The sequence below is a fragment of the Notolabrus celidotus genome, chromosome 6 (genome assembly GCF_009762535.1).
Source record: "Notolabrus celidotus isolate fNotCel1 chromosome 6, fNotCel1.pri, whole genome shotgun sequence".
In the NCBI taxonomy this organism is placed as follows: Eukaryota; Metazoa; Chordata; class Actinopteri; order Labriformes; family Labridae; genus Notolabrus; species Notolabrus celidotus.
This window is the reverse complement of record NC_048277.1, coordinates 11,950,587-12,092,915: the sequence shown is the minus strand read 5'-3', so window position 1 is coordinate 12,092,915 and position 142,329 is coordinate 11,950,587. Positions and strand designations below refer to the sequence as shown.

General features: G+C 39.9%; 3 protein-coding genes across 3 annotated transcripts; 1 reads left to right on the top strand and 2 right to left on the bottom strand.

Moving 5' to 3' along the window:
* The first annotated feature begins 1,940 nt into the window (after window positions 1–1,940).
* Window positions 1,941–37,636, top strand: lonp2 (lon peptidase 2, peroxisomal). The gene is made up of 18 exons (XM_034686421.1): window positions 1,941–2,056; window positions 2,255–2,497; window positions 5,665–5,800; window positions 7,325–7,438; window positions 9,408–9,539; window positions 9,679–9,801; window positions 9,889–10,052; window positions 11,282–11,376; window positions 12,347–12,465; window positions 12,598–12,737; window positions 16,051–16,192; window positions 16,445–16,595; window positions 17,625–17,751; window positions 19,198–19,340; window positions 33,249–33,334; window positions 33,835–34,042; window positions 34,125–34,315; window positions 36,304–37,636. Exons 1-18 carry the CDS (start codon window positions 2,049–2,051, stop codon window positions 36,532–36,534), a joined length of 2,553 nt encoding a protein of 850 aa, XP_034542312.1. The 5' UTR covers window positions 1,941–2,048; the 3' UTR covers window positions 36,535–37,636.
* An 8,583-nt stretch (window positions 37,637–46,219) lies between these two features.
* siah1 (siah E3 ubiquitin protein ligase 1) lies at window positions 46,220–81,478 on the bottom strand. The gene is made up of 5 exons (XM_034685581.1): window positions 81,304–81,478; window positions 61,394–61,450; window positions 53,020–53,201; window positions 51,624–51,920; window positions 46,220–48,594 (listed from the first exon to the last, which is right to left on the bottom strand). Exons 2-5 carry the CDS (start codon window positions 61,401–61,403, stop codon window positions 48,223–48,225), a joined length of 861 nt encoding a protein of 286 aa, XP_034541472.1. The 5' UTR covers window positions 61,404–61,450; window positions 81,304–81,478; the 3' UTR covers window positions 46,220–48,222.
* Window positions 81,479–100,953: 19,475 nt separating this feature from the next.
* Window positions 100,954–122,136, bottom strand: n4bp1 (nedd4 binding protein 1). The gene is made up of 12 exons (XM_034685342.1): window positions 121,186–122,136; window positions 115,679–115,906; window positions 115,186–115,359; window positions 114,017–114,528; window positions 113,551–113,803; window positions 112,760–113,074; window positions 112,144–112,379; window positions 105,628–105,758; window positions 105,300–105,396; window positions 104,105–104,212; window positions 103,150–103,251; window positions 100,954–102,971 (listed from the first exon to the last, which is right to left on the bottom strand). Exons 1-12 carry the CDS (start codon window positions 121,495–121,497, stop codon window positions 102,599–102,601), a joined length of 2,841 nt encoding a protein of 946 aa, XP_034541233.1. The 5' UTR covers window positions 121,498–122,136; the 3' UTR covers window positions 100,954–102,598.
* Between the last annotated feature and the right edge of the window lie 20,193 nt (window positions 122,137–142,329).

The following is a 142,329-nucleotide window of genomic DNA, read 5'->3' as shown; positions in this document are numbered from 1 at the left end:
CATTTATAACTGTATGGTTGTCTTTTTGTAACCACAAGAGCATTTTAAGTTGTATTCAAAGATATTTTATTGAGAACATATTGCAATATTTCCTGCACCTGCCTGCCTGCAACAGAGAGATCACTTCTAAAAACACATGGATAGTTGTTGTCTGTCTACTAAAAAGATTTTTATATTACGCAAGATATTAGATTTATTTATTTTTGGAATGTATACTGTCACCTGAAACTACTTCTATGAAAGAAAAAAAATTAAATGGCTATTTTTATCAACTAACTTTGTGTCAAGAGTCCTGTCAATATTTAAGATGTTATCTAAACTGTCAGTATTTTTTCTGTCATCTTGCAAAATACGCATATCTTTAAATATGTGTTGGTTGTTTTTTCTCCAAAAACACATTTTTATCAATCTTTATCTGTATAACCCCAGTTTGCATCAAGTGTTATCTCAAGATGCTTTACAAACAGCCCAAGTTTAGACTGTACTCTATATTATTTACAGAGATCCAACACCAAGGCAGGATAAGTTCCAGTCCCCTCTTACAGGCTGATCTCATCTTAATCCAGCATGAGCGGAGCACTTTGCATCATTTAGCAAGTTACAGTGGAAAGGACAAATCTCCTTTTAACAGGCAGAAACCTCGAGCAGAACCAGACTCATGTTAGACAGCCATCTGCCTTGACCATGTTGGGGTTGGAAAGAGGGATAGAGAGATGGACATAGGCAAGTGGCAATAACAACATCAACAACACATTCAGACTCACAAACACAAGACAGATAATGATGGTGAAAGTAATGCTAATAGACAGTTAAAGTAAACATGTCTCATATTATCATTTACAATAATGCAATGTTGATAGGAATAAAAGTGTTAATTGTAGCAGTTTGAGTCAGACTGTTCTGAAATTAATATTAGCATTGTAACAGTAATGAAAAGACCATCTGCAGCAACAATCCAGAGAAACCCACGAGACAAGGGAGTTCATGGACACCCAGAAAGATCTATGGTTAATAACTTTAATAGGAATTTAAATTTGGTTACATGCAGGCAGGGCAGAGAAAGTGAAAGACGGGAGCTTGGTTTGCAAGTTCCCCTGGCAGTGTGAACTGTCTTTTTCAGTTTCTTTAGAAATACATTTATCAGTCTGATATTAATATAGAAAAATGGACAAAGTCAGCCTCTCACTCATGGCAGTAGTTTTTCAGGTAGTTTTAAACAGGTTTATATCACTGACTGTATATTTTCTATCCAACTGTAAAGAATTGCACTTCCTTGTATTGGGCATCAGAAGCATCATGCGTATTTGTGGATCTACTGACACCAGTTACAAACATAAATGGAAACGAGGTGTAAGACTTAGGCTTGCTTGTTGGTATTGCTATGACCTGCACCAAATAGGGCTGCTCTGATTCTTATCAACTGGGCATAGTACATTCACTGTGGACCCTACAACCCCACTTTAAAAAAAACCCTTCAACTATCTCTTTCAGCGTGCATTAAGAGTAGTAATACAACAATTGTCTGCTTATTTCCTTGAGTAAAAGCAACTATAAGCACATATTATCAAAGACAACGGATGGTTCTATGACAGGTATTAATGCACTCTTTGTGGTCTTTATAAATTATTTTGCCCATAAAATAATATACAGTTGTGCTCATAAGTTTACATACCCTGGCAGTTTTCTTGGGTAGTTTCTGTTGTCATTATGATATAAAAAGAGTAAACACAGTTGTTTCACAATAAATGGCTTCACCCAACCACTAACCATGAGTGAAAAAAAAGTTTTGCTCTTATCATTCATATTCCCTGAAAAATGGCCCAATAAAAATCACAAATTCTGCCAGGGTATGTTAACTTATGAGCACAACTGCGAATAAACATTTTCGATGTTAAGCAACCGTGTCTGGTTTGACCCTTTGTACTTGCCATAGCTTATCGTGTAGAAACCAGGAAGTCAAGGAAGTAGTTGGCAGAATAAAAATTGAACATGTAGTTAAAGGGGAAATAATGAAGTTAAAACGAGTTTTGTAAAACAAGGTCAATCTTATGTTGATGTAAGGAACATTGTGTTTAAAAATGCGCTAAATGTAATTGTCACCCTTGAAGTTGATAATATGTGCGGGTCGTTAAGGAGAGTTTTATTTTGAAAACCCATCCGGAAGTGTTCTGTGTGAGGATGCAGAAGTTCATCTGACAGTCTATGATACTTATTAACAAGAGCTGCTTTTCAAACAACCCCCTGACTTGTACAGGTGTCGGACCATGTCCTCCAGTGCTGGAATTCAGATACCGAACCGTCTGCCGCTGCTGCTGACCCATGAAGGGGTGCTCCTCCCGGGCTCTACCGTCCGGTTCAGCGTGGACTCTCCACGGAACATGCAGCTGGTCAGCCAGCGGCTGCTGAAGGGGACTTCACTGAAAAGCACAATCATTGGAGTGATTCCTAACACCAGAGACCCAGAGCACGACACCGATGACCTCCCCACGCTGCACAAGTAATAAACACTGAGTAATGTAGCTGGATAGAGAGGGACACAGCTGACCCTCGTCCTGAGTAGGCTAAATTACGGTGTTGTTGTTGAAGTGATAAAGAACAGCTGGCCGTACATGGAGTCCTCAACAGGATCCGTCACGAGCTGTCATTAAACATAACATAGATGTCCCCAGGTAATGATAGGATAATAGAGAAGGAAGGACTGCTTTACTGCACACAATTTCTTTTTTCTAATTTATGAGACACTATCGGATTTTTACAATACATTTGTGTAAGCTGGATTTTAGATACTTGAATAACAATCATCTGCAGGAAGTATTGGCCTGTACTTTAACCCTCCTGTTACCCTCAAATTTACTAACATCTTCTAACCTTGGGGTCAATTTGACCCCAACAATTTAAACCTCCAGAAACCGATTGTTGTTACCCAGGTTTATGTGTCAGGTACGTTATGTTATGTATGTGACCTCAATGTCATCCAAAACAACCAAAACAAATGTGTGTAAAATGCTGAAATTTCTTATGTTATATATACAGCTAAAACAGCCTGGGGTCAAATTGACCCCAAGGAACATGGATGCGTAAATGTTTTTCACATGAAATTGGAAGATATCAACATTTTAATTTTATGTTTTCCAAGTTGTCCCCATTAAAATAGGAAAAGTCATGAAATATGAAGCCAAAAATATGATGTTAATCATTATGGGGTCCAATTGACCCCAAGGGTAATAGGAGGGTTAAGATGACCCTATTCATTAAGCACATGTTATAATCTAAATGAATACATCTTTGTTTTTGTGTGCCGTGGGCGTGGTCGTAAACACTAACACTATGAAGAGGGACCTATCTTAAAATATCTTTGTTTGAACTTTGAAACCTTATTGTAAGGCCCTGGCAGCACCTGTGCCAACTGTGGGAGACACTGACTAACATCAATGCAAATTAAATGTAGTTTAAGCAGAACAGATCTAACCTATATATTTTAATGGCAACAAGTCATGCTCATCGAAACACATTTTCTTAATGATGCCAGTAAAATGAATGCCTGCTATACAGGTCTTAAAATATTGGGTTGTATTGGTATTTTTGTGTTATGCACAGTGTGTAATGTATGCACACAGTTGCACTGTGATATCTGTTCTAGAAAGATCTACAGTTTACCAGAGGAAAAAAAACATGAGCACAGTCACATGGACTTTCACCTTTCACTAACAGTCTGGTTACTAAGTAGCAATGGTTTGTCTCTGTGTCTGCTACATGTGCTGGAAATCAGCCTGTTTTTCTGAATGTGTACTAATTTGTGATAGACTGTCAAAGATGCAGCTGTACATGATAAAAAGGGACATATATTTTCCACTGTCAGAGCCCATTGGTGAGTCACCCCTCTCTGTATCTTCCTGGTACTGTACTGCGGCCTCCCACTGCTTCTTTATAGTTGGACCAGATGAATTCAAAGCTCCTGGAATCAGGAGATTAAGTTTTAAATAGAAAATAAATTATAAGAAATTCTAGGCCTCTGTGGTAGACCACAGTAATAGGGCATGGATGTTGCTTCTGGTTATCCAATCCACTCTTCCTTGAATACAGTGCATGTGTCTTTGATTTAAAACATCTCAATTCAACCACTATCGACACACACACACACACACACACACACACACACACACACACACACACACACATACACACACACACACACACACACACACACACACACACAAACACACACACACACACACACACACACACACACACACACACACACACACACACACACACACACAACTACAGTCATCCATTCTGTGGCAACTGCAGCTTTGCATTAAATCCAAGCATTGAGAGCCCATAATCAGAAACATATCATGTCTGTGTGTGCAGAAGGCAACAGGGCTATGGAAGCTGCTCACTCACTTCTTAGAGCTTCATTTTTTAATTAATTCCAGTGACACTGGAATAAGTCTTGTTAATGTAAACTCTGGCCGCAGCTTATGTTTTTAAATGAAGCTTTGGCTCTTAGTAAAATGCTGACAGCTCCTCAACTTGCCAAGAAATCACTGCAGCAATCACTCTAAAAGATCATAATTATTTGTGTCACTAAGATTAGAAAACTCATACGTTTTCTTGACAACTCTTGTCTTAATTGCAACATTTAGACCTCCCATGCTGCATGTTTTGGCTGAGCAACAATACATAACATTATTATGAATCCCTTATGACCCCTGAACTGTTCATCAAGTCTCTTTTCAAGGAAGTGCTGACTGTAAAAGGCAGAGAAGCAAAGATGCTGAAGAAGGATCTGTATCAAATTAGAAAAACGGAGAGAAGACACTTTAATTGCTCATTTTGAAAGTGTCGTTGCAGAAAAACCAACAAGGGAGCGATTTTTTTTTATTGTCATTAATGTTTTTACTTTTCATGCTTTGCTGGATCTAATAAACCATGAAATAGTAAAGTTTGGTCATTAACTGCTGTTTCAATTAGAGTTTTGTTGAGATTTTATCCAAACAGAATTAAGACACTTTATATTCTAAGACAGGGGTTCCCAAACTTTATAGCCCAAAACCCACAAAATATAGGTGCCAAAGACTTGCGACCCCCACTGCCCCTCAAAGTGATTTAATGTGGCTTCACACCAAACTGCTGGCGAGTTAGTGTGAGCTAAAGAGGCAAACTTTAAGCCTTCTAGCCAACAGCTACAGTGTTCCTGTCTGTCAGTCTTGTCAGTCAAGTCAGTCATGTCCTTAAATGGGCAAAACTCGTAATCTTAATATCTGCTGGACAGTCGCATTGTAAAACAATTCACCCCCCTGTACAGTGTGTGCCGATAGAGAAATTAGCTACTCAGATCGAAGCCGTTTTTTGAACCAGGCTGTAAACATGTTTATTATTGCTGTAAAGATCGTCTTTTTTGAATTGGTGTGTATGTGGTTTCTGGTGTTTCTCCAGCCAGCCTCAAGCGGACGCTTGATGAACTGCAGTCTATAACAATTCCGCATGGGCTTCATATTTGAGACCGGAGGTTGCCGCTTGGTCCAGACCCACACTTTGGGAACCCTTGGTCTAAGAGAAATGTTGCTATCATGATCAGAGCAGGCCGAACTGTCTGTAGCTAATGCTTCTACAGTGAGTTCTCTGTAATCATCCACCTCTCACTCTGTCTCCTTGCAGAATCGGTACAGCAGGGATAGCGGTGCAGGTGGTAGGCAGTAACTGGCCAAAGCCCCACTACACTCTCCTCATCACTGGATTGTGCCGCTTCACCGTCACAAGTCAGCTTCAGGAGCGGCCCTTTGTCTTGGCCGAGGTAACACTTATTTTATATCACACCTTAGTTTATTCAGCCAAAATACACAACTCTCTTAAAGTGCGATTGTGAATAAATGAGCACTCTGAGGAGTTCTTTGTTTTGGGCACATTCTTTGTTATTCATCAAAACACATTGAGTATATCCTGAAGCTCTCACAAATGTGTTAAATGTTTTCCTTCCTCCAAAAGTGTGAGCGAAGCCAAATTTCAAGTGTTTGAAGTCCTGCTGTGTTTACATATACTCCTACTTGTTTGTGTCTGAGAGTTATAGCCACATGTTGCTCAGGGGGATAGTTTAATATTAGTTCAGTCAGACAACTCACGTTTACTTAATAAGTTTATTGCAGCATACAATTGTGTTTGGCGTGTGGGCTCCGACTTCATTACTCCTCGTAGATTATTTAAGCAGACATTTAGGAGCAATGAGATAGGACTAACCCCCCTCGGAGCCCGCAGGTGGAAGCCGGGGAGGAGGTGGGGACAACTTCACGCAGCACTGAGCAGAACAGCAGAGCACTGCAAGCAGAGGCAGAGACGGGGAGGCTTGACGTTTAAATAGACCGCTGAATGAGGATGTTGAGATCAGCTGATGAGAGGTGGTGACGTGTCAGTATGATGAGCGCGGCTCGAGTTGTCTGCCTGAACTAGCTTGCAGGCGGCGCTCCATTAACGGGACTATGTTTCACATCGCACATGCAAACATATCAGTTCCATGTCACCAATAGAGGTTATAAAAAACACATCTTTAGGAAACCTTAATAACGGCTGCAAAGTACTTTTTCCATCATCTCTGGTTTCATATGATTGTAGGATTAATTGAACTGTTGATATTTACTTGTTGATTAAAAAGTTTCCCTTAGCATTGCTCTTGGAGATTATTAAAGAGTCCACATTACCCAGAGACTATATCTAAGTGATATACTTCTTGAGTGATCTCCCCAACTCTTTTGTTTTATCCTAATGCTGACTCCCAGAAAGAAAAACAGTGTCCAAATGTAATTCTCCATGTCTTTTAATGGAAGGGTTGGTATTTCTTCATGTAGAAAGGAGAGATGGACCGCCTGCCACTTTGTGGGGAGTGCCCAGAATTAGTCAGACAGTGAGTTTACTGTACATGTGGAGTTTTTCTTTGAACAAAGTTTCACACAAAAATGCAAGATCACAGAGTTTCCTACAAAATGAGACAATAGTTTAAAACTAGGACAATGCACGGGCTGCTTGTGTGCCTTCATGTGTGTGCTAAAAGACCAACAAGTCATTCATAAAGTATTGCTTACAGTGCTTCTTTCTGTTCCAAACTGTGCAGGGGTCGCTTAAATCTCCTGCTTGAGTTCCTTCCTGTGAAGCATTCTCAGAGGTGCATTACAGATTACAGATGCACCATTACTAATAACTTCATTAAAAGGCAGTATGGGACAAAAAACTTGAGTTAGTCAGGGAGTACGTCAGTAGCACAAATACAAAAGTCAACTGTATGTGACTGCAGTGTGTTTCTTTCTCTGTGATTAAAAAAACACTGCAGGTGGAGCAGTTGGATAAACTGGAACAGTACACGACCCCAGTACCAGAGGGGGTCACGGCAGAAGATGGAGAGCTGGGGGAGCTGTCCCAGAAGTTCTACCATGCTGCAGTACAGGTGTGTGTATGTATCCTGTGCATATGTGACAGAAACAAAAAATAAGAAAGAAAGTTTACAATAGAGGGTTAGACTTTCTCAAGAGTGAAAAAGTAAAAATTTAACTTGACTAAAGAAATCAAAAAACAAATGTCACAGATTATAGAGAATAATTTCTTAAAAAAAAGACAGATAAGAGCATCTTCTTGTCATTCATACATTGAATTTAGTACATAGGGTTTTTAATTTGGCCATGACAATAAACCAGTTATGGTGGTTCTTGAGTCCTTTTTTCCCAAACTAGATCTGTTAAGTCAGAGACACGACCATATACAAAATCTCACCTAATACACACTTAATATCAGAAATATTTGTAACTCGCCTTTATCGGATCTCTATGCACATCCACAAAAGTTTCTTTGGTCACAATCTGCTGTACAGTCCACTTAGCAAAGCATTCAAAAAATACATTGATATTCTTAATTTTAATGAACTCATACAATAGTAGATGCCCTTTGCACAGCACTAACAGTCCTATGACAGGTTTCACTTGTGGCTTAAACCTGATGAAGCCACATATTTAAAGACGTTGTTTGTGCGAAAATGAGGATCGAATAAAAAGAAAAAACTATTCAGCCCTCCTTTGTGCAGTGTTAGATTGTCCCCAACCTTACCAACTTTTAAATCATTACTTTAAACTACAGATTTTTACTTCTCGGCTCTTAACCCAGCATGAGAGTTGTTTTGTCTCTGTCTGTGTTTGCTCTTTTATTTGCTTCTATTTCATTTTTTACAGCGTTTTTGTTTGTCTTTGAGTATTTTTTTTTTTTATTATTATTATTATTAGTATTATTATATTTTTTTATTATTATTATATATATTTTTTAAAGTGTTTCATGTTCTGTGTGTTTTAACTTATTTTACCTCACTGTGCAGCACTTTGGTAAACTTTATTGTTTTTTAAATATGCTATATAAATAAAGTGGATTGGATTTGATTGGTGAATTTCTTAGACTTAATCTTTATCAAACTTTAATGAACCCATCCGAAGCCTTGTCTTGTCTTGTCATATCTTATCTTTCTATTGGAACACCTGCCGTTCGCAGTAGGATAACACAGCAAGGAATTTACAAACCTCATCATCATCATTCAAAATATTTTGGAGATGAGCTATAAATCAGATTTATTACAGAAGCTTCATGTCCATCATTTCATTTACACTTTATACCTAAGAGTTTTTTTCTCCTGGCCAGTAAAATGTTCAGAAGCTATGAGATGTCAAAATGTATCTTTTTTTTTTCCGTAACAAGAAGAAGGAAACATTCATCTAAATCAACTCAGCAATAAATGTGATTTGTCATGACAGTAACACGGTGAGAAGGATTATACTTGAGTCAGGAAAATCAAACCAACACTTTCAAAGACCTCTAATTACTGTGGTCTATACTGTAAGAGTTAAGATGACAATTCAAGTAGCTGTTACCATTTTTTATTACAAGCAAGGCTCACTGAGGAGACAGGAGAGTGTTATCAATCTTCTTACCCTTACATTTTGGAATGTATGAGAGAAATATCCTGTGGCATAAAATAAATCCTGTTTTATCCCATGTCATCATGCTTTAAGAACACCTGCAGGCTGCGGTGGTGTAGCACATATGGAAGCAAAACTATAACTCAAAGTACTCACAAGCTTATTTACCAGTTAATCAAATGGCATCAAGATGTTTCTTATCCGTCTTTTGGTTAACAATTTATGTCAGAAATGTTTAACTCTCAGCTTGAATTCTTGTTAAACTGAACTCAGTGAAAGAATTCCAGAGCATTGAAATGTTTCTTCTTTTCGTTTTAACAAGAAGCACACAACACTCATCTCAGACATTTTAACAGCAAACATGTGATCTACCATGAGAGCAACCTGTTTTTGTGAGGAGCTGTGCTTGGTAATGTCTGTAAACCAAACACCCCTGTGTCTCTGCTTGGGTTTGTGTAGTTGTTAGGTATGTTGGATATGTCCGTTCCAGTAGTGGCCAAGTTCAGGCGTCTGTTGGACAGTCTTCCAAGAGAAACTCTTCCGGATGTGGTGGCCTCCATGATTCGCACATCCAACAAGGAGAAACTTCAGGTGAAGAGACTTGTCTTAGCTAAAATTATTACCATGTTTGTAGCTATACATTTGTGAACAGAATTGGTTTCGTGTAAATATTTAAAGAAAAAAGTATTTTATTTCCCATCAACATTTTGTTCCCCTGTGTTCTGTTCAGGTCCTGGATGCATTGAGCTTGGAGGAGCGGTTTAAAAAAGCTCTGCCCATGTTGAACAGGCAGATAGAGGGACTCAAACTGCTGCAGAAAACCAGGAAGAGAAGTCCTGACAACGAGAAGAGGGTAACAAACCTCCACGTTTCTGCTTCTCCTGTCAGTGTTGTCTGTATTTATATGCCTGCTCACCCCTCTATATCTTACTCCTTCAAGGTGTTATCAGTGCGCAAAGGCGGAGTGCTCCCAGGCCGACAGTTTAATCTGGATGAGGAGGATGAAGATGAGGATGGTAACGACACAGCTGCCTTGGAGAGGAAGGTCCACGGGGCCAACATGCCTGAAGCTGCACTCAAAGTCTGTCTCAAAGAGCTCAAGAGGTGAACTTTTACTCACATTAAACTTTCACTTTCTCATCACAAAGCATGCTGATTGAAGATCACTCCATCATTTGTGTTTTCTGTTACCTGACAGTAAGCTCTGGAAAATCAGCTTTCATCTGTAGGGATGTTCTTAATCAAACATTTGTCAAGGGATGTAACGATATGAAAATCTCCCAATAGGATAATATTATGATGTCAAGTCCATGGTTCAATATTTATCATGATGTTTAAAAAAAAAAAAAAAGATGTCAGGACTTGGAAAAATGATGATTTCTGTAGCTCTGATTTGCTCGTGATGTTGACCAATCTACAGTGAGTTAGATGCTCTAAGCTTGCATGAGGCTCTGTGTAACTTCAGATGGAAAATTGTACTTTGGCTCCAGCATGTTTATTAACCGTCTGAGTCCATTGATGACAACAGAAAGTATCTGTAGGTCTTTTTATTCAGTGATACATCTTGTTAACTGTTAAGCTCTCACACGTATCAGGAAGTAAGGCTTTAAAATCGTCCTATTTGGGTTGATGATTAACCAAGTGGCTTCTCATATTACTTGTATTCCCAGACACATAGGACAGTGCAGTCTGTCAGTCTGCACATTTGTATTTGTCTGTCCATCATCTTTACCCCCTTCTCATTTCTTGACACCAGAAAAACTAAATGCTTCCACACCTCAGATTTAAAAGCTGCTGGAACACTGCACTTTCAAAATCGTAACTCTGTTCTCCCTATTTGTTAGTACCTGCGTCCACCATTTTCACTCTGAGGCAGCAAGCAGAGTGCAAAGGATGAATGGCATGTCTCTAAATTTCCCACTTCCCTCTACTCTGCTCCACTGCAGCTGACATGAAACCTACACTTTTTACCTGGAACGTGTAATTTCATACCGTCACAGATTCACAACAGTTTAGAGACACTTTGGTTTTTGTGATATTGGTGATACTGTTATGTTCTTATTCTTTTTTGAAGAAAAGACACAGGCTGGTACCTTTCTTTATCCAGTGACATCTTGCATAAAACATTGAAATTCAAAAGAGTCTCTTCACAGAAAGTTTGATATTTTCCTGAAATAATGCGTCATTTTTGGAGCCCTCTCAGTATGTTTTGACCCTTCACATTCTTGCTCAGATTTGATATTGTCGGATAAAGTCTTTCGTCTTTAATATTTTATTTCTCAAATCAACAGTCAGAGTTGTGTTCATTTTCTCTTGAATTCATTTTCATCCAGATTGAAGAAGATGCCTCAGTCCATGCCCGAGCACGCCCTGACCAGAAACTACTTGGATCTGATGGTAGAGTTGCCGTGGAGCAAAAGCACTAAAGGTAAATCAAGTCTGAAGGTCACCCAGAGGAGGTGAACAAATGCCAAATGCATCAGATATTGAACTGTCTCGTACTTTTCAGTGTTGTCTTTGCAGCATTTGTTAAAAGCCTTTTCATAACATCCCATCTGGTGGAAGGTAAACATGTATCCCAAGAGTTAAATACTAATAACTTTCAGCTGAGGCTTAAGCGTAAGGATTTTCTTTGGACACATTTATCCCCAGGAGCCGTTTATTCATCCTGAGGATAAATCTGAAACATCCTTAGTATTGTCATTTCTATTGAAATTGGTTAAATAGTTAAAGCTGCAAAGTTGGACATTTATATAATAACTCCACACATCTTTTACTGTTTCGGGTTCGGTCCCACAGGTTCCATGAATCCTTTTTCCAGCAGTGAATGTTTCAGCTCCACAGAGCAGACATTCTCAGATGCAGCCAACCAGCCTGGGAGCATAGTGTAGCATTTAGCAGTTAAATAGAAGGATATGTAACCCCAGCAGCTAGTAGAGACCAAAACAGAGCTTCACAGATTTACACTCAGCAAAATCCAAATGAACAGTATCTTCTGACTGTATAAACTGAGGTGGAAACACTTGTTTCAACAGGCTTTGGCACTGCTTCACTATGTTTCTGCTGCTGACCACAGTCTGCCTCTGAAACCATAATCTCAGCTCAGTGGGTTAGATCCCAAGGTCAGAGTTCAGCATGTGCTGCAAATACACTTGAAACATCTTTCTGACAAACAATGTGGGAGGATTTTCTGGCCTGGATAGACCAGAAAAATCTGCCAAAGCATTCTGGGAAGCTTTTCCCAAAATTTCAAGTAAACTTTTTTTCTATTGTCCTCTCTTCCCTCTCACTTGCTCTGTTTCTGCTGCTCCCTTCAGTGACAAGAGTTTTTTCTGTTTCTGTCTGGTATTGATCCGAACACATGCACACACACATCTTCTCACACACACAAACTGCAGACTGCCTGGACATTGGAGCCGCTCGTACTCTATTGGACAACGATCACTATGCCATGGACAAGCTGAAGAGACGTGTGCTGGAATACCTGGCTGTCAGACAGCTTAAGACTACACTGAAGGTGCTCCTTACAGATTTGTCAGCCCAATAAATATGTAGTTATACGTTGAATGAAGCAGAAACTGACTGTTTTAAATAAAGTTCAGTCTTGTTACATTTATCTATACATTTCCTGCCTATCCTGTGTCCTCAGGGCCCCATCCTCTGCTTTGTTGGGCCCCCAGGAGTCGGTAAGACGAGTGTGGGACGCTCCATAGCCAGGACTCTGGGGAGAGAGTTTCACCGCATTGCTCTGGGAGGAGTCTGTGATCAGTCTGACATCCGAGGACACAGGTGTGTAATTTAGTGACTTAACAATACATGTTTTATCACTACAGAGGGAAGACCACAAAATTTGATGAAATGTACACAGATGTACTGTTAGGACTGTTAGTCCACAGATGGTTGATGGATTTAAATAAAAGGCTAGACATCTTCTGAATTTCACACTGATTTTGTTGATTATCCTGTTAGTGTGTAAACAGACACAATCCTCTGTAACACATTTGCAACAACAGCTTTATAAGGTGATAATAAGTCGTTGGGTTTACAGTTAGGTGGCTCTTTGTTCAGAAGCAGCACATCGTTAAGTAATCAAGTTTCAAACATTATAACGATGTGCCACAGCAGTGTGAGTGTGTTGTTTTTAAGGTGGAGCTTCTGTTGGCCCTGAAGATGTAGAGCACAGCGCTCTCTGCTGCTGAGTGAGACGTAAGCTCTGAGGAGTGCTACATTTGGACTGCATTTCAAACATAGTCATCAGAAAAGACAAATACAACAAGAATGATTTAGCTAATTATTCTCCTTTAGTTTGCTTTAAAACTGACATGAAGGCAGTTTGTCTGAGTGAAGGAGTAATGAAATGATTTGTCAGTCAGTTCATTTGGAGCACACGGGTTCAACATGCGATCAGACCTCCTGCCAGTCTATCTTTTAAGTGAGGCTGTGAGTGATATACAAGTCAGATGATTGACACGCACATGTTCATTTTAAGGCTCTGCAGATTAAAGGCTGCTTTTTATCATGACATCTGAGCACGTTTATAGGATTGGACTGCACATCAGGGTGGGACCTCAACATCACGTATGATGTAGAATCACCAGAGACAAATCTGTCAGGGACTATATTTTAATCTTGTCAGGAACACACGCATTAGCTCTGAAGACTGAGAAGGTTGTCAATAATGATGATCATTACTTTCTTGGGAAATGTACAATATCTTTGGTCTGTGTTAGAATACAAAGGGCTGTAAATTGAGTAAGGATGGTACAAATTGCAGCATGTTTTTCATTTAACTCGGACTTAACAGTTAAATGAAAAGCTTTTGAGATTCTTTCTTTTTTCACTTAGCTCGTTCATCTCATATTTTACCTGCAGGAGAAATATTATTGTTTCCATGTATGCAGCGGTCAGTCCAAGTTTATGGCATTCCCAGCTGACTACCATCTCTGTTTTTAAGGTTACATCTCCCTCTCTTGTATCTATATCACTTAACTGGATGGAGGCTTTTAGGCAGATGGGCTGATGTTAGAGACAGCTTATGTTGTAACACCTGAAGCCTGGCCCAAGAGCACTGAAGTAGCACTGAATATATTTTTTTTTAAGTTATGTTTTTTGGCAGGGGCTGCACGGTGGTGCAGTGGGTAGTGCTGTGCTCACAGTGAGAAGGTTCCTGGTTTGAGTCCCCGGTCGGTCAGGTGCCTTTCTTTATGGAGTTTGTATGTTCTCCCCGTGCATGCATGGGTTCTCTCCGGGTACTCAGGCTTCCTCCCACAGTCCAAAAACATGCTTATCAGGTTAATTGATCACTCCAAATTGCCCATAGGTGTAAATGTGTGCGTGAATGGTTGTCTGTCTTCCATGTTTGCCCTGTGATGGGTCGGCAACCTGTCCAGGGTGTACCCTGCCTTCTGCCCAAAGTCAGCTGGGATTGGCTCCAGCGACCTGTGACCCCGAACAAGATAAGCAGTCATGATAATGGATGGATGGATGGATGTTTTGGGGCATTTTTCCATTTATTGGATAGGAAAGCTGGAGAGAGACAGGAAATGTGGAGAGTGGGGAAAGACATGCAGCAAATAGTAGAGGCCAGGAGTCGAACCTGCGACCACTGCAATGACCTCTGTACATGGGGCGCTTGTTTGGACCGCTAGGCCATTGACGCCCCAGATTAGCACTGACTCTTAATGTGAAGCCCTTCTGTATGTGTGTTTTCACCAGTTGGCAAGTTCAGGTGTTTGAAAATAAGTCAATGCAGCTGTGCGAAAAAAGTGAAGCTCCTCGAGTGTCTGCTTGAAGTTTGCTCCAAAAGCCAAGGACACCCAATTAGAGCCCATAATCAAATGCTTCTTTGTAAAACTTCACAGGGCGGAGGGGTTATAACTCATCAGTTATGACTAAGGTGGCATAATTAGAGGTGCAGCTGATCTGACTGACAGGTGGGGGTGCTGTAGCTATTGATAAATTAAATAATTTCAGCTTGTCGTAAAAGAAAAAAAACAACTCTTGGACAATCAATGTTGAAAGATTATTTACAAATTCACCTTGTGAGGTTATGAGCCTGACATACTGCATTACTCTGCATTACTCTGTGTGCAGTGTTGCACATTTAAAATCAAATCTTTGAGATTCAGCAGAAACAGCACATCCACTCAGTGTTTTCTCGACTGATGCTTCAGAGTGACTTTTGTTTAGGGGGCAAATACAACTGCTGTTTTTGAGGAGCCAAACAGAGTATCTCTTGTTGTTGTGTGTCTGTTACATCATGCATCCTTTACTGTAACTAATGCAACTAAATCATAATGAACAGCAGTGTATTCACAACTATTAGCTGACTCACTCTTATTCCTTCTCCCCAATGAATGAACAACTGAGTGGAGCGCTGCTGCCCCTCAGCTTACCTTTGATCGTTCTGTTGACAGCCTTGTATGGAAATGCATCTGAACTTTATACAAAACAGGCAGAACACAGACGCTCTGACGTGATGTTTGCAGTGTACTGTATGCTGTTTGGTTGGACTGATAAGAAACATATTTTGGCTCATTCCAAAGTGTGCATGTATTTTTCAGAGAAGTGACATGGCCGCAGAGTTTGTCTCACATTAATGTTCAGAGAGAAGACTAAACAGAGCTGAGACACTTTCTTGCAGCCAGATGTTGAACATGTGTCTGGCATACCAACTGCAGGAGTGCCAGATATAAAGATAAAGGTTCTCCTGGGCTCATTTTATTAAACAATTTGTTCTTCTTTTGAATAACATTCTCAGAAAGGTAAACCACTCCTGTAGTGTCTTATTAAGACTTTTATTTGGTGCCTTATTTCCTTCTTGGAACACCAGTCACTGCACATGTCATGCCTCCAGCTTGTACTCATTCAAAACTGGCTTGAAGTGATTTGTCATGGATGTCATTGTGTCTGAGTTTGATTATTGTAAGGCAGTAAAGTATTATTTTATTACTGGTATGACCGAGCAATGACAACGTGGACCTGAAAATGAATGTACACAAGACTTTATTTATCTGTTGTGGTGCCTGTGGTAGAATACAGTTTGTGAGAAATTGAAACATTTAACAGTAGGTCAGTACTTAAAGTCCTGTCTGTCCTCCAGACGTACGTATGTAGGAAGCATGCCGGGACGCATCATCAACGGTTTGAAGACAGTGGGTGTCAATAATCCGGTGTTCCTCCTGGACGAAGTGGACAAACTGGGGAAAAGCCTTCAAGGAGACCCTGCAGCTGCTCTACTAGAGGTCAGCTCTTCTTCTGTTCCTCAAATGACACTTGGAGTTGTATTACCTGTTACCCAATCTGTGATAAAACCTAGAGCTTCTACAAAATTGTTTATGAGCATTTGTTCTGCTTCCTCTCTAAAACTTCTATTACTTGTTTTTGTTTCTCTGACTCCACAAACTCCAGGAAATCTCAGTATCCTTCCTGCTAATCTAATTTTGTTCGAGTCAAACAATTAAACAAACTGAGATTATTTGCAAATGTGTCTGTAGGTCCTGGACCCCGAGCAAAATCACAGCTTCACAGATCATTACCTCAACGTGGCCTTCGACCTCTCCCAAGTGCTCTTCATCGCAACTGCAAACACCACTGCCAGCATTCCCCCTGCCCTGCTGGACCGGATGGAAGTGCTGCAGGTTCCAGGTGAGTTTGGGTGCAGAGAGTCCCCCCTCAGGAACCAACTCCACAGAATGTTTCTGATCCTGGAGCCAAACTCTTAATCTGGGAACTAACTTCAAGCAGAAAGGTCCTGCATGGTTTTATTAACTTCAGTGCCGTTTGAAAACAAATGAAACAAACGGCTGCATACTCAAACACAAAGGGATACGTACAAGTGCAAACACACACAACTCCAAAGACTTTTTTAGTTTTGACAAATGAGGTCAGTCATAGGTTACCAGTGATTGTACCAGTTACTATTATATATGAAGATTATACACATCAATATTTCATGAATGCCTTTTGATGACCAAGGAGCCATTTATTATTAATTCACATAATTAGTCCGTAGTGAAATATGGAAGCCCTAAAAGGACATGATTAAATCCATTTTATTTTCTCAGTTTTCTCAAGATAACGTTTTAATTTTCTTGTTATCTCAAGAAAACAAAGCTTGTTATCTCAAGATCTCTACTTATTTTTCTCTTGAAATGGGATAATTCATCTCATTTTATCCCGAAAACGAAGCTTGATTTTTGTGTTTTTGATCTTCAACCTGTAAAATAAATATCTCATAACTAAATTACTTTTTATTCTTTACTTAGGCAAATTTTCCTAACAATGTTTGTGAAAAAAAACATAAAACAAAACAATCAAAGAGCCGAAAACAGGCCTTTCCTATTACCTGAAGTGACTTAGTTACCATTTGTAAAAATGTGCTCCTTTTATTTTTAGTATGGGAGCCCCAAAAGAACATGATTAAATACATTTTATTTTCTCTATTCTCGATATCTCGAATTATTTTCTTCATTAGAGAAACAAAGCTTTTTATCCTGAGATAACGAGAAAAATAAGCTGAGATCTTGAGAAAACAAGTGAAATCAACTCTTCATCTCGAGAAAACAGAGACAATAAAATGTATTTAATTATGTCCTTTTAGGGCTTCTTGCCCTGTGGGGGAAGAAAGCGTACTGTGGCTCAATATATGTGTGTGTATGTGTGTGTGTGCATCAGGCTACACTCAAGAGGAGAAGGTGGAGATAGCTCACCGTCACCTGATCCCAAACCAGCTGGAGCAGCACGGATTAACACCTCAACAGCTGCATATACCACAGGACACCACTCAAAACATAATCAGCAGGTACACACACATACACACACACACACACACACACACACACACACACACACACACACACACACACACACACACACACACACACACACACACACACACACACACACACACACACACACACACACTCACACACACATACACACAAACAAACACACAAACACACATGTGTACAAACACACAGTATATGTGTGTTTTCATTGCAGTGTCTATTTGATTGTAAGGCCAATCAAGGCAATTGTGTTTGAAATGACAGTAAATGATCTGCAGTGCAGCATCCCCAATCTGCTCTTCATACATAGGATTGTAGTAAAATTGATATGTTATATGTCATTCTGCTCAAACATCTCACGTTTTGGGTCAGTTTTCTGCTGCTCCTGTGAACTGAGTCAACCTCATGAATTGTGTTGATGCAGTGATTGGAGTAAGAACTGAATGGAGTAAGACTTACTCCACAGGTGTACATTGCTGTATGTTCACTGCTACAAAGCTTCTAAATTCTATCTGTGAAGGACAGATCCAGCGTGTGATGCGAGTGTGTGCTCAGACTGCTGTGGCCAAAACTGGATTCCTCTTATCTCATTTGAGTGTTCTATAAAGATCTCAAGAGGTGTAGTTGATTTGTTTTGACTGCTGACATTGACTTCCCCTTCCCCTTTTTGATGAGAGGAAACATTTTTCATCCAGATGACTGATGGTGGTGAAGCTGTCTAGAACACGGTGTTCTTACAGTGTGGAGTTCAGATCTGTAGTTTTTTTATTTCTGTTCAGGCGCAGATTTCAGTCAAAGTCTTTCTTTTTGTCCTTCATATTATTTAAAATAGCTCCGTGTGAGTTAAAGCTGCAAATAGGGACTTTTTGAATTATCAACAAGTCTTGTGGTTTATTATTGTATTGCTTTTGATTGGCTTGAAAGGCAGATTACATTATTGCCCATCTTGTGGCATCATTACATTTCTTGTTTTGCCTCATCAACCAAACTATAAATAAAGAAATTGCTGCAGCGCAAGTGTAACTTTAACAGTCGTATTTGTACAAAAACTGCTGCTGATGCTGCTGCAGGGACTCCTTTCAAAGGGTAAACATCTGCCTGCAGACTCTTAAAACACTCACTAAAGTTACTCTGGCCACTATAGAAACACCCAACAGCACATTGTGTCCTGAGGGATTTTTGTGATTTTTACAAACTCCATCTAATAAACAAACTAATTATGCAATCTGAAGAGGTTGTTCAAATTTGCGGTTCAGATTCACTTGAAGGCAGGCATATTAACAGAATTGTCATACTTATCCTCCAATACAGTCCAGCTTAGGTATTCAAGATTATAAATGTTGTTTATTCTAAATGTGTCTTTTTTTCATCACCCCTGTTTTTGTTGTGAAGTTTGAGTTCCAAATCACACATCTGACGCACTCTATGACACCTCTCCTCCTGTTTTTTGTCTCACTCAGGTACACCCGTGAGGCAGGTGTGCGCTCCCTGGAGAGGAAGATCGGGGCCATCTGTCGAGCGGTGGCTGTAAAGGTTGCTGAAGGTCATAGGGTTGCTAAGACAGAGGAAGCTGTGACACCTGAGGGCTCAACACAGCAGGGGGGTAAGAGGCGGAGCTCTCAGTTTGTGGCACCTTTTACATTGTCTGTACAAGAGAGGAATGTTTCGCCTCTGTTATGGCTTGTCTCTTATGTAGATGTCAGGCATAAATTATTTTCTGTAAATGTTTGAGCCGGGTGAACAAGACAGCTGTCTAATTGTGTGGGAAGCACATGCTTTATGACTGCAGCTTCTTCTACACAGTGTTAAATCATGCACTGGGACAATAATAGTAAAAGTTCTACTAAAAGTACAGAGGTGGGGTGACAGTGGGGCTAAGTGACTGTTCCTGCATCCTTACTCCGAATAACATGTCTACACCAAGCGGCAACGTCCAGCCGTGAGAATTGAAGCCAATGAGGCAGTGTTAAAAACTGCAGTTTTCGCTTGAGGCTGGTTCAGGAAGTACCGGAAACCACATACACACCAATTCAAAAAAAGACAATCTTTACAGCAATAATGAACAGGTTTACCGCCTGGTACAAAAAACGAGTGTAGTCTAGATAGCTTATTTCTTGATCGGCACACACTGTACAGGGGTGAATTTTTTGCATAAAGCAGTAATTTCGAAGATATTCAGACTACAAGTTTGAGAGTTACGTTATGAGAGGCACAGCTGACATGATTGACAGGCGGGAACACTATAGCTGTTGGCTCGCCTCACACTAACTCGACAGCAGTTAGGTTGCGTTCAGCAATCCCGACATGGCTCCCGCCGATGATTGACTTGAAAACGGCTTCAGAAACAGATGGGTGACGTCACGGATACTACGTCCATTATTTATAAAGTCTATGGTCTACACATGCTATACCAACTTGTGAATTATTACATTTAAGTAGCTAAAAATTTGACATAAGAATCAAATTATCCTCAGATTTGTGATGAAATACCAAAACCAGTACCGGGATTAGGTAAACTATTTTGTGACTTGAACAAACAACGTGAGTTTGGTGTTGGCAGAGTGTGGACAAAGCTAACTCACTCTTTTTTTTTACTCTATTCACATGGGAAGTTACAAAGCGACTCATTGCCTAGTCATGAAAACAGTCAAAACTGAGCCAATTTATTCAACACAGTGTAACACAGGATCACAGTTGTCTGTGGGTAAATGACATTAAAGTGGTTTGCCAAGTGTGGCTAATGTCAGCAGTGCTACCACCAGCTATCAGTTCTCCCTGCAGGTTAATGTCCACATGCCTGGTTATGCATTGCTGTGGTCAAGTAGTTATATGCATAACCGACGCAGAGTGAAGATTCAACATGGTTTTATCATCTTCAGAGTATAAGATGACCATCGTTAAACCAACCCAAAGACCTGTGAGGTAAACCAGAGAGCTTTTTTACGACCTCTCACTTCCTGGCCACCTTCTTGACCTCTCACTCCCTGGTTTCCTCCTTAGCTGTGCGAATAGATAACAATATACACATCACAGAAGGACTGTGTGTGTGTGTGTGTGTGTGTGTGTGTGTGTGTGTGTGTGTGTGTGTGTGTGTGTGTGTGTGTGTGTGTGTGTGTGTGTGTGTGTGTGTGTGTGTGTGTGTGTGTAATTTACTGACTACTAGTCAACACATGTCTGTATTTTTCCATCACACCAGACAGCCTACATACAACTTAGTCTCGATTTTCTAAATCAAAATCGCCAAACCGCCCCACACTGAGATGTCATATTTCATCTTTCTTTCTTTCTTTCTCTCGTTCTGTCTTTATTAGGATCCCCATTAGCACAAGCATAAGCAACGGCTATTCTTCCTGGGATCTGTGCTTGTTTACAGACACAACATTTGAGGCCAGTAATATTATGAATATTAATATTTAGTTGAAACAGAGTGAAACATCTAATCATTTAGTCGACCAAATGTGCACGTCCCGGGGGCGCTGGTGGCCTAGCGATCTAAGCGCCCCACGTATAGAGGCTACGGTCCTCGTTGCAGAGGTTGCCGGTTCAAGTCCCGGCCGGTTGACAGTTTGCTGCCTGTGTTCCCCCACTCTCTGCTCCCCACGTTTCCTGTCTCTCTTCAGCTAAAGGCAAAAAATGCCCCAAAAAATAACTTAAAAATAAAAAAAATAATGTGCACATCCCTTTAATTTATAAAGAGGTAATCTGTATTGGCAAATGCTGAAGTCTAGTAATTGTAAGTATTGTTTGTAGTAGTACCTCTTGTAATTATTTTTTCAATGTGTTAACAAAGGTTCCCAGCCTGCATACATATACAATACAAGATACTTTCAAGCAAAACAGACAAGAAGCAACAACAGCATCAGAGAAAATGAACAACTACATCCCACTTTGTGTCAAACTACAACAAACCCAAATATTAACGCAATTCTGCTGAGACATGCAACCTCAGCTCTTTATAAGTACAAAGTATGACTTCAATGAGTCAAACATGAAGCCTCCTGTCATTAAAAAAAAAAAATCTGGACAATCTTTTGACATTTTACAGAAAAGGAGACATCTAAGAGTATAATATTGAAAATTATATTAATAATCCCATATCATGCTTCTATGAAATTAACTTTACTTGTGAGTTTTTACAAGAGAATTTACCTTGACATAAATGCTTTCTTACCTTATTGGAGCTAACCATCTGCTTAGATGCTAAAAGCTGAAAAATTCAGTAGTTTGTTCACCAGCTTTGGATATTCACGAGTGAATATTTAGGAAAGCATGTCTGACAAACTGCCTCCTCACAGACTGCTCTCCTGTTTATCCTGGCTCTTTATCTGTGTGATAATCAGTCATATCACAGTAGATTAAACACCATATTTCCTGTCAGCTGTTGAAGCATCTGAAATCTGTCTGAAGTATCCTTATAAGTGCAACTTGATGTCTCTCAGTGGCTGTGTAATGAGCTGGATAATGTGCAACCAGCTGGTCTTTATTAGTAAATAACACCCTCTCAAGTCTTCTGTCAGCACAGCCTGGCTCATTATATCTTTAACTCATCTTGGGATGATATTAGAGAGTCCTAATCTGTTTTAATGTGTCCCCAGACACGAGTGGACATGGAAATTAGAATTTGGATTATTTTAGTCAGAGAAGAAAAGTAATTTGAGGAGTTCAGCAGTTGTTTTGAGCTGTTCCCACGCATCCTGGAAAACCTGGAAAACCTGGAAATCAGTTGACCAGTTTTCCAGTACTGGAAAACACCTGGAAAATGGGAGAAAAAGTAAAATGTCCTGGAAAATCACATATAGTCCTGGAAAATTATTCCAACATGGCTGCGTTTGACCTGACCCTATTAACAAAACACATCCCCATTCATTGAAAGTTGAGTGCACGCTGTGCTGGAAAAGACAGCGACACTGCACAACTTTTTTCACATGTTTTCTCCTTCACTTCATAATCATGCATTCACAGAAAACGGGGGTATATTGTTTATGTTTTATGGTACATTTGGCTCAATTACCGTACTCTAGCTCAGTTGTTCTTAAAGTGGGGTCCTGGGACCCCTGGGGGTCTGCGAAACATAGCGTGGGGGTCTGTGAAATAATTTGAATACATTTCTAATAAATTATAAAATTGTGCTGTGTCATTATAAAACAGCATATACACCATTGTTATGATACCATTTGGTGGCTTGAAGGGATATGTGAGTCTTGTTACTGTTAATTTTTTGAAAGTGTTTAAGATCAATTACTTGAAAAGTATAAATGCTGTCATGTTCAGTCCACAAGGAATGAAATGACCCTCTGTTTTAAAGTATACAAGTGGTATTTACTTGATTCAAATTGAAGTGTTATCTGTTTATCACTATGGTACAGGTCTGAAGTATTTATATTGATATGTTTTACAATACAAATAATTCCAAGGGCAACTAAGAGTGCAAATGGTAGTAAGCATGTGCTTTAGTGATGGAAAGTTGGGCTCTTTTCAGAGAGCCGGCTCTTTCGACTCTCAAATCCTTTTGTGCCATATATTTTTTACCTTAATTTTGCAAAAAATAATAGTTTGTGTTGAAAACCCTTTACGTACGGTGTTTTATGAGAAGCCTTATAATGCCCAATTATGTGCATTTCTTCTGTTACAAAATCAGTCTCACCCTGATCCTAGGGTTATGATTAGGGTTAGGGTTAGGATTGTGATTAGGGTTAGGATTAGGGTTATGATGTGGGTTAGGGTTAGGGTTAGGGTTAGGATTAGAGTTAGGATTAGGGTTAGGATTAGGGTTAGGGTTAGGATTAGGGTTAGGGTTAGGGTTAGGGTTAGGATTAGAGTTAGAGTTAGGATTAGGGTTATGATTAGGGTTAGGGTTAGGGTTAGGGTTAGGGTTAGGATTAGGGTTAGGGTTAGGATTAGGGTTAGGATTAGGGTTAGGGTTAGGATTAGGGTTAGGATTAGGTTTAGGATTAGGGTTATGATTAGGGTTAGGGTTAGGGTGAGGATTAGGGTTAGGATTAGGGTTAGGATTAGGGTTAGGATTAGGATTAGGGTTAGGGTAAGGATTAGGGTTAGGGTTGGGGTTAGGATTAGGATTAGGGTTAGGGTTAGGATTAGGGTTAGGGTTGGGGTTAGGATTAGGGTTAGGGTTAGGATTAGGGTTAGGTTTGGGATTAGGGTTAGGGTTAGGATTAGGGTTAGGGTTAGGATGAGGATTAGGGTTATGATTAGGGTTAGGATTAGGGTTAGGATAAGGGTTAGGGTTAGGGTTAGGATTAGGGTTAGGATTAGGGTTAGGATTAGGGTTAGGGTTAGGGTTAGGATTGGGATTAGGGTTAGGGTTAGGGTTTTGATTAGGGTTAGGATTGTGATTATGATTAGGGTTAGGATTAGGGTTAGGGTTAGGATTAGGGTTAGGATTAGGGTTAGGGTTAGGGTTAGGATTGTGATTAGGTTTAGGGTTAGGGTTTTGATTAGGGTTAGGGTTAGGATAAGGGTTAGGATTAGGGTTAGGGTTAGGGTTAGGATTAGGGTTAGGGTTATGATTAGGGTTAGGATTAGGGTTAGGGTTATGATAAGGGTTAGGGTTGGGATTTGGGTTAGGGTTAGGGTTAGGGTTAGGATTAGGGTTAGGATTAGGGTTAGGGTTAGGATTAGGGTTAGGGTTATGGTTAGGGTTAGGATAAGGGTTAGGGTTAGGGTTAGGGTTAGGATTAGGGTTATGATTAGGGTTATGATTAGGGTTAGGATTAGGGTTAGGGTTAGGGTTAGGGTTAGGATTGTGATTAGGGTTAGGTTTGGGATTAGGGTTAGGGTTAGGATTAGGGTTAGGGTTAGGATTAGGGTTAGGATTAGGATTAGGGTTAGGGTTAGGATTAGGGTTAGGGTTGGGGTTAGGATTAGGGTTAGGGTTAGGATTAGGGTTAGGGTTGGGATTAGGGTTAGGGTTAGGGTTAGGGTAAGGATTAGGGTTAGGTTTAGAACCAGATTTTAACTTAAGCATACAGAACTAAAACCAAACTCATGCAAACAGAACCAGAATCAAACTCAACCAGAACCAAACCAGAACCAAACCAGAACCAAACCAGAACCAAACCAGAACCAAACCAGACCCGGACCAGAACTGAACCAGAACCGACCCAGAACCGAACCAGACCCGAACCAGAACTGAACCAGAACCTAACCAGAAACATACCAGAACTGAACCAGAACCGAACAGAACCTTACCAGAACTGAACCAGAGTTGAACCAGAACCGAACCAGAACCGAACCAGAACTGAACCAGAAACGAACCGGAACCGAACCGAATCAGAACCGAACCAGAACCGTACCAGAACCATACCAGAACCGAACCAGACTTGAACCAGAACCGAACCAGACCCGAACCAGAACCGAACCAGAACCGTACCAGAACCATACCAGAACCGAACCAGACTTGAACCAGAACCGAACCAGAACCGAACCGGAACCGAACCGAACCAGAACTGAAGCAGAACTGAACCGAACCAGAACTGAATCAGAACCGAACCAGAACCGTACCAGAACCGAACCAGACGTGAACCAGAATCGAACCAGAACAGAACTGAACCAGAACCTTACCAGAACAGAACCAGAACCGAACCAGAACCAAACTCAAGCAAACAGAACCAGAACCAAACTGGAGCCTCAGGTTGGTATTGAGAAAAATCAGATGCCTCAGCTTGGATGGGCTGATCCGATTTCTCCTCTCAGTGAGTATTTGCCCGGTCTTCAAGAAGACTCTTTCTGAAGGAACAGATGAAACCAGGATACACAGCCTCCCCTCCACCACCTGTATCCTATATCCTCACATGTGATTGGCCGCATGGCCGCCATGCTGACCAATCAAAACAAAGTTCTGCTGTGAGCAGTGCTGGGGCTGAGCACTGAGAGAGCTAAGCAGCAACAGGAAAAAACTGGGAGCCGGCTCTCTTTCAATGCGAGCCGGCTCCTCTGATTCACTATAAAGCATCGACTCTCAGAGCCTCAGCTTTTGATCATGACACATCACTACTGTGCTTAATCTGTGTTACAATTATGAGGGGGCCATGGACAATTTTCTCACCTGTAAGGGGTCCCTGGCTATTCTATTACCATTTGCCATCATTTTTAAGTATGTAAGAGATGATTTCATTGATAGCCATAGACTACATGTCTTTCAATGTAGACTTCCACTGAGAGGAACATATTAGACTATTTAGGAACTAAATTAGGAACTAAATTTAGACGGTCATACCAGCTTGATCATCAATGAAAATGTCCTGGAAATGTCCTGGAAAATGATCTCTGGAAAAGAGTGGGAACCCTGTGTTTTGTAGAAAGCCCTTTAGGTTGCCAGGTAACTGATGTCAGCTACATCACTTTGGGCGGGTGTGTATACTTATGTGAGTGAGTGTGCTCAAATTATGTTGTTGTTCTCGTGTTTGCATTTTATCATAACATCACTGTGTGTGTGTGTGTGTGTGTGTGTGTGTGTGTGTGTGTGTGTGTGTGTGTGTGTGTGTGTGTGTGTGTGTGTGTGACAGCTAAATATCCAGTTTCAGTTGCAGCTGCTGTAACCTCCCCTGTTTCTGCTCTCTCTTTAGTTTAGCCCCTCCTCCTGTTTTTTTCCTGAGAATCACAAGATATTCTGCCCCTGGTCTCTTTTGAAGCAGCCTTTCACGTCTGCACCTCACAGCCAGAGACACAAGTCTAGATACAGTGTCTCATTAACGAAGACAACTGAGAGAGCAGACAAATGAATTAAGCCAAGAAACGTCATCACTCTGTCTACGTGCTGCTTTCTATAATTGTTCCAGACTATAGCCTGCTGCCTTCACACTAAGCAGTAATCTCCTGGGTTGAAAAATGAAGCCAATGCAGAAGTGCAAAAAATTGAGTTCCTCAAGTGTCCTCTTGAGGAGGATCCAAAAGCCCAGGAGGTCCAATTAGAGCAGGTATGAAAATGCTAACCTTTTACAGCAGAACTGAAAAAGTTCACAGCCTGGTACAAAATCAAAAATGGTCTCTATACCTCATTTCTTCATCCATAAAAACTGTACAGGTGTTTTTATCATATTCAAGCTGTGAATAAGGTGTAATAAGGGAGGTGGCTGATTTGACTCACAGGTGGGTGCCTGGTAGCTGGTCTCCAGGCAGCCTGCCTCAGCTCCCCTTTTTGTCTGTTTGTTGATGAGCTTGAGCTAAATTAGAGTCAGCATTTGGAATATGGCAACCACCATCTTTAAACTGTATAACTTTTCAGAAACAAACAGATGTTGTCACTGAGACTACCTCTATGTTTTACAAAGTCAGTCTGTTGTTCACACGTTGGCTCATACATACTTGAAGACTTGTGCTGCATTCATGTGCTCCTTGGATGGCCCAGTTACTGATTTCAGAAGTCGTTGGTGTGTTCCTGTGCTTTCAATAAGGAAATTCGGGTTTAACATTACCTGACAATTTAATTGATTTGGGATGCTAATAAATACTAAAATATTCCTTGAGCTAACACATCTGACTTGTTATGTAAGGGATAATGTATGATTAGCAGGTAGTTGTGGGAAATTGAATCCCAACAGGGTGAGACAAGACCCCGACGCGAAGCATTTGCCAAAAAAAATGAGGCAAATGTCACAACTTTTTACACTGCTGATGTCATCACCAACGCTCATGGTTTAGGTTTCTTTGTAGCGACCGGTAACCTTAAGTTTCACTCACCTGCTCCGCTTGTTGCTAGGATTATTGGACAGGATCCAATACGAAAATATCTGGAGTGTGCAGATATGTAATGTTTTAGCCACATTGTTCTGATGCGAACGGAAACTAACAGTTTTACCTCACCTTGCAGTCTATGGTGTCAACAAACAGAAGCAAAATGTGCCAGAACTCTTTTCTGCTAATTGATTTGACATGACGTTTGATCAGTCTGCCTCTGGTGTTGCTCATGTTAGTGAAACAGGATTCCCACGCGTCCTGGAAAACCTGGAAAACAGTTGACCAGTTTTCCAGTACTGTAAAACACCTGGAAAATGGGAGAAAAGGTCAAATGTCCTGGAAAATCACATATAGTCCTGGAAAATTATTCCAACATGGCTGTGTGCGACCTGACCCAATTAACAAAACACATCCCCATTAATTGAAAGTTGAGTGCACGCTGTGCTGGAAAAGACAGCGACATTGCGCAACTTTTTTTCACATCTTTTCTCCTTCACTTCATAATCATGCATTCACAGAAAACGGGGGTATATTGTCTAGTTTTATGGTACATTAACCTTGTAGAGTGCTCTTTTGATTCAAAGAGTCTTGTATTTAAGCTATAGTGTGGAGTCGGGCAGAGAGCTTGGGGGTCTGTGCCTCACAACTTTCTCTGCAGGCTGAGAGCTCAATTACCGTACTCTAGCTCAGTTGTTCTCAAAGTGGGGTCCTGGGACCCCTGGGGGTCCGCGAACCATAGCGTGAGGGGTCTGTGAAATAATTTGAATACATTTCTAATAAATTATAAAATTGTGTCATTACAATACAGCATATACACCATTGTTATGATACCATTTGGTGGCTCGAAGGGATATGTGAGTCTTGTTACTGTTAATTTTCTGAAAGCGTTTAAGATCAATTACTTGAAAAGTATAAATGCTGTCATGTTGAGTCCACAAGGATTGAAATGACCCTCTGTTTTAAAGTATACTAGTGGTATTTACTTGATTCAAATTGAAGTGTTATCTGTTTATCACTATGGTACAGGTCTGAAGTATTTACATTGATACGTTTCACAATACAAATAGTTCCAAGGGAAACTTAGAGTGCAAATGGTAGTAAGCATGTCCTTTAGTGATGGGAAGTTCGGCTCTTTTCAGAGAGCCGGCTCTTTTAACTCGGCTCCCAAAGAAGAGCTGTCTCTTTCGACTCCCAAACAGCTCTTCATTTAGGATCTTTATAGCCGTATATTTTACCTTAACTTTGCAAAAACGAATGGTTTGTGTTGAAAACCCTTTTACGTACAGTGTTTTTATGAGATCACTTATAATTGACCAAATTTGTGCATTTATTCTGTTATAGACACATTCTTACCCTGATCCTAGGGTTAGGGTTAGGTTTAGGGTCATGATTAGGGTTAGGGTTAGGGTTGTGATTAGGGTAAGGGTTAGGATTAGGGTTAGGGTTAGGATTAGGGTTGTGATTAGGATTAGGATTAGGGTAAGGGTTAGGGTTAGGGTTGTGATTAGTGTAAGGGTTAGGGTTAGGGTTGGGATTAGAGTTAGGGTTAGGGTTAGGTTTAGGGTCATGATTAGGATTAGGGTTAGGATTAGGGTTAGGATTAGGGTTAGAGTTAGGATTAGGGTTAGGGTTATGATTAGAGTTAAGGTAAGGGTTGGGATTAGGAGTTAGGGTTAGGGTTGTGATGAGGGTTAGGGTTCAGGGTTAGGGTTGGGGTTAGGGTTAGGATTAGGGTTAGAGTTAGGGTTCGGGTTGTGATTAGGGTTAGGGTAAGGGTTAGGTTAAAGATTAGGATTAGGATTAGAGTTAGGGTTCGGGTTGTGATTAGGGTTAGGATTGGGGTTAGGGTTAGGGTTAGGATTATGGTTTTTCAGAGAACCGGCTCTTTTAACTCGGCTCCCAAAGAAGAGCTGTCTCTTTCGACTTCCAAACGGCTCTTCATTTAGGATCTTTATAGCCGTATATTTTACCTTAACTTTGCAAAAACAAATGGTTTGTGTTGAAAACCCTTTTACATACAGTGTTTTTATGAGATCACTTATAATTGACCAAATTTGTGCATTTATTCTGTTATAGAACCATTCTTACCCTGATCCTAGGGTTTGGGTTAGGTTTAGGGTCATGATTAGGGTTAGGGTTGTGATTAGGGTAAGGGTTAGGATTAGGGTTAGGGTTAGGATTAGGGTTGTGATTAGGATTAGGGTTAGGGTTAGGGTTGTGATTAGTGTAAGGGTTAGGGTTAGGGTTGTGATTAGTGTAAGGGTTAGGGTTAGGGTTAGGATTAGAGTTAGGGTTAGGTTTAGGGTCATGATTAGGGTTAGGATTAGGGTTAGGGTTAGGATTAAGGTTAGAGTTAGGATTAGGGTTAGGGTTATGATTAGGGTTAAGGTTAGGGTTGGGATTAGGAGTTAGGGTTCGGGTTGTGATTAGGGTTAGGATTAGGGTTAGGATTGGGGTTAGTGTTAGGGTTATGATGAGGGTTAGGGTTATGATTAGGGTTAGGGTTGAGATTAGGGTTAGGCTTGTGATTAGGGTTAAGGTTATGAGTAGGGTTAGGGTTGTGATTAGCGTTAGGATTAGGGTTAGGGTTAGGGTTAGGGTTAGGATTAGGGTTAGGATTAGGGTTAGGGTTGTGATTAGCGTTAGGATTAGGGTTAGGATTAGGGTTAGGGTTAGGGTTAGGATTAAGGTTAGGATTATGTTTAGGGTTAGGATTAGGGTTCGGATGAGGGTTAGGGTTAGAATTAGGGTTAGGGTTAGGATTTGGGTTAGGACTATGAATAGGGTTAGGGTTATGATTAGGGTTAGGGTTAAGGTTAGGATTATGTTTAGGGTTAGGATGAGGGTTAGGGTTAGGATTATGTTTAGGGTTAGGATTAGGATTAGGGTTAGGATGAGGGTTAGGGTTAGGATTAGGGTTAGGACTATGAATAGGGTTAGGGTTATGATTAGGGTTAGGGTTAGGATTAGGGTTATGATTAGGATTGGGGTTAGGGTTAGGGTTAGGATTATGGTTTGGGTTGTGATTGGGGTTAGGGTTAGGATTAGGGTAAGGGTTAGGATTAGGGTTTGTGTTAGGGTTATGATGAGGGTTAGGGTTATGATTAGGGTTAGGGTTGAGATTAGGGTTAGGCTTGTGATTAGGGTTAAGGTTATGAGTAGGGTAAGGGTTAGGATTAGGGTTAGGGTTAGGATTAGGGTTTGTGTTAGGGTTATGATGAGGGTTAGGGTTGAGATTAGGGTAAGGCTTGTGATTAGGGTTAAGGTTATGAGTTAGGATTAGGGTTAGGATTAGGGTTAGGATTAGGGTAAGGGTTAGGATTAAGGTTAGGATTATGTTTAGGGTTAGGATTAGGGTTCGGATGAGGGTTAGGGTTAGAATTAGGGTTAGGGTTAGGATTAGGGTTAGGACTATGAATAGGGTTAGGGTTATGATTAGGGTTAGGATTAGGGTTAGGGTTAAGGTTAGGATTATGTTTAGGGTTAGGATGAGGGTTAGGGTTAAGATTATGTTTAGGGTTAGGGTTAGGACTATGAATAGGGTTATGATTAGGATTAGGGTTATGGTTTGGATTAGGGTTGGGATTAGGGTTAGGATGAGGGTTAGGGTGAAGATTAGTGTTAGGGTTAGGATTAGGGTTAGGAGTAGGGTTAGGCTAATGAATAGGGTTAGGGTTAGGATTAGGGTTAGAGTAAGGGTTAGGGTTTGGGTTAGGATAAGGGTTAGGGTTGGGTTTAGGATTAGGGTTAGGGTTAGGATTAGGGTTAGGATTAGGATTATGGTTAGGGTTAGGATTATGGTTAGGGTTGTGATTAGGGTTAGAGTTAGGATTAGGGTTAGGATAAGGGTTAGGATTAGGGTTAGGATTAGGGTTAGTGTTAGAGTTAGGGTAAGGGTTGTGATTAGGGTTAGGGTTAGGGTTAAGTTTAGGATTAGGATTATGTTTAGGGTTGGGCTTAAGGCTGATTTATACTTCTGCGTCGCCCTACGCAGCAGGGGCTGACGCGGACATGAGCCCCTCATACTTGTGCGTCGATGTGTCCGTGTCGCGCAGCAATTCTCCGCCGAAACGCCTGAGGGCAGTGCGGTCTCTCTGATAGCCGGTCGCCTGCTTCCGGTCCCGCTACGATCTCTGTTTACTTTTCCACATCGATTCAGAGCGTTTTATGTTAATCTACAGCTGATACATGTTGCTGTTTATCATACAGACATGATTACATGAAGAATAGAGAGGAGGAGATGAAATACACGGCCGATGTGTGGCCGATGTCCGGGACCCCGGAAGTGCTGTGAATGCGGGAAAGACAAAGCCGTCGAGCGGACCAATCACAGAGCTTGCGGTCCGCGTCGGCTCTACGCGTAGTTACATTTTGGAGGAGGTGCACGTCAGCTACGTGCGTAGGCCTCTGCGTAGGTACGGGAGCTACGCGGACCTACGGCGTAGGTTACGCCGTCGATTCGACGCAGAAGTATAAATCAGCCTTTAGGGTTAGGGTTAGGGTTAGGGTTAAGATTAGGGTTAGGATTATGAATAGGGTTAGGGTTATGATCAGGGTTAGGGTTAGGGTTAAGTTTAGGATTAGGATTATGTTTAGGGTTGGGATTAGGGTTAGGGTTAGGGTTAAGATTAGGGTTAGGATTATGAATAGGGTAAGGGTTATGATCAGGGTTAGGGTTAGGATTAGGGTTAGGGTTAGGATTAGGGTTATGGTTAGGATTAGGGTTAGGGTCAGGATTAGGGTTAGGGTAATGAATAGGGTTAGGGTTATGATTAGGGTTAGGGTTAGGATTAGGTTTAGAGGAAGGGTTAGGTTTGGGGTTAGGATTAGGGTTAGGGTAATGAATAGGGTTAGGGTAATGAATAGGGTTAGGGTTAGGATTAGGGTTAGAGGAAGGGTTGGGGTTAGGATTAGGGTTAGGGTAATGGTTAGGATTAGGTTTAGGGTTGGGGCTATGATTAGGGTTAGGGTTAGGATTATGGTTAGGGTTAGGGTTAGGGTTGTGGTTAGGGCTATGATTAGGGTTAGGGTTAGGATTATGGTTAGGGTTGTGGTTAGGGTTAGGATTATGGTTAGGGTTGTGATTAGGGTTAGGGTTAGGGTTAAATTTAGGTTAAGGGTTAGGGTTAGGATTAGGGTTAGGGTTAGGATTATGGTTAGGGTTGTGATTAGGGTTAGTGATAGGATTAGGGTTAGGGTTAGGATTAGGGTTAGGGTTAGGATTATGGTTAGGGTTAAGGTTATGGTTAGGATTAGGTTTAGGGTTGGGGCTATGATTAGGGTTAGGGTTAGGGTTAGGATTATGGTTAGGGTTAGGGTTGTGGTTAGGGCTATGATTAGGGTTAGGGTTAGGATTATGGTTAGGGTTGTGGTTAGGGTTAGGATTATGGTTAGGGTTGTGATTAGGGTTAGGGTTAGGGTTAAATTTAGGTTTAGGGTTAGGGTTAGGATTAGGGTTAGGGTTAGGATTATGGTTAGGGTTGTGATTAGGGTTAGTGATAGGATTAGGGTTAGGGTTAGGATTAGGGTTAGGGTTAGGATTAGGGTTAGGGTTAGGGTTTCTCTCACTACATATGTTCAGTTACTTTATATGCAAGATGTGTCAGTTAAGTGATGTGATTATGTTTCAAACCTTCACGTCTGTAGTTAACTGATTTCAGAAGTGCGTGTGTAATCTGATAGTTTCCATCTGACCTGAAGGATAGAAATTTCCAGATTTAAGTTTGCTGTATAAAAGCTTTAGCTGTGTGCCAGACTAACAGCAGCTCTTCTCAATGTGATTGAATCTGAATGTAATTTTACTCTTTGTGCACAGACACGGCGGCGCCTCCAGAGATGCCCATATTGATCGACCACATCGCCCTGAAAGACATCCTGGGACTTCCTCTGTTTGAGATGGAGGTGAGTAGAACACCAGCAGAGTGAGGAGGAGCTGGTTTGATCAGACAGGGTAGAGACTGCAGAGTCCTTTCAAAGGCTGTCTGAACTTTGTGGATCTCTCTCACAGCTCTCTTGAGTAAAGAGACAGCCTGTGTAGAGGTCTCACAGCTTCACAGCAGCTGCTGTTCATTGAGTCAGAGAAGTTGAGAACACCATACATGAAACAGTATAATGTGAAACACAATACGCTTTGCCTTCTAGCAGGCGTTTCTGTCATGTCTTGTCTTTTTCATCTATCTTTTCTTCTCCTCCTCTTTTTGTTCCCCTCCTTTCTTCTCCATCCTTCACTGAGGTCATGCAGACCCTCTGTTTCACATTCTTCTATGAAATTTCAAGTATCACAAACCCTTTGCTAAGTTTGTCTTCCTTGTCCTCTGATCACTCCATCAAACACAGCTCTTCAGATGATTTGTGTGTGTGTGTGTGTGTGTGTGTGTGTGTGTATGTGTGTGTGTTTGAAGGTGTCTGAGCGGCTCACCCTGCCCGGCGTGGCTCTGGGTCTTGCCTGGACCCCTCTGGGTGGTGAGATCATGTTTGTGGAGGCGAGTCGGACCGAGGGAGAGGGTCAGCTCACTCTGACAGGACAGCTGGGGGACGTCATGAAAGAATCTGCCCATCTGGCTATAAGCTGGCTCAGAGCAAACGCTAAGACCTACCAGCTCACCAACAGTGAGTTCACCACAGCGTACAGCACCAACAGAACATAGAAGAACAGGCTCATCTAATCTGGATGTTTTTGTATGTTTGACAGTAACAGGAGGTTCAGATCCACTAGAAGGAACAGACATCCACCTCCACTTCCCTGCTGGAGCTGTCACTAAGGATGGCCCCTCTGCGGGTGTTACCATAGTAACCTGCCTCGCCTCACTGTTTAGTGGCAGATTGGTCAGATCGGACGTTGCCATGACGGGAGAGATCACGCTCAGAGGCCTGGTGCTGCCGGTGGGTTTTGCACATTCAGCATGTAGTGACGCATTAAGGATTGTTTTACACTGTTTTAATTTTTACCATCAAAGAGAGAGCCAATCACATGACAGCCTCTCCAGAAAGGTACTAGTGTGGTTACCATTGTTCTCTCTCAGACGATTAATTATGCTGGACTCATCAAGGTGATGGAGGAGAGGCTTGTTTAGGCTGAATCTTTCAGAGCTTTTCAGTATGTAAGACAGAAATGATCATGATAGACCCTGAGAGGTGCTTTTGATTTTTTGTTGAACAACAGGTCTTATTATAAAAGAGTAATAACTGTAGCCTTCATAAAAATCACCCATTCAAAGTTAGAAGAGAAGTCCACTCTGTCTCACAGTGAAAAAATAACCTTAAAGAAAGGGATAAAATTTAAAAGGTGGATGATTTAAAAAGAAAGCAGAAGTACTGGCATAAAGATGGATACAAACAGGGACTTCCAGGTGTTACATGAACACAAGACATCAGCTGAGCATGGCTATCTACTCCGGGCATCCCTTCCTGCTGAATGACACGAGTGCAAAACACTGTCACTCAAACATAAGACAGTAATTTCCCCTCTGCATCTCAAATATGATAGCAAGCCACAGATGGGTACACTTCTGTCCTCCTAGAAAACACTTCTAGACTTATCAATTAAAGCTCCTGTGAGGACATTTTAGCTGAATTTAATATATGACGTCCAGAAGCAAACTACATCATCAGCATAAAGGGTGACTTTTTCTGAACAGTTATTGTTACGGTCTGAAACCACTGCAGGGGATAGGTGCCAGTCAAAGTGAGTGAGCATTCTGTTCAAACAACCTTTTTCTCACATTTGCTACAGCAAAGATCACAGTGGATGATATATTTGACCGTCAGAATAAGCAGAATGAGACTTTTTGTTAAAACTCTGCTAACTTGTGTACAGGACAAAATCACTTAAGAGACACGAGGAAACACTTTGTCCACATGAGGGGCTGAAATCAACATAAACCAGAAATTCTCTATAGAGGCTTTAAATCACAGACTCTCACATGTCTGACCTCTTTGCAACAACAGAAGTCAGTTTTGTCTCACACACTCATTGAGCGTACTTCTGATTCTGAGTGGCTTCATTGATACTTTAGAAAATGTAATGCAGATAAATAGATTTACGGACATGTGTCCAGCTCTGCATAAACCGCCCAAAGGTGCCTGTGTGAGCCTTGCTTATCGTGACCATGAATAGACCTACCCACATATTTACATGCTTTTCTACATGACCCTCATCACAACCAAGTAAGATGAACAAGTAGAAACCAAGCGAGTTCAATATGAATATGAGTCCAATGCGGAAGTGTTAATAGCTGCAGTTCATCGAGGATCCGCTTGAGGCTGGCCCCAGAAGTTCCGGAAGTCACATACACATGAATGGGAAAAAGACGATCTTTACAGCAGAAATAAACATGTTTACAGCCTGGTGCAAAAGACGAGTGTAGTCTGTCATTTCTCGATGTGCTCTCACTGTGAGGGGGGGGAATTTTTTTCTAACGCGGCAATTTCAAAGATATTGAGATTACTAGTCTTCCAATGAGAGGCACAGCTGCCTGTGGGAACACTGCAGCTGTTGGCTAGGAGGCTCAAACTCCTCCTCTTTATTTCACACTGGCTCGACAGCAGCAATATGGCTCCCGCCGACGATTTGCCTCAAAACAGCTCTTCAGAAACAGATGGGTGACGTCACGGATACTACGTCCATATTTTATACAGTTTATGGTAGAAACGCTACAAACATGAGGATGGGGGGGCTTCTAGTGTCCATATATATGCTCAACAGTGTCGTTAAATATGTTCAACATTTTGGGTCCCTATCAATATATCATAGTCATCTAAATAAATCCCTCTTTCATTGTTTTAGCTTCTTCTGCACGTTTCATCCCAGTGCTGTTTTCTGCTATAAACAAATCGATTTTATACAGACCTGATGACTCTGTCCTCCTCAGGTGGGCGGGATCAAGGACAAGATCCTGGCAGCTCACAGGGCAGGAGTGAAGCGCGTCATCCTCCCCAAACGCAACGAGAAGGACCTCGAGGAGCTTCCAGCCAACGTCCAAGTGGACCTCGACTTCGTCACAGCTGGAAACCTGGACGAGGTTCTGAATGCCGCCATCGACGGAGGTTTCCCAGGAACAGCCAGATCCTGCACACAACCGCAGCTGAGCAGCAAACTGTAACACTGAGGACATGTGAAGTGAGGAAAGTGTTGTTGAATTGTCCTGATACAGGGGAGTGTCATGTTTCACCTTTGACCTCTCAGTGTGGTTGGTCTTATGCTGCTATGCAGCTGCAGGAAATATCAGTCAGTTTAAACCCTGACGAGTCCTGTTATTGATCTCGAACTGTGTTTGAAGATGTTTCTATTTGTCAAAGGGTAATTTCCAATAGAAGGGATTATGTGATGTTAATGAAGCAGTACTCAGAGTTAAGCTTGAAAGATGTGCAGAACAGCTCTCTCGTATGAATTCATGAGCTAGATTAAGATAATGGCAGCTCTGAGCGTTGCTGTGTAAGTGCCTTTAAGGGTTCAGTCTCAGTTATCTTCCAGACTGACTGCTGTTATCTTGGATGTTTAGCCAGGCAACATGAAGAAGAGCTGGTGAGACCTATGATTGAGTTTGATTAATTCAGTTTGTGCTGAACAATAATAGAAAAGCAGACTGCTGAGAGGGTTCATGTATGTGAGGATAGAAGCTAATGATGAATCTAATCACTGTGTTTAATCACCTTAAGTGATGTAACTTGATGTCACCTGATTGGTGAATGTATTTTCCTGTGAACGAAGATTTTTAATTTTAATAGTTGTACCTCACATTAAGTTTGACGGCATGGTATCGGTTAGAAATCTGAAACCGTCTCAAACATGAGGTGAAGGGCTCAGTGAGAGGGAGTGGAGCCAATCTGTTGTATAACGGGTTGATTATTAACAATGAATTGTGAGCATATATGTTTTAAAAAGCTTTAACATTCAGAGACTTTGAATACACAGCTCTTAATGTCAAACTACAACAATATGCACTTGTATCCTGTAAAATAATTAATTAATTAAAGATACTAAAATTCCTAAAAAAAAAAGGCTTCTTACTCATTCATTCAGATTGTTTTTGTGCTTTCACTTCTACAAAATTCACACCTGTATCAGATGGTATCCCTGTGTGTGTTTTCTACATGTATTTGTGCTGAGTTCACCCTGAAGCAGAAGAAAAATCCATATTTTACCTTTGTGTCCCAGATGTGATTTTCTCTCTCTTCCCTGTAGTAAAGCTACATGAAACACCAGCTGCAGTGAGTTTGTTGTATATTTAGACAACCATGAGATAGTACACTGAAGCAGAACGTTTTGCACATATAAACCAAACACGTCACAGAATGTATGGGTAAGAATTAAAAGCTTGAAATCAATGCATTGTAAACTGGAAGTAAACTTTCTTTGAATAAATATGCCAACATCAGCTTTTCTCTCAGTTAGACCTGCAAATGTGAGGTGTCATTGTTTGAACGCCTTCAAGATAAAAATAATGTTAATGTAGCGCTGCATATTTACATGGCACCGCACTTCAACCTGCAACTACTGATATCGGCCACTTGGGGGCAGCCATAAGAAGCTGAACACTGATGTCCCTTTTTCATGTAGTTTTTAACACCTGCAAATATGAGACACTATCAGGAACCTTTTAGAGCTGGGTTTCAGACCACCTGATGAACATTCAAGTCTTGAATGTTTCAAAAGCAGAGAGAGTGACCAGAAAAACATCAGCATCTTTATATTTACACATCACACTTGTACATAAAGTCATCTTTAGAGATTACTTTTTCTCTCTCTTGTCCATCGGTACGTTTATTTGAACACAGCTACACGTGCAGCTTCAAATAGTGTCTGTGCTCAGTTGGATTATTCATCTGAATTTATGCAGAACTTTTTTGATGAGTTTTAAAAATGATGTCAGTCGTTAGCCTGTATGTTATATTTCCAAGAAAAAGAGCAACTTAAAGGCACTTGATATAATCAGTATTAATGAAATACTAAAATGTGGGTCCTGCAACACACAATGCAATACATTTAGCCTTTTGTTTTTGCAGAGTTAAAGGGTTTTTGTGTATTTGGTAGTAAATGGAATGCTGTCAGTCCACACATATTTAATAATTGTGTAAAAAATCACTGCCCACATTAAAGTTTCAAAATCAGAATAGCTAGAAAATAGCATTTACAGTTGAATTAATTTTGAAAGTCCACCATGTTTAGCTCTTTTTTTCCCTAATGGCAGCAGGGTTTCAAAGTTTTGGTAAATGGACCCTGCAGCCCTGATCTCACTCTGTCCTACAGAAAACCGGGGTCTTGTTCAATGGGGCCAGGGTTTTTTATGGCCCCCCCTGAAATCTGATTGGCCACCCTAGATGCCACTTCAAATCCCAAAATACAATAATAAGTAAATATTAGTGTTCCCACCTGTCAATCAAATCAGCTATGCCTCTCATAATAGAAAACTCCTAATCTTAATATCTCTGAAATTGCCGCGTTATGAAAAAATTCACCCCCCGTACAGTGTGTGCCGATTGAGAAATGAGCTATCCAGACTACACTCATTTTTTGTACCAGGCTGTAAACATGTTTATTTCTGCTTTAAAAATCAGTTTCTTTGAATGGGTGTGTATGTGGTTTCCGGTACCTCTGGAGCCAGCCTCAATCGGACACTCTAGAAACTGCAGAATTCAACACTTCTGCATTGACTTCAATTCTTGCGGCCGGAGGTTGCTGCTTGGTTTTTACAGGCTGGTACTAGCTTTCTTTGTATTCATATGTAGCACGGTTTGTTTTGCTGGTACTTCAAACTGTACAGAAATACACATCCATTTCATAAGACAGGTGTGTAGGAAAAAAATTAGTCCATCAAGAACTGCAAGCAAACTCCTGCACATCTCTAACCGTGAAATGATACATTTATTGGAAACAGTTGGGTGTTGAAGCATGGTATTCTTCTTTCAATGATCACTACCAGGCTTTTAATGAGACAGGTATGGTTGTAAATCAAAAGTTTAACTACACACTCACACCAGCAAAGTGGTTACCATAGCAACCTAAACTAGAGGCTAACATGAACATAAATCATAGACCAAATCCACCATCCAAAACAAATCTAACAAAACTGTCAAAGAAAAGAACGACAGTATACCTAATAAGAAAACAACATAACAGTAATGGTTAAGAGGCCCACATACTTACAAGTCAAACAAGTTATTTAATGACACTGTGCAAGCTCAAAACACATGCAGTGGAGTACAAATGAGTAATCAACACAAAGATTCTCACTGCTACTATACTGAAAAGATGTATTTTTGTCATCCACTTCATTCATGTTACTCTTTCATGAGGACTCTGTGAATAAAAACCCAATTCAGTTTCAAAACAGTCCTTTTGGGGTTGACTTCATTATGCCATACAGAGATATGCTGAGGGAGACTTTGTAAGTGAGTGAGTGGTTTATATCTGGTGCACATGGGTGCTTACCTTTTTGTGGGCGCCTGACACTCATAGCATCCATGTGCAGGATTTGATGCAGTTTTTGAGCATTTTTAAATTGTGACTATCAATCAATCAGACTTTATTTGTAAAGCTCTTTTCATACAATTACATTTTAAAGCAAAGTACTGTACATAAAAACAACTTAAAATAGAATACATTTAAAATATTACAAAATAATAAGACCCCCCCCATCCTAATCCCAACCCCATTCCAGACCCCAAACCCACCCCACAATACTAAGGTTAAGAACAAGATATATGCAAAAAATAAAAATAAAAATAGATAATAATACAAATAAAACAGATAAATAAATGAAAAATTGAAAAGAAGTTGCTGAACGACTATGAACAGAACAGATGTTTTTATTTTATTTCCTATAGTCCTTGAAGAATGTGTTTTTTTTTTAATGTTGCTGCAGGTTCAAAATATTTGTATACAGGACTTTAACATCTGGATGATACTTTAATGATATTAAATATGATTAATAGAGATGGAAAGGGTGAATACGTTGTGTTTGTGTGTAGTCTGGACATGCCCCTGCTGCAAACATCAACAGCTGAGTCCATTGATGTCCTGAAACAGCTAATAATTTGTTCTCATAAAATGTATTTATGGGCCTTATTGCATACTTTTATTGCCTGCTGTTGATGTATGAGTAAAAATGAAAATAATCTTATGGCTCTGAGGTTGTCTGTCTCTTCTTTTATCAAAAAAGTTAAATTCTTAACAGGGAAAAAAAATGTTTCAGTCATGCTCCCCTCATGTTGAAAAAAAGCTGGGAGGCCCTTTTCTTGTTCTATAATTAGAACTTAAGTGTCAAATAAAAAAACAGAGCTCTCATAACTCAACAGGTCAGCACCTTCATATCTGAGTTTCTTACCTTTTGTGCAGTGACAGTTTCAGCCTCAAGGTGTTGCTATTTACTCTGAAACTCGTAAAAAAACAACATGTGGGCCTGCTTCTTGCTCTATTTTTTCCACAACATATAAAACCTCTAACCCCTCCCTTTCAGTAATAACATGAAAAACACTTAAGCTTGAGTGTTATGTTTATATGTAGCTCTTTTATGATGCCTGTGTGCATGTTAAGTGCACTGTATGTATGTCACAGTGTGTTCTCTGCAGACACACCCAGTCTCAGTTAAACCCAGTATGAGGACTCCTTCTGAGTCCTCTGGATTTAACGTTACCCTAAACCACAAGCATACATTTCCCCCTCTGCTGAATGGAGGACCTTACCCTATAACGCAATTACCCAGAGGCCCTTGGGGTGTGCTTAGAGTACTGGCAGCATGCCCACTTCTCATGGTAATGCACGCTCACACACAAGAGTACTGTATGCTCTTACATCAGCACATTAGGTGTGGTCCTGCAGACAGGCTGGACCCTTGTGACCACATGATGCCAGGAGGGGGGACTGTAGAGACAGGTCTGGATCTGTCTTTAACCCAGTTTCAGGACCATGCCCCAGCTCTTCATATTGAAATATTGTATTTTTGGGCAGCAAATTCTTTTCTGTAGATAAAACAAGATGAGTCACTGTAGGATGAAAAGGAAAGATGCTGTCTCTTTTAGATTACAGGGATCATCAAGGGTTGTAGGAATATCATAGTAAGTCATGGAAGGAAGGATGAACCTTACATCATGTGTGGGTGAAGAAAATCTACATTACAATTGTCATTTTTTCTATATAAGTGAAATCTGCAAACATGGCTTCTATAGCTCAAAGGCCGGACACAGTGCATGGGAACCAGTGATCAGATTAGCCACGATCCAGCCTGTCCACAATCAATGTCAGCGTGATCATTCTGCTCCTCTGATTTGTGTGTTGTAATGTGCTCTAATGTGTGAATACTTATTGTTTACAATGGAAAACAAAGGAGATGCTGTACAGGCCTCTGAAGAATTTACAACATACACTATGCCTCCCCGGAGTCTCTGCTGAGAACCAGCCAAGAACAAGTCCAGCACATCATCACCCCATACAGCAAATGATATGTTAATTCTTGACTCTGTGCATGGATTAGTCAGAAATTAGCAATGTGCAGGTAGCCAAATGATGTGTCTTTGATGACAACAATGAGCTGTTTCCCTGTTTGTTGTGTTTTGTGAGTTTCCTGCTGGTTAGAGCTAAGGGTATGATCTGCAGGCTACGAGATAAAACTTCCCAAAGTTTAGCTATAAGGGTCACTCAAGTTGTTTGAAGGGGCAGGGGCGGGGGAAAAAAAAGGGCACCTCCTTTCAAACCCCTGGTACTCAGTTTAGGGATATTGTAAATGTATTGACTCAGTGGTAACAAGAGGGGGTTCTGAGGGTCCTCCCCTAAAATACAACATCAAGTTCAATATTTTTGTGAGCAATTGTAGTGGAAATTGAATTATGAAAAAGGAAAACACAATAATACTGATATATATCTACATAATTGATTATATCACATAGTTAACATAACAATGTTATGGAATTGTGTAATTCACTGTGGGGGTATCTAGAGGGCACCTTTGTGCATTTAATTCAGAGGGCACTTTAACAATTTATCCTGAGGTTATTTTTCCACACTAAGTTCAATAGAAGTCCATCCAGAGGGCTCTTTTTTACATTTTACACATTTGAGGAGCATCCAGAGGGCACTTTCTCATGCGTTTCCAATGAAAGGGTAACTGAGAAGGCCATTTGTAAAGTTTTATCTAATCCAAGAGGGTACATTAGCACAATTTATTTCAGATATGAAATAAATTGAGTACACAACTGTCTCTTAATATGTTGAACTCATCATTTTTTGTCCATAAGTTGTTTCTTCTAAGGTAAATATTTTTGAAGTCTCCTCAACAAAAACACAGAATAGAAATCCACCCCTGGAGTGTCAAAAATGATTTAAAAAAATGAATGCATTATTATTATTGTTATTGTTATTATAATTATCATTATTATTATTAATATTGTTATTATTATTATTATTATTATTATTATTATTATTATTATCATTACCACTATGACCATTGTTGTGGCATCGTCTTTATTTATTATATTTTATTCTATCTTATTCTATTCTATTTTATTTTGTATCTGATTTTATTTTTGGGTTATTTATCTGATTTTATCTAATTTATTTAATTCATTTTTTTGTGATACATCTCTGATTTGATTCGGATTTGATCGTCATGATTTTATTTGTTAAGTATTTTACACATAAAAGAAAGGAGGATAACCCCCTCAACAACCTCAGTGTCTGAAAATTATTCAACCCAGTGGTCTGCACCAGAAAGTTGTGCTTTAATTAGTTTTTTATAGCATTGATTAAGTGTGTAGGTTTATCTTCACCTTCTTGCTGCTGGTTTTTAATTGCCCTACACCTATGTGGTGTGCATTTAATCACCCTTCTTCAAAAGTGCACACAGTCTCATAAATAGAGACACAGAGGTGCCTCATCTCTGAAATACCTTACTTCCTGGAAAGATCTAACTTTTATGTGTGACCTGATGATGTGCACAAATCAAAGCAGACTGCATTGACCTTTCCTGTCCTGAATATTTGTGAGGTTTTCTTCAACATGATAAAAAGACAGATCACTACTACTTAACAAACTGTGAAAACAATTACCAATGTCTCACATTATGACCTCTGACGGAGGGCTGCTGGTGTTGTCAGCTCTGCACACATCATCCTGAATGATTTGGAGCAAACAGTACCTGCTTCTGCAGCAGCACTAAACTATTCCTGTTCCTGCTGCTTGGTCTGATCTACCTGTGTGACCTCATAGGCTGCTCCACATCCACAGACCTACTTTGTAAAGAGAAACTCAGACAGACGCATCCAGGACAGAGTCACAGGGATGCATTTTACAGCTATGGATACATCCCAAAGGCACAACTTAATACAGCAAAGTTAATTAAGACACTGCAACATAAATCACTGTATGGACCTCTAAGGTTACCTGGGTTACAATCTGGAATAGAAATTAAGCTTCATGATGAATGGATTTAAAAGATTAATTAGTGATTGCTCCTCCTCAGATGTTTATAAGGATGCAGAGGTTAACCTTGAGCCTGTGACTCTCATACCGCCCCTCTGTACCACAAAACCTTAAATTTCCTCTCAATAATACTTGTTTCAGTGACTTACAGCTAACAAATCATTCACAGGAGGACCAGCCGTAAAGCTACATTGCTATGCATTTTGCCAGCCTAAGCTGCTTTCATGCAGCTCTTTCTGACCTTTGACCTTTCTGTTATGGGAAGAGAGGGACAATACAAATGAACAGTTGCATTTTTTCTGGTTCAATAAATCTGTCTTTACTTGTATTCTGCAAATTCATACCAATACTGTCTCAAGACACTTTCTACGTTAGGTGTAAGTCTGTCAGTTTGTTAAGCTCTGGGAGTCATACATGGCTATCATCAGGGATGTACATGTGGATTTTATCTAAAAAGAAACTGTGGAAATCACAATTGGTTAATTCACTTTAATTTATTTTGTACACTTGTCAACTAGTTTTGGTATTGGCAGATGGTGGAGGTGTGTGTGTGTGTGTGTGTGTGCAGGATGAGTGTTAGTCTGTTCTTGACTGTTATATGTAATGAAAAATGTCAATAAACATTGTGAAAAAAAAACAACTTTGAGGAAAAGATAAAATAATTAATATTCACTTCACCTTCAATGTCATCGCTGATCAGTGTGTGTGATTCATATCACATCAACAAGAGAGACAAATCCCAAGTATGACTCCCCTCTTAAAAATAATATTTTTTTGACTTTCTTTTTGACTACAGCTGAGTCCACAAATTGTATAACTATCTTTTTTTTTAATTGATTACAGTGTCATCTCTCTTATTTCCTGTAAGCATGATTACATTGTTTTGTATTAAGAATAATATATTCTTTCTGGTTGAATTAAATGTGAATACCCACCATACATGAGTGAGTGTTTGCACCTGCATGCTCCAGCCAGAGCACTTAGGTCAATGCACCAGACGTTTTTAGATGTGCCAAGATCGATTGGCTCAAGACAAGACGTGACAGAGCTTTCGCGGTGGCTGCTCCCACAATGTGGAACAGTCTGCCTCCAGATATTAGATGTTCACAGACCATTGAGAGTTTTGAATCTTTGCTATTAACACACCTCTTTCCGTTGGCTTTTAATACCTGCTGAGCGAGACACCCCAACATTTTATCTTGCTTTTATTTATTGTGTTTTCTTTTTTGTTTTATCTATTGCATTTTTAATACCTATTCTTTTTTTTAACTAATTGTTTTTGTAAATTGTGTTTATAAGCTTGTACAGCACTTTGGCGAACTGCAGTTGTGCTATATAAATAAAGTGTTACCCGCCTAGAATACATCTCTTAACCCTGTTTATCCTGCAGGAAACACTGATAGATGAAAACAGCTGTTTATTGGTCGACAGAGGCGCACCATCAAAAGGTGATTTTATCATTTGAATGTAAAAAGATTAACAGATCCAAGACGCCTGGACAAACTATCTGCTGGAAAAGCTTATGTCGGGTTAGAAATGCAGGAACTATGTTAATCAGATTTTGGTGGTGTGTTGTTTTGCACTTTGTTCATTGCATGTGTAGAATTTCTCAGATGTTCAGTTTTTATTCTACTGTCCATCATATCATGATCTCAGGTGCCTCCTTTTCAACAAAATATTAGAAAACTGTCCTGAATTGTTTTCCATGTCCGATGAAGATAGACTTCAGTTCCTGTTTACTCACAAAGTGTTCCAGTTTGCTCAGTTTGTGTTGAATGCTGTTCAGCAGCGTAGGAGCACACTCTATGTCTGATTTAGTTGTTGTCACTGTCAAATGTCTGAAGTGTACCTCTGTGCTTTTTAATTACTTTAGGTCATTGCTGGACATGTGACGTAATTTAACTGCTCTTCTTTTTTCTTTTTCCTCTTATGTTGTTGCTCCTATTTTGTTTTGTTTTTGTAGTGTCTTGTAAGTCCATATGGGCTGGGCACCGGTGCAAGACACGATGAATAATAAATAAACTAAACTAAACTGTTCAAATGAACAGAAGATCTTTGAGATAAGTATCCAACAAGAATCTATAGATGTGCCCTGTCTGTGTTTTTTGTTAACAAGTCAGAGTTTCTGACTCAATTCTGTCTATCCACAATATTTAATATAACAATGAGAACTATTTATGAATGATGTAACTTTTGCATAGTAGATTTTTTTTTAAAGCAGCATTATTTTCATCTGTGAATGCACAAGAATCTTAACTGTAAACTTCCAAACTAGTCGTGGTCAGAACTCTGCAGGGTACCTCAGAGTCAGGAGATAAAAACACAGCCATGATCAGGACCTAAAGTAAAAGAGGAGAGTAAGAGGCAGCAGGTATGAAAAAGATAGATTTATTTAATGACAAATTAAAACAGAAAGAGTCAAGGAGTTTGAGGGAGAGCAGCAACATTACTGAGACTCCACACGAAGAGCAAGGGAGAGATGATTGGCTTGACCTCCCTCCCTCCTCTTAGACAAAAAAGGAAAATAAAAGACTTACCACACAAACAAGAGGACAGAGAGACAAATATATGAGGAAAAAAGAATCCATCTGGGGAAAAAAACAAACCTTCAGAAGAACGACACAACTTGCTTTTTAACTACAAACACTGAAGTTTAGCCACAAGTTTTACAACTGCCTTTTAATTTTTGTTTTTAAAAGTCATTACAAAAATGATAATTATGATAATCTCCATTTAATAATAACAATAGCAACATTGTAACGGTAGAAACTGTCCCTCATTCCTGGTTAGGTGATCAGTCAATCAGTGGTTGAGGCCGACACTGACAGCAGACAGAGCGAGACGGAGGAAGAGAAGAAATGAAAGAAGAAGAAGAAGAAGAAGAGCAGGGAGATGAGACAGGAGGAAGTGAGCAGGCTTTTTGCCACATGTCCATGTCACACACATACACATGTACACACTCACACACATTCACAGACATACACAGACAAAGAAAGAGTTCTTCTCTCCTCTCATACAAAAACACTAAATAATTAAAAAGAAATAACGTACTTCAGAAATAAACCCAAAAGAAAATGCTGACTCAACTGAAATGCAGTGTATTTTTTTCCTCGCTTTGAAAAACAAACAAAAAATAGTTGAAAATGCTCTGACATACAGTTAATTCATCCACATTTACACCTGCACACACTGCCTGTGATGCAAAGAACAGGTATGTGTTCAGTGTGTTGTGAGACCTCCACTGTTTGAGTCCAATCCATGAAAATGTAAATAAAACAAACATCCAGGGCGGACATCGCCGTGCGCCTCCTTCAATCCGTACAGTATGAGAGCAGAGTCTGTTCTATGAACTATCAATGACGACGGTCAACTATTTAAAGAGCATCCGATGCACAATCTTTAGCTTCGGGTGAACCCGTGTGGTCCAGATGTGGGCCGGAAGGAGACCAGATGGATGCTCGGTAGACCCAGTTCATTCACTGCAGTCATCCTGGACATAACTGAGTGTGTGTGGTTGTATCGGTGCTACAGCCGCCCCGTTCCTATGGGTAACATGTCCAGTCATGGCCAGCGATGGCCACATCTGTCAGAGGAGGAGATAGTTCTCCTCATCTGCTGTTTGGAACGTTGTCTGCTCTGGGTTTCAGTTTGAGCAAGTGAATACATGGAGATGCCCGCTGTGGAGAAACACAGCCACAGACGAGTATGTGGAGCCCTGTGTGTGTTTGGAGTGTGAACCGTTCGATCCAGGAGGTGCAGATAGTTCTGAGGTGGGTTAAAAGCAGCAGGATTATTTCGGGGTGTGCGCTAAATAGCTGGCTAGCTACCCCGCACTGACCAGGAGTCCTTGTTGAAATCTAGCTTGAGTGAGCAGCCTCCGCTCTGTGAGGAGGATGGAGAGCTGCTGTACTGTTTGAAAGTGTGAGGATGACTGAGGGTAAGAGGGAAACGGAAATAAAGAGAGGAAGGGGGGAGGGGGGCTCGACGGAACAGCTTCTCAGTTTGTGGCCGTGTTTATGACCAATAGACAAGAGACTGCATGTGCGTGCATGAGTCTCACTTAAACGTTTGTGTTTTAAGAAGTCTATAGCCATCACTACACAGCCATGTCCATGTGTATATATTCCTCCATCCATCCATCCATCCATCCATCCCTCCATCCATCCCTCCATCCATCCATCCATCCATTCATTCATCCATCCATCCATCCCACCCCATGGGTCTCCACAACTGCCTGATCAGACAGTCCAGTTCCACTTTTCAAGGGGTGAGGCTGAGATGGGGGGGCGCTGTGAGGTCACAACTTATTTGCCCCCCAAAAAAATGCCCCCTTGCACAGTCTGTAACTTTTTGACCCTCTTCTTTTGAAAAGTTCTTAGCACATGGAGATGGTGACGTTGATGCCCAGATTGCCGTTCTCTGCGAACAGCTGTGCGATGGACGTGTCGAACACCAGGCAGTCGCTGTTCATGATCGCCGTGGCGATGCCCTCGTGGATGGAACGTGGTGTGGCCTCCCAGGTCAGGCGGCGCCGGTGCCCGTTAAGCTCCAGCCTGTAGGCAAAGTTCTCGGCCTGCTTGCGAGTCCCGATGAGCTGCACGATGGCAAAGAACTGTTGGTGGCCGTCGTATTTCTCCTGCTTCTCCAGGACCAGCATGAAGTGGAAGCCGAAGCAGGACTGCATCATCACCCAGTCCACCGCGCCCGGGAGATTGATGTCTGTAGCCAGGAACACAATGTCCTCCCCCTGGACAGAGACAGACACATGCCATGTTAACCAGGTTTAGTTGAGGTGACAGTATCATGGGAAGTTATGAGAAATGAAAATGATTGAAATGTCTTCATAGAGGCAGTGCAGACAGATTCTTTTTCAAGACCCACACAGAGCAGGGATTTAAGTAGGGCTGGTGATGTGGTGTCATAGTGCTGAGTGTATGTCTGATGAAAAATACCAACTGTTGTGGTACCCGGGGAGTCACGCATTTAGTATGCTGAACATGCAGCAGACAACAGTTGCCTCCTACAAACGGATGATAATTTGGAGGAGCCTGACTCTGGGTTAATGCTCCTTTTATTCTTCTGTCTTTGTTGTGTTTGTTTTTTTGTTTTAGTTTAGTTCCTTTTTATACTCCTGCTCTATGGCCTTGAATTGGGTACACATTTCTTTTTAACTTAACTTAGTTGAATGTGGCATGATCATTTAAAGGAGCACACTTCTATAAAGAACAAACAAGAGGCACATTTTAAAAAGTATACAAACTGTTGATGTGTATCTTTCTTAAAAACTGAGGATGAATATTGTAAATCATAAAAATTTATAAAAAAATGTGTTCACATGTGTTCTATATGTCATGCCTTTGATTAAAAGTTTAAGTTTCTATTTTCTTTGTGTTATTTTTGTAACTGGTTTAGGGCTTCTATTTTGAAGGCTGGGTTTGCCGCTGACATGCTGGGTAACAGGTGGCAACAGGTAGAGCTGGGCGATATTGAAAAAGATGTTATCACAATAAAATATGTCATATCAATCGATATTGATAATTATCACGTTAAATATCTTATCATTATTTCATTGAAATGTAAAGTCAGATTTTTGGTCCTGAGTGAAAGTTGAATAAACCAGACAGTTTGTTAGTTTGTGTCTGGATTGAGTTTTCTGATGAACTTCTTGAATCCATTATTTCTGACGGTGCTAACAGGAAGCAGGTTTTTCGTGTAAGATGAGATTTTTGTGAAGTTTTATTTTATAGATTCTTTTTTTTCCAGATAATTTGCATAGCTCGATTCAAATTTACAACAAAGATATATTAAATTGTATTCTGTGTATTGTTTTGAGTTTTGCACTCCCCTTTAAGGTTACTAGGAGTTATGAGGAGAGTGATAGTGTTTCCCACAATGCAGTGAATGCATCACGGTTATCCAGTGTTTATTAGTTGTACTCATAGACTGTAAAAAATATGGACGTAGGATCCATGACGTCACCCATCTGTTTCTGAAGAGCTGTTTTGAGACCAATCGGCTGCAGCAGCCATATTGCTTCTGTCGAGCCAGTGTGACGTAAATAGGCGGGCTTTGAGCCTCCTAGCCAACAGCTGCAGTGTTCCTGCAGGCAGCTGTGCCTCTCATTGGAAGACTAGTAATCTCAATATCTTCTAAATTACCGAATTAGAAAAAAATTCACCCCCCTCACAGTGAGAGGACATCTAGAAATTAGCTATTCAGACTACACTCCTCTTTTGTACCAGGCTGTAAACATGTTTATTTCTGCTGCAAAGATCGTCTTTTCCCCATTCATGTGTATGTGACTTCCGGTACTTCCGGAGCCAGCCTCAAGCGGATCCTCGATGAACTGCAGCTTTTAACACTTACGCATTGGACTCATATTTTTAGACCGGAGGTTGCCGCTTGGTTGTACTACGGTCGCGGTGGACATTTAAAGTATTAGAAATGCACAGCAGAAGTTGTCTCTATGCTCTTCTTTACCCACATCCTGAAAGTATATTTAATGAAGTGTATTAAGTTAATAGTTAATGCAGAGTCAACACAGTGTCAGACTAACGACTCTGCTTTGAGCTGGTAGGTTTTGAGTTTTCTTCAGTGTCACTGTTGCTCGTTTCAGCTGAGTTTACATTCCGCTCCAAACATCTTTAAGCCCCGCCTACCTCTTACACCTTCGACATGATTGGCTGTTCAATGCTGTCTTCTTCTTCCTTCTAAAGTTGGATGGCAACTGGCTTTTAAGCCACATTAGCGCTGCCCCCTTTCCGATGGTTGGGGGTGTAATTACAGGTTTAGATATATCAAATTTGTATCAAACATTCATTATATTTATATTGAGAAAAATTATATCACAATAATTCTCGTTATCGAAGTATCGCCCAGCCCTAGTAACAGGATATAAACAAATGCCGGTATGATGAATGAAGGTACAGGGTTTTTATTGCCTTGGTTTGGTGGTGGTGTTTAATGTGATGATGCTTTGTTCCCTTTGAATGTTGAGAAGTGGGTAATCACTGAATTATAGTAAATAAGACCAATCTGTTGAGAGTCAAACCACTCATTCTTGCTGGGACCATTACAAATATGTTCAGTGCACTTAACATGTTTCTGTCAGGCTGATGATGTAATCCAACATTTAATACAGATTACTTTTTCTCAAGGTCTTCTGAATTTTTTTCTACTCAAAGTTTATCTTTCTGAAAACAGATATTCTGCTGTCAACAAATATGAATACTTTTTTCCTTCAACAAATGCTGCTGATCAACCTTATGTAGCTTAAATTATAGAGAGAAATGGCAACAATAGTTCCAATAACTCTGCATGTAAAAAAATAATGCCTCACTTACAGTTTGTCTGAAATTAAGCAACCAAACTGCAAATTTGTCATATTTGAAGGTGTTAAAAAGGAAGATCTTCCAGCCTTAATGACCATCATAAATGGACTGATTATTTCCCAGGATCTCTTTAAGGTCACATGATCATCTTATCAGAAGATTCAATCAAACAATTGTAAATATTTACGTATTTCACCTCTGGGCATTCATTGGCATCATTTATCAGAGAAGAGCAAGCTGAGGAGAAGGGACAATGAGACAAACCAAGATTATGAAGTTTGAAGACTTGCTTTTTTCCTTCTCTGGTAGTCATGCTGCTAGCTTTGATTCCAATTAGTTTTTTTGAAAGATTCTTAATAGCTGGTTGGTTTCACAGCACAGTTTTCTCCTCATGTGAGCAAGGTTCATTAAGTATGATGTAGTATGAGGTTAGTATGAGTCTAACCTGCAGTGTGGTGATGGACTTGTGCTGGTGCATCAGGTGTGGCATGACAGCGTCCAAGGATCCCTGCCACTTGCAGGATGCTCCAGGGCAGGGGCAGGAGTACGGCCGGAACTCGCACAGCTCTTCATGCTCCGTCTTGTCAGTGTGAGGCAGGGTGACTTCACAGCCCGACGATGCGTACTTGCAGGGGAAGAGGACCGAGTTTGCCACCTTCTCCATGGCCAGATTCCTGATGGAGCCAAGAGGGCCTCGACAGGTGGGACAGCAGGTGAGTTTGGGCCGGCAATTGGAGCATACCTGAGAATGAACACATCAGCCAGTTATGACTTTAAACTTACAGTGATCCAGGACAAACTTCCTGAAGTTACTTGCAGGTACTTTTTAGGGATGGGCATTTCAAGCCAAAATACTATTCAATAATCACTGGCATTTTCAAATAACCAGGCGAGTTAACCAGCAGCAGGACGGGGTGCTGCTAGTAGCGGGCACTGACAGCGTCGGCCTCACTCTTTATGTCGGTATTTCTGTGACATAGTGTGGCGTATACGTTTACGTTTTACATACGTACTCAGTCTCTGGAAATATATGTGTAACAGTGTGGGATTTAAAATGGAGAAAATCGCCATGACTTTTGCTAATTTTTTCTTCTTCTATAGCTATTTAATGCAGTTAGCATTCTTCTCGTTCTGTTTCTTAATGTGGTTAGCAAATAGCTTTAAGAATATCGATCATCGTATTGCAACCAGGCACTGGTAAAAACGCTGAAAATGTGTACTTTTAAATGAGAAAATATTCACATTAACTCTTTGATTTTTACTATGTGAACGAATGTTCGAATATAAGAATATTAGAAAATCATTGCTGATCCTGTTTTAAGTCCTGCCTTTAGCCTGACATGATTAGTTTCAGTCCTTAAACTTTACACATGATAGTCATGTAGAGTCGGTCATGCTGTTATATATTCATAAATTGTTACCTTTTTACTTGACACTATTTTTCAAATGTAAAATTTATAAAAAGGATCACAGTTGGGCAGACAACAATCATTTATATTTCCCTAGTTCTACAGTTGAATCAAGCAAACACTTTTTTCTGCCAGTTAAAACACTGATTTGTAAAGGTTATCTACTCACTCCAAAGGGACATCATTTACCCTAAACTTCAAACCTCTTAAAGCTGTTTTAAATAAAAGTTATTTCTACAATGTGTTTTGCAGCAAAGCAAAAAAAAACAGTATCCCTGGCAATAATCTGAGTCTAAATTAAGTCAAAAGAGAAATTATTTGGTAATCAAAACCATGGATACCACAAACTTAGATAAAGAGACATAAAAACAAGAGAGACCTGTGAAATCAAATTCAAGAACATACTGTGTACAACAAGCACAGCGTACATACCAGGTGTCCCGACTGGCACTGCAGGATGGGGGGTAGGACATAGTCGAAGCACACAGGGCACTCGAACAGGCTGGCCAGGTCACTGTTTGAGGCTGTCGTGCCTGACAGGGTGGGCACGCGCTGAGAGGGGGGGCACTTGGAGGTTCCTGTGGGCAGCGCGGTGGCAGTCTGGCGACTCATTTCTGTTAAAAGGACAGAGAGGAAGAGAGGGCATGATGAGACTTACAGCATGGTGTATGGAGCTCTATCAGGGACACAAAGACAGAGGAACAGCTCTCTTCAGCTCACCTTGCTCTTGCTAACTCACAGATACTCCACAGGTAGAAACAATCAAGTAACGGTCTATGCAGCTAAGCTTTACAAGTAAGTTAGTCGTTTTAGTCCAATTTGCTGCATGGTTAGTATAGTATTATTGTTGAGAGTTTCCTCCTCAGTTGAGAAGCAAGAAAGGAGAGGAGGAAGAAAATCATACGAGAGGGAGAGAAAAAGAAGAAGTGTTCACACTGAGGGGGTTTAAGGGAAGGGCCTGAAAATGTAAATGAGAGAAAACTAACAGCGTGACGGAAACTTTGACTGTTAAGTTGAATGTTACAATGTTTAAAAGAGACACACCCAACATGCTTTCTTTTCAGCTGTGTGCATTACACCAACATTCTCCATGATAGGCATGGTCTGCTTTACAAACAGGGCACGCAAGCTTTGTCTTACCCAGCAATACTGAGGGTGAAATGCGTCCAGACTTTGGAAGTAAGATGTTTTTATCCTGATATTTTTCTCAATATAAATATAACAAATGTACAATTAAACGTTAATATATTTAAGACTGCAATTACACCCCCCAAACAACTCAAGTTGCTACCCAACATTAAACAGAAGAAGAAGTCGGCATTGAACAGAGATGTCACAGGGTGAGAGGTAGGCGGGCTTAAAGATGTTGGAGTGGAATGTAAACACAGCTGAAACGAGAGATAGTGACACTGAGGAAAACTCCAAACTTACCAGCTCAAAGCAGAGTGAAAATATGCTCGACAAGAAAGGCTGCTAAACTTAATTAGTTAAGATATTTTGGCTACTTACTAAACTACTAAATCACAGATAAAAGCTAACAAGCTGTCTGGTTTCTTCAACTTTCACTCGGGAGAAAAAAAAACTGCCTTTAAAATGATATGAAACAATTATTTGATATTTATCGTGAAAATGATGGATATCAACCAATATGAAAAATGATTTCGTGATAACATCTTTTTCAGTATCGCCCAGCTTTATTTGGAAGTTTAAGAATATGGGGGTGCCATTTTGCTTTGTTTTGTTCACCTGTCACTCCCTGGTTGCTTTTGAATGCGCAACCCTCAGCAGAGATAGTAAGGATGTGAGATGGCTCACTCTTCAGCAACTCATGAAAACGATCCAATGTCTGCTCACAGCATGAAACAAACACGCCATGACGTAACGGTCCAAATAACTAACATTTATATTCATTTGCAACTTTTAACAATGTCAACTTATCACTGTACCCCAGTTTGAAATCTTACCACACTACGTCATTTGTGTGTCTGATGTAGGCTGTAACACATCTGTAACCAAGGTGCTACATTTGAAACCAGCCTGACTGCAGCCTCTGAATGTTTGGACTCTGCTTCCTGCAGACATTTGGATCTCATTTGGAGGATACAAGCTTCTCTCTGGCCTGATACAAGGGATGAGCGGAGAACTATTATCAGCAAACCAATACAGTGAGCATTTTCTTGTTAACATGTGTAAAAAAGAACCAGCAGACAAAGTGAACTCAGATGTGGTGTGAGTCGGTCTGTGTATGTGCCGTTTCCTAGCGTGGTGTGTAGTTGCCCTGGTAACAGCTTTGTGGTTAATTATGGGATGGCATGTAAGTCAGAAAGGGGCGGGGAGCGGGGGGGGGGGGGGGGGGGGGGGGGGAATCTATGTGTTGAGGAAATGGCAGAGGAGGAGGAGTGAGGCAGCAAAGTTGAGAATGAAGAGGGGTGAGTATGAGGGAGGAGGGGAGGAAAAGCCAAGAGGCTAATGAGAACACAGATGAGCGAGGAGGACAACAGAGAAGAAGGAAAAAGAAATGAAAAACGTTCAACTCGGTGATGTGAGGACACAGCAGTGTGGGTGTGGAGACAAAAAAAAGGAGGTAGGATGGGAGGATAAAGAGGATGTTTCTTGAGTCAGGTCTTTTCTGGGTAGTGTGGGGTTCGAGTGGAATGACTGTGTACCCCACCTACTCTGCTCCCTGGCATAGTTCATCCTTTTTAAAGCCCTACCCACAGACAGACGCAACCCAGGGAGACCCAGAGCAGAGAAGGAGAGGATAGTATGTGTGGGAGGCAAAGACAAAAAAAAAAAAGAGTGTACGGTGGTGAAGCAGTGCAGCAGTATGTAGACAGACAGCATAACAGCTGGGAAATTAACACCCACGAGCAAAATGCTGCCAAAGCTTTAGTCATGGCATTTGCTTAACCCAGCAGCTAATTTTGCATTTTAAAAGGTGTTAAATAGAAAATACTGCTGGAGTCAGGGAACACCATATGGGGTCTGGAATTTGCCTCTGCATCTTTTCAGTGTAAATATCAGGTGCATCAGGATCTAGGTGGAAACGTTCAACGCTGGTTTTAAACACTAGACATAGGGCTGAGGGATAATACGATAATTATCGTGATATTATTTTTCTCAAAATAAATTTAACAAATGTTTGATAAAAAAACACTGGAAAGGGAGGGGGCGCTAATGAGCCTTAAAAGCTAGTTGCCACCCAACATTAGACAGAAGAAGAAAGCATTGAACAACCAATAATGTAATGTAATAAAGCTTCAAGGTTTGATCAGGAAATTGAAAAACACCAGTGGTTTGTGATTTTATGTAAAAGTTTATGACCACCAAACCCAGTAACTATGACAAACGAATGCAGTGCTGTTATCTACACCATCATCCTTATCTTCTTGCATAAGCTGCCCTTTCACGTCCAGATAGTTGGCAAGAGTGCCAGCAGGAAGATCGCTTCTGCAAGTGCATCTGTTGGGTTAAATCCTCACATGCCAACTCGCAGAGGTAAAAACTAGACCTAATGACAGATAGTATTAGCTGGCTGCAACTGTGCCTGTCAGCTTGTAAACACATCTGCTGTGGTGGAGATAATGCCTTAGCAGCTATTAATAGAACTTCTTAGCTGGCTAGCATGCTAGCAGCAGCAGCACTAACAGCAGTGGGACCAAATTAGCTCTGGACATTCAGCTTGGCCAAGGCCAGGGTCAGAGTCTGCTGGCATGCAACGACTGTCAGAGGTTGTACAGTCAGTGACGGGGCAGAAACAGCTTGAAGACAACAGAGACAGAGTTAGTGGCAAAGACGTTTAAAATTGATGGGTAATTTGAGAGTATGTCTGAGATACTAGACTTGTATTGTGTATACAGACCTCCAGACTGGAAACTTGCGCTGTGTTATGAATCATAACAAGCTCAGTATTTCACATAAATTATATGTTTCAACATGCTTTTAAAAAAAGATGCATCTGTTAGTATAAACAAGCTAACCAACTATTATCACACATCAGCTGGTGAGTTTTGAAAGAGATGAGGTTGTGTTCCAGCTGCTTGTGTGTGTGTGTGTGTGTGTGTGTGTGTGTGTGTGTGTGTGTGTGTGTGTGTGTGTGTGTGTGTGTGTGTGTGTGTGATTTCACTGCAGTCACAGCTGTGAGACCAGTAGAGATGACTCGGGCCAATCAAAACTGAAGCCACAATCATTCGTATAAACAAGATGCCTCCCTTCCTGATCAGGTAACAGTCTGATGTAAACCACTAATGGTTTACAGTTGATACAACATAAGGAATACTGACTGCAGTTCCGTCAGCAGAATGACTGTATGGCTGAACATACTTCACTGAAATAGATCAACACTGGACCTCAACCAGGAGGCCCAGAAAGGGGGCACGTTTTCTACTCTAAGAGCTGAGAAACATTGTGGTTGCCAGATCTGGTGAATAAAAGGTATTGTTTTAGTTTTATTAGAAATGTTTATCTGTTTCTTGTTTAGACATTGTTATAAATTCACTATATGATTTGAATTCAGTCAGATCTGCACTCACTGGTTGATAAAGACATCTGAGAGACTAGTGAGGTTTTAATTGATGTGCTTAATTTACCATTTTGGATTGAAGTAACACAAACACATGGAACACTTAGCAGGATACGTATAATGGTGTGACAAGTACATAAATAGTTTTACATGTTAAAAGAAAGGCGTTCAATATTTTAGAGTTTTCTTTCAGTATTTTTTTTTCTAACAAGATGAATAATGGAGCAAAAAATTATTTTGAATTGTTTTAACTAGGGATGTCCCGATCTGCTTTTTTGGCCCCCCATCCTGATTATTTCATATTGAATATTCGCCAATACAGAGTCCTGAACCGATACTTGTGTTTGCCTAGATAATAGTTGCACAAGAGATAAGAAAGTTGAGCTGTACACTGTTTTCTTCTCCTTTAATAACAGTAAGCAATTAAATACTACATATATATGTCTTATGTTCATTCCATTCAACTTAATCCAGCTAGCATTATTGTAAAACTCGCAATCTGTTTTACAAGCTCTGCTGCATGAGACCAAGAAACTGGTGTGCATTTATTTAATTTTTATTTAACCTTTATTTAACCAGGTAAGTCATTAAGAACAACTTCTTATTTACAGTTACGACCTGGCAATATTTAAACTGCATGCATTGCAGTAAATCCAAGGCTGCTCTGAATGTAACTCTCACAAGATGGTGTGTGATTCACAATGGCAGGTCTGGCGGTGCACATGTGAGTTCTACGATAAAATTTAAATCATGGCTTGAGATCTATATCAATGTCCCATTTATTATTTTCTCATTATGTATACACGGTTAAGCAAACTCAGAACACTCAATTACACTCGCGCCTTCAGCTGCAAATTGTGTTCAGTGACAGCAGACGTAAATGATCGGATGAGATGATCGGCTCAAATGCTAAACACCTATCAATTAAAAAAACGTCCAGATGGACTCTGATCCGATAGTTGAGATCCGGATCCGGACATCCCTAGTATTAACCCATATGATTGATTTCTTATACCAGCTGTGTTGCTATGAACGAGTGTGAGCTGCTGCTTGGTGACAGTTGTGCTGAGATGCTGAGTGCACATGTTGTACTTTTGTGATAGGCTAGTTTTATTCAACAGAAGACACACTGTAGAGTTTCAGTCTCCCTGCAGCTTGATCTGGTCACTAACTCTGAGTACTTTCTGCTCTTTCCTGCTTTGTGAACCTCACTATTTTGTCTTCTGCTGCTTTGCTTCCAATCTGATCAAAGTCTCCTTGAATCACTGCTCAAACACTAACAATACTAAAACCTCAATGAGGGATTCACAGATACTGTAAACATTAATGAGACTTGGTGTTTGTTTTTAAGTGTTATATAAGTCCTTCAAAGAATCGCTGGCCTACTTGAAGTTTCTGGCTCACATCATGAAAGCTAACTGCAGTTAGCTTGCCTCACATGACAAGTGGCAACAAGCCAAGCTAAAGAGAGCCAGTGGGGGTTATAAACATAGCATCACTTGTGTGTGTCGCACGTTGGGGGCAAGGAGTGACACAGCCGAGATAGAAGTATGGAAAGTCAGATAAGGAAGGCCCAGCTCCTTTTGTTGTTGCCACCAAGAGGCTTAGTGAAGGCTTTTACAGCCCGCATGTACAGTACACAAGGCTTCTGGATGTCAGTAATTACATCAAAAAGGGTCGGAGCTTATTAGAAATGATGCTCAAAAATTAAAAATACAACAAAGTGAAAGAGAAGGATGCAAAAACAGGAGCTCAGTGGGGCTGAGGAGACAGAAAGCGTGAGTCAGCTAACCAGATAGAGAGGGCGATGAGCACATACTGCTCAGTGTCATGAAGGTGGAGGGGAGGAGGATGACAGAAAGAAAGGCAGACACAAGCAGTGACTAAGCACACAGTCTTTGCCTTTCAGAGAAAGAAACAAAGGCAAAGAAGAAAGGACTAAGCTAACCATTTTCTTTTAAACAAAGTGCTGTACCAACAAACAATAGAGTTAAATTGAAAGCTAGCTGCAGACAGAGATGTGTTGTGCTGCCTCTTTCTGTGTTGGTGAAAGAGTACATGGTGCTGCATGCTGCTCAAGTGGTGCAGTATTAATGCAGCTCCAAGTTAAGAAGCAGGGAACGAGTAAATCAGCAGCTTGGACCACGGGGAAATGAGCAGGGTTTCAGTCAGCCAGGTAACTTAAGGTTATAGTTAGGGATGGGTACGATTACTCGAGTACTCGCCGTTGACCCCATTATTCGAATAGCATTTTGTTACTCGCTCACCTGGCAAGATAATGTGAAATCATACAGCGTGTGACCATGTGCTTTTTGTTTTCGCCTAACTGAATATACTAGGTAGGAAAATAACTAACGGGATATAAACGTTTGACTTCTCCGGCCCAGCTTCAGCTTTAGAACACATCGAGCCAGATTTCAGAAAAAACAACTGTTTTACGGCAGCTACGGCAACTCTTTAGGAACACGTTTTTCAACCGAAAACGAAAGCACAACAAACACAAAACCGTCTGCGACACCTGCGGCATGACAGTTAAAAAAAGTAATGTCTGGAAGTACTTTGAAAAAACAATGAAGTTAATATGCAGTGCAAGATATGTGGTGTTAAACTTACATACAATAGAAATACTAGTTTGATGATTAACCACATACGCTTAAAGCACAAGGAGAAAACAGCGGAGACGGAGAACAGGCATTCTTGAATCACGTCTTTTGCTCGCCCTGTTAACACACATCGTTGTGATGAAACCAGAGCGGAGAAGATTAGCCTGCTAATAACCAAAATGGTAACTGGAGATATGCTCCCATTAAGTTTTGTGGAAGGAGAAGGCTTCAAAGAGCTGATCGCGTTTGTCGAGTCGGAGTACAAGCTACCATCACTGAGAACAACAACTACGAGAGTGGAAAAGATGTCTGAAGAAAAGGCAGCAGAGCTTACTACAATTCTGGTCCGGTAGGTCCGTGTCCGACAGACTCTTATTTATTTACTTTTGTTTATGGTTAAAAAAATAATAATAATTGCGAGTACTCGAGTAATCATTCATTAGGAAATTTGAGTAATCGATTACAAGAATTACGGTAAATTCCCATCCCTAGTTATAGTTTGTGTTTTCAGAGCTCAGAGAGTGGTGAGCTTCCAACAAGGGAGTATCACACCATGTGCAGATGGTGAGGAAGAGAGCATTCAAAGGCAGAACAGGTCCTTGGCTGTCGCTAAAAATTATCTTTATAAAAGATACTCATTGTGCTGCTGTTGTGATCTTACATCAGAGAACCATTGAAGCACTAAGACCTTGTGTTAGTACTCATAAGATAAGACAGCTGCCTGACCTGCTTTGAAACAGGGCTAGCCAACATGAAAAAATAGGATTAGAATCATCAAGCCAAAACAGACCTAGCAAACAGGACATCGCACTGGGCACTGCCCTGCTTCTAGCTGCTCCAAGCTGCAGGAGAGGAACTCCAGAATTCCTGGAGGAAGCAGCAAAACTAACCAACCGGTCTGCACCTCAGGCGGATGTTCTGAGCCCTGGACTTGAGAAGGTTTGGTTTGCTGACACATGCTGAGAGGCAATATGACAGCATGTGCCAGAATTGGCATTGACCAACTCAAGTGACTGGTGTCAGCTTGTGTGAGTAATGTGGGGTGAATACTGACTTTACTTTTGGTCTGAACACACCTTAAAGGCTGGTTTATACTTCTGCGGGGACCCTACGAGGCATGGTGGTCTCTCTGATAGTTGCGTCGTCTGTTTCCAGCCTTACTACGTTTTCTGTTTACTATTTCACAGCGATTCAGAGTGCATTATGTTAATTTAAAGCTGATACATGTGGTTGTTTATCACACAGCAATGATTACAGGAGAGAATAGAATGGAGACGTCTGAGGAGACAAAATACAAGGCCGATGTCCGGGATCCCGGAAGTGATGTAAATGCAGGAAATACAATGCCGCCGAGCAAACCGATCACAGGGCTTGCTGTCTGCGGCGATTCAACGCATACTTACACATTGGGGGAGGTGGGCATCAGCTATGTGTGTAGGGCTCTGCGTAGGTACGGGAGCTACGCAGACATTCGGCGTAGGCTATGCCGTCGAATCGACTGAGAAGTATAAATCAGGCTTGAGGCTTATTAGGAGGACACGAGGGCTGTTTTTTTGAAGATGCTACATGAAGTAATAGTGTCAGTGGGAAAGACTGCAGGAACATCTGTCTCTACATAACTGGAGGTGGATTAAGAGGTAGATTAAAACAAGGAGAGAAAGAATTAGCATAAAACACCCACCTTCGTCCATAAGATTTCCAAATAAGGCTTTCGTCTTCTCTTGAAATGTGGGGACCTCTGAAAAAGTAAAGAAAAACAAAAAGGTAAACAAGCTTATTTTGACAAAAAAATATTGTCAGCCACAATACAAATACAAAAACCATGAAGTAATGGACAATGTGTTATGTCACAGTACAAGGGTGACGGCCTGCTCTCCATTGCAGAGGATATTACAAGCTCAGCGTGATTAACGTGATGATACACACCCCTCCTTCTTAGATCAGCCGACTCCACTGTGCAAATATGCAACCAGGAAGGGCTCAGCTGATGTTGTGCACTTTAATACAACAGCCCATCCCAAATTTCAAGACACTGGAAGTACCAAAACCTCTAATCAACTCTGATTAATTCTCAAGATTTTAATGATATATTGTAATTCCACACACGAGCACAGAGAGACTTTATGTAAAAATAAGCTTACAGCAAGTCAGTATCCATAAACAGTACATTCACATATTTGTAACAATTTCCAAAGAAGCAAAACCAGTGCAACAGCTGATTGTGAAATGTAAGAAAAGGTCTGCACACACTTTGGAAATCACTGCCACAGACTGAGCAGGGTTCATCGAATGCATTAAAGCCACTCACAGTGCTGCAGATGCAATGTAGATTAGAGCAGACTTTACAATCATTGATTAATGCAAGGCTCTCTGTTGTCTCCATGCTGTCTTCCCAGCACTCTTAATTCATATTTCATAAAGCAGATAAAGCTATATCAGTGACTTTAAGTCTGTGTCAGGAGGATCAGAAGATTGCTGATTCAGCAACCACTTTCCAGAAATGACCGCCAGCTGGCTGAACTCTGATCACCACAAGAGAAGAGCTCACTTTCATGAAGTCTTTTGAGGATGTTTTTTCGGGCTATGATGTACAAATTTTATCACATGGCTGCCTTTCCTTAAAGAAGACCTCAGTCTGACTTTACTGCCTTTCATATCTGCCATTGATACTGCAGCTTCAAACAGCTGTGATGATATGCCAGGCTCATGTCACATCTGCTGGTTGATTCTTAATCACCACCACAACTTCTGCAGCCAGTGCATACTTTACCTGCATTGGCTGTCCTGCACTGATGTCACTTTGTCTTCATTTGGAATCAGAAACATGCATTGCTTCAAGCACATTGAAAATAACTATGAAACAGTTTTGAAGAGATCTCTGATCCCAGCATGAGTGGCAGCAGCAGTAATAACACATTCAAATTTAGAATCCAGTCCTGGTATGTACCTCAAAGTAGGGCTGGGTGATAATTTGATTACGATAATTATCGTGATATCATTTTTCTCAATAAATATAACAAATGTTAGATAAAAATGTGATATAAATAAACCTGATAGACAGAAGAAGAGGACGGCACTGAACAGCCAATCATGTAGCAGGGTTGGCGGTAAGTGGGGCTTAAAGACGTTAGGAGTGGAATGTAAATGCATCTGAAATGAGAGACAGCGACACTGAAGAAAACTCAAAGTGGAGTCGTTATTCTAACACTGTGCTGACTTAGCGTTAACTATTAACTTAATACACTTCGTTAAAGCTGCAGTTGGTAGGACAGGGGTAAACAAACTGAACTTATTTTGTGCTGTGTTTCACAAAACGGTCATAAACTCATCGACATTAATAAATGAGGTATTTTGAGATTATGGCGAGATCTCTGTATTTTCCTATGCCTCTGTATCCAGCGATCTATAAATTCCAATCGCTCCCGTCAGCTCTGACCAATCAGATCCACTCCCCTGATTGGTCCTCCTACATTGTCCTGATTGAGCGCGCACTATGATCTGTTTGTGGGCAGGGATTACAGGAGCAGAGAGGGGGGGAGGGATGTCGTGAGAGGGAAATCTGGTGTGGAGGGTTATTGTTGACATTTATTCCAGGACTACCAACAGCAGCTTTAATTAAATATACTTTCAGGATGTGTGTAAAGGAAGAGCACAGAGACAACTTCTGCGGTGCATTTCTAACACATTAAATGTCTGCAGCGACCGTAGGACAACTGAACCCTAAATAACAGTGATCCTTCACTGCACTGTGGGAGACAATATCACTCCACCAGTAACCCTTAATAATCTTAAAGGTGAGAGCACAACTCAAACAACATTCCTCTAAACTGATACACAGTATACAATTTGATACATCTTTGCTCTAAATTTAAATCAAATTATGCAAATAACCTCAACCTGAGAAAAATACAAATCTACAAACCAAAACTTCACAAAAATCTCATCTTCCACAAAATACCTGCTTCCTGTTAACACCATCAGCAGAAAGTGACAACAAGCTTTCTCTTCAATTGAATTTCTGTACTTAAATAACAACATCTCAAGCAAACTGTTCAGACTAAGTATATTTTCTAAGAGTGTGTGACTGAAAATTGTCTCAAGGTAAGGTAGACAAACTGAGATGATAACACTGCATTCACTTATAAAGTACGGTGTATCTTCCATTACTAGAACCCAGCCTCAAGATCAACAATAGCAGCGTCTATGTAAACAAGTGGTTGAATTTATTGCTGCGGTATAGATGGGTCTACCTTAGGTGGAGCCTATGTAAACAGTACACTCTCATTATGTAAAACAAGTATACCAGAGTCACAGTCTCACAGATAGGGCAGGTTTTTCTCTGCATTATGCAACACACATGCCAAACAAATTACGTTCCAACACATGCAAAAGATTTTAAAGTAAGCTGATTGTATATTCAACGCAATGTGCTGTAGACTTGACATTCACATACCATTATAATCCGTAATATCCATTATAAGCAGCAGCTTAGCTTTCACTTTTATTTTCTTTACATTGGTCCAGTCCTGAACCTTATATCCCCAGGAAATTTCTAAATTGTATTCAATAATAATTAAAGGTGATGGGAATACTTAGTGGTATCTAGCAGTCAGATTCTAATCTGAAGCGTTCCCTTGCTCACCCCTCCTGTTAGTGAAGCTACGGTGGCTTCTTAGGACAAGAAGCTCCTGTGATGCATGATAAGTATGATCCTCCATTTATCAAGTTTTTACCATACCTTTACCTGTATAAAATACGGACATAGTATCCGTGACATCCCCGATCTGTTTCTGAAGCGCTGTTTTGAGGCCAATCGTCGGCGGCAGCCATATTGCTGCTGTCAAGCTAGTGTGAGGTAAAGAGGCGGGCTTTGAGCCTCCTAGCCAACAGCTCCAGTGTTCCCGCCTGTCAATCAAGTCAGCTGTGCCTCTCATTAGAAGACTCGTTATCTAAATATCTTTGTAATTGCCGCATTAGAAAAAAAATCATCCCCGTACAGTGTGTGCCAATCGAGAAATGAGCTATCCAGACTACACTCATCTTTTGTACCAGGCTGTAAACATGTTTATTTTTGCTTTAAGATCGTCTTTTTTGAATTGGTGTGTATGTGGTTTCCGGTACTTCCGGCCTCAAGTTGATCTTCGATAAACTGCAGTTTTTAGTACTTCCGCATTGGACTCATATTTTTAGACCGGAGGTTGCCGCTTGGTTTTTACCATTAAACCCGCCTGTCAATACTAATCATTTCACACTCAACAACCTCTCACAAAATGCAAAAAAGTGCATGTTACTAGTCTGCCTGTTCTGTGTTACAGTAGAAACATGGTGGCGCAAGATGGAGGACTGTGTGGAAGGGGACCCGCTTCTAAGTAGATGTAAAAGACTCATTCTGATGTCAGAAACAGCGGTTTCTACACTCAGGTCAGTATTCACTAATCAACAGCATTACAAATATTTCATTCCATCTCTACTAAGTCTGATCTGTTAAACACTGCCGATTACAACACACCTTTAAAGTCTAAGCCCGGTGCACACAGAAATCGAGGTGTTTTAACTGTCGTAGTCAAATATAAAGATTGCTTTTTCAACGTCAAAGTTTGTTTTGTGTACATTAGAGCTGTGTGCAAGTTGTTGTCCTCTGAGGCTGTGTTTTGAATTCAAACATGACCTAATGAAATAGAAAAGACAAAACAAGAATAAAGTAATCACGAAAGGAGCTTACAGGTTACAGGAGAGGAATTTGCTCATCAGAAACTTTTTAGACTCAAAGCATTGACTATTGATTTTTTAGGGCATCACTTCCACTGAAAGTGCAAAAAAGGCATCATTTATGAACACAGGAACAGCAGGAATGATGACAACAAGCAGCCGTGTTCTAGTAAACCCATATGAACCACAGTTAGAGAACTGGATTACTGAATTTATGTAAACATGGCCAGTGTGGAGCTAATGGAACCACACTAATTAAAACATCTGTCCAGGATGTAATGTAAGGCAGTAATTAAAATGCATTGAAATGAAACAATACATTTATTTTTAGTCGGTCAAGTCGGTCTGCAGCAAGCGCCAACTTGCTTCAGACAAAACAAAAACACATACGTCCAGACTCTACGAAACGACTGCACATACAGATGCCTTCAGGACGAGAAAAAGATGAGAAGAGCTCTTGAAAAGCAAGCGCCAGAGACTCCAAGAGACTGCTGCTTGAACACAAGGCAAAGAAAAGTGAGGAAAGGAACACAGTTAAGATAGAGATATCAAAGAAGGACCGAAAGCTAACAAATGGGGAAGAAGATAAAGATGCAGAGGAGAGGATGTCGAAAAAGACAAGAGAGAGAGAGATAGGAGAAAGATGAACAGAGCACGAGTAGAGGGGGAGGCAGAAAACATGCTCGGCTTCAACACAAACATGCCGTTCTTTGTTCTCAACTCATGGCCCACTCTTTTCCCAGTCACACACTCACACACTCACACACTCTCTCTCACACACACACACACACACACACACACACACACACACACACACACACACACACACACACACACACACACACACACACACACACACACACACACACACACACACACACACACACACACACACACACACACACACACACACACACTGTACAGTGCTCACACTCTCCACCACATAAGACTTCACAATGCACATAGGCACGCATGCTTCAAGCGTCTTCTTTACTCACCCACACAGACAAGCTATTGAGTTTACATTCTATCACAGCATACAACCCCAAACTCTCCTTACAGAGCGAACCAATTTATCAACCTGACACACACACACACACCACACACACACACACACACACACACACACACACAGCTACGGCTGGGCTGAGCACAGGAATTTATGACATTTTACAACCCTCCAGCCACTGCTACAAGTAACACATTAAGCTGATGAGGAGATAGGTGTGAATGTTGCTGGTATAAAGTGTGTGTTCACACGCATTAGCCTTTAAAAGCTCATTCACCTTCTGTCCTGTGCAAGTTCCTTGCGGTTACACACGAGAAGAGTCTGAACAAGGAGTTCCAGGGCGGAGCTTGCAGTGCTACGCAAGCCGGCTTCGATTTCACTTGGACTAGAGACATAGGGTTAAAGCGTTCACGCAGCCCTTTGACTCCATTTGTCTGTGGCCTTTTCCATGGAAACCACACACTTCTGCTGCTGCCGCCCTAACACACACCACAGAACTCAGGATCACATTTCTTCCACCTGGTCCCCCCTTTAGGGAGCATGAGCTCATGAGAGTCCAGGGGAAGCTGTAATGAAAGAATGAGGCCTGTGTGAAAGCGTAAAAAGGCTGAAACACAGCCACCCAAACGGGATACAGTTGGACTATGACTGTGTGCAGGGAATCCAGACCAGAAAAACCCCAAATTTAAACATCAAAGTCTCCAGCAAGGCATCTGTCTGACCTGCTCGTCAGGCCAAAGTGAAATGGAGCACTGGGCTGGTTGCTAGGTGCTAACACTGCAGCATAGAGAAACAGACAAACAATGATTGCTTTCTGTCACTGTGAAAGCCAAATGTCTGTAAGTCGTCTGTCAGTGTGTGGTCAAGCTGCCACTCCCTGGCTGCTCCCAATCAGCCTCTCGGAATGAAAGGCAACGTGAGGCAGTCCAGCAAACTCCCTGTTGATTCCTACAACAACAATGGATAACAATTATCCTTTGACAAGGTCCATCTTTTGTTTATGATCATCAGAGACTGTTCCTCCACACTGCAGTTTCAAACAGGTAGTAAAACTTTTTTCCAAAAGGACTCCAAAGTAGGAGACTGGCTGGTTTCTATGAACAATCCTATCCTGATCGCTGACAAGTTCTTCTCTTTCTGGTGGAAGAGGAAAAATCTAAAGGTTTAAAAAAAAGGTAAGTCCAAATCAGTGAGTCATAGAGTATCTTCCTTGACATTGTCTCCTCTGCGCTGTTTTACTCCAGCCATGTTCTCTCTGTCCCCTGGAGTGTGGTGGGTGTCACTTCGGCTGGGTGTGTTTGTGTGCGAGACATAGAGAAGCAAAGCCGGCGTCCAATGTCAGTCCAAACAGAGCATGCTCACTTACACCCTTCCCCTTTCTCCTTACTCGCTCCCTACACAAACACATAACCCCTTCTTCTCCTCCACAACACGTCATACCTCTTCCACAGACTCAGGCTTTATTCTACCACTTCATCTTACATGTTAGAACCACTGAGTTTCCTCTACTCTCTACATTTTGTTCCACGTTCCTTCTGCTACATGCCTGCATTTTTTTTTCCTCCCTTTTCCTCGATGGACATTCTTTCTCTCTCTCTGCTTCTCATACTTTCGTGTCTCTCTCTCTTTGCCCCCTCCCTCCCTCCACCATGCTGGCTGCATGGTTGTGAAGGTTTCAGATTTCAGCCTTGTCTGGCTGCTGTACCAGCAGCTGCCCTCATTGACACCATACCTCACTTTCCCACTGCTCTTTCTTCCCTTTCCTCCCTGAAATAACTCTTTTCACAGTTTGCCACAATTCAATAAGTATATGTATCACATTTGGTATCCTTCTTTTTTTAAACATTTGTTAAACTTTGGGACTGTGGCATACATGACTGCTGAGATCAGGCATTCGCAAAATTACAGATTTCCCCAAAAGCCACAAATCTCAGATCAAAACACAGTGATGTAAGTCTGAGAGCAGGGGGGTGACAGCTTGTGACGATTAAAATGTTAACTTTTCTGTTAAGGTCTTCAGACCGCACCACAGAGAAGGACCGCCGGACAGCTGGAGTCATGTGACCGAGGTTCTCCCGCTGCAATCACTGAATCAATGATTATCCTCTTCCTCTCTTTATCCATGTTGTCTTTATCGTCCTCTGAAAACCTCTGACCTGATGACTCCAGGCCTGGCCTCCGCTTATCACCACAGTTTGTTGTTGTAGTTAAATGAAAAACGATCTGGTGATAACACAGAATGTTTTATTCTGAAAAATAAACGGATGTTTTAATGTTGTTTTAGTGTCTGATTTCCTGTCCCGCTCCATCTGCTCTGTGCAGATTGATGCGTCGTGCTCCGACATCAGGCAAAAATAGAAGTCTTGCGTATCTGGTACGGAGGGCTCCGACCTGCTGGATCAGAGACGCAGCAAGAACGCAACGGAGCAGATCTAGTGGAAGTTAACACATTGACTGGAATAGAAATGGATCCGGTGATGTGACGGATCGGAGACAGACCAGACATGGATCTGGTGGAATTTGGCCAAAAGTGATCCCAAAACATGAACTTGAGCAAGAATGTATCCATCAAAAGGAGAAAGTGATGGCTAGCTTGATGGGAACAAAGTGTGACGCCTGCAAAGTTCAAACTTCTGACTTATTTGTGACTCAAGGGATTCAATCGCACACATAAAATAACAGAATTTCAAAAGATTATTATAACTGGTCTGGCTTCAGAGCTTAATTTTGCTCTAATCTGTGGTGCTTCAATCTTTGCTATGAATGTATATTTTAAAACAAACTACTGACAGTACATGTCTTCAAAGCCACGTGATTTACAACAACTAAAACAGATATGTTATCCTCTGAAAATGATACAAGTTGGTGTTAAATTGGGCTTAAAGCCATAATCTGTTTCGTTTTTAAGTGGGGTTGTATGAGGTACTCGTCAATAGTGCATCACCCAGGGGAGATGCCCATCAGTTTGGCCCCTTTGTTGAAAAGCCAGCTGGAGAGCCAGAGCAGCGGCTAGCCCATCAACTCCAGCAGATGGGGTCAGCTCTACCCGGCATAAGCCTGCTGACCTGAACAGCTGAAAAGTGTGCTGCAAGCAGAAGAACATGTATGCGTCGCATCTGAGAGTAATGCAAAACTGAATGGGCTTTCTGACAGTAAAGTGCTGATTCATTTTCAAACAGAGCATACACATACACAGACATTAGTGCTTGGGCTTAAGTTTCTTAAAGTTAGCTTAATTATGTGCTAAAGCTGACACCATCTGCAGTGGTTGATAGCCTAGCTTCCATTCCAGTTCTCCATCTGGTCTTCAAGGAAAGGGGTCAGACTGTCCGGCATCCCCCTTGAGTAATACCAATACTATTGAAAAGTATCTCATACAACCCCTCTTCATAAACAACCTACTCCTTGAGAAGTTTGAGGGCCTGCGTCCACTGGCAGCATTTTTTGCACTAGCAGCCCCAGATTTCTGAACAAAACCATCAGAGGTCAGCTTTTGAGTGCTCAGCATCAAAGCACATCAACACCCTCAGTGTTAGCTGTTTTTTCACGCTGCGTTCACAGTCCTCTTAGTTGAAAACATTTAAACTTTTGTAACACTGTAGTACTTGACTAGATCACTCCTACCTCACCAATCACAGTGAAGAAGGGGCATGACTTCTGAAATCAACTTTGCCGACTACAATGGGAGTGAGGAAACAATGCATGGATCATTTCAAGCACCAAGACTAATTATTTTGAGGGTACAATTTCCCAATCTGAAGCTACTGCTAATGCTAGGACATGATTCCTTTCTGTTGTTTTGGTGTAGTCTCTGTTAAATATTATTGTCCAAAATCAATACCAAGCATACAGAGCAATTCAAAACTGACTTAACAGACACTACTAAAGAAAGCACAAGTGCTACAAGATAACTTTCTAAACACAGCAACAGTAAATGTGGTAAGAAGTGCTTAGAGACTTTGATGCTGCTGAGGCCGGCATACCAGCTAAAGAGGCATTAATGGACACAGGCCCTGACCTGTTCCTACATCACCAAAGCAGTGTTAATTTTGGCAGCAATGTTAGATTTAGTCTTAGTCTTCAGACGAAAATGAGCGTTATTTTCAGTCACATTTTAGTCTTTACAGCCCTTTATCGGTTTAGTCTAGTTTTACTCGATGAAAACTCAAAACATTTTAGTCTTTGATTTTTGTCACAAAATTTCTCTCTTTAAAATAATTCATGTAGTCGATTAGATAGTGGTATCAGGGTTGTACCAAGAGTTAAAATTGTCAACATTTCACTCTTTGACACTTGCTGTTTAAAAGTCAAAAGAAAACATTGTTGATTTGACCGCTATGTCTATATTTAGATTCTCTTGATTCAAATAAAAATGCCATGAACACAAAATACAAGGGCTGTATTGCACTTTTATGACGGTCCCTGAATGCATCTACAGTGACAGGCGCACTGGACAGACAGTCAGTTCGCGGCACTCTGAAATGTAGCTGGATCTTTGATGACGAGGCAGCCGTAGCTGCCGTAAAACAGTTGTTTTTGCTGAAATCTGGCTCGATGTGTTCTAAAGCTGAAACCATGGCCGGACAAGTCAAACGTTTATATCCCGTTAATTACTTTCCTACCTAGTATATTCAGTTAGGCGAAAACAAAAAGCACATGGTAACACCCTGCATGATTTCACATTATCTTGCCAGGTGAGCGAGTAACAAAATGCTATTCGAATAATGGGGTCAACGGCGAGTACTCGAGTAATCGTACCCATCCCTGGACTGCATTCCTTGTATTTTTAAAGATTAGACGCACAGCTGGGAAAAACATGAATTTTGAATGTCCTGCGGTCTGCCACTAACATTTTCGTCTTGTCATTGAGAAAATAACACATACATTCATCTGAGTTTTTATTATCAGTGATGAACTTTTGCTCGTCATAATTTTCGTTACCGAAATTAACAATGCACCAATGGACTCATACAAAAAAGTATTTGAATATTTTTCTATAACACGGTCATACTTTTAAGGGGCATTGTTGATGAAAAGGAATTTATTGGCTATCCAAGTGACTGGCAGCTTCTTCTCTTGTGATTAACTAATCAATGTATTCGTACACATCACAGAGCCGTTTTATCTCTTTCTGACATTTGTTGGGCCATATGATTTCTGCGTTCACGGAATTGCGGAATTGGCCAATACAAACGGAATATACTGTTAAACGCTGAATATCACGGGAATTGACATAATGTGACTGAGATGCTGTCATCATGAGGAGAAGGAGCGTTTGTCTGGGGAAATGTTTCCATGGACCGCTCATTCGTGGCACCATCCCTGCATGTCCTCACAAACACTCACCCGCCCCCTCCCGAAAAATAACAGACATGTCGAAGCGGTCACCGGAAACACCGGCTAAGTCTGCAAAAAAACTACAAATCTCCTACTCCAAAATACAGAGCTGAACAGTTCCCAAATGACTTCTATGTGTCAGGTCACATGCTTTTTCGCAAATTCTGCCAACATACTGTTGACTGACATATTAATACATTTAAGGATTTTTGCATTTCATTAAGGGACATTTTAATTCACTGACACAGAAAGCACACTACATGGTGGTAAAATAAGTGTAAAAGGTAAAAAACAGAATTCTAAAAAATGAAAATGGAAAAACAGAATTTGGAAAAAAATAAAACAGATTTCATAGCGCCCTATGTGGTAAAATTGTAATTGCAGATATTCTGACATCAAACAATACTACAGTCTGACCTGAACAGATTTTAACGAACACATTTTCTAAAAGAACTGTTTGAAACAAGACCACTAGGGAGAAAGCACCTTCACTTTTGTTCATCTCAAAGGGAAGACTGGAGACACTGCTGTACTCCCTTCCCTCCCCACTGTTTCACCACATCTGCTCAGATTATCACCAGACAATAAACATAATGCAGTCAGAAATTCAGCAGCACAAAGAATATGGACACAAAAAGATCCTGCTGTTACACACATACACACGGTGAGCTATAAAACAGCGCTGGTGACACTAATCAATGCCAAATGTGTGTTATTAAAGGGGCAGGGCTGCAGTTTCAACAATGAGCCATCTGGACCAAGCAGCAGTTCACCAACAGGGACCCAATCACTTCATCACCCACAGCCAGGGGTTCACAAAGGGGAAGGGGGAGAGGAGGGACAGGGACACTCTGATTTATACAAAACACACTTTCGTAATGTAAATGTTAATTTTTGATGTTGATTGGCTGATGAATTTAAATATTTATTTATCTCATGTTCACATTTCAGTTCACAGAGGCTGTCAAACATGGCTGGGCTACAAGCTTATATTGAAATGCCTCCTGCTGTCATTCTCATTTAGAGCCTGATTTGTACTAATCTGAGGTAAGTCCCTGAAGCTGCGCCAAAACAAGCACAAAAATATTTTTCACTGTTTCGTGTTACAAAGTAAATGCTTTGATTACATTACCCTCTGTTTGAATTTTCAAGAATTATCACTTGCCTTGTAAAACATTCCTTTAACAAAGCTTTGGTGATCTGATTATCACACTTCAGGGTGGGTTGAGCTGATGTGTGAAAGCAGCAGGCAAAATAGTCAAGAAATTCACTGCTACCAAGTGGGCAGGTTGATGACGTGGTTCATATTGATCACGGTTTCTCTGCTTAACACTCTTTACTGCTTGCCTCCGTTTTCTGTGTACTGTTTTCAGCTGTTGTGTTTGTCTTGCAGAAACATCCTTATACATGTTGCAGGAATATAAAGGAAGAAACAGTCAACACTACTGAAGATTCATCCTCCTCCTCCTCCTCCCTCTGCCCACACTACCCAGCTGCCCACTACATCCTGCTGTGAATGTGCATGTGTGAAAGGCAAGTTCTTGAAAATACCAGGGCCTGAAATTACCTGAAATTATCTAGAAAATGTCAAGTGTGTAAGTGTGAACGGGGCTTCAGACTGGAGACTTTTTCAACAGGGTGAAAGATAAGTTAGCCCACTGACTGTATTCTGACATCTCTCACTCGTATGGCATGCTAAGCTATTAAACTCCAGGTGACAGTTGTGTGTTTGTCACAGACTATATAAAATATGGACGTAGTATCCGTGATGTCATCCATCTGTTTCTGAAGCGCTGTTTTGAGGCAAATCGTCGGCGGGAGCCATATTGCTGCTGTTGAGCGATAGTGACGTAAAGAGGCAAGCTTTCGGCCTCCTAGCTAACAGCTACAGTGTTCCCCTCTGTCAATTAAGTCAGCGGTGGCTCTCATTGGAAGACTTGTAATCTCAATATCTTTGGAATTGCAGCGTAAGAAAAGAAAATCACCCCCCTGCAGTGTGTGTGATCGAGAAATGAGCTATCCAGACTACACTTGTTTTTTGTACCAGGCTGTAAACATGTTTATTTCTGCAGTAAAGATCATCTTTTTGAATTGGTGTGTATGTGGTTTCCGGTACTTCCGGAGCCAGCCTCATGTAGATCCACAATGAACTGCAGTTTTTAGCACTTACGCATTGGACTCATATTTTTAGACCGGAGGTTGCCGCTTAGTTTGACATCTCAATTCAGAACCAATGCAGGTGGATCATGGCTCCCTGGATGCTCCACAAAAGGCTAATTCAATAACAAAAATTATTGTGATATTATTTTCTCAATATCATTTTAACAAATATTTGATAAAAATTCAATATATTTAGACCTGTAAACAAAATCACAAACTGTCTGGTTTCTTAAACTTTCACCCAGGACCAAAAATCTGCCTTTAAATTTAAATGAAATAATGATTTGATATTTATCGTGATAATAATCGATAAACTGATATGTAAAATGTCATCTTGATAACATCTTTTTAAATATCGCCCAGCTCTGTCTCCACACTTTATGTTTAATGACGGATATAGTATTAGCTTCTTGTGCAAAAAAGTAATCCATGAGAATGTGGGTAGCAGCCAGCTCTGGCCTGAGGTTGAAACCCTGAGGTGACAAAATCAACAACACTTGAACATTTCCTTTAGTGTGCCGTGTTGTAACTTATTTTACAGGAGCAGTCACTTTCTTTCCACAGAAACTAAAACTACTTAGTAACAGTGCTGCAGATAAGCAGATTATCCCCACAGAGGGTTCACCTGAATCGACTCCACACACAACTTGTGTTAATATGCAGATGTAGATGTGTGTCATTCGATACACACACACACAGGCGCACACGTAGAGAATGATACAGCAAGTGGGGACTCCCTTTGGCATTAGTAACAGATCTAGAATTACCTCACTTTTACAAAGTCTGTGAGTCACTCTCTGTCTCTCTCTCACTCACTCACTGACGCATAATCACACACTCTCTGATCCTACGTCAGATCAACAGGAACAGCTGCCATTCTTATGAGGAGGAGCTGAGCGGTATTCACCTGGCATGTGCAGCAGATGTTTTGCCAGGACAGTAAAAAGCACAGTTACAAGGTAAGTCATCTTTGAGTGGAAGCACACACAATTTGAGTGGGGAAAAAAACACATTCAAAATAAAGAGAGTTGTAAAGTTTGTTTACTTTCCCTTTTTTTTATCTCTTTGTCAATCAACCACTGCTGCTCACTCTCTCTCCTTCATTTCCACGTGGCAGCTTCAGGTAGAAAATAAGAAAGTTCATACTTTTTTTTTTTTCGATAAACTTTGAGGCATTTCAGTACCATCAAAAAAAAATCTGAAGTTGTATTGTTTTAAAGTATATGTTATTGATAAGTAGGCCTGGGCGATAATTCATGACCATAATTACCCTGGTATCATTTTCTCTACATAAATATAACAAATGTTCGATAAAAATGTGATATATATAAACCTGTCACTACAGCCCCCAACCAATGGAAAGGGAGGGAGCGCTAATATGCCTTATAAGGTAATCGCCATCCAACATTACAGAAAAAATTGAATCCACAAACTAAAACTTCACTAAAATCTTATCTTTTACAAAAGACCTGCTTCCTATTAGCACCATCAAAAATGATGGATTCAAGAAGCCTATCAGAAAACTAAATACCAGACACAAGCTAACAAACGGTTTTCTTTCACTCAGGGGCAATAATCTGCCTTAAAATTTCAATTAAATAATGATTTGATATTTATCCTGATAATAATCAATAGGCTGATATATAAAATTTTATCGTGAGAACATCTTTTTCAATATCGCCCAGCTCTATTGAAAAGTATCAAAAATGTAGACAACCTAAAGGCTGGTTTATACTTCGCAGCAGGGGCTGACGCGGACATGAGCACTACATACTTTAGCGTCAATGTGTCCGTGTCACACACAAGCGGCAAACTCCGGTCTCAAACGATGAAGCCAATGCGGAAGTGCTATAAACTGCAGTACATCGAGAATCCGCTTGAGGCTGGCTGCAGAAACACCGGAAACTACATAAATATGAATGGGAAAAAGACGATCTTTGCAGCATTAATAAACATGTTTACAGCCTGGTTCAAAAAACGGCTTGGCCCTATGAAGCTAATCTCTCTAATGGCACACACTGTACGGGGAGTGAATTTTTTTCTAACGTGACGGTTCAGAAGATATTAGGATTACGAGTTTTGCCCAAATAAGGACATGACTGACGTGACTCCCGGTCGGGAACACACAGCCATTGGCTAAGAGGCTCACACTACGTCACACTCTGCCTAGTTGAGTTCCGCATTACCAATATGGCTGCTGCCGTCGATTTGCTTCAAAACAGCTCTCAGGAACAGATGGGTGACGTCACGGATACTACGTCCATATTTTATACAGTCTATGGTCACACAGCAATTCTCCGCCGAAACGCTTGAGGGCATCATGGTCTCTCTGATAGCCGGTCGCCTGCTTCTGGCCCCGCTATGATCTCTGTTTACTTTTCCACAGCGATTCAGAGCGTGTTATGTTAATCTACAGCTGATACATGTTGCTGTTTATCATACAGACATGATTTCATAAAGAATAGAGAGGAGGAGATTAAATAAACGTCCAATGTGCGGGGATCCTGGAAGTGCTGTAAATGTGGGATATACAATGCCGCCGAGCGAACCAATCACAGGGTTTGCTGTCCGCGTTGATTCTACGCGTAGTTACATTTTGGAGGAGGTGCACGTCAGCTACATGTGTAGGCCTCTGCGTAGGTACGGGAGCTAAGCGGACCTCCGGAGTAGGCTGCGCCATCGATTCGACGCAGAAGTATAAATCCGCCTTAAGTGTGAAGTGAGATATTCTAAGGAAAATGTTGAAATGGGAATATAACGTGGGAAAACACACTCCAAATGTGCAATTATCTGTGAGAGTCATTATCCATTGAGACTACTATCAAATATTTAGATACTTGATTTTGTCAATATTGAGAATGTCTATGCACACATGATGAAATGCACTGCAGAATACATAAACCTCAGTGCTGTCCGTACTGTCTGAAGGCTTATGATTTATTCAGTTCCATACAGCAGTGGCATGTGACGCCAAGCATGCACAAACACACAGGTAGTCATGTGAAAGGAAGAGCAGCAGCACAAGCAGACAGAAACGTCAGATGAAGTGCACGGACTATAAACATTTGCCGACCTGATGCTGAAAAAAATCGCCGTGTAAAGTGTGGCACTTGGTTTGACTCAAGCAGAATGGCCTTCACTAATTAAAAAACTTCATCCATTAAAATAAATAAAAGCCTGATGTCAAAAATAACATCTTTGTTTTCTTGCAGTGGGAGGATTTGATGAGGATGAGTCGTTCCTCTCCATGACATAAATCCCTGTCATCTTGGCATCTGTCAACATCAGTCCACATATGAAAAGCACCCTGCTGGCTACATTACCAAACAACTAAGCCTCTCTAAAAGCTACAGAACACCCTCGGGTCACAATGAGTTCAGCTCTGTTGCTGTATTACAGACAGCCTACACTGTGCAGAGGAGATTCAGCAGAAAAACACAAGGAGCCCATTTCTTGCTCAGGGTTGTGTTTGTTGGTTTTCGACTTCTCAAACCTCGAGTTCAGATTGCTGAGGGAGTTTGCAGGCTGACGGTTGGACAACCCTGACTCACCTGTTGGATCTGTTGCAACTGTTGCAACCTTTGTAAACTACTTGCCAAGGTTACAGTAGAAATTTAGACTCATGAAGTCTTAACAATCAATTAATCGATAATCGATTAATTGTGTGCATCCCTAGTGGAAAACAACTACAGTTCTCAAATAAATACAGTGTTATTATTATGACTTGAGACATTAGATTTTTTTAAATATCCAAATAAAAAAATGATCCCTCCAAAACATTATCCAAATTGTCATTGCCCTGTAACAACAGAGCAGTCCGAAAGCTAATCCTACACTCTGTAGTGACTGCCCTGCACTTATTAGATACACCATCCACCCCACACACCTTCCAGTAACTCCTGCAAAGACAGGATTGACATTTTGTTGCAAGATCTTGCAAAACAGAGCTGATATTTTAGTCAACAATTAACCCGGGACTTCCACCAGATCTGTGCCCAGTCCTGCTCCGTGCTCTCTCGTCTGTCATCACGCACCGGTTCCATTTTCAGAACGCAGCACGGAGCAGGACCGCTGGACATCTGGAGTCATGTGACCAAGGTTTTCCCGCTACAACCACAGAATCAGCGATTATCTGACTCCTCTCCTCATCCATGTTGTCTTAATAGTCTCTGAAAACCTCTGACCTGTTGACTCCAGGCCTTGCTCCGCTCATCATGATGGTTTGTTGTTGTGGTTAAGTGAAAAACGATCTGGTGATAACACAGTGTTTTATACTGAAAATTAACCAGATGTTTTCATTTCGTTTTGGTGCCTGACTTCCTCTCCCGCTCCATCTGCTCTGTGGAGATTGATGAGTCGTGCTGCAGCATCAGGCAAAAATAGAAGTCTTGCATCTCTGAACACAACGAAGCATATCCAGTGGAAGTTAACACATTGACTAAAATAGAAACGTGTCAGATCCGGTGCAGTGACGGATCAGAGACAAACTGGACACGGGTCTGGTAGAATTTTATTTATTTTTTTATTTTTTTGAGAAAGAAAAAAAATCCTTACTTACTTTTGTGCATTGCCTTTACACTGCTTGGCAGTACCTGCACCCAAATTGACTTGAAGCACTTTGTTACTCTTACTGATCTTGTTTCCTCTTGTCTAGATCTTTGCTTGTGTTGTTCTTGTTCTCGTATGTACGTCGCTTTGGATAAAAGCGTCTGCTAAATGACATTGTAACATTGTAACAATTTGGCCGTTAGAGATGTATGCTGCTTCAACAAGTCACTTCTTTGAGAAAGAGGGCTGTTGCATTTCTCCATCTACATTCTTCAAATGTATATCAGGAGAGAGAATGTTTGTACACCAGTCTTAAGAAGCTTTAATTTACTGCTGTCATTTAAGTAATCACAGTAATATGATAATGAAAAAGAAAGTCATTATCCGAAAAAGGCAAAGGATATTTCGCATGATTGAAAACTGAAGAAAATAACTGTCTTCTTAATTTTCCCTCCTTCATCAAGCTTTCAAATGTGCAAAAGAATTAATCCAAATAACAAATGATGCTCCATGTGTGAACAGCAGACCTCATCTCCAAGATGAAACAAAAATCATGCTCTCGCACGCGTTTTGGAAGGTGAGGGTTTTCAGAGTGTTCAGTCATATTATGAGAAACTCTTACTGATAAGCTGGAGAAACTATATGATGCGGTGAAGCCGAGCAGTACTATCATTCAATGTTCACTGATCCATGCCTGTGTATTATATGCACATGTTATATCCATCACAGCAATGGATCTGATAGGTTTTTATTCAAGTCAATGTGTTAACTTCCACTGGATCTGCTCCGCTGCTTTCCGGCTGCATCTCTGATCCGGCAGGTCGGAGCCCTCCAGATCAGATACGCAAGACTTCTTGCCTGAGCACGACGCATCAATCCGCACAGGGCAGATGGAGAGGGACAGGAAGTCAGGCACCAAAACAAATCAAAAACCTCGGGTTAATTTTCAGAATAAAACACTGTGTGTTATCACCAGATCATTTTTAACTCAACTACAACAACAAACCGCCATGAAGAGCGAAGCCAGGCCTGGAGTCAACCGGGCAGAGGTTTCAGAGAACCAGAAAGACAACATGGATAAGGAGAGGAGGAGGAGAATCATTGTTTCAGTAACTATCGTGGGAAAACCTCCGTCACATGACTCCGGCTGTCCAGCAGTCCTGCTCCGTGATACTTTCTGAAAACGCAACCGGTGGGTGTTGATGGACAACAGAGCACGGAGCCGGACCGCAGTTGTGTGTTACTGCCAAGCTAGAGAAACTATATGATGACAATGCAGCCGCGCTGCAAGATTATTCAAACAATGTTCACTGATCCATTTCTGTGTATTATATGTACAGTACATTATATAACGTGTTTTCTAAGGGTACATATATCGACATGAAAATAAATATGCCAAGAGTTGTAGATGAACAAATTGATCTCTCTCTCTCTCTCTCTCTCTCTCTCTCTCTCTCTCTCTCTCTCTCTCTCTCTCTCTCTCTCTCTCTCTGCCTGTGTGTACACAGATAGTCATCAATTAGTTCTGAGGGATTACTGAATGGTATTTTTGCTTGAAGTGACCATCCCTAAGGGAAATCCTATCTCCTCTCTCCACTCTCTAACATCTGCATGCCTCTGACACTATGTGATGTCAAACAACACTGTGACTGAACTTAAAGAGAACTTCAGCTTTGTCAGCTCCCTCATAGTCATCCCTGCTCATTCATAACATTTGCCAACAGGCTCACTGTCAGTCCTGTGACTAAACACAATCACACTCAGCATCAAAATATCTCTTGTGTAACATCTGTTTGCTGTTTCTTTCATCATAATGTTAAGGACATTAACATAATTTAAACACTATGATCTTGATGACTTTTGTCTTATTACCACATGATGCAGACAAATGGTGGGAAATGTCAAATCAACAAACCTGATATGTAGCCCTAGGTTGTGCATTTTATTTTAAGGCACTCTTAAATCTACATACTGGTGGCAAGACCATATCAGCAAGAATGATAACACCAGTGATCATCAATGGGGCTCTAAAGTTACTAACTCATGAGGTTACACAGTGAAACTGGAGGAGTTTTGAAGCTGGCAGCACAGTTCATCATAACACATCCACAACTATGCAATATGTTAGGTCGCTGCACTGACATTAGAAACTATAAGTAATGAGTATAAGAGCAAATCAAAGCCACTAAATGAATGTTAACATCTGAAAGCTGACATTCACTCGTCCTCCCCTTAGAGACAGGTCAAACACACAGTAACGATGACAGCAGCAGACACACTCGTTTCTTTGAGTAAACATTAGTCATCACTTCCTTCAGAGCCGTCACCAAACCAGGTTGTGGCAGAGAGACTCCCACACAAAACAATGCCACGATGGGTTTCTGTTGACCTCAACTAACCTGCTTTGAAAGCAAAATGGCCTTGTCTGACAAGGCAGACAGCGGCGTAGCTGAGCTAGCATCCCTGTTAAAGACATCCAGGGCCTTGTCTTGCCGTAAAGCAGTAACCCGGAGCAGACTAGCTAGCTGAAGCTTGTTAGCGCAGCATAGAGTAAGAGCAGGCTGAGGAACTGATCTCCTCACATTTGTTGTACAGTTCTGACACTTTTAGTAACATCGTTTGTTCATCGACTGTACACCACAGACAAGAGTGCATTTAAAATCCTCAACACCAGAAACAATCCAGCCTCTGCCTACATACCAAGCTAACGGGCAGCACTAGCACCGCGCTAATGAAGGAAGCTAGCGTCTGCTCTTGCTGTTGTTTTCCCAACACACACACTACGATCCAAAATGCGATGTTTCTCTCAACACGGCACACCCGCTTACCTCGGACGAAGTATCCTTCAGCTCACTGCAGCCAAATGGGTAAATGTATAGCGTAGCAATGGACACAAATCCCCACTTTGTCGTAATTCATTGGTTAGCTCGGTGGACACATTCGTGCTCCTTCTGTAGCAGAGACGAGACGCGTTAAGTACCAGCCGCTCGGGAGCGCGCACAGTTGTTGAAGTTTAGCCGCGGGAGCGCGCTCTGCACGAATCCCAAATGGTAGAAATCCACATTAGAAATGGAAAATTAGCACATAAGCATAGTTATTGTCATGCTTTATTTGTTTTTCTTTAGGAAGATTAAATCTAGTGGTGGGCGTATTGATTCTGTGGTATCGATATATCGATAATTACACGCTACAATATCGATACTAATTAATAAATGCGAAATAAAAGCACGTGTCACTTCTGATTCTTTTAGGGTAACTTACTCCAAAGTTTTGTACCGAAAAATTCAGAGACATCATGATCACAGTGTCATCTTAGCTGTAGCAATGCTGAAGAGGCTGTTTTATGCTTTCCACTCAGAGAATTCAAATAGAGGATGTTGATTATTTATTATTTATGTGTTTTTCTAAATGTATTTAATTGTTTAAAAAAGGCCAGCAAAGGATTTGCATATTAAAGTTTTTAAATTAACAGTTTTTGTCATGAGACTTGTCTTCCAAGGGTTGCATTTTATAAAAAAAAAAATTCACTGAAAGTATCGGTATCGGGTATCGAATAAATTGCCAAAAAAGTAATCGGTATCTTATCGAATCATAAAAGTGTGACATCGCCCTGCACTAATTAAATCCCATAAGATCATCAATAATTTCTTAAATAGGCTAAACGCACGTATGTCTTCGCTCCATCCCAAGATGTTTAGCGCAGTGTGCCAGTGCTGTTTGCATATCCAGTGCTTTCTCTTCATTTACTCTTCGGAGAGCCGGCCCTAACAGACTTGGTGCCCTAGGCAAGATTTCAACTGGTGCCCCTTGTACTGTAACTCCACCGACAATCACATACAAACTTCAAGACAACTGACGTACAGCTTTATGTTTTACACGTTTTCCTTTATTTTAAAATAAAAAATAGCCTCCAAAAGAACATTAATAGAATGATAACAACACTGATGTTTAGCAGGAAAAAAGTCATTATATAACACAAATTTTCACAGTATAGATACTTTTAACATAGCAACATAATGTATTTTTATTTAAGCCTAGCCTACATTTTCTATCTAATTAAGCTTCCAAAGTGTAAAGAAAATGACAAAAACAAAACAAAGACAATAAATCATGAACACTTAAACCCTTCAAAAACTGCTCTGCAACCCTGTTTTTAAAAACCAAAATTTAATCACTAGCTTTTAAATGTAAACTGGCATCATTCTGCAATTTAACCCCAAATTATATAACATAAATCAATATTATTTTTCCTATTATCTTCAAATTTTCTTCCTCATTCATTTAGGGTGTAAGTGGCGCCCCCTATGGACGGCTGGCGCCCCTGGCATTTGCCAATACTGCCTTTGCCACGGGCCGGCCCTGACTCTTCCTTATTAAAATTCATTGCATAAAAGTGATTTTTCCCTGGTCTGTGTGCTGAAGCCTGATAAACCAAAGTAAACGTGCAGTAATATAATAAACCAAACTCTCTTTTTAAACCACTCTCTGGCTGGTGGTTTGATGGCGTCAAATAGGAATGTTTGTTGGTATTTGATGATTTATGCATAAGAAAAGGTCTAAGAACTGGACATTTTGATAATAATGTCCCCCTGAGACGAATACATCAAATAAGTCAGGGAGGTTGTATTACCCTAAAGCATAACACTGTGCCAGTCTTCATAAAGTGCAAATGTGTCTTAAAATTGAGATTGTTTTTCCAAGTGCCAGTCAAAGCAGAGGCTTGGCAATGAGAATGGAGCCTGTCATTCAGTCTTGATAGTAAGCATTCATGTAACCGGGTGAGATTAAGATTAAGAGGTCATGACGCTTCTTATTCAGTAATCTGAATGTAAGGGAAGTCCCCCAACCACCACCAGTAGCAGCAGCAGCATCAGGACACAGGACACAGATTGGAGGAGTCACAGAGGAGAGGCAGACGGCGGTGTGTAGAGGGGGTGGGAGGAGCCACACAGGCTCGGATTATAAAGACGGATTGGTTATGTAAGTGCATTGTCCCGGCAGGCGAGCAGCAGCCTGAGTGCATGGGAGGGCGAGTGAGCCCCAGACAGCAAGAAAAGTGAGAAAAAGAACAGACTTTTGTGAATGTAATCCTATTGTCCTGTCTTTCACAATGGCTCAGCTGCTCTAAGTATGCTTTTGAAATAATCACAGAGAAGAACAGTATATCTCTCTTTTACTCTATTTTTTTTCACTGGACATATGTTTCTGAAAGACAACATATATCCCATGAACAGTATTACATCACCTTTCTTTCTGGATTGAAACAATATGCCCAAAAGACACATTGAATCATCTTACAAACTGAGGTAAAGCTATGTCACCTGCTCATTCAAGTTATGGATAATATTTGTTTTGACAGGTAATACCCCCCCCCAAAAAAATCAAAATCAAAATCAAATAAAATACACTACTCCTGCATATCACAGAATTTCAATTTCTTTTGAAACAATATGTACAGACATTTGTGGTTTTATCCACTGTCTCTACACCCAACAAGGTTGGCTTTTGTTGGTTTTTCAAAGGATGTTTTGACAGCTTTTCAAAGGATTACTCTGACAGGTGGTATGTGTATTCAAAGTGCAAAGACAACAAGACCAGAAAAACAACAAATAAATAATTTTCTGCAGACCAGCTAAATGAAGCCACATTAAATCACTTTGAGGGACAGTGGGGGTTGTGAGTCTTTGGCACCTATTTTGGGGGTCGCGGGCTAAAAAGTTTGGGAACCCCTGCCTTAAATGATACTACTTACTTGGTGATAACAATCTTGAGGTTTATGTTGGTGGTTTTAGTGAAATTTCTTGGTGATTATTAGATTAGTTGACATAACATTTTGTGCAGCCAGTCATTCATCACTTAGAATGTATAAAAATGCAATGAGTTTAGTTATCCCTTCACGTCTAATCCAGAAATCATTTATTCTTATGCAGCTGTGCTAAATGTAGTGCTTAGAAAATATTAGCATGTTCACACCATGAACTAAAATGGTGAGTACAGTACAGAAATTATGATTCATGCAAAGGTCAGCATAAAAGCATTGTAGTTTTCTGGATATTTATTATTATTATTTTATAGTTTATTTGTTTGGGACAGATACAGTATCCATAGACAAACCGAAACCAGCCATCCAATCCAAGTATGGTCAAAAGCTCCCTGACAACCTTGCTGGACCGTCTTGAAGGCATCAAAGCCTGGATGTCCTTAAGTTTTTGAAACTTCAAATGAAAGTGAGACTGAAGTCATTGTGTCGAACCCAATGGTTCCTTTGATGTCTCTGATGGACCTGGGCTCTCTAGAAACTCAAGTCAAACCCACAGTTATTAATCTTGGTGTTGTAATAGAAGGTAATTTTAAGTTGGATACATTGATAAACAGTGTGGTTTCATTATGTCGTCATCTCATTTTGCACATCTGAGATGTTTTCCCTGAGATTAAATCTGTTTAATCTTTTTATGATTCTGAGAGAGTGATACATGTTTTTTCTTCAACCTGTTTGGACTACTGCTATGCCCATTATGTTGGTGTTGACCAGCTCTTCCTAACCTACAGTCAGTCCAAAATGCTGCTGCTCGCCTTCTGACTGGCACTCAAAAGCAAGAGCAAAATTACCCCAGCCTCTCCACTGGCTCCCTGCTCATCTTTGGATTCATTTCAAGATTTTATAGTTTGTAAATCTTTAAATGGAATAAGCACCACAGTAAATCTCTGACCTCCTCCAAGTCTATACTCCCTTGAGGTCTTTGAGGTCTGCTGATCTGCTGCTTCTTGTGTTCCCTGAGATCGGGTTGAAAACAAGGGGGGGACATGCCTTTTCCACAGTGGCCCACAAACATGTTACCCTCCCCACATAAAAAGGTCCCTGACCTTGCATACCTTTAAATCTCATCTCACTTTTATGCGTTTTTTAAAACACTCCTATATATGTTTAAGGCTAGTGCTTTTATGTTGTATATATTTTCCTGGTCTTTAACTTTTGCCTTTTTAAAATCTTACCATGCAGTACTCTGGTACACATATTATTGTTTGTTAAAATGTGTTCTACAAATAAAGTAGACTGAATTGGATTGTTTGTAGTAGATGCTGATTGCAACACCTGTCCCTAGAAGGGCTTTGGTCAGATGAAAGATTAAAAGAGTAAGTCAAAGAGGAAAAAAGAGAAAGTTAACTGGGTAAAGCATGGAGGTAAGAACAAGAAATAAGAAATAATGAACATGAAAGAAATAAAACACACATTGAATAGTGACCTGGCTTCAGAAAATGAGATACGAGTACAACGTGTTTCGCTGAATTAACCATGATTCAGTGGTCCTCATAAAAGGGAAGTTTGCAGTGATCAGGTAGTGAGATCCAGGTTTTAACTCCTTTCACCAAAAAAACGGTTGTCCTTCAGAATGAGACTTTACAATCACCTGAAGTTGTTCTGATGGGTCTACTGTGGCTCTACAGTCTCTTTATGTATGCAATGAAAGGCTGAGAAGCACATTCATTAAAAAAGGTGTAAAACTTACAATCATCTATTTATTTAAAACAGAGTGGCCTACTGGTCTAAGCGTGTTCGTTGCAGCGGTCGCAGGTTCGACTCTCGACCTCTTCCATTTTTCTGCATTTCCTCCCCCACTCTCTACCCTCCAAGAAACATAATTAAAAAAAACAGGGCAATGATGATGTCTATTATTTTTTTTTTATCCAGGATTGTCTAGGTGTGATTTTAAAGGCACTCTACGGATGAGATTACTGAGTGGTTTGCTTGAGACCAGACAGTTATACTGTGGGACAGATGTGAGAGTATTGTAAGCTTTAACAGGAAAATATTATATATATATATGGTTAAAATATGTTTAGATTATTTATATGGTAACTAGTTACATACAAGTTTATTAAAGTTATCATTTGTGTATTTATAATGTTATAATTTTTTCTACAGCCTCTTGTAGTTGGGACCAAAACATGTTGAATAAACTTCTGTGGTTCTCATTACATTTAGCTGGAGCTCGGTCATCCTAGCCTCTCATTGGCTGGTTCTGTGACGCAATTGAGTGATAATGAAGTGTTATGGTTATGCTGATCCAGTGTGGCTACAGTAAAGTGCTCTTGAAAAAGTTATCTGTTTCCATCCTTCTGTTCTTTATTAATAGAGTGACCCCCAACTACCATACATCAAACCCTCACGTTACAGTATCATGGTATCTAAGAACAGAAAGTCACAGTTGAGAGTGAAGCAGTTTCTTATCATCTTAAAACAGTAGTGATTAGCTTTAATCATTGACAAATCTTGTTGACATGTCTTTTGAAATCAAACTAATAATCCCGAATCATCCCCAGTTGTTCACGTCCGTTACTGGTTCGATAAGTTCATCTGTACATCTGAGGTTCAGCTGGTCTGTTGCAGGTGGATTTTTAAAAACGGTAACGTTACATTGAAGTCTGAAAGAATTCCTTAAATTGACAGGAAGCACCGTAAGAGCTAGTTTGATGTGATCATTGTTGGTAGCTTTAAGAAGCCGAAGAAAGCCAGAGAGACTCTTCAAAGCATAGAGAAACACAGGAATCAAAGCATGTAATGTTTTGATCTCAAAATTTCGGTAATTTACATGTTTGTCAGGAGAGTAATACTTTCAAAACATGAATTTCAAAAGTGCAACATGCATGTTTTTAGAGCAGGCAGTTACAACTCTCCTGTTGAAAGGATGTAAGTGTTTTCATTATTCAGCCATAGAAAATGTGTACAGTGGGCAAACAAAGAAAGAATGAAATTACAGAGAGAGCAGAGAGGAGTATGTGGGAGAGGGGTTTTGGGGGAAGAAAGGGGGCCGAAGTGGGGAGATCCAAACCCAAGGGAATGTTAAGCTGTGCTGGTATGCTGTTGGAATTTGAATTTTTGGTCAGACATAACAACTTACAGTACATATTGTGTGTTTTTTTATTTCCAAGTTAAAGAGATGAGAAAAAAAGAGGAACATTTAGAAGGAACAGATGAAGGAAGAGAGTTTAAAGAGGAGAGGGGAGGCTGTGAGGAAAGATTGAGAGAAAGAAAGGAAGGAAATGAGGTTACAGCAGTGAGAGGTTTAAGGATGAAGGAAGAGTATGTGTCGGTCTGGAAAGAGAAGTTAAAAGAAAGGAGAGATTGGGGGAGAGGAAGAAGGTGACTGGGAGCCAGCAAAACAGTTCATCAGCAAATTCCAGACATAACACCGTTTGGCAGCGATTTCTCCTGAAACCAATGCAGATTCTTAGCTGTGGATTTCTTAGGCTCCTCACTGAGAGTCGTTTACTGCTGGGATTTGGTTGAAAATCCTGGTTTCTCACTGGATTTGAACCTCTGTTGTTCATGCTCCAGCTGATATTGAATGTAACATAGGGAGGCCAAACATGGGAAATAGCCTAGCAGCAACCTCTGGTGTTTTGATTTGAGATTATCATTTCTAGGGTCCCAAGTTCTGTCCCATTCTTTCCTTTATTTGATAGGGCAGATGAAGAAAGATGGGGACAGAAAGTGGGGCATGACATGCACCTAATGGCAACAGGACCAGGAGTTGAATCTATGACTAGCGCAACAAGGGCCAAAGCCTCATTGCATGGGATACCTGCTCCACCAACTGAGTTAAACCAGAACCTTGCAACCTCACCAACAGAAGCCAATGTGGAGCTGCAAAAAACTGTCGTTCCTTGAGTGTCCAGTTCGGGCAGGCTGCAAAAGCCAAGAATTACCCATCAAGTGCCTTGGTAAAAATGTTGGAATATACAGAAGAAATAAACATGTTAACAACCCGGGTTGAAAATGGTTTTACAGTTTATGTTACACATTTTTTCAGTTATTCACTCAACTGTACAGTTGGCCACTTTTTCATAATCTCTTTGGACAAAATAAAAGCCAGGAGTTATACATACATTTGCAGTTGAGGTGACTGACTGGTGGGCATGGTGTAGCTGTTTGCCAGGAGGTTGTAAGCCCATCTCAGCACATTCTTTACCTTTATTTAAGTTGATCCAATGTTAGGTTGAGTCAACATTTCCAACATGGCGAAAATGTTCAGCTTCAGAATGCTAAACATTGGTGAAACTAACCAGCCTCTGTTCACACCCAACAAGGAACCTCTAAATGTCTCAATTCAAAGCTTATATGACATGTATTCATCTAAGCAAAAACAGTTTCTTGGTCAGACTAATTGATTGCTTGAGCCAGTTTACCCCTGCTATAAAAGTCAATGCAAACAAGTCCCTTATAGTGACTTTATCCCAGTTTTTACTTAATTCATAGGCTATGTCAGGGGGTTCTGAAAGTTATCCCAAAGGAATAACCACTAATATCGCAAATGATGAAAAGGGAAAGGGGAAAAAGACAATAATAATGAGAAAGAAATAACCAAAACAAAACTGGGGCAAGCCAAACCAAACCAAGCTGCTGAGCAGCTGACCAGAAAGCAAACTCTCAAGGAGACCCTGGAAAAACTCCTTCAGGAAACACAAAGGGGCTTCAAAGGGTGAACAGAAAATGCTTGGGTGAAAAACAGGCCCAGTGGAAACCAACAACTGTACTATAGAAATTAGAAACTGCTTCCAAACCCGCTGAAAAAGATCTTCTGCAGTTTATACAGACACACTTTGATTGTTCAGACACACAGAGGGAACCTCTCACCATCTCTGAAGGTGAGACAACGAGTTAGCACAGAGCACTGACACTCACAGGTATAACTACTCACACTTTGTCTCAATCAGGACCAATCCGCCACACACACCTGACTCTGCTCTGGGATGATTCCCCCATGAATCTCAAAAGTAGCCAGAGTGAATGCCCCTCACAGGCTAGTTTTAGAGGTGCTTGTAGATTGATCTACTGTAGTTCATCAAAGCCATGCATACATACCATCTAGCATGCACCAAAGTCTAAAATGTTGTTACATGACATGACTACTTCATGTGAGTTTCAGTGGGATGACAACAGAATTATGAAACACAATAAGAAGCTGTCTCTTAGGCAAAAGAGCATTAAGAAACTCTGTGTCACTTCACAGAACGTCTTGAATTTCCTCCCACCAGCTCAGCTTCAGTCCTCTGCTCACCAAATATGGTTACACTGGATTAATGTCATTATGTGATTATGATATTCAGCTGTTATACTATGCTCTGTGAGCAGTGATCAAAGCACAAGAGAGAGGAAACCAGCATTGTTAATGTCTCTAGAAGTGTAACTACAGGGTTTTGTGTGGCACACATAGGACCACAGAGCAACAAGAGAGGACTTTAAGGATAGAGTATGAGTCAGAAACAGTGGCACAGACAGGATTGTGGATTGGAGTCGCCTAATTAATGAAAAAAAACACAAGTCTCTGATGGGCGTGCAGCATTTCCTTATTCCCATCAGATGGTGGAAACAGCCACAAGCAAATGAAGTTCCCACAGGCTGGAGTGACTCCTATTTGTATTATAAAGAACATCTTACGGACTGTTTTTTTTTTACAATCAAATAAAACCGAAAGAAAAATGACGGATGAGGCACACATAATAACAGAAATAAACACATTTTCAATTTGCATATGTATTAGCACAAGTAACACAGAGGAGTGACAAACAGGAGACTTTGTATCCCTATGGAGCCAGTACACCCATAAACACTGACTTTTTATCACACTGGCTGAACTGACTTCTCTCAAAGGGACATATTTTTTGCTGCTTCTATCACTATTGATAGAATATAAGTACAGAGATTGGAATGGTAGAGAATAAAGGCAGCTTATTACTCTCTTTAGGCCTATATGGAGTTGGTCTCCTCTGTGGTTGTGTTGGTCCCTAAGAAAGCTTTATGTTTACCACCACTCAAAAGTATCGTACACATTGTGCATCCAACCTCTGACAGAGATGACACACCATTCATCACCATTATTCTTTATAATTTATTCACTCACCTCTGTGTGTCTGGGAGCCAAATCTAATTTCAAAGTTAGCCTGGGAACAGTGTGAGAATGAATTCACCTTTCAGCTCAAACATGTTTTACAGTTTTAGAAGATTGAATGAATTTATTAACATCTGTTTATTCAGCCAGTGTGTCTATGTGTGCATCTGATTTATTTATAAACTGTATAATTAATGGACGTAGTATCCGTGATGTCACCCATCTGTTTCTGAAGCACTGTATTGAAGCCACTTGTCGGCGGGAGCCATATTGGATATGTTGAACTCAAGCTAACTTCTGTCAAGCTAGTGTGAGGTAAAGAGGCGGGCTTTGAGCCTCCTAGCCAACAGCTACAGTGTTCCCGCCTGTCAATCAAGTCAGTCATGTCCCTTAATGGGCAAAACTCATGATCTTAATATCCTCTGAACCGTCGCGTTCTAAAAAATAAATCACCCCCTCGTACAGTCTGTGCTGATAGAGAAATTATCTCTTCAGACCAAAGACATTTTTGGAACCAGGCTGTCAACATGTTTATTAATGCTGCAAAGATCACCTTTTTTGAATTGGTGTGTATGTGATTTCCGGTGTTTCTGCAGCCAGCCTCAAGTGGACGCTAGATGAACTGCAGTTTGTAACACTTCCACATGGGCTTAAATTTATAAGATAGGAGGTTGCTGCTTGGTTTTATTGTTTTCGATGATGCTTTGTTTCTCCCTGAAGTGTTGTGATTCTGATTATTAAATTATATATTACATTTTATACAAAAAAACAAGCATTAGTCAGGCTTGTTGACTGAATGATGAACTGCTTATGGTGCCAAACATATACCACACAGCAGAACTATGTTCCACATGAAAAAACTTCTAAGACTATTTTAAGAGTGTCTGAGAATGATTTTTGGAAGTATTGGTTCTCTTTTTCCATAATTCAGAGTTTCTCAACCTTTGGCCGCCCCCTCAGACTGATACACTTTTTATGCAAAGGCTTCTTCTTTCATAAAGAGGAACCCCAATCTGTCCCAGATTAGTGTACATGGCCTGCAGGGAACTTTTTGGCTAAAGCAGATCTGTTTATGATAAGCATCAGTGTTTTCCACTGCAGTCGAGGAATAGTCTCCGGATGCACTCTGTCAGCGCTGGAAGTCACTTTGCCTGAAACCCAAGCCACATGCATTTGCATAATGAGGGCCAGGTTGCATGAAGCATGTTGCTTATGTAATGTTGCACCTGAGATGTGTTATAATGAGTGTTTGTTGAATCCCCAGAGCCTGGAAAATATTAAATCAAATGATCAAATACGTGGTTGTTTGATAAAGTTATCTGAAACTCCTTTAGCCAGACAAGACTGATTTCATTTCCTTTTTGGCTTCAATGTTCTCTATATCAGAGCACTTTAAAGCTTGACTGTAAGATCTGGAGCCAAAAATGTGACAGAAGTGTATGTGTTGCTGAGTAAATACCATGAAAACAAGGAAATGGGTGTAGGTTTAAAAAAGCATAAGCATTTTCCTCCAGTCCACGAGTGTGCTTAGCAGGGATCAGGCGGCATCTGTTTTCCCTGACAGACTGACCACACACACATTTGCATGAAGGCAAAGCATGTGAAAGGATCCTTACATAAGCATCTACCTCACATGTATGAGATCAATGCACCTGCAGGGCCTATCCTTAAAATCCCTCCATATCCAGTAACAGGAAGTATGATATTAAGTTACAGTTTGGCTGGATTGATTCCCTCCTGTCAACTGCCCTGCTCACATGGATATAACCTCTGACCCCAGGACACTGAGCAGGCCTAGCTTCTTTGAGGGCACTGAGAGTTTTTTTTTTTATCTTTTAAAATTCAAGTTTAAAAGCAGGAACAGTTGAAGCAGAGCCAGTTCAAGGTCAGCTTCCCTTTGAACAAACCAGCTGGATGCTTCACTTTCACTTTTGTACCACAAAGAGCAAAGACAGCAGCTTGAGGAATGAAAAGAGTGCTCGTTCGTCACATTCCTTACACAACCAAACAGATGTTTTCGGTTACTCTGCCTCATTAGACTTCAGCTCAGGTTGAAGTAGGGTGGGGCAGAGTGTTCACTGAGGTCACCAAACTGGATGTGTTGAAAAAAAAGAGAAAGATGAGGTGAAGGTTGCGCTGCCATAACAGGTGAGACAAACCTAACAGGAGATTCAGGGACTTTGTCAAGCACAATGTGTTCATGGCTCGCCCACAAAGACCTGTGAAAAGGTTCAGTCGGGTAAAGGAAGTGTTTCATCAATGTGTACGAGCTTCAACAATGCATGTCAGAGGGACAGGCATGGATGGAAGAATAGTGAATAAAAGCAGGGATACATGAGTGAACAGAGTGAATGAAAAGTCTTTCTATAGCCTCAGAATCCCTCTGCTGTCAGATCAGACTGTTCCACTGTCTGAGGATAAACACAAAAATGGGCAACATAAAAACGTTCCCTGATAATAATTAACTGATTGATTGGTGCGTCTCTATGCAACACCTGATCTAGATTGTGCACATTTTTAAAAAGCAGAGGCAGTAATGAAGAACATATCATTATCCAACAGAAGTATTAAAACAAGCATCAAAGCAATAAACCATAAAATCAATAAAAAGCAAGTCTAAAATAGTGAGGTTTTAAAAGACAACAGTTTGTTAGCTTCCCGGATGTCCTCCAGCAGGTCATTCCACAGCTTAGGGCCTGAACAGAAAATGCTTGTGCCTTTTGTTGTTCTGTTTGAGCGTGGAATAGTTAGTAATGACCTAATGAAGGATCTGAGGTTACTTGAAGGCTCGTAGGGGGTCGGGAGGTCTTTTAATTGACAAAAGCAACGTCCTGCAGACTGTCTGCAGTGCTCTATGTTCAGAAACATCAAAAGCAACATCATCATTTTCTTCCCTTCATCGTATTTGTTTTTGCTTTCATAGAAAGGAGGTCAGAAGCACAAATTTGGAAAAACATTTTAATGAAATAGAGTCCTCCAATTGTCATTTTTCTGATCCCGTTTAGGATGTTAAAGTTGACTGATTCACAAAGACCATTTAGATTGTGTTTCCTCCCTCTGCATAATTCAAACCATAAACATTCTGAATAATGAAGTGCCAACCCTTCCTTTTACAACAAACTGGCCCACTTGTGAATGCACATATAGACCAAAGTATTGAATTAACCAAAGGTGTTGTAAATCCCATAAAAAAGACATATTTTATAGTTTAAAATGTATTGTTGGCTATGCATGCAAAGCATGTAATAACACTGTTTTCCTCAGTGCCATTCATAGACAAAAAACTGCACTTGATCATCTTACTTAGGGTCAGGCGGCCTCCATCTGTTTTCTGTTTTGGTCTTCTTATGGAAAACTGTTGAAATGACAGCAACTTAAAATGATAGTTAAAAGGATTCACAGAAGTGACGTGTTCAATATTAATGTCCTCTTTAGTTACATGAACATATTTACATCTGAAATGTATTGTTTAAATGTATTAAACTGGGATCTAAAACCATGTTTATTTTCCTCCAGTAATACTTTGAACTACGTGATGAGCTCATGTTCAAATTGATAATTCTTGTAGAGTCATGCCCGAAAGCAATCAATGCTTGAGTCTAAGTTCAAGTCTGAGTCATTAGTGCTTGATTGCAAGTCAAGTCACAAGTCCGGAAAATTAGGACTTGAGTCAGACTTGACTAGGTGTCCTGAACTGGAGAACTACAACCCTTACTAAACAATAAAAATACAACATATTTAACGAAGTATAATCTCAGTATGTATCCAGTTAAATATATACTACAACATTTTACGACATTCTGTTTGTTTTTGGGCTCCATATATGATCACATGACCTGTAATTATACCACATTAAAAATAACCTCCAATCAACAGGAACTAGATGAAGCTTGTATCATCTAGATGTGCTGATGTTGTCATCATCACTGGAGAATAATGCAGAGAGATGTCAATGTGTCATTTTGAAATGCTTGTTTGGATCTGATGTCTGCAGTGACATCCCATGATGATCTATTATCTCAGTTGAGCCTCCACAATCTGCACAAATTAATACACCACTCTGCCTCAAATATGCTGCCACAGATGGTGTGAGTGTGCGACATGTGGTGAAGCCAAAAGATGTTCAGGGAATAGAAAAAAGTAAGCCGAGTTTCCTTCAGTGGCCATAGATTAATGCACACTGACCCCTAGTGATTGATATGCAAAAGTGATCTGGAGTGGTGTCACTGTCAAAGCATGTGAAGCCTGTTTGGCAGGATGCAGTGACAAATACAGAGCCCTAATATACATGAAAAGGAAGAACTGTAACACAGTACATCACAGGGCATCATGTGATTAGGGGGATTTAAACTGGTGCTCTCTCATGGCAGAGACTGAGAGGGTTCAGAAATCTTTAAATTTAGGACTGATATGGTGCATGTCATCCTCCATATTTCCTCTCTCCCGCTTAACCTTTTCCAATCCAATAAAGGCTACAAACCCAGAAAATATTTCTGTCAAAAAATGTTGGTGTATTTAAAACTTAGTGCTGGTATTTATTCAGGTAAAATAAAATATATACCGGTAAGTATGTGCTTACAAATAACCTACTTCAAGGTCAGCGATCAGTTTTAAGACGTTTAAGACTCTCTTATAGCTTTTCCATCAAGCAGAAGAAAAACTTTCGGTGATGCTGCTTTAGCCACTACGCCCCAAGATGATTTACCGGCCTGAGCTGGAGATATTGAGACTATTAAACATAAACTAAAAAAGGTATCTATTCAGTCTGGCTTTTATGTAGGGTTTAATAATTGTATTGTTTTAATGTTTTTATTGATTTTAATGTTTTTTTTTATAGATTTATTCATTTATTTTGTCCACTCAGTTTTATTGATATTTTAGTGCCTTTTTTTATCTTCAACTTTTATCCTTACCCCATTTTATTTATTTATTTTAACTATTTATATTCTTATTGTTATTTTGATGTTTTAACTTCTTTTAAATTACACATATTGTATTGTTGTTGGTGTGCATTAGTCTCTTCTTTAAAATCTATTTTGGATTTTTAATATGTAGCATGTTTTGCCATTATTTTAAATCTGCTTCTTTCTTGTTTTCAATCGCTGTAAAACCCTTTGAATTGCTTTTGACTTATATGAAAGGTGTTGTAAATAAAACTTGATTGATTGATTGACATTAATCTCTGCACAGTGAAGGCTTTAGGACACATCCAGCATGGGTTTTTACATATTAATCTAGAGATGTATTGCAGAGTACAAAACATCAGAGGACATCTATTAAAGTCTCCAGTGTGACCAGTATCAATGCTTCTTTTCACCAACATATCTTCTGTATTAACAGTTACGTCCATTGTGTTAATTTTCTGATTGAAGACAAATCAAGATTTTAATTTTCTGATCATTATAAACATGTTTTCTGTAGACATAATCATCTAATAGTTACAGCCCATGCATATGGAGACCACCAGAGCATGTGGAAAAAAGCAGTTTGCGTCTTTTGTGAACAGGAATTGTGAGCAGATTAGCTCAAAGGGCCACATGGTTATTACTTTTCAAAGACCATGAGGTCAAACAGTAAGTCTGTGTGTGTGTGACATGGTCATTAATAACAGGAGAAATCAAGATGACTCAGCTTCGGCTCGAAGAGGTCTGTGTGTGCATCCTCTTACCTTCTGGAATTCAATTATACCGTTAAATGTGTCTGTCTCACCAACCTTATTGGCTTCATAACCTTATTAAGAGGGGACTCCTTAACAGAACAAGAAACAAACACAATATATGAGGACCCCTATCTTGGACTATCTTCAGTGGGCAACTTGGTGTATTTGATCCCTAAATACTCCCGCTAGATTTCCTGCACATAAATCTTGAGTTTCAGCCTAAGAACAGAAAACCTCTGACACCAATGCTCTCAGGAACACTTCACAAAACCAGACTTTGGCTCTGACCTACAGGCACCCAGAGGTCAAAAGTGACCCACATTTGGTACACATACTCTCCACTTTGTGGTGAGTCTTGACAACAGAGGGGGTTCTTTGGCCAATCGTTAATCACCTGGACAAATCTGCGGTGAGTGGTGTGTAGGGGTGGATTTGGAATGCAGGACATGACATCAGAAAGCATGTTGTGAAAGCCCTGGTGTAATGTTTACCACACGATAACGGAGAAAGCAACGGACTCTGGCACTATGATGACAGTTTTTACATTCAGATCAAAGCTACGTGCAAACGTCTGTGAATACATGCAGCAGTGCTGTAGTACTCGAGTCCGAGTCGAGTCACGTTTTGCAGGACTCGTGACTTGACTTGGACTCGAGCGCTGATGACTCGGACTTGGGGTCGGACTCAAGCATTGACTGCAAAAGGACCCGGATGATAGAGAGGAGGACTCGGGCTTATATATTGATACCGACTGTTTTAATGTTCATGTCAGATTTTGTATTTTTCATAAAATGTATTCCGTTCAGAGCGAGGGCTGACATTAGTGTTCGCCTGCATGCGTGTGCACGTGACGTCTGCCAAGATTAAAAGACGCTACCAGCCGTGCATTTTTCTTTCAAAGATTTCACAGTAAATGCAGCGAGAGCAGAGCGACATGTTGGGAGACCCATCAAGGAAAGAGACCAGCTCAAACTTTAACAGACATCTGTACAGGATGAACCGAAAAGTGAGAGAGATGCTAAAGTTTCTTGAGACCGTTCATCACTTTACTGTGTTAGTATAACGGTGATATAAGCGACTAAAATAACTAAACCAAAGTTATTAAGTTGTTTGATTTATTGTTAGTTTCACTAGCAAGGACCACGCCACACAAGGATATAAGTTGAACATTTAATGAATTAGTTGTGCGTGGTGTGCCCAGCAGAAGGAGACTCAGGATGGGGGTTCCGTCTCAGCGTTATCCTGCCGGAGCTGATCTTGACCCAGGTTGTACCTGGAAGTAGACAGTGCATAGAAGGAGCGAGCACGAGTTGAGTAGGAGAGGACACTGAAATAGGTTAAGTGCAGTAGAGTAAGGTGAGGGAGGGTGGGTTGAAGAATCACGGACAAGCAGTTGGAGTAGGCTGGCTACGTTTAAGAAGGCTTGTCAGGTGATTGAGGGTGTGGTTTAGGTGTGGTCCTGCTCCCGAATCTAAGTTAACACCTTAACTTCATTTATTGGACACCGGCAGTGATCCCAATGCTGCAGAATCTCTGAGCGCGTCGCCTCATCAACTGAAGCGCATTTACGCACGTCACACAACGCTGTGACTTCATTCATAAATTAATCTCCAGACACACCGGCCGGATTTCATTAGAATCTCACTGCAGTGGCAGTCAGACCTCGTCAATTTACTAAAATCGAAACTGAAAATCAAACCGGCCACAGCGCTGGGGGAGAGCGGATCGTACAGGATCAGACACATTCCAAATGTCCAGTAAAAATGTCAGATTATCTGAAGTCTTAATAAACAAGATAGATTCTCATTAAACAGTCTGTAGCGTCCTCGTGCTCTAACGTCTTCTGGTAAAAAAAAAACCCCCAACAACATTCACCTCTCCCTGTGTCCGCCCCTCTTATCTTATCTGCCCATCCAGATGAAAACAATCAAACTATCAAAATGCTTACTAAAATAAAATAATGATAATGCACATGACATTGCCCTTAATACAAACAACAACATATAAATGACATAAAGTAAATGAGTATGAATATATTAGAATAATTTATATTTATGGCATAAAATGATGGAAATAGCTCCAACACTAATGTTAATTAAATAAATGTGTTTCCTACACATCCAAAAGGTCCCACACAGCCAGTCTAACAGTCAATAGTTTGGATTCAAACGGCTGCCCTCCTTGTAATATATAACATTATCGGTGAGGACTCGACTTGGACTCGGACTCTATTTTTCTCTGGTGACTTGGACTCGGACTCGGACTCGAACACAGAGGGCTGAGGACTCGACTCGAACTCGGATTTGGGGACTCGACTACAACACTGACATGCAGACATATTTGCTGCTCGTAATGAAAATGATTATTCTGTGTCTTCAGTCGAAGACCTTTCTGGAGTCCCTTGTCTTGTAGGTTCCTCCAAGTCATTACGGTAGAAGGCCTGCTGCTGTGGATGTGCCAGACTCCAGCAGCTACAACTACAACAACTGCTATCCGTCTCACCACTATCATCTCTCTCACTCTCTTCATCTCCCTCCAGCCCTCTTTCTGACCCCTACTCGGTTGGGGCAGATGTGTGTCTAACATGAGTCTGGTTCTGCTTGAGGTTTCTGCCTGTTCAAAGGAAGTTTGTCCTTGCTACTTTAACATGCTAAATGCTGCAAAGTGCTCTGCTCATGGTGGGTTAAGATGAGATCAGACTGAGTCCCGTCTGTAAAATGGGACTGGATCTTATCCTGTCTTGGGATTGGGTCTTTGTAAATAATATGACAGAGTTCGGTCTAGACCTGCTCTGTTTGTAAAGTGTCTTGGGATAAGATTTGTTGTGATTAGCTGCTATATAAATAAAGATTGATTGATTGATTGTTTTAATCTTTGATGCTTTTATCAATCCAGTAAATTTATGTTATGGGTTTTCCAGCCACATGATACAAACATCATCCAAACCCACTCACTATTGGGAAATTTTCCTGCTGCCTTTCCACATCGGCTCACTCTGACCTCTTGTGGAAGTTTTACCGGGTTGCTGGCAGGAAAATCTCCCTATAAGGTCAGGTAAAAACGTGGTTGTTCGCAGCCCACCCAGAATATTTTGGGAAGTTTTCAAGAGTTTTGTGCTCATGGGAACACAGCTGTAGTCACTTTTTCTCTCCCGGCCCAGCCTTAGTTGGGTGAAACTATTGTGGGGAGGTGGGGGAAACCAGAGTGAAAATCCCACTAAAAAAACAAACTAACAGAAAGCTACCACAATATTGAAAAGAGGGAAATTAAAGCACATCACCACAAATGGAGACGAAAAAACCTCACCACGGATAACCTTGATTTCTCCTCTTTGCTGAAATGAGACAACAACAGTTCAACACTAGAACTGCCATGGGAGTCATTTTGAGAGTACAGTGCTGCAGGATCCTGGCTTTTTCCTACAGTTGTGTGTTTATGTATTTAGTTAATTTTTAAAAATTGCACAAAAGGCAACAATTATATGAACACTACGCTCCCAACATGCAGGCCTGCTGGTCGGACCTAAAATCTCCAAAAGTAGTATGGGAGGTAGAACCTTCAGTTATCAGGCTCCTCTCCTTTGGAATCATCTACCAGTCAGGCTCTGGGAGGCAGACACCCTCTCTACTTTTAAGAGTAGGCTTAAAACTTTCCTTTTTGACAAAGCTTATAGTTAGAGCTGGCTCAGGCTTTGACCAGCTCTTAGTTATGCTGCTATAGGCCTAGACTGCCAGGGGAACTGGCGCACTGACACACTGGGATCCTATCTCACCCCCTTCCCCCCAGCCCCCCAACCTCCCATTGCTTACTTTAACTCTTCCTGTCCCATTGAAAGTTACTAACTATAGATCTTTCTGGAGTCCCTGAGCTCCCTTGTCTCAGAGGTTCCTCTGAGCTGCCGTAGACGTCCTGCTGCTGTGGATGTTCCAGACTCCAGCTGATACGAACGTGCTGGACTCCAGCGGCAACAGCTACTACTACTACTACTACTACTACTACTACTACTATTCATCTCATCGCTATCATCACACTCTCTCTCTCTTATTCTCCTCTATCCCTCTTTCCAACCACAACTCGGTTGGGGCAGATGGCTGTCTCACATGAGTCTGGTTCTGCTTGAGGTTTCTGCCTGTTCAAAGGAAGTTTGTCCTTGCCACTGTAACTAGCTAAATACTACGAGGTTCAATGCTCATGGTGGATTAAGATGAGATAATACTGGATCTTATCCTGTCTTGGTGTTGAGTCTTTGTTAATAATATAACATAGAGTACGGTCTAAAAATGTAACATATCATTCTCTATATTGGATATTTATCATAACAGATAATATAATTTGGAATCATGCAGTCAAAATGACCTCATATGGCCTTTCTAGTATAAGTGGAATTCTGGCGCTTCTAGTGTTAAAAATGTCAGACAACATACTGCCAGGTTAAGGATCATCATTTTTTGGTGTGCAAGAAAGATAAGTGCAACATTCAAAAAAAAAAAGTGAAATCAACCTTAAGTATTTGAACAGCAAGCTTTTAAGGAATCTTAAGAATCCTGTATATGTGATAAATGCAGAGCTGTTAGCTGTGAGTATGTTGTAGAATAAATTCAAGGGAAACAATAAACTCCTTACTTTTTCCTGGGTGTGGGTGATGCATTTCCCTCCTTCATACTAATTTGACCCTGACATGTTACACAGAAACAATGATCTGTAAGTGTGAAGACTTGTAAAAAGACAACCTTTTTTTTAAAATTGAGACTGCTGCATTTATTTTGCTTTCACATACATAAACCATATGTGCACCGTAGCCAAAAATGCCTGTATTTACAAAAATTAAATCGTTATACACAAAATAATTATAATACAAAAAAATCCTTCAGTAACCCTGACAACAATAACGAGCAAATACAAACAAAACGGTACTTTTTGACACCTTGTAAATTTTGTGCAGATGTTTGTTTATTACAAGGAAATCAAGTGTTTGTATCTTACAAAACTCAGATGCACATCAAATATGCAAGCTTCGGCCCACATTCTCTGGGTGTATGAGGGTAAAAAAAACACAGGAAGCTTTTCTGAAGATTCATTCATGAAACCTTGTTTTATCCACGAAGCCATTTCTCACCTTCAGTGCATTTAAATTATCTATTTTACAATAATTACAAATGGAACTTTAGGAAAACTGCATTTTTTTTTCTTTCTGTTGAGTAAACATGGCGTGTTATTATAAATGACTGTATTTGAACTCTGTAAGCAAAAGATCATTTAAAGTATTGTAGTGTTTGTGTGTAAAAAAAGACAGATGAACTGCAGATTGTCTTAAGACTGAGACTGATAACTAACAACTCATCTCAGAACAAAACGCTGATGTGGAACCATGACTGTATCCCCCTGTTCTGTGTTTTTTAAGCAGAACTGCTGGACTGATGCTGGGAGCGGATAAATAAGATATTCTCTCCTCACGCACGGACCAGAAAAACAAACACAGTTTCAGCAGTTGAAGAGTTCTTCCACAGATATTTAGAGATGTTTCAGATCAGGCTGCCGTACGCAGATGTATGCTAAAGCAATTCAAATGCTAAGTAATGCCTGAGAATGAATAATGGTGTGTTTAAAAAAAAAAAAAAAGTACAGGTATCATTTTGAGGGGGCGAGGAGCAGTGATGCTGTAACAAAAGTAAATGGAAAGCTAAGTGAGATTAATTCAGTTAGCATATATACAATTAAAGAGATTTAACTGAAACGATGAGAAAATTTTCATCACTGCCCGTCTCTACAACCTCAAAATACTGGCCTTACACGTCTCCTTTAATTTAGTCTGCACATCTGCACTTTAAATCATGAGTTTTCAAATATAAGTTCAAATTAAAGATTCACCAAAAGTGGTTTTATGATGCTAAAGGAGTGAAAGAGTTGAATCTGTAGTACTTTGACCCTCAGCTCCGCATGTTGCTGCTGTGTGACTCCAAACTGCTGAAACTGCCCTGACAGGAGTTCAGTGACCTGCTACAACCTGACTGTCACTTCTCTCTGTTCCTGAAGATAACAAGTGTATACTAGCTACTATGTTGGAAAATAAGAAGCATGCAGAGATTTCATTGTCCAAAAACGTGTCCAGAAAAAGCTCAGAGTTTGTATATTCAGTGAGATGTTGTTAATCTGGAGGAGAAATCCGTCCTGTAAGCAGTTCGCTGTCGTTGGTCCGATACTTTTTCTTCCATTGCTGGTCCCGTGCTCGAGGGACCTCTGCACTGTAAAGGTTTATGACCATGTGATTACTATAAACATTGCTGTTTGACAAATATGAAGTGTTGTTTATATTCTGCTTTGGTGACACCAGTGTTGTTAACTTTGATCAGTTGAAAAACACAATGGGGGGGGAGCAAAAAAAAAAACTCTTTCAAAAATACTTTTTGCCCATAGCAGCTAGTTTGACGACCAGTCTTCATGTAAAATTACATCAAAGGACATTTCCCCGTCCTCCAGGCTGGACAAAATGGTAAAATAAATTACTCTTATGCTGGCACATGTACATATATTCCTGCATGTGTGTTTTTATATACTGTGTGAGTCTGCTGTCATTTATCCCAGCAGCAGTCCTGACAGGGCGTTCAGGTCTCTCATGTACGGGTTGTCACTGAGGATCCGGTCGATCCGTTGCTTCTGATCGGGGAAGATGTCGTACAGCTTTCTCTTCAGCTCCGATGTCTCTCCTGGTGAGCGCTGTGGAGGAGGGGAAGGCGAGGGGGAAGGGGAGCGACGTGGCGGATGCCATTCTGGTGGACCAGAGTGGGGCCAGTGTGTGGTGGGGTGGGGCGTAAGTGAGGGAGGGGGTCTGGGTGTGGAGGCTGGGATCCGAGGAGCAGAGTGGACTGCCTGTACGTAAACTGGCTGATGCTGGGAGGATGGACGCAGGTCTGGAGGTCTCAGAGGGGGAGGAGTGATGGGAGCTCTCCTGACAGGAAGGAAGAGAGAATGGGGGAGACAGGGAGTACAGAGGTTAATCATCAGCTACAACACCAGCCCAACAATAGTTCAGCGTTTATTTACTCATCTTATTTATATCTAGTATTTTAATGCTGTAACATCATTAAAATATATACATAAGAAGTACAACTGCAGGTGTAACATACCTGTTGTCTTTACGCAGGAAGATGTCTAGATGAGGTCCGTTCTTCCCCAGAGGGTCGTCTGGGATCATGAAGTGATCCTCCACAAATGTAAACTGAAGCAACCTGTAAGGGAATTAACATGAATAGTTACTTACAGACACAGTGAAGGGAGTTGCCCACTTGATAACCTCATGTACTGGCACTCACTGCTCATCTATCCTCGTCTCTCTCGAGTTGTTGGGTACATTAGAAACCATGTGGTAGGCTACGTGACTTATCAGTAGAGAACACTGGTATAAGGGCGTGGAGTTTCTTTCTCATGCCTAATATTTTGAGAGCAAGGATGGCATATGACATTTGTTGAGTGTATAAGAGGCAAAACCTTCAAATTTAACACAATTTCTGCAGATTTGAAGCTAAGATATGTATAATTAGAAGGACTACAAATTCTAAGAATGCAAATCGCTGTTCTTTTCAGTGTTTGCTCAAGTGAAACAAACCTCATAGAAAACTACCTTCGACATCCTCACTTCCTTCACTAATACCACTTCCAGTGGAAGACAAAATTTGGATTTACTCATCACATACACTCTTTGAGTTCAGAGAAGGAATGTGTTTGAAAAGCAACACCAATCTTTTTCTTGTAACAAATGTTGTAGAACATTACAGTTACTATCTCATTTGGCTGAGATCATTAAAAACACGATGTATTCATATTGTTTAGTTAATACTTAGTTTTATTCTGAATCAAACAAATTGTTCTACTTTGCTTAATCTTTTCTCTGAAATATTCCTTTACTCTCTAAGTTCAGTTTGTCCTTCCTCTTCTGGGCTACAGGACTAATGGTACATGTAAATTTAGGGGCAGTACATACACACTGTCCTCAACATGTGTCATCCAGCAGTGGACTTTCCACTGGCATGTTGGGTAATGGAGAAGTATGACTAAAATGGGTATACATATCACAAAAATCACCTCTCTTGAATGATCCTGCGCCAGGTGTCCGATGTGTCAACAAAGTCCCTCAGGTTGTCATTGGTTACAATGATCCCGTCTGTTTTCTCTGCAAGGTGGAGCAGAAACCTGATAAAGAGAGAGAGATGGAGTGGATTAGATACTCAAGAGTTTTCCTGGGTTCAAAGGTCAGAGGCTCATTTCCAGCTGGGAATCCACCTGAAGAATGTCCTGTATACTGAGTCAGATTTGAAGTATGTTAGTTTTAGTTCCACTATTTAAACTGTGAGGACCTACATCAACAGTGATCAATATTATTTAGCAATCTGGCCTCAACATTTTTCCAGAATCAAAAATAGAACCTTTATTGCAGAATGTTTATCATTATATAACACCTTTTACCAGATATGAATATAAATATTATATTTCAATACATCTATGTTTCTACAAAAACAAACATTACAAACGTCCCTCTTAAATGTTCCTCATGTGCCCGCAACACACAAGCGTCGGCCAGAGAGCTTTCTGTTCTTATGCACCAAAGCTGTGGAACTCTCTGCCCCTTGACATTAAAATGGCGAGCTATCTGGGAGTTTTTAAAGGTAAACTTAAGACTTACCTTTTTCATTTGGCTTTTTACTTGGAGAAATTTCCTTTTAGCCCTGGACAGCATTAACTTTTATGACCATTGTTTTAACATCATTTCTATCTATCTTATTTTTTATTCGATCTTCTTATTTCTAAATTATTTTATTTTATTACATTTTTATTTTTCTGGCATTTATTGGATTTGATTAATTGAATTGATTTATTTATTTTAATTGATTTAATTTTATTTTTATTTTTTAAGTATTTTATATCACACTACTCTATCTTGTTTTAGTCTTGTATCATTTTATCTGTTGCTGTTGTTTTCTGTCTCTGTTTCTTTGTGAAGCTCTTTGGGCTGCATGCTTGGATGTATGACTTACCTGGTTAAATAAAGATTAAATAAATAAATAAAATCAAAAAGGTATGAAAGGTGGTTCTTAAATTAAAATGAGTTGAGTTGAGTAACAGCAATACTGTGCCTAATATTTTGCCATATCTCATAGCAACACAGACTAATCATTGCATCAAACCGAGAGTTTCAGGCTGAAAAAGTGAGTTATCTTATGAGTAAACAGATGAAGAACTTGTGGCTTCTGTCAGTGTAGATATACGAGTATCATCATACCTGTCGTCATGTGAGGATATCCTCTGGCCACAGACTTCTCTGGACGGAGTAAAGGAGAGCAGTCTCAGGTCCTCTAGCTGGTTTAAAAAATGTTGCTCTGTAATAAAACAACATTAATTTGCATTAATATTACATAACAAAGCAGATCCTGGGAGCTAATACATATAGACCAACTTCCATGAGGATTTTCTAGTTGTTATTACCAAGAGGGCTGAAATCAAATATTGTATGAGTCAAGTTTGTTTATGACTCTCTGCCTGAGGTCATAGTCAGTTATACCAGTTACAGTAAACACATGACAAATATAACCATAGGCTTTGACCTATACCTGTTGTGAACCGGTCTCTCTTCTGACGCCACTGTGGAACAAATACCGTGATCTCCCTGTGACCCCGCCTCCAAAATGTCTCTACAGCCAGTGCAATCCCTCGACAGGAGAAGAACCGATGCAGACCGTGACTGCAGAAAGAAGAAGAAGAAGAGGAACACAGTGAGGAGGAGGAATGTGGGGATGAGTTTGACAAAGTTTTTAATGACAAAACATATGAGGTCCAAAACTAACTACAAAAAATGATGGTATGGCACTTTAAAAGGAAAAAAATATATTTTTGTATACACACTTTGTTTGGTTTTTCGTTTTATTGTGCAAGAAAGGTGCTATACAAAAAGGGGGTGACCAAGTGATAGACAGAATAACAAATAAAAAAAGGCATGAATATGCATATCATAAGACAGACAAACAATTAATAATATTAATATTAATATTAATATAAATAATAATAATAATAATAATAATAATAATAATAATAATAATAATAGAAAGACAAAAGTTTTTTTTAAATTAACATTTATACATTATAGAGCAGGAATAACTTATAAACAATAAGCAATGGAAGAGGGAAATATAAAAAAATAATATATATATATATATATATATATATAATATAATATGATGATGAAACAAATAAGGCTGAATGACAGTTTACCTAATTATTCATTTCCGGGGGTTAATAACTAATAAAAAGGAAGAAAAATATATACATGTTTATATGTATATAGATATATATACATACCTATATACATAATACTGTTTTTGTAGAACACATGGTTTTTATTGATGTGACATGGCATAGGAAGATGAATATGTGGATTTCAGTTCGTCAGTGAGAAGTAAGATCACATGTTGGAACAGACAATGTTGACGGCAACAATAAACAACAGGAAGTTCGGCCCTTGAAACCGGCATGTGGACAATAAAAAAGGTAATGGCTGCATTCTTTGATAAATGCACCAACTGGTTCAACTGGAACAGCGTCATTGCCTAAACTGATTCTACACCTAATCATTCGCTAAAATTAAATGCGGTTCAGTATCATAACAAACAACAGGCTTCACATCACAAGCTGACTCAGTGTCTGCGGTGATGTCTGGGGTCTGCGAGCACACGTCAGATGGCTGTGAGACAAAAATTGGTAGCCAGGCCAGAAACCCACAAAACAAAACAATACAAACAACAAACACATAGAGGTGAGAAACTTCCTAAGAGCAGCCGTCCTCGCTGAGCAGGAAGCCGGCTGCTACTGCTGCACACCACACTCACAAAACACCAGAAACATCATGATATTTGATTTGTTATTAAATGCTTTTATATGATATTTACAATATGCTGCTTAATTAGCATTTGTGATAATAACCTCACAAGCACGCTGCAAAAGTCTGCATTTATCACACAATTAAAAACGATTATCACTAAACATTTTTTACTGAATGCCCAGCTGTGTTAAATACTCAACTCTGATTGGTCAAACCCTCTAGACCCATTGGCTATTTATTCGGAAAAGCAAAAGTGCTGCTGTGGCTAACCTTAATACACACATTTGAGTGAAACAGACATCAATCAAATTGAAGAAAACAGACACAAAACAACCAGAGACTTCTTCACAGCATGGACTCTGACGGTGTTCCAGGGCTGGTTGAATGAGCAGAAAATGTCAACAGAAAAGTTATGGTGGAGAGGACTTTCTATGGGTTAATGTTCAGACTTAAATGTAAATAAAATGTTGAGTTTAATGTGGTTTACAACAGTTTAGCAGGATCATGTTTAGAATGAAGTGTGAATCAAAAAGTTAATTTTAATGTTATATGACCTGTGAATTGTCTGGTTGGAACAATGTTGTGAGGGAAGTGCTACCAACCGTTGAAACTGAATTATTAGTTGTACAAATGAATGACATTTAAATCAATATAATCATCGCTGGATCAATACTTAATGTCGACTTGTTTATATATTTAGATGGTAGCTGGGTAATAAGTTGCACTGTGTCAGGGTCTTGTCTCCCCCTGTCATGATTCTATTCAGCAGACCATCCTCCTTACTATACATTATCCCTTACTTCTCTAATTCAAGCAGGCGTCACTTTCTTGATCTTCATTGATGAACATTTTACCTATCAGCTGACGGCCTAGCTTTAATAATAATTCTTTTGCACCATTTTGATGCTGTCAGGTGAAGCTCAAGCTAGCTAGCTATTAGCTAATTTCAGATTAACTGGATTTATTTGAATTCAGGAGGGATGTGTTGCGAATGCAGGCAAACGTGAAGAACAGCAGCAAACAAAATGTTGCCTACGTCAGCTCTATGGTATTTGACTAGTTATCATTCTTCATGTTATTATCGCAATGCTGGCTAGTGTAACTGCACGTTACATACTTTTCGCACAGTGGGCAGGCTTACTTTACATCATTTGAAAAATTTTGGACTGGGTTGAAATGTGGCTGAAGACCGAACGGGCAAATTAAAAAGCACACCGGTCAGAGGGGTGAATCATGCTGCAGGGATTCTACTTACAAAGTTTTCTAACACAGTCTAACTGTAAACTTTATGAATGGGGCTCCTGTTCATTCATATTTCTACTTCCTTGTCATGTGAAAGTCTGTCAGTTATGTCTCAACCTGTGACTTCCCTACGCACTGGGTCACCCATCTAATCATCAATCTGGTTTTGTACGAGCTGTGGTAAATGAGAGATGCACAACAAGCAGTCCGTGCGGCTGCTTTAAAACCCCGCTGCTGTCACCAAATATTATAAAGTGACGCTGATCCGGCCAAACAAAAAGTTGAATGGCGCAAGAAGTGAGGTAAAGAGTTAAAGCTAGACTGTTTCATGCGGATGCAGCTATAGCTGGATGTGGGCTTTAATTGTGAAATAAGCGATCTCTTATTTTCTCAATTAAGCAATAACTTATCTGACCTTGAAAAAGGTTTCCAAAAGTACATCCTCAAATGTACTGTTTGTCAAAAACCCAAACAAAAGAGTGAAAGTAACAGAAAATGTTCCAAGGCTGAGATGAGCTAATGTTTAATTTATTAATTTTACTTAAACTAAACGATCCTGAAAACAGTTTGTGATTGATTAACTAATAAAGTAATTCATTAACTTTTTGCAAATCCAATACGGACTATTTAGGAAACCAAATAAAAGATGACATGCTCAAAGTGTTAATCCATCTTAAAAACATTCATAGCTTCTTTTTGATAGAAGTGATCAGATATTCTGTACTTTCTCCTCCACTTTCAGATGTTCTGTTCACTTAGAAAGCTGCATTTCCAGAAACTAGCCAACAAAATCTCAAACTTCTGGACTTCACCTCCTGAAGTGAAGCTGTCAGTCCTCCTTGGTGAAGCACCAACAGCTCCTCTAGCAGCTCAGTATGTCTCCTCCTGCCACAGCCCGAGGGACACTTATCAACTGTGTAACACTGTTTTATTTACCTGTATTATACTGTATGTAGATAAACTGTGTACTATTTAACGGTGTTGTAATATTTAACTGTGTATATAGTTGTACTGTGTTATAGTGACTAATTATATTTAGATAAATTGTATTGAATTATTAAAAATGGAATGTTAGTGTAATCGATGAAAATGTGTGTTTTTATAATTATTGTATTTTTTTATATTTTTTTTACTCTGTTTTAGTAATAACTAAACTGGTCATGCCAATAAAGCAATCTGAACTTGAACTAGTTGAATTTCCCTCAGACTCCCAGGTATCTGATCTGAGTTGACCTTTTACTGCTGATAGTATGAGAGTGTTAATAAAAACATTACTCTATTCTGCACTTATTGTCACAGTACTCGCACAGAATATGTATCTGATTCAAACTTCTTCTCTGTGATAGTCCAGAGCACCCGACAGACAAAAACACCTAAACTTCACAACAAGGTCACTGTCAGCTTGTGGTTAGAGCTGTAATGCACACTTAAGGGAAGTTCCCTGAACAGTTGAAAGAGAAAGTAATGAATGACACCACAGCGGAACAGGATGTGCTACCATTCAAAATCACCATGGTAACCTGGACGTAACCTGAGAGGGGAAAACAAACCTGTGCCCATTAGAATAACTTTACATAAGCATATAACCTTTATAACGTCAAAAGTTATAATGACAACAATAACAATGAAATAATAATAATAATAATAATAATAATAATAATAATAATAATAATAATAAAGGAAAAATGAATGATACTAATAATGATTATGATAATAGTAATAATAGCAATAGCAATAAAAATGATCATTATTATAACTTTAATGTTTCAGTTTTCAATATAAATAAACAATAGAATAATTTAATAAATCAGCTGGTATTAGAGATGCATAATAACCTGTCATTACTGATATATTGTTGTCTGTGTTACACTAAAATTTTCTTCCTTCCTTGACGATAGATTTCGAGTCACCTCGTACTTTTCTGTTCGGACACACTTCTGGTAAACAGTGAGGGCGTATGAGGAGAGGGAGTGACAGAACGTGAAAGGAAGTAGCTGCAAAAGTGAGGAGTCATGACAAGGTCAACAAGGACAAGGACAGTGACGACAAATCAGCTGATTACAAAAAAAAAAAAAAGACTCCTCTCCACACTAACTGATGGCAGAAATGTCTTTCTTGCACAATTTCTGAATAAAAATGAAACTACAATCATAGAGTTTTTACTAGAAAAGGCCTTCCTTCTCATAAACACCCCCACAGTGCACCCCCACTCATTACTATCATGTTGTTACACATGCTTTCTCAACCTGCCGAGCACTAACGCTCACTCACACACAAAGGTGATGAGTGGAAACATTACCTGAGAGCGTGGGAGAGGTTTTGATACTCCTACACAGAAAGGCCTGTAGCTTTAACACTTTAGCAAACACAGTGAGCAGGGGTTTGATTTAGTTTGAGTGTATGACTGAGAGTGTGTGACCTTATCTTATGATAACGGAGGTGTTTATTGGAAAGATGAGAGCTTCAGATGAAAAACGAATATATGATGCATGTACAATGTGCAGTAAAATCATAATCATAACAGGATCTAAAGGTCTGTGTCAACACTCTCAATATGTTCAGTTACCTCATCATCTGTCGTCATAATGATCACAGGAGCTGATGGCGGATCTTCATCCAGAGCTAGGCTATAGCTACCAGTTGAACCCTTGTTGACACCTGTCTTTTGACATGTAACTAGCAAAGATGCTTAACTTTCATTCTGGTGCAAGGGGTCATGTGTGTACTACCTATGCTGAGACCAAAGCAGAGTATTCAGTAGACTATATTCTTGACCTTCCCTCCTGTTGTCTTTGTTCACAGGGAGCTAAATACCACAAGACAGGTTGAGATCTAGCACAGTGTTTTTAAAATATCATACAGTGTGATTGGATGAAACTATGCAAAAAATTCACACCAATAAATAAATCATTCTGTAGTGTAAGAACTGCAAAGTGAGTTAAATTATCAGAGGTGAAACCTTCTCGAGCTGCTCTTAAATTACGTGTCCTTCAGACGCGTTGCAAAAAAAAGAAAAGAAAATCCCCCTGTCAAAACCCCCAATGCTGTCTGTCAGTCTAACACATTCAAAAACTGCGATACAGACTCGACCACACCATTTCCAGATCTGACTGAAGTCAAGGATGACAGCCGGGTTACACCTGAGGTACATGGTTTGGTGCACATTACCATGCAGGTTCTTGTGTGTTGGATCATGCTGAACATTTTTTTGAACATTTGAATCCACAGCTAAGGCATTTCAAAATTTCTCCTGCCACAGGACTGGGTCACTTGGTGTGATCTCTCAGTGCCATAGAATGTATAAAAAATGGACGTAGTATCCATGACATCACCTATCTGTTTCTGAAGCGCTGTTTTGAAGCCAATTGTCGGCGGTGGGAGACATATTGGAAATGCTGAACTGTCGAGCTAGTGTGAAGTAAAGAGGCGGGCTTTGAGCCTCCTTGCCAACAGCTACAGTGTTCCCGCCTGTCAACAAGTCAGCTGTGCCTTTCATAATGGAAAGCTCGTAATCTTGATATCATCGAAATTGCCATGTTACGAAAAATTCACCCCCCCCCCCGTACAGTGTGCGCCGATTGAGAAATGAGCTATCCAGACTACAATCGTTTTTGTACCAGGTTGTAAACATGTTTATTTCTGCTGTAAAGATCGTCTTTTTTGAATTGGTGTGTATGTGGATTCCAGTACTTCCAGAACCAGCCTCATGCAGACACTTAAGAAACTGCAGTTTTTAACACTTTCGCATTGGCTTCAATTCTTGCAGCTGAAGGTTGCCGCTTGCTCATGACACATAGTTGAAGCTTTTTCTTAACATTTGAAAATAATTATTTGTGTTGAATATCCTGTCTGCAACAAAGACGGCTTTATAAAAATAAATGTCCTTCTCATGGATCTCTGTCCTCATTAAAACAGAGTGTAAAAAAAGCTTACATTTTCGTGTGTGTGTGTGTGTGTGTGTGTGTGTGTCTGTTTTTCTGTGTGTGTCTGTGTGTGTTTGCAGACTCACGCCATAGCCACGTTGCTGCCGTCTATGATGATGTGTCTGAGTGCTGGATGTCCCGGCTCATTGGGCAGCTTCAGAGAGTAGGGAGTCCTCAGTGACTGATGGAAACGAGCCAAACCAGTCACTGGGGGTGCGGGGGGGTCATTTGCAGGAGGAGTCCTCGCTCCAACCCCGTGAAACCCCATGTGGCTGATGGTTTGATATGGGGAGGCAGAGGGCCTGCTGATAGGCTGAGCTGCCTGAAGAGGACGATGAAATAGAAGAACAATCAGAACAGAAATCAAAGTTCCCAACATGAGTTTAGGTTAACATCTTGTTACTGTCTAATACTGTTTCACTTTACATTTGTAGTGAGACTTTTTAGCTTATGAAACATTTTCTTTTTATATGCAAAAAATATGTGTAAAGTAATACCATGCCCCCTTTTAAATATCCTGACTAACACCCTGAACAGTTCAGATTAACATCCAGTAAAGAAGGAGATTAGCATTGCTCCAATCCAGACAAACAGTAGGTTAAGATTCATTAAAGCATTGTGTTTTGATAATAACATGACACCGAAATCATTGTGCATAGTTAGGTTCATAATAAGTGGAATGGATTTGGAGGTAACACTTACACTGGGGGTTGAAGCCAAAGAGGTGGTGGTAGCAGTTAGCCACTGAGGTGTGCTGCGCAGTGCTGTCACACTCTCAACCTTCACAGATCCTCCCAACGTCTGAGTCCCACCCCTCGCTAGGAAGTCTCTCTGTGAGACGCTGCCCCCTCCCCTTGCCAAGTACTCAGTTCTGGATCCTGACTGGATGTCAAGATGTGGCACCGTCATCACCCGGGAAGCCCGACTGTCTGTTGTTTTGGCGCTTGTGGTGATGATGTCATCGTCGATGGTAATAACCTCATAGTTTCCCATGCATCCTTGAGCACTTGAGCTCCTCTGAATAATAAATAACAACATATACATTTTATCATGCTGTATGACATCCTCCACCTGGGAGTACATATCAGTCATGAATGTGAAAGCAGTGACGAATCATTTTCACAGTTTTTAATTGGTCCATATTGTTAAACCATAGGTGAGATGATTTACTGATGTGATAAAGCAAGCTGGATGAGCTGATGAGAAGTGAGGTGACAGTTCTTACAATGAAAAAAAAAGTGTGACACACAGATACAGACTCTGCATGGTCTGCGGTCAGTTCTCTGAGGGTGCACGTAAAGGGGTATCAGACAGACTTTTATTATTGATTAATCATGGAAACGATAATCTGGTGACAGCATGAACAAAGTCTTGTTCAACCCTAATCCAAATGACGTGCTGTAATGACTGTTAGAGAGGAAGGATTACATTTTTGAATAAAAAACTAACTGTGTAGAACTGAGAGGAAACAATCTTTGTGTGAAGGGCTGTACCTTATGTGTTCTAGTCTCCTTGCATTGGGCGACAGTAGAAGAGGACGAGGACGAAGAGGTGGACGAAGAGGTGGACGAGGGAGTGTCTGAAGAACGCACAGAGTTCAGTCGTCTCTCTTTCTCCCCTCCTTTTGACATCTCTTCACAGCGCTTTGTTTCTTCAACTATTTTTTCCAGAACGAGGAAGGTATCCTCAGTCTGTCCCGTCTCCTTGACAACACGCTCCACCACTTCCTGCTGGTAACCCATGGTTCTGAACACATGAGTTTGATTTGTCAGCATGAGGTGTTACAAAGTTTAATATTAGTGCTCACATTTTTCAAAGCTGTGCTCAGACAATGCTGTGAACTGAAACTGCCTGCGGTATGAACGGACAACATAATTCAGGTGCCTCGTCATTTGTAACAGCCTTCATGAAACACTGATTAATTTCTCTGCAAACATTTCTAACTGTTGTGGCTTTTACCTGAAGAAATTGACCAAGCAGCGGAGGTTAGTTTCAGGACTGACTGCCTCTCCGTCATCTGAGACTCCTTCACTGGAGTCCAGCACGATCGGGCCGACTGTGTTTCCTTTTGCTGAAGAGGAGACCGATGAAGAAGCAGAGGGGGTTTTGGATCTACAGCTGCTGCTGCTCCCCCGTCCATCTCTATCCCTTTGCCGCTCCCTCTCTCTCGCCCTCTCAGGCGACTCGTCCCTCCGCTCCAGAGAGTACTGTCTCTTTGTGTCCCGAGTCTCGCTCTCAGAAGAGCGCCGCTTGTGTGAGGGTCGAGTGCCGTTTAGTAAGATGGCTTCAGAGCCTGATCCTACTGCTCCACCTGCTTTTCCTCCTCCACCCAAGGATGCCGCTTCGGCTCCTCTGTCCTCGAAGCTGGTGTCCAGGATGCGGATGGAGAGCTCCGTCACAGGGGTGCTGCTCTTTGAGCGATCCTGATCAACCTCTGCCATACTGGGATGAAGTGTCTTGTTCATTTGAGCCTTGAAAGGAAACAGAAATCAAATCAGTAAAGAAAGAGCTGTATGCGTTCCCGGAACTCAAGGGTGACATGGCCAAGAGGTCGACAGCACACGTCAAAATAAATAACACGGCATAGAGCAGATTTACAGACAATGAGTAAAAAATAATTCAGAATTTAAAAAGGTGAAACTAGTTCAAAAATAAAGTGCAGATGGAGATCACAGACAACACATTTTTTAAAAACACAGACACTGTTCAGTGGTCTCACGCTGTCTTTCTTTTCATATAGAGCCACAGGCTTCAAGTGAAATAAGGTCTGTCAATTTCAAGTCCTTCTGGAGCGTATTGCAAGCAGCGGGGGCAACAAAACTGAACGCTCTTTTACCAAACTCTGTCCCAACACGAGGAACACACAGTTGTAAAATGTCACAGAAGTGCAAGGCGTAGTGGCTTTTTGTTCTTTGGAGATACACACATAAATAAGTTGGAACCAAGCCAGGAAGAGATTTATAAACCAGACTCAGGCAGTGTATATGCTTGCATACAATCAAGGAGGGCCAGGCAGATTTGACATATAGTTCACAATGATACTAGAGGTAATCTCAATCCCATCACAATTCTGCTAGTCCAAGTCTTTTGCAAGACACAGCGATTAAGCTCTAATAAGGGACACTTACCATGGAGGATGTGTTGGTGGTAGTGGGGCTATGAGCCAGTCCCAGTAACTCTTCTTTCAGTGCACTGGGCAGCAGGAGAAGCTCCATAGTGTACTTATCATCTCTTTCCTCCACAAAGGACTTGAATGATCGTTTCACTGCCGGCTCTCTGTCGCTCGGTAGACTCCGCTTCTCCTGGATATGAGAACACAAACACATGCACTAAGATGTGCTGTACTACACAGTGTTATACCTTAAAGATAGTTCCTTATCTTATAAACAAGGTACAACTTGTGTTTATTGATAGTGACCCACCATACAATAAATTGATCTCTTGTTTTAAATGTTTTGTTTAAGGATTTCAAATGTTCAGGAAGATTTAACCTTCCTTTGACAGCCAAAATGTCAGTAAAAATACTTTTATACTGGAAAATCAAAGATGTACAGCTCTCCATGTATCACACCAAACTATAAATTAAAAGTCTGCATGACTATAGATTAGTAATGCCCCCACCTGGAATAGTGCTACAAATTGCTGAACTCTGCTCTGGGCCATAACTACAGGTTCGGCCCGGCCCAGCAACCGCAGGCGGCCTGGCTCAGCCACCAAAACCTCAGCACTTGTGTCCCGTATGAGCCTGTCGAGGAAGAGGCCTCGGGCACCAGCAAAAATGCAATGCATGTCCACCGGGTACCGCTCATCTTTCTGCAGTTCTGGGTCACAGAGTCCTCGGACATATTCCTGTACAGGAAATAGAAGAAGTTCTATAACAGCATGTCACGAAGAATCAGCATCTTTAATGATAAAATGATGGTCATTTCTTAATAAGACAAAAAAATACTTGTTTTCCATTTTGAGAAACAACTTTTAAAATGTTGAATGTAAATTAGAAAGATGTACAAGTAGGATCTGACACTTAAAAGCTCATCCAAAGCACACATGAGCAAATAAAGATGGTCAAGTAAATTGTACAGGAGCCAAACATTGCCATCAACAGTCCTGAAACTAGGGCTAGGCGATAATTCAATAACGATAATTATTGCGATATAAGTTTTCTCAATATAAATATAACAAATGTTCAACCTGTAATCACACCCCGGCGCTAATGTGCCTGAAACGCTAGTTGCCACCCAACATTAGATACAAGAAGAACAACCAATCATGTTGCAGGGTTGGAGGTAGGTGGGCTTAAAGACACTTATTTTGGAGTATACTTAAACATACGTTCATGATGTGGGTAAAGGAAGAGCACGGAAGAGACACAAATTCTGATGTGCATTTGGAACACGTTTAATGTCCACCGCGACGGTAGGACAACTGAACACTGAATAACCGTGATGCATTCACTGCAATGTGGGAAATACTATTACTCTGCCTGAAACCCTTAATAATGACAAAGAGTAGCGCGCTACCCAAAACAATACTCTACTAAACTAATACACAGAATACAAATTGATATATCTTTGTTGTAAGTTTAAATCAAATACATATACAAATCACCTCTACATGAGAAAAATAAGAATCTACAAATTAAAAGTTCACAAAAATCTCATTTTACACAAAAGAGCTGTTTCCTGCTAGCACCATCAAAAATGAGGGTTCAAAAATCTTATCAGAAAACTGATAATTATCTATATCGACTGCTATGAAAAATGTCGTGATAACATCATTTTCAATATTGCCCAGCTCTACCTGAAACACACAAATTTGAATGACACAAGCTCCCACAAACCTATCTCTGAATCCAACACAATTCAAAATGATTCACATTAACATCATGAAATATATTCAGTCAGCGTCTAAATTACCTGCATCCTAGTTCAGAGCTCCATTTACTGTAAAGCAATAGGTGACTGTGCTGAAACCAAACACTTGTCATTGATTCAGGGAATCTCTTGGCTTTTGGAAATGTCCCGATGAATCAGTTTCGGGTGGGTGTGGCACCTTGCTCAGAGGTTCTCTGTCACATTTCTCAAGTATTTATGTGTAAAAAAGGAGGAGGGGGGGGTGGGGGGGGGGCAATGCTGAGAATACACAATGACTCAATAATGACGCAGTGGAAGTACAATGAAGGATGTGAGACTTGAATGTGAACCAGATCACAAACATTTGGGAGTGGCTTCTAAAATTAGACAGCCAATTAAAGAAGTTTCCAAGACATCATGACGTTTCTTCTTCTTCTTCTTCTTCTTCTTCTTCTTCTTCTTCTTCTTCTTCTTCTTCTTCTTCTTCTTCTTCTTCTTCTTCTTCTTCTTCTTCTTCTTCTTCTTCTTCTTCTTCTTCTTCTTCTTCTCAGAAGCAAATACACAAGCACTGAAATCTGTAAGCCTACTTATGTCAAGAAAACTATTCAACACTATTAACTTGCTGATGCTGCAAGAAGCAGCAAAGCACTAAGGCAGATTTATAAAAGAGAACGTTACGATTAAGACAGTTTTTAATGTGCAGTATTTTTCTTTGTGGACACAAAAAAAAAAGGTTACTGTGGGATTTATAGAGGTTATTTCCCATATTAGAGGAAGCACAGACAACACTTGTTATTGTGACACAGATCAACATTTATCACTCTTTATGTTCTCCTAATCACTGGCTGACAGAGAAAAGACCATTTCTACATCACATTGTCTGTTGACAGCAAGCGGCAACCTCCGGTCTCAAAACATGAGCTTCTTGTTGAAATGTGAAGGTAAATGGTTTGAAAATGTTCTGTCCAAACCAAAACTAAGGGCAAATGAGCAGATCAAGCATGATTTAATCCCCGAATTACATGTAATGTCTCATTTATCTAGAAGCCAAAGATCTTTGGTTGCACAGTTAAGATCTGGTGTTCTTCCTCTGGCCATTGAGGGTTGATTCAAATATATTCACAGAAGACTCTGTGAGTTGTGTGATTTGAATGAAGTGGAAACTGAGTCCCATTTTCTTTTGCACTGTACAAACTATGATGATGACCTCAGAGAGATATTGTTTCAAGAAATTGCCTGTATGAAGCCTGAAATATTGTGGTGGACAGATGTGCAAAAACTAGAACGTTGGTTTAATTCTGACGTGTTTAAACCATAGACTGTATAAAAAATGGACGTAGTATCTGTGATGTCATCCATCTGTTTCTGAAGTGCTGTTTTGAAGCCAATCGTCATTGGAGCCATATTGGAAATGCTGAACTCAACCTAACTTCTGTCGCGGTAAAGAGGCAGGGTTTCAGCCTCCTAGCCAACAGCTACAGTGTTCCCGCCTGTCAATCAAGTCAGCTGTGCCTCTCATAATTGAAAGCTCATAATCTTAATATCTTCGAAATTGCTGCGTTAGAATAAAATTCACCCCCCGAACAGTGTGTGACAATCGAGAAATGAGCTATCCAGACTACACTCGTCTTTTGTACCAGGCTGTAAACATGTTTATTTCTGCTGTAAAGATCGTCTTTTTTGAATTGGTGTGTATGTGGATGAACTGCACTTTTTAACACTTCCACATTGGCTTCAGGAGGTTGCCACTTGGATAAACTAGCTAATTTTGTCTCCAACGCCTTGAAAAGAAGACAAGATAGTCTGTTTAAGTAGTGATCTTTTTTATTTTTATTTTTCATTTCGTTATAATTTTCTTCCTCAGTTTCCTTACAATGAATGATTGTACTGGGTGCTTTGACCCTGGACCGCACAAATGTATGGTGTCTTGTAAGCCCATGCGAGCTGGGCATATGATTGAATGCATGACACAATAATAAAAACTTCAAACTTTTTTGAAGCCAATGCAGTTCAAGCATCCGCTTGAGGCTGGCTGTAGAAACAGGGGAAACCACATACATACCAATTCAAAAAAGGACAATCTTTACAGCATTAATAAACTTGTTTACAGCCTGGTACAAAAGACGAGTGTAGTCTGGATAGCTCGTTTCTCGATCAGCAAACACTGTACGGGGGGTGGATTTTTTTCTATCGCGGCAATTTCGAAGATATTGAGATTACGAGGTTTCCATTATAAGAGGCACAGCTGACTTGACTGACAGACGGGAACACTGTAGCTGTTGGCTAGGAGACTCAAAGCCTGCCTCTTCATCTCACACCAACTCGACAGCAGTTAGGTTGAGTTCAGCATTTCCAATATGGCTCCCGACGACGATTAGCTTCAAAACAGCGTTTCAGAAACAAATGTTTGACGTCACAGATACTATGTTCATTATATATACAGTCTATGGTTGACATGCAGGTTTTGGAACAGCTGGTTATGGAGGCAGCAACTAACGCACAGAGGAAAGACTCATGACACAAGTTGCTGAAGTGTGAAATCATTCTCATATGGGGAATCACACCAAAATAAGTAACAGAAGTTAACAGGTCATTTGCATGTGTGAGAGAATCATCTGCAGATGCATTTTTGACTGTGCTTCCAGCTGAGTGAGTATGTGACTCAGTCACATGGGGTGCCTTATATAGAAAGAGAGATACACATACCAACACATTTTGATAAGAAGAAGAGCCATTACAGCGATTCTGGATGTTCCTCAGAAACAATAACAAACAACATTCATGTCAGTGTGACTTGATTCTAGATAAATCAAATGCATCGTACAAAAAGGAAACATCTACATGATTACATGACAGATGACTACTGTAATCACAGGCTAACGTGGATCTAAAAGTCAGATGAAAGTCTGAATTGAATCAGCAACTTTATCAGATCCAAGGACCAAAAACCGTGTTATCATAAGGCGGCAGAAAAAATGTGTTTAGACTGGGAGGGAGGGTTGCACAACCGATACCAGTGCAATAGACAGTCCTTGATATTACTTTCCCATACTCAGAGAAATGTTTGCGTAAATTGAGAAATACAGAGGAACTACTAAATGGTGTAATATCAATGCACATATCCTGAATGAGCTGGGTGCATTTTCAAAATGCTTAAATGTATCAATAAGGACAAACTAAAGATAAAGTCATACATGTTATTGGTATGTGAAACTTATGGTAAAAATCTTACTACAGTGTGAGATCTTAATAATCACATGCGTCTATATTGAAATAAGCAAAAGGCCTGGACTAGTTTTAAAACCCATTTTTACAGACTTGCTTTATGTGTCTTCATCCTTTTACCACTTTTATTTCTATTTATTTATTAGTTTTAGTTTTTATCCAACTAATTAATTGCTTTTAATTCTATTTTATATGATTATTTAATTTGATCATGTATTGCTTTACAATTTATTTTTCATTTATTATTTTAATGTTCCTTATTTATCCTTTTCACTTTTTCTATTTTCTCTGCTGTGATGATGTCCTCTTATTCTGAAAACCTCATTTATTGTAATTTATTGGTCTATTGTAACACCACTTCATTCTGTTTAATTTACGTTCATTCTTTGCGTTGATAAAATACCTACCCTCCTCTCTGTCTGTCCAAAGGTTCACTTTGTTATTGAAACATGCTTGTCAAAGCACTTTGTCTACATTTGTTTTTCAAGGTGCTATATAAATAAAGTTATAGCATTATTCATGATTATAGTGATTGTGAAACTGAAATAAAACAACTATGGATTCTTGGCTTCTGGGTGAAAGCTCTAATGCTGACATTAAACTGACAACAATGTTTGAGATGCAACAACCATAATAGTGTGGTAATATTTTCAGAATATTAGGAGAGCTGTTACTTTCATATCTATTCACTTTAAATCAGGAGTGTCACAGAAATCTCTATTCGTGGTTGTTAATATGAGATGTTCATTTTTTGGGTACAACTTCAACAAAGTTATCACTTTTGCTGCAGCCTTTAGAGACCAGGATCTCAGATTATATGTATTCAACTCTATTCTATTCTTCTTCAGTTTTGATCCTGTTTTAGTAAAATATGCTGCAGAGATGTTATAAAGTATCAGAGACTGGAGCCAATCACAAGGCACTGACACACCTGTTCACCTGCCACATTCACACACACCAAGCCGTTACGTTTCATCTTCCTCTTAATAGATCGCCAAGGCCTATTAGTTACCAACTGAAATACTGTTCAAGTGCACATCAGGAGCTCACCTTAGCCTTCGACACGTCCTCTCTGTTCCCCCTGAGCTGCAGCCAGATCTGCCGTGATGTTTTGCCACAGTGCGGCTGTCCCGTGTAGTCCAACAGTCCAATTATTGTGAACGTCACTTTAAAAACCTGCTCCACTCGAGGTTTGGCACATTTCAGCTCCTCTTCTTTGTCCTCTAGCACTGTAAACTCGTCCACAGTGGGGGTCTCTGGCTGCTGCCTCCCGGCTGACGCAGGGAGCCTGCTGGTCGGCAGCTCCGGACACGTTAGCTCGGTGACTCGTCTCATTCCGAGGAGGGGCCGCGTTGTTGACATTCCGCCTCTCGGTCTGACCGTCGTTTCTGACAACAGTGTCTCAAAATTCAAACCTTTTGGTGCTGTGAGGAGCCGCTGGCGTTTTCATTGTCTCTTTTGGTGTGTACTCAGAGCGACGAGGCGACGTTTAGAGAGTCTAACGACATGAACACAGAGGGAGAGCTAGCTTAATAACTCGGAAGCCCCGAGTGACGTATCCGGAAAGTCCCAGTGATGGCGTCATCAAAACCCGACAGTACGGCGTGCGTGCTCCTCACGGCGAGTCCAGAGATAACTATCAGCTTAGGTGCTGTGTAAACAAACCACCAAAACAAACCCAGTGTGACCTATATTCTTACGACATTAACACCGTAGTCGAAGATCCTGAGATAGATGTGACACTTTGTATTGAGACGAATCAATGCTCAGAAAGTGCGTGCTCAAGAAAGATGTGCCGATGGCTATTAGTTTGAATGTGTTGAATTAATGTGCACCAGATATACCAAACAATCCCAAGTACACAACACAGCAAAGAGATATAAAGATTTGCCCTCTCGTGGTTGTATGCCGTCTCTGCATTTTGTAGTAGTTTTATTTTGAACTAACTTTATTAAACTTAATCGCATGCGGGGGTGTTGTAATGGGGGGAAAAGTGGGACTGACTACCTAGGGCCAAGTGGGCCTGAAATAAAATGTGTTTTCTACAACGCTTTTGTTTTGTTTTGTTTTGTTTTGTTATAATTGCAATACGATAACTAAAATTGTCTGAACACGAAGTTTGTAGAGTTTTATTTTACTTCATGAGGTTATATTATACCAAACAAAGCCCCCTTGTTGTTATTCAACAAGTCACTTGGCTTCAAATAGTCTTGTTTAAAGAGGTGGACAGTCTGAAGGTCAATATTGTGCAGTTACATTAAAAGAAATTGTAAGATTTTTTTTTTTATACATGTAGCTCAGATTTGAGTCAGTTAACCAGGATAGTTTTAAGCATATGCTTTTGTTTAATGCAAAAAGCAGTATTATAGCAGCAATGTTATATTTTGTAGGGTTGGCTGTGGTGATGGGGCCCACTCAGATTAGTTAAGATTCAGATTCAGAGAACTTAAGCAATCCCAGAGAGCAATTTAGTTTTCAATGTACCAGCTTGTCAAGTAAATAACACTAATACTAACAAATGGACAAACACTTACAGTCACAACAGTCAACATGTCAGTGACAACAACAGTGCAAGGATCCTAAACAGGTTAAAGAATCATTTAAAATGGATTAAAATACATTTTAAAAAACCCAGTTGCAAGGAATAAATACTAAGAAATACCTTATACAAAAGTTAACAAGTCTGTTCGCTCTCTCGTTATCTCTCTTGGTCTCCTCTATCCCTCTTTCCAACTCCAACTCGGTCGAGGCAGATGGCTGTCTAACATGAGTCTGGTTCTGCTCGAGGTTTCTGCCTGTTAAAGGAAGTTTTTCCTCGCCTGTAATTTGCTAAACACTGCTAGGTGCAATGCTCATGTTGGATTAAGATGAGATAAGACTAAGTCTTACCCTGTCTTGGTGTTGGGTCTTTGTTAATAATTTAACATAAAGTATGCTAAGTTTGTAAAAGCATCTTAAAATAACTTTTGTTGTGATTTGGCGCTTTACAAAAAGATTGATTGATTAAATGATAAATAGACTGTGTTCATATAGTGCTTTATAGTCTTCTAACCAATCAAAGTGCTTTTACATTACATGTCACATTCACCCATTCACACCACTGTATACACTGATGGCAGAGACTGCTCTGGAAAGAGTCCATCGGTATTAACCAACCCTATTCACATACTAATGGCACAGCTACAAGGGTTAAGTGTCTTATCCTAGGAAACTTAATCATGTTGGACCTGAGATCAAACCCCCAACCCTCTGATTGAAAAACAGCTGGCTCTACGACAGAGCTAATTTTGCCTGTATAGACTCCATGAATAAATGAAAGCTAAATATGATATAAGAACATAGATAAAAAAAGGTCAGAAACATAATTTAGACAATGAAAGGACTGAAACAATGGGCATCTGAGGGACTTGGTGAATAATCTCAAGCTGTTATAAGTTACATTTTCAGTTGACATATACAATCCTACATATACTTGTTGTGTAAGCACCCAAATAAATATGTAAATGTACAATTTTCTTACTAGTATTTTCCAAAAGATATATTAAGTGTGTAAAAATAAGATGAAGTTCTTATTTGTTTGATGTTGAATGTTTGGGATATTAATGAATAATGACTGAGAGACATGAAATATTTTTAGTTATCCACAGTAATGGAGAACAGTCATTTATTTGATTACACCTTGTTTTCTTTCCAAGCCTATGAAGGCAGGAATGATTAAGATGTTTAAAAGTGAACTCAGTCTGGAGCAGAGTCCTGGCTTTTTATATGGAATTGTTTTCTAACTGTCCTGCTGCCAGGAATGATTATTTATTCTGTTCAAGTTTAAAGATGGTCGCATTCTGCAGCACTTAATCTTACATCAACATCTTCATACACTAATAATACACCTGAAAATGATTTCTATCCTTCTCTTCTTTAGTCACTCTTACTTGTTTGACATAAGTGTGGGCAACGACTTTTTTGCCCACACAATATGCAGGTTCTTTGAAGTTTGACGTTGATATTATGTTGCTCGAGTGATGGAGGTTTTATGAAATATGGAATGTTTTCTATTGTTTCCTCTGTATTCAAGAAAACTACAAACCAACCACAGGTGCATCAAAATGAAAAATCTTAGTCAGGTATTCTTTAACAAAAATCTGTTGATGAGGCTTTACAGTTTAAACACCTGCACCATGTACAGAGGCTCCTGGTCACAGTGGTCGCTTATTCCACTCCCAGCCACGACCCTTGCTGCATGTCCTCAACTACTTTCTCTTCGATCCCCACATTTCCAGTCTCTCTTCCACTGTCCTATCAACAAAGGAAGAAATGCTCCAAAAATAACTTAAAAATAAATAAATAGATAAATACAATTCTGTTGATGTGGCAAAACAATTGCCCTGCCTCATCAAGGTGCTATCTGATGTCATTAATGTTTCAGTAATGGGTATCATTCATCATCAACACAAAGTATTGTAGGTACAATTTTTTCCTAACGGTTAACTCACGAGCAGGCCTGCTGACAGAAGGGTAGAACAGTTGTCCCTGGCCCTGGATCATACAAACCCCAGAACTGAGGCCTCTGGTGACCCCTTGTGCCAGGAACAGGTACTGAACCTGTCAGGCTGCATGCTTGTGTCTCAAACCCTACAGGTGAACTAAACACCATTACATTTCATATTACTCCAAAAAGGGTACCTTAAGTAGAACAGGGTATTTTATTATGGTGTCAGAATTTGAATTAGAGAGGAATGACTTTCACATAATATGAATTAAATGACTGAATATATAAAATATTTACGAGTGAAGATTTTTATCTTATTTTTCCTGTGTGACGACCTTAGGGCTGGCCTTTCTACTGTATTTTTACCTTTACTCTTTGCTGTCTCTGTTCTCTGCACACTACTCTCACTCTCCTCCTTGTCCTGCAGACTGTCTTCACCTCAGTATAATGTGTTGCTACACTCAAACACTCAAACACATTTACATGCACACTCAACCCTGCATACACACGGACTACCTCACACATTGCAACTTTAGTCTCTTTACTTAATTTAAACGTATTCTATAACTATGCAAAGTATGTGTGGTCTCCCTCTTTTGTTGCACACTTTTGAGCCAGGCTGTGACAAAAGTTTAACCCTTTATGTAAAAAGACCTGATCAGTGGAAACAGTGGTGAGGTCTCTGTAACCCTGCAGCACTGTCAAAATATTTTCATGTTGCGTTTTCCATGGCAACGCCACATGTGAGGAGTATGTGACTGTTGCTGCTCCATCCCCTCCTTATGACAAACACACAGACTGCAGCTCTTACACTGCAGGCAGGCCTCTGCATTAGAAAGTCCAGAGCCAGATACATGTTCTTACATGTATTAAAAGGTGTTGATTTTATTAAACCCTTAGCACCTTAAAGTGCATCATGCTAGATTCAAGATTTGGAGTTCGACAGTGATAGCAAAGCCAGCACATTTATTTTATTCCAAAGATCTTTATTTTATAGAACAAGAATTGTTTAATGAATCGGTAACCTGACCATTAACACAACGCTTCCAAGTGATGATATATATATAATGATAAATGCTAAAATGCAGCATGCAACCCAGTGTACATGAGCTAATATTAGCTACTGTAATCAGTGTACGAGGTGAAGTTAGGTTAAAGATGGTGTATTAAAGGAAGATATATCTTTTGATTTCTAAGACTTAAAATGTGTGTTATTTTCAATAAATCTCACATCATTACAGATCCTTTCTCTAACGGAAAAGGTACAAGGGTAGGAGGATGAATGAAATGCTGAAGATGTCAGGGGCCATCCCACATGTTTCATTCTGTCAGGTGCACAATACGACAAAAGGCTGAAAAAGGAGGCTCAGAGCTCATCACGAGTATGTTGACACTGCACCCACACACTTACAGAGCACAGACAAGGATAAAGTATAATCCACCTGTTTTAACCCCGACCATCACCCGGAAAACCTTTGGGCCCTGAAAACGATGTCATTGTGGGCTTCAAATAGCTTGATAATCTAAATGTAAAAACTTTTAGAGAGAGAGCGATAGTCACACTTATGGAAACACGCCAAGGGGAAAGAAGGCTAACAGTACACATAGAGTGGAAGGCTCTGCATGTAGGTTGATGGTTAAAAGGGTAAGCTGCTTAGCTTTGATAACTCTATTAGGCTTTATCTGGTAATATTTCCATAACATTAACACTATAGATTCAAACAAATATGTCCGAAAGGATTCTATTCAATTCAATTTATTTAATCCAATCTTTCAAAATTGTATCATACAAGTACAATTTCCTAAGCAATTTGAAGTGCTTAACATATAACCAACAAACAAAAGCATTGAGCACAATATCAAAATAGTTTCATCACCAAGAAAAACACCTTTTGTTGTGAGTAGAGAACTTCCTTTTGTCACATTTTACATTATTTGGTAATCTTTACATTTGGCTAAGCTCTGTCTTGGTTCTGATGTCTAGAGGCCAGTAATCTGCTGATTTTTCAGGTTATCTGATGACATTACAGTGGGATTAGTGTCAATTAATTTAATCTCTGGTACATTAGAGCAAATGTATTACCGCCCAGACAGATTTAATTATACGTTTTAATTATCTAGAAGGTAAACCCAAACATTTTTTTTTCATGATACTTTACAGAAGGGCAGGTTTGTAACATACTCTCTATTTATAGAGAACAAACAATAATCCACCATCTACAATAGTGGTGGGAAAAACGTATTTCTAACAGGCAGAAACCTCAAGAAGAACCAGACTCAGTGGTGAGTAGCCAGATTAATTTAAAAAAAAAAAACCAGATACATTGATAGAGAGAAAAAAAGAGAGGGGTGGGAACAGACAGAGACGGACGGACGGACGGACAGACAGACAGACGGACAGACAGACAGACAGACATTTACAAAGTACTTTGACAAGCAAAGCATGGCAGGATTCGTAAGAAAAAATAAACCTTTGACAGGCAGAGAGGAGTGTAGGAATTCTAATAATGCAAAAACAAAATTTTACGCAAAAGATTAAAAAATAATAAAAGTAACTTAAACAGAATAAAGTGGTGAGACAGTAGACCAATTAATCATTGTTAGAAGGAGAAGAGGTTATTCAAAAATACAAAATAAATAAATAAATAAATAAATAGATAAAAGTAAATAAATGAAAAAAATAAATAAGTAAATAAAAGCATTAAAGGACAATAAAAAGTGTTTAAGAATAAGAAGATCATCACATTGGAGCAAATAGAAAATGGAAAAGGAAATTTAGGACCATTAAAATAATAAACACAAAATAAATTATGAAACAAGAATTAATCAATTAAACTTATCAAATACAATTAAAACAATTTGAAAAAGTTGAAAATGTTTTCTCCTTTAGAAATCAATGCAAAGATTAACATTTACTTCTCATTGAAAATTAATGAGCAGACTAATTTTGAGCAATATGTTTGAAGAAACATATTGAATGTTCTTTCAAATGAGTGCTTTAGACCTTTTCATTCTGACATGGGAAAAAGAAGTCAGTGCAAATGTGTAGTAGAAGAAAGCTGATGTTGTTTCTGGTGACACACAACTGCCTTGCACTGACTCTACTGTGACAATAATATATTAATTCATAATGAGTTTAATGCAAAAGTTCAAATAATAACTACACAATAAAGCATAGCATAAAAAGGCACAATCCTTGGTTGGAAAGACATTTACATGTACTTATACAAAGTATTTTCCCTCTTACCATCAACGACCACTAGATGGTGCTGTAAGCTTCATAATGGATATGTGACTGCGCTCTCCTCTGTCCCTGATGACATGAAGTAATATCGACTTAAAGATGTTTCAAATCAATATTTTTCATTATTTGAGGTCCAGACGCACACAGCAAAGGAATATTGTCTTTATTAAAGTTCATTGTGTTGTATTATTTAGAGGGAGGGAAGAGAGGCTGAGACACAGGTGACAGCAATATCAAAAGTTAGACTGAGACCGTGCGGCTTACCTTCACTGTAATTTTGGCATTGAAGCTGTGAAATATTTTGCTGTGAATCTATTGAGTTTTTGTAATCCTGCAATTGGCTTTATGCTTTGGCACTTAGGAGCAGCTTTTTACGGACACGTGGACAACAGGATGGCAGGAAAATATAGAAATGTATTATTAATCAAGAATAGTCTTCAAAGAAAACAAAGCAAGCACTGTATACGTTTCATCAATGCAAATTTAGAAAGTATAAATACAGACAGTGAAAACTCAGCCGGAGCTTCAACAGGGGCCTCCACATGGCAGTCACAGACAAGGTGTGTGTGTTTTTTTTTTGTGTGAGTGTGAACAGCTGTGACTGCCACCTGTGAGGTGGAGGGGATGCTGACCTGCGACACATGCTCCTCTTTAGTTCCACATGACTGTTCGTGTGTGTGTGCATGTGTGTATTCGTGTGTGTGTGTTTATTGTGTTGAAATAGAGGTGGAGAGAGAGAGAGAGACAGACAGTCTACAGTATCTCAGGGACCACTTAGTAAAGATGGCTTCACCACATGAAGTGAAAAGCGAGCAGAATCCATGCCAGACGATGTTTGGAGGGATAGTGTCAATAGAGAGCTGCACGCAACTGTCCTCAGATTTTCAGTAATAATTATTACTAATTCTAATTTGAATTCAAATTCTGTTTGCACCAAGAAATAGAATATAAAAGCAATTACGATCCAGGAGAAGACCATAAAATAGAGCACAGGGGAAGCTAAGATTTGGTGTTGATGTACCAACCTGAAAAGAACACAGAGACTTTACTCCTCCGAGTCGTGTCCAGCTGCAGAATGGTTCTGTCATTGCGGTTGTTACCTTTCCCTTGTCTATTAAAGCCTTTTTGTAGCAGCAGCCGTATATCCAGCTCTGTTTCATGGATATTTTATGAGTTCTGTTAGCGTATTGAAAAGCTAATTTAAAGCAGTTCTCTTAACAGGTACCATCTGTTTTATATTAAAGCACTAATTATTCTACCTTGTCTTTCATTTGTATCGTTATCTCATCAACAGTGCATATCCGAAGAAGGACAAGCATAGTGTTCCTTCTCCGCTAATGGACAGTTGTCTTAATAGAAGATTTATGCTTCAAATTCAAGCTGGGTCTTTCTTAACAACAGGAAAGTACTTTTATTGCTTAACATATTCTCAAGTTCAGCACATTTATTCCTTCTGGATAAATCAAAACTATGATCTCAAACCACTTCTCCTCATTGTGTGCAATCATTTCTCTGAGTTGTGTCTACTTTGGATTTGTTTAAATTGTACATGTCTCATTTCTTCATGGACGAGACCTCAATGATCTTCAAAGCTTACAAAAGGGTTGTATAAATTATTCTCTCTTTGTTTCAGTGGAAACTCAGATAACGTTCCACACATTTGTGGATATGTTTTGCTTCGATTTAGATTGTCTGGATAATGTAGGTTAACACTCTTTACATCCCTAGGTTGTAGCAAGACATTGAAACATTGCAGACAACATCGAAGTGAAAGTGTTTTCATCACCCTTTTAAAGTTTAAGTAATATGATGGAGACAGATGGCTGTCTGCATCAATGTATTAATCCCAATACAATTTAGGTTTGATTTTGTGCTTTTTTTTCCTCAATCATTTTGTCCCTTTCTGCACACCATAGTTAAGCTGCCGCAGTGTCTTCCTGCTGCCGTAATGGAAAAGATGGATGACACCACAGCTTCTGAACGGCACATTTCACTTTAAAGACCTCCCAGATGGCTCAGTTGACAGGTCAAAAGTAATATGAATTTAAATATCACTGAAGTACTTTGAGTTTGAGCCATGAGCTACATACACAGGGGCAGTTATGATCAGACTCATGTCAGTGTGTAACTGCATCACAAAAGCAGACAGGGTGTGTTTTGTTATGCATAATTGTGTGACAGTGATATCCTTAAAAAAAAACAAAAAAAAAAAACTCTATAATTCACAGGCTAAGCACTTTGGCTGCACTGCTACTTTTTGTAGCAGTGCAGTATTTATTTGAATGAAAAATCTAAAATTCCAAATTTCATTGCCTTCATTTGACTCCTAAATCAAGACACTGGTAATGTTTGCTTTACATTGTAATGGACTTCAAAACTGTTTTGAAGTACAAACTAATGGAATTTGAAACATACTATTAAAACTGTGATTAATTGCAATTAACCAAAATTAAGTAATACATTGTGATATAAAATCTGAACCGTTTGACAGCTCTGATTAAAATTGCTAATAAAGAGTGGCCACAGTACATGTGCAAACATCATGGAAAATACTTTTACACTAATTAACTTTTAGTTAAAAAAACTTAACCTTTAATATAGTGGCAAGGACAGAGAGAAACAGGGGTGTTGCAACAAAGCGCAGAACTGCATAAGAGACAAAGGGGGAAATAACTAACAGAAGGAAATATGTGAGGAGCAAGAGGAGAGAAAAAGTCCTGAAAGCAGAATGTGTGGTGGAGGTGCACCACTGCTGTGTGTGGTTTCTAGGCCTCACAGTGGGAGAGTCAACGGTAACACTTGCTGAAAAACACACACACACTCACACACAAATACCCAACCACACCCGCCCACTTAACAAATTTATTTATGTACGGCTCAGCTAAAGCTTCCAACCCCCTCTGAACACAGCAGCACACTCACTTTTCCTTCCTCTCTTCTTTCTCTTTTTCCTCCCTCCCTCTTTCTGGTGCAGGTCATGGGAGATAGGAAAGAGATAAATATCGCAGGCAATAAAAGGCCCGCATCATGAATAATAAAACAACCGTAATCCCGACCAATGATTTATACATCTACAGGCTGCGATGGCCGCACACATACACACATACACAAGCACACAAACACAGCAGCAAGTCACACATTGAGCACTGCTAAATTGAGATGAATGGTGATGCAGAATGTGGGACTGGCGTTGGACACACACCCAAACAGTCACTTACCCACAAACAAACACACACACACACATACACACAGAGACTCACAGACAGACACCCACCCACACGTGCTAAAGAAGAACACAAGAGATTTATGCTGAAAATATGGAGACGTGGGAAAACAAAGCCTCACACTGGTTTAGCGATGGGTGAGAGGACAGAAGGTAGAAAGGAGAAAATTATTTACACGTATTTGGTCTTTTTTTAAAGTAAAAAAAGTGTGGTTGACAGAGAACAGAGAAAATAGATAACACCTTTATGTTCACAAAGCAGGATGAGACGTCACCCAATACATCGGTTTACTATAGATTTTAAGATAATGATGCTGTCCAGTGCTTGTGCGGAAAAGGTAGGGATGGAAAACCAATTGGCAACTTTCAGGGTGCAGAAATTAAGCTGGGCTTAAAGTGCAGTACCAGGAGTGGCCACTAGAGTCTGGCAGAGGGGATTCCATCCTCAATAGGCGTTTTTCGACCACAGGAACTTTACCTCGAAACAAGGGACTTTACCCCTGAACTACGTGCTTTTCGACCAGAGGAACCAGGGTCTAAATTTAGTTCAGGGGTAGTTAATTAGGGGGGGTAGTACTTTTCAAAGGTCCCGGGACTTTTGGGGGGCAGGGCCTGCAATGCTTATTGTGTCTGATTGGTAGATTAACTACAGTGTTTTTATTCCACCCACCGTTGACAATAACATCACACACATGTGATTGATTTCTCTTTCTTTCATTTGTTCTACCTTTTTTGTATGTGTGTATACTTTTTTAAAAAAGAAGCTGTGATTCACTTGATTAAATAGCTTGTAACAGTAGTATTCTCTGAGCCCCCCGCGAGTGTGTCTCCCCAGGTGTTACAGTTTTAAAGTGACCCTGTAAACTGGAGACCTTCAGCTGAACGTGTCAGTATTTGTGGAGTTTACACAGCTGTTGAAACACAGAAGGAGTTCCTGGGAATACAAACTAGTTTAGTTTTTTATTAATATATAAAAATATCCTCATCAGATATTTAATGATCATCTACACGTTTGTGAGGGATGCATCCGGCTAAAAGTCGGCAGTTAACAGTATTGCTGCTTAAACCAAAACACCAGTCGATCTGTGCCACAGCTTTTTAAATCATTTTGAGCTCGAGTTAAATGCTGTGTTGAAATGTCTTTGCTACTAACGCTAATCTCCTCTCGAGTGTTGATTCGGTGAACCCATCTGTGCATTGTAGTACTATCTGAAACAGCGCGAGCTGAGTCTCCTCCATGCTAACAGGCTAACTGTTGTGTTGCTCATAATGATACCTGCTTAGCTGTCTAGTTATGGTGTCATCTGTGATGAATGGCATTCGTCGCCCCCTACTGGACTGTTGGTGTAGTTCAATTGCACATGTTTTTTTCTACAAACGTCACTGGCCTGATTTGCACAATCTACCCGGGACTTCAGCCTGCAGTCGAAACGCAGACAACAATGGGGCACAGGAACCTTTTAGTTCCAGGAAAAGTAGTTCTGGGAGCTAGAAGTCTTGTCTTTGCCAACAAAGCTTATTTCTCTATTTATGATATATGTACTGGTACTGGTACTGGTCATGGTATTAACTGAGGTGTTGTTGATTAGGTGACCGGTGGAAGCTGCTTTCTGTCTCCTGATAAAGCTGAGGAAAACACATGAGGAATGAGTCATTTGACATTTTAACCTGCACCAATTGACTTTTTGGCCACTTAGCGGCAGCAGAAACAAACATAACTCTGTCATTATGTCACTTTTTAAGATATGGCCACCTTTACTGCACACATGGAGAACCATCAACATACACTCACAGTTTTGTTTTAGATCACCTGATGAATTATGTACTCACTCTCCTCTCATTGTGAAAATATGAATAATATTGATATTTAATGTCTGTTTTAGGATTAGCCTATTAGTGCTTGTCCATGGCTTTAAGCAATGTTTAACCAGCCTAAGTAACAGCGTCGGCCCCGAGTCTCTGGCACTGTTATTTTGGGGGTCCTGGGCTGAAAAGTTTGTGAACCCCTAGTCTAGATGATGAGCAGGTAGAGTACAGTAGGCTTTTAAACCAAAGAAACAGCTGAGAAGTATACTAAGACAACAAGTGAACCAAAGCGGTAAAACTGCAGGCTAGAAAACTTGATAAATGAGCTGATAGTAGATCTGGAAAGATATCAGGAACTAAGTAAAATTTATCTGTGGGTTCAATAACTTCTTATTTACACAAGCAGTCATTATGGGAAAAGAAATACTGATATATCTTTTGATTAAAAAAACAAAAACCTTTGTGCATTTATGGACACACATGAAGAGATAAATCATGCAAATCCCAAACAGAACAGTGTTAATATTATGCACAACTAAATCATACACATTATCTATCTAGTTCAATTTAATATAAAGAAAACAAACTGAAAGTCTGTGCATGATTTAAAACAATTATAGTCCACAGTAAGCTGTGGATTTCATAGCAATGTGAAACAGATGGTGTTCATATTTACACTCTTGACAGATATTAATGTAACAACAACCACTCCTTTGTCAAGGTTGATTTATGTGAATTAGTGTGCTAATAAAGTCTCATTACTATAACTGAGAGGAAAAGGATTGTCCACTTTTACAGCATGTTGTCTTTGTTTACTTTTATTTGAGTAAAAGAAAAAAGAAAAAGAGACTCAGGTGTTTGTGGATCTCTCCACCATCTTCTCCGTACTTCTTTTAAAACCATCAACCATGCTGCTGTTGTAATCACACATAAGGTCCTCTCTCCTCTCACTTTAAGTGTAATCCATAAGGTTTATTGTTTTGTCTCATGTGTTCAGTTTTACTGACACAGATCTGTCAGTGGGACATGCATACACAAACCTTAACATCATTATATCTATTACCTATGTTATGTTTACCCTCTGATCTTAACCCAGCCCATACTGTTGTTTGAGTAATCAATACGTTTATTGTTTTTTGACTGTTATATGTGAAGAAGAAGGGTGAAACATGTATCCACCAGTCACACAAACACAACCCTTCTTTCTGTTTACACAGTATAGTTAATTCACCGCTCCACTGCTCATGTGTTACATGTTTGTTTTTAAAGACAGGTGCAAATTAAAAAAATACAACTTGAAGGGCAATAAAAGACATGAAACATTTCCACAATGTTTAACAAGGCTTCATTTAGGGAGCATGGCAGGCAGTTAAACGTAAAATGTTGAGTGTCAGTGTTAAATACAGAGCACTCACTGAGACACATCAACTCATGTTTGACTTAAAGATGAATAATTAGTTCCTGGATGTTTGGACTTCTTGCCTGTGAAGACTTGAACAGTTTGAGTCTGAATAAAGTCATCTCATTCATGGATTGTGGTTAAATTGGGACGTTCAGGACAGCAATTTCTGGGATTTGTTTAAAATATGGAATTTTACACCTCATTGATCTGGTTTTCATGGCTGCAAAAAATAATCTTAATATTTAGGCCTTAATCATGATCATATATAATGTAAATAGCTTTTAAAATATAATATAATGCAACAGATAATTATATTATATATGTTTTAATTCATAAGACACACTCAGTAATTAAATTTTAAACTTTTGAATACATCTACACAAATTTCATGTGCAAATAAATGGTTTTAAACTTGCTCATGAGTATTTGGTTTATTAACAGTTCATAAATGCCTCACGACAAACGTATATGTGTGGTTATTATAAATGATTATTTTTAGCTATTCAATTTTTTTATTAATTGTACTATTGCGTCACATTATCGCTCACTGGACTTGAGAATTGTCAGTTATAATACACACAGTCTTATTTATATGACTTTTCTGCTAGGTTTTGCATCCACCATCATCCACCTTTGCAACTATTGTGCCTATTGCAGATGCATTCTGTATATAAAGTTTAATATTATTTTTAATGTTATAACGTATGCTATTTATCATTCCTTGACAGTAGTAATGCTGTTTTTTGTACTTATATATAGATAGTTATTTCAGTTTTACCTACTTATGAGTTCATTGCTTTTTTTAGTAAAACACCATGACGTCCTTATATAATTAAAAAACAGACTTTTAAAAAAATGATTTTACATGTATTAGTTTTTACAAACACTCAAGTAAAGACACATAAATAATGACAATATGATGAAAAAGAAATGAATAAAAACAAAAACAAAACAGAAAAAAGTAAATAAATGAAAATAATCCAAAAACAAAGAGAGAAAAACGTAAAATTGACAGATTGTTTATCACAAGAAACAGTGTGAACATGCAACTAGTCTAATGAGAGGAAAATATCATACCTTATTCATACCTATACACGCATATTTGTATTTAAGCAAACATAAGCACATGTACATTTACTGATGATAAAGAAGAAGAAAAAAAGAAATTTGTGGAAATTAACATGATCCTGGTTCTGATTCTGGTTCTGATTCTGGTTCTGATTCTGGTTCTGAGTCTGATTCTAATTCCGACATATCTGGTAGCAGATGTTCTACAGGAGGATTTCTAATTGCCAACTAAGACACAAATGAACACAATAACTAACACCCCATTACAACTACATTATAGTGTTGTATACAACCCTTCAGAGCATATACTGCTCATAATTGCTGAATAAGAGAATTAGAGTGTTGCCACGCTGGTTTAGTGTTAAGCTCATTCTATTAAATGAGGCTGCAATAATACCTTTGTATCAACTCCCTGCCGTGTTACAATGAATATTATTGAAACTGTATTTTTTTACACCGGCACAAATGCAACAAGGCAGAGAAATTGCTCTATTTGTGCTTGATAATCAATTTGTGCTCAGGTTTTTTACAAACCAGATAGAAAGATATCTTTTGATATATCACGACAGTTTATTCAGGCTTTCTTTTACATCATGGAGCCTTCTTCCAGCATGCTGTTCCTGAGCAGTTAAATTTTTGTTGCCAGGAACTAAAATAGAAAAATATTGCAAATTCTCCTTTTTTATTAATCTCATAATTTGTATCTTGTGTGAGGCTCCGTGAGATCAGTTCTTAAGCCGTGTAGGAAAAAGACAGCTTCTTTTCTTTGTCACCCACTCCTGGCCTCCTTTATTCTAGCTGCTTTCCTTCTCCTTATTCTCCTCCTCCTCCTCATCTTCTTATCCTTTTTCTCCCCACAAGCTGAAAAGAGACAAGAGGGAAGAGATGAAAAAGGCAGAATTCAAGTAAAAGATGGGAGAGAAAACACACAGAAGGGTGAATATGTGACAGAAAATTAATCTTGTTAAAGTGCGGGATGAGAGGAAAAAGATATTGAACACCAAAGAAAAAAATTTACGCACACGTATCAGCATCAGCACCTTAACATATAACTCCACATGCATGGTGTGGCTCTTAAATGTGGTAGATATATGAGCATACTTGAAAAAGGAAGACAAATCTGCCTCTGTATCTTTGTTTTCTTCTTCTCTTCTTCAATTTTCCACCGGCCAGAAGCATGAGGCACATTCCCTTCCTCTTCCTCCCTCTCTTTTTTTTCTACCCCCCTCTGCTTCTTCTCAAAGACCTCCTTCACTTCTCCCGTCCTGAATTACTCACCCCTACTCTCACCCATCTTTTCTCTTCCTCTACTTGTTCTTCAACACCATCATTCACTTTTTCCTCTCCCTCCCTCCCTCCCTCCCTCCCTCCCTCCCTCCCTCACTCCCTCCCTCCCTCCCTCTCTTTCTTTCTTTCTTTCTTTCTTTCTTTCTTTCCCTCCTCATCCTCTTCCTCGCCTCCCACTGGGTGATCCGTTGCAGACATGCCTTTTCAGTGTTACAACCCATTTAGGGCCCTGCTTCTGTGGCCACCAGGTAATTGGAGCTGGAGTCAGGACCAGCACACAGAACATGGGACAGGCGAGGCGTGTGTGTGTGTGTGTGTGTGTGTGTGTGTGTGTGTGTGTGTGTGTGTGTGTGTGTGTGTGTGAGCAAGGTAAGAAAGAAAACACGAGTGGGAAGGAGATTAAAAAAAAAAGAAGAGACAACAGTGGTGACACATACTAACCATGTGTGTGTTTGAGCATGTCAAGGCTGCCATGCTGCCACAACATGCTTTTCAAACCGAATGCAGCGTTCAGGAGAAGGACGGTAAATGGAAAGAGAGGGAGAGCATCGCACAATAGTCGAGAGAGGGGGAGAGAAAAATCACAATAAAAAAACAGTGACTGTGAACACACACATCCACAGTGAGATGGGCGGACCACCATGTGTGTGAAATAATGAGAACGAAGAGTGCATAAAGACACAAGCAGGCAGATCAAGTGTTTCTGATAATTGATGCTTCATTTAGCTGAGGAGTCTCTGTTCTATGATTAGAGAACCATGGTTAATTATCACATTTGACTGTACTAATTATTGTTCTTAAAAACTAGTTCCTTCTTTACTTATTGAGGCAATATGTGTTTGATAGTAATTCAATAATACATGTTTTATTATTACTTAAAATAAAATAAAGAGTATAACTTAAAACAAAGATATACAATATAGTTGTATATCAAAGAAAACAACATGAACCATACAACTGTTAAGTAATAAACACAATTCAGACACTCAGTGAAATAGCAGCTCCTTAATGTTGCTATTTTTCCAGTATTGATTGTCGTTATTAGAAAGAGGTATTAGAATTCCAGCAGTCAAAATGATAAAAAATATATGAATATTCTTACTTTCACTGCAATCTATAATTTTTTGAGTCAAGTTTATAAAATGATTTTTTTTTAAAAAAACGTCTATAAAAGTTGTGTTTTTCTGCTGTTAAGGTCTAAAACTGCAGCCAATCATTAGTACAAGAAAATCATGCACATAACTGGTTTGTTTTTATAATAATAATAATGATAATAATAATAATAATAATTGAAATTAATTATATAGCGTTTTTCTGGATACTCAAAGACGCTTGACATAAAGTGTGAAAAAATAAAATAGAAAATAAATAAAACAAATAGATAATTAAAAAGTAAAAAAATTACATATTGATCTTTTTTGGAGTTTGTATCTTTAATTCCTGATTAAAGATGTATATTTATGAACCTGATTGCTCATAATTTGTTTTTAGAATGTATTTTCAGTAGTTTTTTAAAGTTTCAATACAAAGTGGAAACGCTCTATTTATCCATTATCTATTGACAATGCGCGTAAAGGAGTTTAAGGTCATTCTATAATGAAAGAGACTGGACAAGATGCTAACATCTAACATTTTTTAACCAGTAATTTTTTTTAATGTTAGCTTGTATGATGGAGGATGTGTCAAGATCCTCTCCTCTGAAACTCATATAAGTCTTCCAACTAACTAAGGGATCCTAACTGGGGGAGATAAGACTCCCCTTGCCATCAGGTTTTTGTCTCACCCAAAAGGGATTCTATCTTGCATAACCACCGGCTAACTATACATTATCCTGTTTATAACCTGGCTACAAACCAAACAAACAAGTTGTGATCTGAAGATTATTTTATTGATAAAAAAAATTAATATACATATACAGTTTCAATGGTAGGTACCACTTCCATAGTAACAGCATTCTTACCAGTCAACCTAAGGGTCATTAATGTGAAATGTAACATTTTCATTTAAGGTGCACCTGTGATCCTCTTACCTGTAACTTATCTGTTGGCGTTTTCTTCTCACTCAACCAGTCCCGTAACACTTCCAAAGCCCTTCGGTTTTGTAGTTTGTGGTAGCTTCATGTCTGTTTTCTTCAATTTAGTTGACGTGTCCTCGCTGTTTCTTGCTGTTTCTTGCTGTTTCTTTCTGTTTCTTGCTGTCTCCTGTCTTCTTCTCTTTTCTGGTGACAGGTCAGCCATTAACCATTTAACTTAAGTTTTGTGCTCTCCAAATAAATTGATAGTTATATTGAAAATATCCTCTAAATTGACTTCCGCTATCCAAAAGAAACATTTTTGTCAGGTTGTCAACAGGAAGAGGTGAAATCATGAACCGTACACTAAATGTGGTGAAACTTCTCTCCATGGATTGATTTAATATGTGTGACGAGTGTGATCAGGTCGTGCCTAGTGTTGCTTTTGCCATTCAGAATTAATAACTGTTGTCAAAGGATGTTGACATATCAGAATCAATATGTGACAAATTAGTAAGAAAACCAGCTTATAATTTAGTTTAATAGTGTAATAGTAATTGTGTAATAATGTATGTAATACAATATCAAAAATGTCATAATTTGGAGTAGCTCTATTTTCTGCAGGTCACTAGTTAATTTTCTAGACAAGTGTATCTTTCATGATGACATGATCTTGAAAAAGAGTGACATAAGGACAAAAACTTCACAAAACGAAGACACAGGGTCAGCTTCCTCAGTTTATTACCAACTAACTGTTCATTTAAGTGTCCTCTAGCTGAATATGTCCAATATTTGTTTATGGTTTGTGAAATAGTTATTATTTACAAAATAATAAAACTTGTAACTTGAGTTCAATTTTGTGATACAAACACATAGTTTCTCCAAAAGAAGGGTTCTTAATAATTAAAGACCATGTGAGAATTTTTCAACAGGTTATGAAACAGACTGAAATTAAAGCTGCAAGCGGTGATGAACGGGCCCTTGCACCCTTGCACATGTCGGTAAATGTTCCAGCCAGTGTGAAGCAGGATCTGCCTGTGCAACAGCCAATACTGCCCTTCAGGCATGTCAGGGTGTTTGGGTTAAGATGGTGATGCCTCTTTAGGACATAAAAAAGGCAAAAAATGACCAACAATGAAAGGTTCAAAACATTTATATGGTGATGTTTAATGCTTCTAATCACTGTGAGATAGTAGGTGTCAAATAAAATGATTTACAGCACAGCCTTTTATACTTTTTCCACAAAAAGACTCACAGTTAGAGATATATTTCACTTCTAAAAGATGGCATAGTGATTTTTTTGGTCATACAACCCAGTAACACATGCAGGACAAATTCAGCAAGAGGGGTACCATTATGTGTACTGGGGGCACCAAAATCCCCACAAACCAAAAGTTCCTTACAGGAGCTTGAAGTCACCTTCATAATGACTTTATACAGATTTTATGTTTGCTTTAACACACCATAGTTTGATTTGGAGTTATAATCTGAGCTGTATCTCTCAGATATCTGTGATTTGTAGACTTGGGCTCAGATAAATGGGAGTGGGAGTACTTTGTTATAGCATGTGTTAATCATAGGACATTTTTCCACAGCACATATTTATTTGAATGTTGTGTTTGATAAATAAAGAGCTGTTGCAGAGACACAGTATCACTGTCACAGAGGCAGTTTGTAATTGATTGAAAGACTTTTAGCTTTTGTTAACTGACAAAGTGTCAGAATGTAACATCAGCTGTTTTACAAACTGAAGCCAAGAACTCTCCGGGAATCACTCACATAAACCTGAGTTAAAATGTTTTAAAGGTGAAATGCTGAAGTGTCACCAAGAAGAGACATTAAATAAGAGCTGCATTCATTCTGTCAGTCGCTCTTTTGTTCTCTGCTCCATTTTAAAGAGGAGAAGGAACCATGGTGAAGCAGATAATAAGACAGAACACAGGAGGCATCTGATGCGTAACTGTAATGTGTTATGGAAATGTCTGCTTAAAGATTGATATGAACACACGAATAAGACTAAAAAACTTTCACTTTAAATTGGTGTAAAATCAGAGCTGAATCAGGCTACAATGATGCCCTGATGCACTCAAAGCTAGATTTTTGCAACTTCATCCTGTCCTGTGAAGCTGGAGGTGAACTTATTTTTTCCCCAATAGTGACAGAAGCTCTAGAACACACAGTACTTTCCTTTCAGATCCATATTTACGTGAGAAGTCAAATTTTAAAGAAGAAAAAGATCTTTCAGGCACTCACAATACTACTACATAAAACCCAACAAAGATAAATATAGCGATAACTCCACCAGACACTTCAGACATCACGTTCCTCGTCTTCTCCCCACTTTCTATCCCTCATCTCCTCCTCCATTTTCCTTAACCGCACCTCTCCACTGTGTCCGACTCTCCCTCCCTCCCTTCCTCCCTTCTGTGCTCTCCTCCTCCCTCATCTCCTCTCTAATGCGTCTATCTTTCTCTCCCTATTCAGCGCAGCAGGGGAGGGCTGCGTTTGAAGCTCATTAAGTAAAGACCTACAGAGCTCTGTGGTGCATGTGTGAGTGTGTGTGTGTGTGTGTGTGTGTGTTTTGTGACTGCTTTCTTCTTGCGCATTAAGTATTTATGACATATAACTCTCTCTTTATATGTCTCCAAACTGATAAAGAGTAAAATCTACTGTGAAGATCTTATTTATCACGCCGACATTTTAAAAACAGCCAGTCGTTGATTAATATTGAAAATTATTGCTGGATAAATATTTATTTTAAACTCATATAGAGATTTGTCTTTTAAGAACCCTCTGTTTCAGACTTTGAACAATGATTGATGTCTATAAGTTTAATAATGCAGCATGCATTTTCTTGGCAGTATGACAGTCAATATTAAAACAGACCACTATGTCATTCATTGATGGAATCTGTGAGACATATTGCATTAAACAACAAAGCACTCAAACTGACAATGCATGATCGGGAAGTCATCTCAGCTTCATTTGTCTTAACACAATGCCATTTTTTGTGGCTGCATGTCTGCGAGGAAACTTTCCAAGTAGATACCATTTCAATCGTATATCCACGATAAATCGTCAAAGAACCCTCTAAGATTGTTGTATTGATTTGAAGTAGAAATCCACAGTCGTTTGTCATGTTTTATCTCTGTTACACCTCCACTTTGCTAATCTGGTCAAGAACCCTGCAATAGTCGCACTCTTCAGCAGAGCTGTCATTCATGATGTCACTTCCCCTCTTTTTTTTTTCTTTTATAACTTATATTTTTGGGCTCTTTTACCTTTATTTGATAGAACTGCTGAAGAGAGACAGGAAATGCATGGAGCAGAGAGGGAAGGGGTGCAGCAAGAGGCAGAGGCCGAGAGTCGTACCTACAACCACCTTTCTGTACATGGGGTGCACGCCCACACCGCCAGGACAACTACTTAGATACACTGCGCTAGAGCTCGCAATTTAAACTTCTCTCTTTCCATTGTGCTCCTAAAATTATAGAAAACTAACACTTTTATTCTTTTACTTCTATTGCAACTGACTGTGCACAGGTCTATCCAAACACTCCATAGCACGGCTCCAACTCATCCAGAACACAGCAGCTAGAATCCTGATACATACAAGAAAATATGATCATATCACCCTGGTTCTCAAAACACTTCACTGGCTCCCCGT

Excerpts from the sequence above, each read along its gene's own strand:
- lonp2 (XM_034686421.1), top strand. Across the intron at positions 7,439-9,407 it reads TCTACCATGCTGCAGTACAG|TTGTTAGGTATGTTGGATAT; the intron begins GTGTGTGTATGT and ends GGGTTTGTGTAG. Across the intron at positions 19,341-33,248 it reads GGGCTCAACACAGCAGGGGG|ACACGGCGGCGCCTCCAGAG; the intron begins GTAAGAGGCGGA and ends CTTTGTGCACAG.
- siah1 (XM_034685581.1), bottom strand. Across the intron at positions 51,921-53,019 it reads AGTGCCAGTCGGGACACCTG|GTATGCTCCAATTGCCGGCC; the intron begins GTATGTACGCTG and ends GTTCATTCTCAG. Across the intron at positions 48,595-51,623 it reads AGTCCATCACCACACTGCAG|GGGGAGGACATTGTGTTCCT; the intron begins GTTAGACTCATA and ends GTCTCTGTCCAG.
- n4bp1 (XM_034685342.1), bottom strand. The coding sequence starts at position 121,497 with ATGTCAACAACGCGGCCCCTCCTCGGAATGAGACGAGTCACCGAGCTA. Across the intron at positions 112,380-112,759 it reads CTTTGGCTTCAACCCCCAGT|GCAGCTCAGCCTATCAGCAG; the intron begins GTAAGTGTTACC and ends CGTCCTCTTCAG. Across the intron at positions 103,252-104,104 it reads CGCAGGATCATTCAAGAGAG|GTTGCTTCAGTTTACATTTG; the intron begins GTGATTTTTGTG and ends ATTCCCTTACAG.